Source organism: Lagopus leucura, unplaced genomic scaffold, assembly GCF_019238085.1.
Source record: "Lagopus leucura isolate 7727_CA_CO unplaced genomic scaffold, USGS_WTPT01 Super-Scaffold_100157, whole genome shotgun sequence".
Taxonomy (NCBI): domain Eukaryota; kingdom Metazoa; phylum Chordata; class Aves; order Galliformes; family Phasianidae; genus Lagopus; species Lagopus leucura.
In genome coordinates, this window is record NW_024962334.1 from 22,891,105 (window position 1) to 23,035,283 (window position 144,179).

Consider the following 144,179-nt stretch of genomic DNA (forward strand, 5'->3'; position numbering starts at 1 on the left):
ATTTGCTGTAGTCACTCTTTTGTATTCTGAAGCACGACCACAGAAAACTTCCCAAAAAGCTAATGAAAACAAACAGCCTAAGTCCACGTGAGCAACACTGACCTCCCCTGCCATGTGCTTGGGAGCTTCTGTACTGCTGCCTGATTCGCACATCAAGAATAGATGGCACAGCTCATAGTGCTGCCTTCACCATATCCTTGGAAAAGGCAGAGGCAGCTCCAAGGCGAGCTGCCCTGCAGCCGAGCATCCAGGGGGTAAAAGGAGCCAGCCCAACACGGGCTGGCAATGGGGCAAACTCTTGGCTCTGCACTCTGAAATGCAGACTGGAGATACCAGGCACAGCTGCCCAAATCTGGGATTTTTTCTCCTCATCTTTGCATATTTACATAATGCAAGGAAAGCAGTCTTGACAAAGGTGACAGATAGCAGGAACAGAGCAGTAACTCTGCACTGAGAGAACAGACAGCAATAGAAGGAGGGGGGGAGAGGGAAAGAAAAACCTTGAATTCAAATAGTTTGAAATGATGCAAAGAATAGTGCACTGAATAGGCAGGCTAGAAACTAGTTCAGAGAGCAAAGTACTCTAAAAAAAAATAAATGACTTTAACAAGGTTCTTTCTAATGTTATAAGGAAATACAAATGCTCTTACGGCATTAACCCTGTGGTATTAAAAATGGTTTACCATTAAAATTCTGTCTATATGTTCTACTTTAAATCAAATAGCCACTTCCAGGTTTAAGAAAAACTGGAAGCCTGCTCATCAAAACAAAGGAAAATGTGTGATGTTGGCTGCTGCAGGAAGAATTAAGTGGCTGCTCAGGTGATAAAAGCAGCACCTACCAACCAAAAGAACTGTCAGTATTTTTTTTAATCTTTAATTTGAATACATTTAATCTTGTTGTCCAGCTAAAGTTTCCATCTTTCATCACTTGCCAAGACATGGGAATTTCCCTTTCCTTTCTGAGAATCTGATTTGAAATAAGATATCAACTATTCACACTTGAACAGAATTATTCAAGTCTTCCTTGGGAGGAACACTGTCTGCTTAAGGAAATCCTTGTCTTAATAAAGCGAGCAATTACTGCTGAGGCCAGCAACCACCAGGGTTTTTATACCTGCAAGATAATCATAGAATGGCTTAGATTGGAGGAGACCTTAAAGACTATCTACTTCCAAACCCTCTGACATGGATAGGGCTACCATCCACCAGCTCAGGCTGCCCAGGATTCCATCCAACCTGGCCTTGAACTCCGCCAGGGATGGGGCATCCACAGCTTCTCCAGAGAGCCTGTGCCAGGGTCTCACCACTCTCTGAGGAAAGGATTTCTTCCTAACACCTAAGATAAAACCCATCTTTTAGATTATTCCCTTGTCCTATCATTATCAGGCCACGTAGCAAGTCAGTCCCCCTCCTGCTTATAAGTGCCTCTCAAGTACTGGAAGATTGCAATGTCGCCTCCTCAGAGCCTTCTCTTCCAAGCTTAACAAACCCAACTCTCTCAACCTTTCTTTACAGGAGAGGTGCTCCAGTCCTCTGATCATCTTCATAGCCTTCCTCTGGACCTGCTACAACAGTTCCACATCCTTCCTGTACTGAGGGCCCCAGGTTCAGTACTCTAGGTGAGGCCTGAGAAGGGCAGAGTAGAGAGGGATGCTCACCTCCCTCACCCTGCTGGTCGCTGCTCTTTTGATGCAGCCAAGGATACGTTTGGCCTTCCGGGCTGCAAGCACACACTGCTGGCTCAAGTCCAGCTTTTTGTCATCAGGACACTCAAGTCCTTCTCTGCAAGGCTGCTCTCAGCGAGTTCTCCCAGTCTGTTTTCCTATCTCAGATTGCTTCAACCCAAGTGTAACACCTTGCACATTGCCTTGGTTAAAACTCATTAGGTTCTTGCGTGCCCACTTTTTGATTATGTCCAGGTCCCTCTGGATGGCATCTGCCCCCTCTACTGCGTCAACAAATAGGAGAGAGATAAGAAGGCTTTAGTTATGTGTGCATCCTTGAAAGCTGCTGGACTCTGTGTGCAGATATTTTGAACAGTTTCCACCAGTCTGCTGCTCAAAGGGAAACAAGAATATGATCAACTACATAAACATAAAATTGGTCATATACCCAAAACTAGTACTTGTATGTAGACAAACAGCTCTTCCACTTCAAACCTAATTCCAGAAATAAATTTCACTTTATGCATACTAAGTCAAGAGCCTCAGTTATTTTTCTGTACTCTTCTTGTACACATGAGGAACCATATGAAGTCAGCAAGACTCAGCATAGATACCAGACGTGTTCATACAAGACAAATTTAAAAATGGAATCTGAGCCTAAGGATATTTAGACCAGAGAAGAACCAAAAGGCATCAGCCAGCAAATATCATCTGAAAGGAAAGGTAAGTGAGCAATTAGGTTACTTGGTTTATGGTTTCTTGCCTTAAACCAGTAACTGATTACTGCCAGAACATATATTTTCCTTGGTGCTCTATCATAAAAAGTAGATCAAGAGAGCATCAACAAGATCAGGTTCCTATATCCTAATTTGTTGTTTTAAAATCCAATGTACTTAAAAAAAAAAAAAAAAAAAAAAAGCAGAATATAAATTGCAATCCCTGACATTAGTTCTCAGGGATAATTTATTCCAAACATGTGACACAGACACAAATCAATGCCAGCAGAAAAACATTCAAGCGTTACCTAATTGAGCTTGTATTTCCCTCACTGGTACTCCCACCAACTATTGCTGTGAATTACTGTTGTTTAAAAAGATTAACTTCTTGTTCTGGTGGTCTTCCACATGTTTTGCCTGTTCGGAAAAACCCAATCATTGCATTGTCAGGGTTTTATTTAGCCCAGAAGCAGAGAGGTCCATGTGTTCTGCAAGAATTCCTCCAGGCTTACTAAACATTTCATGTTATTTCTGCAACTTAGAAATGAATAGTGCTCATCTTGAATTTGCCTATCCTTAATAGGTGACATAAGAAATAACAGGTGGATGTTCTAGTTACGCTGCTTCAAAGTCATTCCTTCCTCTTGGAAAAGCATATGTTATATGCATAGAAAAATATCAAGTGACACCCATAAAGTAAATTCTGCTCAGACATCAGGCAAGATTCAGGTCATAGGTGCACTGTGCAGGTACTACAAAGAGACGTATGGAGGTCTCAGGGATCAGATCACCCCTTTTTGAGGCTAAATATGCTCAGAAGACCTACCAAAAAAAAGGAAAAGAAAAGAAAAAAGAAGTCTTTTGCATTATCTCTGGTTTGTTTGAAAAATCAGGGTGGAGCAATCCTTCACCTTGAGGAGTCTACATAGCTACACTTACCTGCAACCACGGATGGCAAATGAGGCCATGCCTACCTGTCCCCTCTGCTTTGCTGGGGGCTGGCATGGGTAATGCACAGTGTCACAGACATCCTCAGTGACTTCCAGCATGTAAACCAGGCACACTGCATGCTCCAGAGATTTTTTTAGGGACATCCTCTGCTCTGCAAGCTCCTCTAAGTAACGCACGCGTCAGCAGACTCTCCAACGCTAAAGGGTTTTGTTCTGCTCTTTTCCAAAGCAATGTATTTAAAATACAAGGTGATGCTCATTAATAAGCAATTCTGCCTTCAACACAGGCGCTTCTACATCCACTCACACTCTGCCCTAGGGATTACCATCAGGTCCAGTAACTGCTGTCTATGAGAACTGTTTGTTCTGATGAGCAGTGATAAGACCTGCTCTCCTGCCTTACTTTCACGAAGGGATCAGGCTGTTATCAGGAAAGCACAGGCACGGCTTGCCAGCCCCGGCTCACCCAATTTCAGCACTGTGCATCACCTCCAAGCTTGGCTGTCCAACACCGGGCTGCCAACAGGAACCATCAGAGGACATATTACCTTTCCAGAAGTGCTGCAAGAGGAAGCCATTACACGTAGCCCTGTTTCTTTCTATTTCTGTGCCATTTGAAAATAGATAAGGAGAAAAAAAAAAATGCCCACGGTGCAATTGGAGATTGTACAGCTTTCTATTGAAAATACACCCCGAAACTCGCCCAGAAGAAAGCAGGCATCTGCCACCTTCGGGCAGGAGCTTCCCAGAAGATGCGTTCTGTCAGCTCGCGGCAGCAAGGCGGGCAGGCACGGCGCTCACCTCCCGCTGCAAGGCGCGCCCTGACCCCGCTCAGCCCCTTTGTGCGGCTCAGCGCGCCCACACGGGGCTCCCCGCAGAGAAGCACTTGTCTCAAACCCTCGCAACAACGGAGCCAATCCCGCTCACTCGCGCCGGGATTCCCCTCCGCAGAGCCAAACGGGGCCTGGCAGGCTGGAGGCCGCCCGGCCTGGGCTGAGCTCTGGATTTCGACCCCGGAGGGCCGCGTCCCCGCGGCGACAAACCCGAGGCGGCCGCCTCCCTTCCTACCCCGACCCACGCACCGTGTAGAGCAGGTTGAGGGCGCAGAGGCAGTTCTTGGAGCAGGCGAAGCCGCCGCACACCATCGTGCCACCGCCGGGAGCCTCGCCGCGGGAGCCCGCCGCCGCTCCGCCCCCGCCGCCGGCAGCAGGTGAGCGGGGCCCGGCGCCGCGCCCGCTGGTTGGCCGCTCCCGGGTAAAGGTAAAGAGATGGAAATGACGCGAGGAGCGGGCTGGGAGGCGGCTGCTCTCCTCCGGGGCTGGGCTCTGCCGCCCGCCCACCCACCTCCAGCCGGGCTGACGGGGCTCGCGGGACCGGGGAGGGGGTGGTGGGGAGACGTGCCCTCGCAGCGCCCTCAGAGGGGGCGAAGGGAGGATCTCAGGTACCTGAGGGCGATGGCGGGAGGTCTGGCATCTCCTCAGCCATTTTGTTGTTTGGGAAACTGTGGAGATTCCTCCCTTCCTTTTCCATGTCTACCTTTGGTGGCTTAATTCCTTGTGTAATCAAAAATAATTACTCGGGGATTTGTTTTTCCAGGGCGTTTCAGCATTACAAGCAGTTTGTCTGTATATTTCTTATTAAAATTATTATTGATTTTTTTTTTTATGTACTTTACTTTTTTTTTTTTTTTTTTTTTTTAAAGTTAACCTGTGTGTATTTCCTTCCCTTGACAATTAAATACTTTTTTATTGCAGGTAGTCAAACAGTGATCTGTTTCTATTGCACCCTAGCAGTTTTACCAATGTTCTAATGCTCTTTCCAATGGACTGGAGTGCTGCCACTGCTCACTGGCACTCTCTAAAAGCTTGTGCCTGCTGTAGAATCATAGAATCACTAGAGCTGGAAAAGATCTTCAAGGTCATCTAGTCCAAAAGTCAGCCTATCCTCACCATTCTCAGTGACCATGTCCCTCAGTGCCACATCTACATGGCTCTTGAACATCCCTAGGAAAAGAGACACCCCACCTCCATCAGGCAGCCTGTTCCAATGCATCGCTGCTCTTCCACATGATATTTTTTTTCCTAATATTCAGCCTTAACCTCTCCTGACACAACTAAAAGCCATTACCCCTCATTCTATTGCTGTTACCTGGGAGATGATACCAACCCTTACCTCGATCTCCTTTCAGCAATTATTACGAACTGCTTTGGTGTGTACACCACTGCAAGATTAGGGTCCAAGACATATTCTTATCTTTTTTGGGTTTCACAAGGAGCATAGGGTTCCTCCAGCCAGGATCGCCTTTGATGTTTGTGCTGGTACACAGCACCGCAGTCTCACTCCATCAGGGTTTGGTTCTAGAGAAGTTGCTGGTGGTGGTTGGTTCCTGGTCAGCAGTGGAAGCTGCATCTCCTTTCTGGTGAAGTCACAGCAATTCTTAATAGGAACTTGTCATCAGAACAATTTAAGAAGGAAATTCTAAAAACATTTTGTTCTTTGTAATTTGGCTGGCAGCCGTCTGCTAAGGAAAGCCACAGCAAGCTATCGGTCCCTGCCAGCAGTGAGACAGAGAGGCTGAACAGCAGCAGCCTTTGTCTTTCCTGGGCTGTCACTCAGATCTTTTTTGGAAACATCTTTTTTCCCATGCTCTTTGATATTTTGCCAGACTTCTGCAATTAAATAAAATACTTTTTTTTTTTTTTTTTTTTTTTTTTTTTTTTTTTTTTCTTTTTCCCCCCTCATGCATTGATGAAGACTGGTGGCTCTTTTGCTGATGTACATCTATCTCTCAGCTGCTAGCCAGGCAACAAATTAAAAATTCTCCGATGTTTGTGACCACAAATTAAATCTGAATGTGCAACAGCTGCTGAAGCTTTCTGTCTGTTTCTAAACTTGTCAGATACAGATACAGATACACAACAGCCCGTCTCTGCTGCTGGAGCTTTGCAAGGTGACGGGTTAAGTGAAAAATACTTTGTGTTTTCTTTTTCCCTTGCTAATTAAGCTGCTTTGATTTTGAAGGCAATTGGGCTTACTGAGGATACACATTTACTGACTTGAGTTACTGGCCTTATTGGGCTACCATTCTGTTCTTTTGGGCCCAAACTCGGCAGAAGGCAAAGGAGATAGAAAATCACTTTCTCAGATGCAGTTTCCTTTTAATTTTGTTGCAAAGACCAATTTCAGAAATGGTTTGTTGCCTTCTCAATAGGAAACAGTACCTCGAACGTATACCCTTTCCTAAACACAAGAAGTCATCAGCCTATCAAATGTTTTTGTTGGGTTTTGTTGCAAATACTCAGGTATAAAGTTACTGTACCATTGTTCCTTTTGTTATCGGGCTGAATTATTCAATACTATCAGCCACTGCCCTTCTTCTAAGAAGAACTCTTTCCCCATTAATTATTAAAAGATGCACCTCCATGTTGTTAATTAATGCCAGTATTTCTTACTAAGGGACACAGCTCTTACAGTACTGCCTAGTACAAGATTACTTCTTCAGATCCAAGTAGGCATCCAGCCATATCCTCTGCAGCTTGTTTTGTACCCACTTGGGGCAGTTATAAAATCTGCAGGGCATATCACATCTGGTACAGGTCATCACAGGCTTCAATTAAGTAAATAGAGCTGTGAAAATGAATGTAGCCCGGGCCTGGGTTTTTTCCTCCCTTCACCTCTCTGGTTCTGTTCACAAGTTATAGAACAAACTTGGAACAGCATGCTTAGATTTAGCATACAACTTGCTGTTCCATCACTGAGCGGTGCTAAGTGCTGTCACTTCTGGTGGTGGTCAGAAGTACATCAGTACTGCTGCTCCTATTAGGCTGAAACTTTGTTTGCATTCTGGCTCTGGCCAGAACTAGACTGTCTTAATTTTTTTTAAATGGATAATTTCACATTGTTAGTTTCAAAAGGGCTCTTCTGCAGCTGAGGAAGAATCTTTCCTTTGTAGAAAACTTCTACTTGATTTTTATCTTTTTAAAGCTTAGTATTTAAACAGCTGCTCCAAATGAGGACTCTGAGTATTTGTCTCTCCAGCCTTTTTCTCTATAGGGGACAAATATTGCACTCCAATGCTACAATAATCCAGAGCTGCCTGAAACAAGCAAGAGCAGAGTTCGTCCTTTCCTGCTCTTCCCCCACGTTTCTGATGCCTATTCTCCACTTCCTTGCACTCTCTTTGTTCTCCTGCCCTTCTTTGCTGCCTTTCAATGCCACTGGCAACAGGAGGAGCGACAAGCAGTGTGAATTGGCTGTTCTTTCATGGGAAACTGCAATAGGGGATTGTGCACCACACACTTGCGATGCTGCAATCCTCACAGATGGGACAAAAAGTAGTGCTCCCGGAGAGAGGGGGGAGGGATTCTGCAGTGCTACCAGGGCTCGATGCCAGCACACTTCTTGCAGTTCAGCAGAGCTTCAAACAGAGATGCTTTGGTAGTTCACTGTCTGTTTCTATTACAGACTGTGGTAATTCCAGGGAGGCTTTCTGCTTGGGGCCTTCTGCGGAAACTCAGTGAGAACTGAGCCCTTAGGGAAAAACCCTTTCTGTTTCTACTGCAATCCCATGTTCTTGTTACTGCTTTATTTTATTTACTATGTGCGTGAAATCTTAAGATCTGTGTCACTTCTGAGGTACACATATGAAATGCAGAGGCACAAGAGTGTCTTAAAGTACATACCATTGACTTAAAACACGGTGACCCTTTCTCTTGCTCCCTGCTATTACGGAGCACCTAAAACATTACAAGTGAAACATTGTTTGCAGAAATTGATTTTTATCGCTTTATTTTCCCCAGGTTTACAATGAGTACTTGACAGCACTCTGAGTGGTTCCTTTCTTTCTTTGTCTCGCAGTCATTTTTCTTCCCCTGTTGTTTGTATAAAGTCTCTCATGCACATCAAAACCAGGGAGGGGAAAAGCTGGGTAAAGTGAGCCAGGTGTTTGCTGGAGTAGGAATGTCACATGTGATATCTGTACCGTAATTAGTATCAGTTAGCATTCAGTTTGACTTTCTCTTCTAAAATGTGTAAACAAAGGGCCAGCGATAGTAGGAAAAAAGCACATAGAAAACACATAGTGAGTCTAAATGATATCAGTTGTGCTGCAAGACAATCAGGCTTGTTAAAAACCATTGCTAATTCCACTGGGATTTTTAAGGAACATGAAATGCCCCTTGAGCAATTTTTTTCTTTTTTTTTTCCACTGTGTTTGCCAAAGTATTTCTGTTTGCTTTGTTGTGTGGTTTCTTCTTGTTTTATTTTTATTTGTTCAGCCTAACATCAGTTTTGGGGTTCCTTTAAGGGACTACAGGATGACTGCAGCTGATAATGTTACAAACAGTAATGTCACATTTGTCAACATGATGATGCAGTATCTTGAAAATTTCCCATATTCCTTTCATACACACAAAGTGGTTCCATAGGATTGTTTTTAAGGCTTTCTGCATCAGCCCCAAGAGGAAGCCAAGCATCTGCAGTCTAAGTTGTATTCCTAATATTTACTGTATGCAGCTGGTATCTTGAATTGTTAGTTTTAAGGTGCACACACGATCAAGGGGATGAGCTTCCAGCTAGCTTATCATGGGATATGCAAAGGGCTTATCCTGCCTTGGCAGCTGGCCATGACAGCACGTCCCTATGCTTGGCACATAACTGTAGTTTGTGGGTAAGTGGCGCCTGTGCTATGGTCAACAAAAGCCTGCAAAGGAAAATGATGTGTATAATCTGTGTGAGTTCAATTGTGCCTCACCATGGAAAGCAGCAGGTCCCTGTGCCTGGCCATTTCTCATCACTGTTAAAGGATATTTGAGTCATCTTGGTCACCTGAACCACCTCAATTATTCAGTCACGTCAATTAGTCACCTAGGTTTCCAGTAAAGCAGCAGGAAGAGTATATGGAATCAATAAAGCATGCACTTAAAATGTTGTCTGCAGCAAAACAATTCTAAAGAGCTGAATCCAGTGCCAGTGTCCGGTGTCCACATCCTAGATATTTACTGTATTGTTTTGCAAGGAATTCACTGTACCACAATAGGCATTGGCATGCAGTCGTGGGTTTCTTCCTGGAATAAAACCAGTTTCCTGGCAGTACTACAGTACTTATGCCATTCCACCCCAACCTCAAGGCAGCCCTTTCTGGCACCAAGCAGGGAAGGACCACATAGGCAAGGCTTACATGTTGGAGGAACCTTTGCTGTACTGGGAATGCCAGGCACAGACACACAAGGTGTTGCAGAGGTGCTGGCAGTGATGGGCATTACAAGCCATAGGCAAGGGAAGCTCAAATCTAGCATATAAAATGAAATAGCTTTTTGGAATGGAAAATTCTTCTCTGAAGATAAAAAGCTCTTTGGGACCCTTATTTATTTATTTTTAGTGAAACACTGTAGATGGAGAAAGGGAAATTAGGACAGGAAAATATGCCACTGTAGTACGGTGGTTAGAGCAACCCACAACTAGGTCAGAAATCAGCTCCTCCTAAAGCACAGAGATGTAGCAGGTACTGGGTTTAGTAATTCTGGCAAGCGGTTACAAATGACAAACAATGAAATAACAGTTCAGTCTCCTTCGACTGACAGATGCTAGGTGTATTCTTCGAGAAACTTTCTGACCAAAATCACAATGGCACAAAGCTCTTGAGTTAAGCCTGGACAGTTAAATCACTGTTAGAAAGCTCCTTAGACTGGAATCTTTTTGCAAGAGAAACAGTGACAGGCAGGCATGAAGCCATTGTATGGGACTGAGCCGCTGGGTGTCCACTCGCTGTCTAAGCCTTTCTTTAAAATTCCCTGATCTGCCATGCAGTGGGTGAAAACAACATTTGAGTGTAACGATAGCACGTCTGCTTGTTAATTCAGCTGATACCCATTTCTTTTGAATTGTCCCATGAATGGAGCTTTCCAGACAAAAGATAGACTTGGTGAAGTTTGTCCCTGTTATGCTTCTAGACAGGTGAGATTTGAAGGAAAGGAAAAAAGAAAGAAAGGAATAACTCCAGGACTCTGATTTTAAAGGGAAAGTGTGTTTCAGAGGTCAGCCTTCTGAAAGTATTAAAAGAGGCAAATACTCATTTAATGGATTTATAAACAGTCCTTGGGATTTTCTGAAGCTCTTATCTTAATTGTAAGAATTGCCATTTTCTGCACATTTAAAATTCTTTCTGAATTAAGATGATAGAGGATTAGGATAAGGATAGTTTGTTACTGCTAATGTATTAAAGAAACAAGTAACCGGAGGCTGAAAATAGAGGTGTAACGGCATTAGGAATAGTAACACTTCAAAGGCATGAATAAGCTCATTCCTTCTGTCTGATGTCAGAATTCAGGGACATCCCAGAACAGGCTGATCTCACTTCAGTGGGGAAGGAAAAAAGGTAGAATTCTACACACAGGCAGCTGAATGCTCTAATGCCTCCTGCAGCCAAATCAGAAATTTCTTATGCCCTTAAGCATAAGGTATTTGTGCACCTCTCTGCAGGTGCAGGCTTGCTGCAGAGGCTCCCTCTTGGAGACAGTGCTCTTTGTGCTCAGCACCAGCAGGAGGTGGGGGGAATCATTGGGAACAGCGTGGTGTGCTGGCACCAGATCCCTGTGACATTTTGTTCTTCAGGTTGGAGATAAAACCAGCAAACTTCGTTGATAAACATAAGACAAGACCACCAAGGTTAATGAGACAAGTGATTGCCTAGGACTAACAGTAGGGTGGAAGCAGTGGGGAGTATAAGCAGTTTCAAATTAATTGCAGTTTTTATTGGTTTTATGTTGCGTCTGCTGCAGGTTCTCATAATCATCACATCCTAAAGATCTTCACTTTATCCGGTTCAGGTGGAAAACATGACCACTTGATTTGGTTTGAAGAGGAAAATGAGTACCATGCACTGTGTGCCTTCACAGGTGATTCCCTGGGAGCATTCCCAGAAAGCTTCAAGTAATCAAACATCATACGCTAAGGAGCAGAAATCTAAAATGTTTTTGGGGAAATGAAAAAGCAGGAAGGCCCGAGCAAAAGGTTTTGTGCTACATGAACAGATGGATGGGGAGAAAAGCTTTGCATCTCAAATGAAAATTCCAGCATATACACTTGATGTGAGCTGTGTAAGTGCTTGTCACTGGGTCTGCCTGTTGGCTGTGTCCCTGACCATGCTTGTTGCTGTGCCTGCCACAAAACCATGAGAAATAGCAGTTGGAAAGGACCCCATAGGTCGTCACATTCAAACTGCTGCTCAAAGTAGGGATAACTCTTAAGATGAAACACTGTGACAGGCCTTCTCTAGGCCAGGGTCACAACTTAAAGGTGTAGACAATAAAAAAAACCAAATTGAATGCTTAGTCTAAGAAATGTATGTATTTGGTTTTGGGAAAAAAAAGCAGCCATTGCACTTCAGCTTCACTTCATTCTTTCAGCTGCTCTGCGTCATGCTCCAGATAAGCAAGTTCATTCCAAAACACACCCAACTGATTTTTAATTTCTCAAGGGCACAAGCTGCCAATGAATGCTGCGTTTTTCCCGAGCACAAGGCCATTTGCTCAATAATATTCAGTGAATATATGTTTTGTTTTTCTTTATTCAGGGTCATAACAAGCTGAGAAATACTAGAAAGGGAGAAGGCAGGCAATGCACAGGAAGATGTGCAGCCCTATATACATCATGCATTCAGAAGGCAGAGCAGCCCTTTTTTTTTTTTTCCCTATGCCTTTATGTGCTGATATTTTCTTTGACTTTCTGCTCATCGCATGTGAGAGAATGGAGTTGCTTGGCCCAAACAGCAATCACCAGATGAAAGAAATTCACAGAGAGAGTAGAAAGACTGAATGAGAAATCATACTGTACCCGTGTTCTGTTTTCTTTGTGATTTCTGCAAGGCACAGTCAACATGCTCACCCGGCTCCATTACCTTGGTTTACTTACATTAAAGTTACTGCTCTCACACTGTGATGACGTGAGAATCTCTCAGAAACAGGAAAAAAACAGCATAGTTGTGAACAAAATCTTGAAAATATGAGCAGCAAATGGCTCAGAATTCAGAAGGTAAATTTAAAGAATTCAATTTCCTTCATAACATCAGTCTTAAGCTAGTAACATTACTCATTTAGACACTTGATGTACATTTTGAAGCAATTAGTACAGTAATAAATACTTGGTCTCTGCCCCTTGCAGTTCATCTTTCTTTAAAATACCTCCTTAATAGAGCCACTGAGCTTCTTTTCTTGCAAAGAGGAGCTGCTAATAAGCTGAACACAGTACTTTTAAGTATGCATAAGGAGCATATAGAAAAAAGCAACGGCTGTTTCCTCTTGTTAGCCAAACAATCTGCTGCTGCCAGCCAGTTCTGCTTAATATCCACCATCATCTGTGCGCAAGCTGGGAAGCGGTTCCATCATCTGGCCTTCTCTCATGAAAGTACTGAATGAGTATCTGGCTCTTATAGACACACGGTAACAAGAGTGCTCAGTATGGTCATCTGTTAGCACAGCTTTCAGTGGTCTTCTTGCAAGCAGATGAGGTTAATAGTGTGCTAAGTGCCTAGAAACTACCAAAGAGAAGAAAACACCTCTTACAATTTGCTACTTGGAGCATCCGCTGACACCCAGAGTTTGTGGATGAAACTGCAAGGTCTTGCACTTACTTCATACTCACTTCTTCACTGTTGAGATGCTTCTCAGTAGTGTACAATATGTACCTCTGCACATTACAGGCTAACATAGCAGGGAAAGACAGCTGCTGAGCAGTGAGTCAGCATAATTAGAGGTTCAGTAACTTCCCCCAAACTGGAAGGAGTTTCTGCATCCTGGAGGAATACATGGTTTCCCATCATTCCCATTTCATGGGGTAGAATAAGTATCCTTGAGAATTCCAGGATATCTCTATGTTTCTGATACTGTAAGTGATTTCTTGAGAGAGCAGCAAGCATGAATTTTATCATACAAACAAAATCACATTTAAATGTAACCTACAGCACAGTTCAGACCCTCCCGTTGTTGGAGACCTTCAACTGGAAGGCTGTTCCTCTGCTGTCACTCTGTTCTTCGTGTCTGTGGTGCTTCTGTGCTTTCCCTGAGTTTACTTTTAGAGAAACTGAATTTGTCCTTCACGATTCTTCCCTTGACACGGGACAAAGCTGTACTTTTTTTTCCCTCTGAGGATTAGTATTCCCAAGAAGGCCAGGCTTTTCCTCTGTGCCTTTTTCATGTTCAAAGTCAGTTGTTTTGCAGCATCAGCACCACCCTGTGTTCCTTTTCAGTCAGTAGCCTGAAAGCTGTCAGTGGATACAGATCTCTTCTGGGCTCTGTGGAAACCATCTGCATTCTGGGCTCACAGAAGCAGTTGCTGCAGCACTTCTTTATTAGAGAAATTCACACACCTTTGATTTATCCATGCTGATCTTTCTTGCTCATGTCTGATTCTTGCCTTTCCTCTGTTCTATTTAAATTTAGAAGTGTACAAAGCTGATTTTGAACCCAGGCAGAGAATAAACAAGTGCTGTTTGCTTTTCTAGGCTTTCAGGGGAGGACTGTGTTATTTAGGTTTAAATGAATCACTCAGGCTTGTGCCAGTAACATTTGATCTGTATTTTGCCCTTAGAACTCTTCAGCTAAAGGAGCACCATCAGCTGCTGTTTCAGGATGGATTCTCTAAAGAAAAAAGATTTCAGGTACAGTGACAGCCACCAAGTCATCACATAGATACAATGACACATGTTACATAAATCACTTACAAAAATAATAGAACTACCCACACAAACAAAGCTAAGGAAACATGTAAGGGAAACTGAATCTGAATATGGACAAAAGAAGTTGAAAGCTGAAACAAAAGGAAATAAACAGAGATAAAGTTACTGTAACAGGACTCTGTGGCGTGACTATAAAAGCAGCATGTGAGTGAACCTATGTGGTGAAGAAGGGACAGCCCATGACCTCGATTTACACAGCTATTTCAAATTATTTCTGTTCTTCTTTCTGTGTCCTATGCTGCTCTCAGGAGTAACGCTGGGTGCTCCTCTCTCTCACTTGGCAGTGCTTCCCGGAGTTGACTTTTCCCTTGAGAAGACACAGCCCCATTTGGGATCTCTAGAGGCTGCATCCATACAAATCTGATCACTGAGGGTATTTTTGTGTTTGACACAGATTTTCCAAGCAAGGGACAAAGTGTGCCAACAGATGTGGTCCATGTGCACAGCTTCCCCTGGGCCCTGCCAGGGGCTGTGTGCATGCTACAGGGACACCAAGGGGAGGCCAAGGCAGTGCTCCTGCCTCAGTCCTCCCAGCAGCTGGCAGAGCCAGAACCTGGGCTGAGGGACAACATGCTCCAAGTCTTTTTGGAAATGTGGGCCAACCTGTAAGGGTGAGTTACAAGAGTTACCATAGGTGAGAAGTGATCTGACTGGGGGCAAAGGATGGTTCATATTTGATTTGTTCTTCTATGGTTGATCTTATTTTATTTTGTTTGAAGGGACAGAGGCCGTATCCTTGGATACATCAACATTACTGCTTCATAATTCTTTCTGCTAAAATGTATGGTTGTCAGCATTATGCAAATATCTCAGCAATAATTAGTAATGATATGGAGAAAATTATGTTAGCCTGTCAGAAAGCTTCATTAGGGAAAAATAAATAGAAACATCTCAGGCAGCTGATATACTGAAGGAGTGCAACACAAATGTATATTATCACTACAAAGTAGGCATGGTGTTGTCATTTACTTGTTCTGGGTTGTTTTAATTTGATTTATTTTTGTATATGCTCAAAAATCAGAGAATGTCAGAGAAATAAACCAGGTTTATTTTTCCCGCAGCAGATCCTCTGTTTGCAGTTTCTTTGCAGCCCCATAGGCTGAATTGTTCCAGGTGGTATGAAAGCAATTTCTCAAGTCCTGTAATGCCACCAATTGAAGTGCAGGTGCAGAGTGCAGGATGCAGGGGCAGTTGTTAATGTTGAACTGTTAAATGAGATACTTAGGTGGAGGTGAATGAGCTTTTGGCACCCAGAAGCCATGCGAGTGACAGATTCAAATACCAAAATGCTGCTGTCAGCCTACGGTGTGTCAGATCAGTGGCTGCAATGCCAGCCTCTTTCTTCCTGCTGACTGGGAGATGGTGGAGGAATCTGGGGCAGACAGCAGGGCTTCTGCCTAGGTGCAGACACGTCCCATATACTGAATATGGAGTAAGCATTTTTAAGAATTATATATTTTATTTATCTTTCAAAGTAATGTTCAAAAATAGTTCCCCATTTTCAAGTATTTCGACCAGACGATTAATGGTCAGGGCATTAATCAGAAATAAGTTACAATTCAGAGTATCTATTGACTGAACACATGTGACCCTTCACAAATATCTCCTGGGTTCATAAACTGTTAAATATTAACAGTGTAGCAGGCCATTATTTCTATGTATAGCCAGTGGATTAACATGCATTACCTTAATTGCAAGCTCCGCTTTTTTTTTTTTTTAAACAGTACTACCAAGGTGGGGGAGGAGCCCACTCTGTGTAAGGCTGTGGTGCAGTTACACAGAAGCAGATATACTGTATCAATGACTCCCAGATCTCTAAGAAGGGCTTTAACTGAGAAGACCACAAAACTTGACTCATTGAGTGCAGGTAGAATACATTCCCTCTCCTGAAGAGCACTTGTATGCTGGAAGATTGTTTTAAAGCACTACCAATGGCTTTTTGCTTTTGTACCTCAGTATGGTCTCAGAAGAGAGGACCAGGAGAGGGGAATCACCTTCAAACTCAACAATCTCAATTTTAAAGTGCATTCTATTGCAATTTATTGCTGAGTAAAAGAGCTACTTACAATTCCGGTTCCACTGACATTTCAAAATTAAATGCTGTATGTTACGTGAAACACATTTTCTATAAAGTTATTTTCATATTAACTTCAAATTTGAATAATATATTTAATGAGGACTTCTCTAGAATTACTAGACAACTTCTCCCTAGCAGAGAAATACTACCTAAGGTTTGTGTTGAAGAACTGCTTAGCACTGGGATTTTTAAAATTGAGATTTGGACTCTGTGAAGGCTCTTATATAGGGATGCTTCACCTGAGAAGTTGCAGCACCACCTCTGCCCAGATCCTGTTTCAGGCTTTTTGCAAAGCCCAATCATCACACGTATTTGTACTGAAATTCAGCCCGATGGTAGTAGTTCTGTTTGTAGTTGCACTTTCCTAGCTGACATTCCAGCATATGTTCTAAATACAATTTGAAAATACGCAAGTCCACAGCTAAACTTATCTCAGACATTAAGTTGGGAAAACCGCTGAAAAATAGAAATACAGCCCAGAAAAATTACAGCCCAGAAACATATGCTTTGTTGGGGGTGGACAACTGAAAGGAGCTTCCAGTAGCTAAGCTTTAGACATAGACATGAACACTGGAGATAAGGGGTGCTGACACCCGTATGGCTGAGAACTTGACAACTCCATCTGACACAGGCCCTTTCTGACCCCAGTGAAGTCTATGCTGACTGCTAGTGTAGTGCTGCAGATGGCTCCTCCCTCAGCCTGAAACACAGGCCTCAAGATGACCAGTGGTGCCATCCTGGAAGTACCCATTTATCTCTGACCCAATCACAAAGAGATGGAGACAATCACATCCCACAGCTGTGATGGGTGCCTGGCTTCTAGGAACAAAGCTTCAGTGAAGCACACCCTGCTGAGTGCAGTGGAGAACTTTGTCTGTGTCTGCTGTACACTGGAGGCACAGATGCATTCGCAACTAGCCAAACTGCCAGAAAGCAACATTTGCTAGCAATGTTTTTCCTTTCCAGCAGATGGCTCAGGCAGCCTACAGCCAAGCACGTTGCAGCAGCCCATAGTGACCTCACCCACAGGTGTACGTTATTGTGTCCTTTGTGTATTAGTCTAGGTTGGCTCCTTTGAACTGAGCTTAAGTTTCAAATTACATGGAAATGTAATTTTACATACACCCAAGTGAATCTTCGTGCTACCTCTGAAAAGAACACTTCTGAAAGCAAAACATTCCCAGCAATAGCGGCTCTGTCATTAACAAATCAATGCTATCACATTGCAGATGCACTGAAGAGATCATCCCAGGGCAGCAGCGCCTGGCAGATTTATTTTCTGTAATAAAAAAAGACTGAACTGGAAAGCATCCAGTTAATTCATCAATTCTACTTTTAATACGACTGCCCTACTGTCTGCCCAGCACTGCTGCAAGTTACTGGAAAGATCCACATAATGTATTTCCTCTTTCCCAAGTCAATACCTGTACAAAAATATTGTTCTAGATGGAAAGCTGGCATTCAGCAGCACTTCATTTCTGCTTGATGTATGCTGCTTCCTGTAAAACCAGATGCTTATTTAAAGCCACTTGATCTGTGGCTTACTATGTGCTGACTTTTCCCATCAAAAAAAATCTACACTGTTGGATACCTTACTGGTTTCTAATTACAAGACACACCATTTCATTAATTAATTATGCTTTCATGCTCTCCCCCATAAGTACATAAGCCTCCTCTTTGTAGTCCTTACCAATCAATTGCTCATTTATCATAAAGGGAATGACACAGAGCATTTTAAATAACACGTTCCTCAAGAGAAGATGAAGTGGAATGCCGTGATGCAGGCAAAATTCACTGCCCCAGTCATTCTGGGCACAGCAGAGGGAGGAGCAAGGCAGAAGATGCAGAATAACTTGGCCTGTGAAAAGTGAAATGGCAGCATCTGCCATCTGGTGGACTGCTGTATGACAAAAAAAGTGCAAACCAGGAGACTGTGCTACATCACTGCTCAGCTCACATCTGTGAACTCCAGCAGCTCTGATGGAGCATCAGGTGAGCATTCCCTCAGTGTCAGATCTCAAATTCTGGGCTTGAGGCTTGCATATGTGTACAACACTGTGCACTGGCTTTGTGTAAACATCCTAGCCAGGTCCCAGGCACTGGAGTTGTAAATTACATCACATCAAGGCGTAAGGGAATATTAAAGAAAGCAGGATGGATCTCTTGAGAAGTCTATACATTCATTTGCATATTTCAGTCAAACGTCTCATAACCTGTAACATCACACAGGTATAAGTACATCTGATTTTACAGCGTCTTCTAGTCACACACATTTTCAAATTAATGCTTCTAAAATCAGGTGCTTTTTCTCACAAAACTTACCCATCATCAGTACCTGAGTGCAGTCTGTACTGAGAGCACCATAGTATTCTACTTATTTGCATAATTTGTTTTTACAAGCAAAATTAGGACTGCAGAGATTTGTTTCTTTGCACTGCTGCAATTAATTGCAATATCAGCAATTGCTATGGAATCTCACTCATCTGTCCATCGATGCCAATTAACTATTGATGTTGATTTTGTGAATAAGTATGAAAACCATTTCTTAACACTCTCGTAATTTTCACTTGAGGAATTGCAAGAGTTTGGTGAATTTGTAACACACACACCGACACCACAGAACTAAGATATAAAAGCCATTTATTCAAAAAAATGCGGTGGTGTCAAATCACATACACAAGCCAATATTGAGCTACAAACACAGACCAAACAGTTCTATAAACAGAAACTGGAGTGTTCATTACCATAGTACCTGAAAAAGACCGTTAATAAAAAGGAGTCCATAAGTATTTTGTTTCACTTTTCTTATATGGCTCCTTGATGAATGTCTTTGCCTAAGTTAGAGTACAATGAGCCAGAGGTAGAGTCCCAAGAAAAGCATCTAATGCCTCAGGGCTCCATTAAAAACCTTTATTCTTCTAAACAAAAGGAAAGCCTAGCCTAAAATTTTCTGTATGACACTGAAGTAAAGCCTCTTTGCTTGAACATTATGGCATTCCCAAGCGCATTTGGCATTAACCTAGATTGAGTCTGTGCTTGTTGAACCGTCTTAGTTCTCCTCCCCTTCAGATTCTGATTCTAGAAGAGAAGAAAGGTATTTCATGTGGGTTGCACAAGAATAGTGATGCAGTTCTATAAAAAAAAATAACCAAATATCCTTCCAAAATTCAAATGAAAGTTTTCATCACATCTAGTACCTCGTAGGGAAAGTTAACAGATCACAGGATAAGTCAAAGAAGAGTAAGATTCAGACAGTCAGGTTCTACACTGTTAGACTCTATAGGGTAGTTATTGATTGTTACAAGTTATCAGTTACTGTGAGTTTCACTGGTTAATGTTCATGCATTCTTTCCAATTTAGGATTCCTATTTCATGATTCTTCAATTCTAACTCATCTGAGACACAACCAATGACTATCTGAGCAGAATTTAATGAAGAATTAGCATCATTTTCTCACTCTTTTAATCTCTGCAAGTAAACTGTCTTTTAACTATTTGCTCTGCTAATATCAGTCATTATCATCACACAACGTATTAGTCTACAGCAGGAGATACAGATTTCCTGCTGTACAGATTCCTTATGTAATACAGCATTAAAAGCAACTTATAAGTATGAACACTGTTTTTGTCACCTAAAGCTACTTTGCATCATATTGTATTTCTGTGCATTCACCTGACAGGAAAGGGCCTGTAGACACAAACATAATATGTCAGATCAGATTTCTCAAAGCAAATATGATCTACATGTTTTAAGTACAACACTTTGTTTTTAGTAGTACTGGGCTTTGCAATTAAGTACATCTGTGAGATGAGCTAGGTAAAAAAGGGTAAAAATAAAGAGGAACAGAAAGACACACAAAAAGAAGGGGGAAAAATGCTTAATTTGACCAAGACTGGTAGTCCAAAGTATGAAAGGAGCTACTATTTTTGTATTTCTACACGTATATGTGAATTAGTCTTACCTGCCCCTTACAATTACTATGTATTCCCACTACGATTCTACTAGAATCTACATCAAATGGATGCAAATGAACACTAATAACTATATCCCCATCTACTACTCATGGATGGATTATTCCAACTGATGTAGATTTCCTTTTCAAGGCAAGATGATAGCCTATTTGTACAGTACAAAGAAAAACAGTTATGGACCAGAGAAAGCAGTTACTCTCCCCAATAACTGCTTTAAGGCAGTAAACACAGATCATATATCTTAGCCTGAGCTTTAAGATAGAAGCAATTTCAACTGCAGGGGCATGGGCAAACTTCTGTTCGTGCAGTCAGTGATAACAGCAAGACTGGTATCGATAGAGAAGAGTGCTAGCCGTAGTGACACACATCAGCACATTCCACATTTGCACGGTCATTTGGTTACGTAGATATGGCTAAATATTCTTTCCTTCCTGCAGAAGCTTTAAGAATATACCTACTGACAACCAGTGGTGATGATTTAAGGAGTTATAATAACAACTTGAATTAACAGGCAGCAAATGTTGTTAGGCTTCAGCATGACTGCAAACAACATGGAGGAGACATGTCTGCTGCTTTCCATTCCAAGTCTGCATACTTCATATCCTAACACAACTCAAATCTGGAAAAAAGCTCACATTTGATTTGCCAGGAGACTACCATATTTCTTTAGACATAGCCATACCTTCTTCAGCATTTTGCAGCCACTCAACAAACTTCTTCATCTGGTCAAGAAAGACGCTTTTGCCTTTAGCAACATGTGCTTCTTTATACCACTTGAGAATTGCTTCTTCACTCAGAACATCAGCTGAAATAGAGATAAGTGTTTGTACAGTCAGTGTCTATTTTGGAGGTTAGAAGACAGTGAAAGAACGATACTGACTGTTGGTTTGAGTTTTTTTTGTTGATTTTGTTTGGTTTTGTTTTCCAAAGGCAGCACAAAAATAAGTTGGTATGATCACAATGGAACAAGCTTTGCATTAACTACATTAGGTTTCAACTACAGAGTATTTGATGGACATTAGGGATTCCAAATGCAGCAAAATGTGTTAGACTTAAAATCAAGTATCAGATATTATGCTTCCGTAAAGGAAAATTCTGTGCTCATCTGCTTTAAGTGCACGACAGAAGACAGTTGATTAGAAATGCCAGAAATCAGCCTGCACATATTAGAAGTCACCACAAGAATACAATCTTTTTTCTTGCTGTTGGATCACAGAATTGTGCACAGTTTTACAAATCTGAAGTAATGGACACCACTTGGTTGCAAAATTTAGAGAACTAATAGGGATTTCTGACATCATTATCACCTAAAGCTTTATAAAACGCATTAATCAAAAAGAGTCAGACCACCATTCATTCAGACTGCCCATTTTAAGGAACTGCTCAGATGGACAGCACAGTTGACATTTTTGTCAAGTATCAACAACATAACTGTCAATGAGGGAACGTGAGACTGAATAAAATTCAAAACAAAGAAATCCTAACAAACAGCAAGGACACTTATTGTTTCCAACAGATGTAAATTTAGGTCTAGCAACAGACCTCTAGCCTCGAGAACAAAGCTTCTGTGATCCAGCCAAGCAGCCAAATATCTCAGTAATTTATGGCTGCGGAGACAAAATCTGGGATCCACAATGGCATTTTGGCAGTTACATAATGCAGGGGGGAAAGAACAAAAAAAAAAAAAAAAAATCAAACTGTATTTGTTCTATAAAAAGACTAAAGACAGCTTTCTGCATCTCATTAAAATTTCCATTCTTCTTGTCTTTGAAGAAAATTACCCTTCCTTGCTCTGCAAAATCAATACATTTATTTTGAATACTTTCCTGCTTCCTCAAACTCTTTGGTATCATCCCACCAATGTGGCATTCATTTGCTTAAATGCAGACCCTGACCACCAACTTTTTCTGTAACCTACAGGTTACAACAGATGTTGCAGCGAAGATAATGTGGGAAACTGAAATAAATGACACCAAAACTCCAAAGCATCTGACTGAATTGGACTGAGAGTAGTAGTATTCAATAGCACATATGCTGTTGAATAACAAACAGATGGAAGCAACCTGGGATACATTTGAATTTCATCAAAACTACCCTAAGACATCCCACAATAACTGAATACAAAACACCTCCCTGAAAATCTGGATTTCAGTCAGTGCATGGAACTCTAAGTTACCTCATCTCTCAGACACTTCTCCAAAATAAAATCTCTTCTGCAGTTTGCTGTAATTGACTATAAGCTGAAAATACAGGGAAAGCAAGACTGCACTAGCTGTGTGTTGTTTTTCACTACATCAACAGTGCACTTAGAGAACTCTACCAGTGACACAAAGCTGTATCTTTCTGAAATCCCGACATGCCACGATGAAGTTTTCCTCAACATTAAAAGAAACAGAGGAACTACGAAAGGTTTTTACTTTGCATCGAATACTTGCCAGCCATCTTTAACAGCATCTCAAAAGCATTATGGCATTTAAGAAAGCCAGATTTTCACTGAGCAAGCTTAGAATGCATTTCACAAGGACGCCTGTGAAGCTGGAACTTAATCCCTCTATGTAAATCCTTTTCTTGATTTACAGCCTATGAGCTTTAAGGGTATGTTGCCAAAGAGGAAGAGGAAAACTTACCTCTTCCCCCTGCTCAAACCCAATCTGATAATAGCAGCATACAACCTTCTAATGTGCCTTGAGGATTAAAACCATCTCAGTCATGTGGATGAAGAATTTGCCTGTATATTACAACTCCATAGCAATGAGCCTCCTACACTAACAGAGGAGAAAGCTTTCAATTACAAAAAGGGCAAATGCAATTCTCCTTTCGTTACTGAGCAGTATTACCTGAACTACATTCATGCCTCCAGTGCTCAAATAGATAGTGTTCTCCCGTCAGCACTAAGATGCTCAAGTAAACAATCAAGCAACAAGGTGAGTTAATCATACCTCTAGGTTGTTATGAAGCAATAGGAACACTGAGGGGGATGGAAGGTGGAAGGGACTGATTTTATATTTGTTATTTCTTACTAAACTTGAATATAAATAGATTTTTAACAGCTGAACTTGAACTCCTGTGGTTTGTGGGCATGTGCACATCAGTTTCACTGCAGTCCTAGGTGATATCAGCTCCAAAGAGCTTGTTCTCCTGCACATGCAGCCAAATGCCACATCCATTGCCAAAGCCTTCAGGCACAGCCATCTTGAAAGGCACAGTTGCAGAGCAGAGACTCAAGAGAGCCCAGAAGTAAAGTGGAACGTTACTTGAAGTTTAGGTCATGACTTTGGACTAAATCACCCAATGTGAATGCACTTCTGTTTTTAACTATATAGCTGCATGCTTTCAGCTGCCAATACAATTTCACAAATTTCAGCCCAACTCTACTGCAGATAACTCAGCTGGCAGGACAGTCTTAAAGCAAGAGCTCTTTCAGTACAAGAAATGTCACCCGCTGTACAGTTATGGTCTTTTTTTTTTCCCCCCAGGAAAATTTTGTACTTGGCATTAAAAAATGATATTTGAATAATGAAGATTAAAGATAATTTTATTCCAAAAAAAAAAAAAAAAAAAACCTACCAAAGCCTGCCTGTCAAGTGGAACTTGAATATTCAGTTCTTTTAAGTGCAAGATTCCTACTATTCAAGATGACAGTCTACGTATTTTATGATGGAAAATTGGAAGGTTTGAAATGGAAGATATTGAATGCACTCTTAAGAATAGTCACAGAACTAAGTTTGTCAAAGCATGGGTGGCATTTAGTGCCTAACATCACTGATGATCATCTTTATGCCCAGGAAACACTCACTCGTGATGAGAAATAGGCAATAAACTGTCTACATGCTTGCTGGTAAATAGCTGCACTTCTGCTATCTATCCACAGATTCTCCAGATGACTCCATTTGTCACTAGAAAAAAAGTCACAAGGTACTCTGAAACCTCTCCAGATCCTACACAAGTCACCGTTGAAGCAGAACAGGAAGGGCAACACAAGCATCTGCTGTTCCCTCACTGCCAACATAACTATTAATAGTCAAGGAAGCCCCTAAAAGCTAACATGAAACACAAGATATGCTATCATCAGCAAAGAATCTATGGTAAAGCATGTGTCTCTAAAGGATCTGGATGGCTTGTTTCTAGTCGGTAGGTTGGATCTGGAAGAAGGAAAGGGTGAGAATCACCAGCATCAGAATGAAGCAGAGGCAGGCTTCAGTCCCCATTTCTGACTGATATCTTCCTTACAGCTCTCAACAAACCAATCATGAGCAGCTAAAGCAAGATAAATGGGGAGAAATAAGAATGGGATGACTAGTGTTCCCAGAATCTTTCCTGGTTAATTCAGAAGTACGTCCTGACCTAAAGGACACAGCTTACTTGATTCTAAAGTTGCCCTAAAACAGATAGAGCTGATGACTTTCGTACTCTATCCAGGCTCAGAGAGATCCCACTGCTATTGGCTGTAACATCAAGCTTGCAATTGCTAGTAGGCAACAGTATATCTACCAATCAACAGATAAAACAGCCTTAAAAAACTTACAAGACAATTCTGAAAGGAGTGCTATACGAAATTATTTGTTTCAACCATCACTCACTGTTCAAATGCACAGCTGCTGCAGTGCTCATTTGCCAAACACAAAGTAAGTTCTCTTTTCCAAAGAGAGCTCAATATTAAGTACTTGCAGCAAGTTGTACTCGATCACTGAGGCCACAGGATATTGACGTAAGGATTGAAATAAACCTCTCCTTCACTTGCTACACCTTCTGAAGCCATCAAATTATTTTAACAGTCTGAACTTGTTTGCCTTGAATGTGTACTGGACACAACAGAGTGAACTAAGATCAATACTGGGCTGCTACTCCTGCTGATTTTTCTCCTTCAACTATTTATAGCAAGAATGTCAGAACAGACTGTTCAGCACTCACCCATTATACACAGTACAAGATCATTAGACTCTGACAACCTGATCTGAATAGACTTGCTAAGAAAGTCAATTTCACAATTAAAAGAAATAAATCCCTCGCTATGACGCCTGCAAGAAGAAAATGGAAAGAAGAAAAAGCATAAGGAAAGCTATATCCTGGCAGAGGGAATAAAAAAATCTGAAACATCTTCCTGCAAAGAGGATTTTACTCCTCCTAAATTTCTTAAAACCAAGCTTCAATATTTTTATGCCTTATTTTATTTTATTATTAGTTTTACAGCTGCCAGAAATTGAATTTTTTTTCATAGTCCTAGTTTTCTATTAGGACAAAAGCCCACTCAGACTGCAGACACCGCTGAGATCCTGCTCATGCTACTTGACTGCAAGAAAAATGCAACAGAGAAAGAAAGGCTTGATTTGACTTCTCCTGCTGCCACAGGCACCTTTGAACTAAGAAAGCCTACAGTATTTCAGAGTTCAACATAATCATTGAGCATGCAGTTACCTACAGAATACCATTTCCTTTTACATCACAGGTGAGCAGCATAAAGAGCAACCATGCCACTGGATAATAACTTATGAGTTAAAAATTAAGATCTATCTACAAAGGAGATACTCAAGGGATCTCTTTCTGACTAACTGCTTCTAACAGTTCAGTCCTGCCTGTAATGCATGTCCATAGTGTGCTTAATAACTTAGTTCAATGTGGTCAAGTCAGTGCCAGGTCCAATGTCCATGAAATGTACATAGCAGCAGATATATACTTTTACCTTTATAAAAGAGTACCACTATCTTCTGAAAGGCTTTCATGAAGTGGATGTTGTCATAACAGTACTCCTGCACTTTCTGGAGAAGGATTAACTCCGACTGGCCTTGAGTGCTGAAGACAGCAAGCAGGGGGGCATATTGCTGAAAAGAGGACAAGGTAAGACAAAATGCATGTTATGTTTAAGGCAACACGAAAATCATTTTTCAGATTTGAAGGGAAGATAGTGATCTTCAGATCCACCGACCAAATATATGTTAACAGTACTATGTAAAGTGTTCTTACACTGATCAGATTAGTCTTTCTTTGTTTTCAGCTGAGAAATGCCAAACTTTCCTTCTGGATTTGCAATAGCTTGATATAATGGGGCAGACCTGTGATACTAGGGCTCCCAACAGATGTGACTACAACATAGCTAACACAACAGATTGAGTTCTTCCATTTCAGGCAGGTATATGCACATTTTCAGAAACAATTTAATATTTTGGAAAAAACATGATGAAATTCATGGAGGCTTTAGGCAACACTCTTCCTTTTCCCCTTTTGGCTCTTTACTCATCCAGCTGTTAGTTGATCAACTTGTAGGGAGGCAGGGCAATACACACTGCAGTTTATGTCCATTTAATAGCAGCAGCAGAGCCCGATTCCATCCACAGATCTGTGATCTGCAACTGCCTGTAACTGTTAAGAAATGTATTTAAAAAAACTCCTAACTTTCCAGTTTAGAAAGAAGAATTCTTCATATTGCCACATTTGATTGACTTGCTTCACGTTCCTTTCTAACTCAATAACTGGTATAGACGTGCAATTGAAAGTCTCAGTAGTGCCCAAATAACTAAAGTAAAAATAAATAAAATTATATTCCTCTTATTATTGGAAGATAATGCAGCTTTCCTTGAGGCAAATGGCTAAGTTATGTTGCAATGGGTCAGCAGCTTCAGTGTCACAATGCTGAGACCACAATTGTGTCTGTAGTCTGAAACTGTCTAGAGAACTCTCCCATCCACGAGAACGTCTTTTCTCCAAATCAGAAGTGGCCTAGGGGTTAACAATATTTATACTAGGCCTGCAATGTTTCTCCTCCCAGTATTCAAATATTCCAATGACATTTGTAATTTGCCCTGCAGTACTAGACAGCAATCAATAGATACCTTCTTACAGCTCAAGATCCATCATTACATCAAAAGAACAAAAGAATATCTCCCTTCTGCAAACTCTTATTCTTTCTACTATTACTTGAGTCACTGTAGCTGGAAAAGACTACAAGGCATTCAATTTTACCATTAAAGACCTACACAAGATCTCAAGTGACTACATTTCTAGCATGACTGTTGCTCTTGAAAAACCAAATTCATATGAAAGGACATGAAACGCACGGGCCAAACCAACATGGGAACATGGTTCAGATGTAGAAATCCATCAGTACAAAGAGGAGGAATTCTGCCAAGCTTAAGATCCACGCTGCCATAAAAATAAAGGTACTGATTGCTCTGATTGTTTCTGTCTTTGGGTAAACATTTGCAGTTCTGGATATGAAGGAGCATTCTTTCGCTCATAGCTTAACAGCTTAAATGGACTAAATCTGCTGAATATCTTCTCTTCCCTTGTTCTGATTTCAAGTCTCTTGCACTGCACAATTCTTTCAGATTTGACTAAAGAACCATGAATACAGAGTAATCAGTCACTGCTGTAGTTCCACACCCACCTCCCTTGGGAATAAGAGCTTTTATATCAATAAATAACTGATATTGCAATCTGTTATCTGGCTTTCTGTGCATTCAGTTCTCCTATCCAGAGTGCCTCACTTAAAGAATAACCATGCTATACAGTGCAGAAACTCTCAAGTCAGTTCCTGTCTTATTAGTTTAGAAGTAGCTACCCAGCTCCCAGGATCAACACCAGCAAGACACATTTCATAGGTTCTGAACTCAGCAGCCCTGCATGGATCTAACCAGCTTTGTGCAAAGACAGGTGTCTCTTCACCATGCTCCCAAAATATCTTTCCTTCCGGCAAAGACATTGCAAAGATAATTCCAGTAGGCATACTAATCAGGTCAGTGCAGCTCAGAGTCTCAGCAACTGTTTAGAACCAAGCCCTAGGCAGAGCCTCAGCACACTGAGAACACAATGCAGAGGCACTCGAGTTACAACCACCTCAGTTTGCCCTGGTTCCCTACACCTAGGAGACAGAGTACAGCAACTCATAATTTGAACAACCTCATTTTTGCATTACTGCAACTGAAGAAGGGACATGACACTCCCTTGTGTGGTATCAGTTAGCCCTGAGGACCAAATTTCCTGGATTTAAACAGTTAAAACTTGGCAGCTATAGAATGTATTCTGTTATTTCTCAGCGAGCCTTTCCCCTCTTCATTCATGCACACACCTTTAGATGTTTGAGGGCTTGCTCTGCAACCAGCTCTTCTTTCTTGTTCCATTCCACAGCATTCATTACACAGGTCCACAGGAGACCAATCACTGCTGGCTCAGGCAGCTCATTTCTTTTCATTTCCTCTTTTACATAAAGCACCATCTGAAGCATAAAATACAGTTTAGCAACATTTCCAGTCAACCAGTAGAAACTCTGCCTTATTAAGTACTTGCAGCCATTTACAGGCAGCATATTGGTATAGAAATAACAAGAATCAAATTTAGAACAAGAATAAAAATGAAGCACTTAGAATGCCTATGTTTAGCAACATTCCTATGGAGTATAAGTTTCCTCCTTCCTGCCCAAGCTGACAGTTAAGAGTTACATGAACTACTTTCTCATCTAGCAGAACTAAACATAAAAACATAGCTAACTGCATTTGTAAACCCACAGGGTGTTTTCTTGCCATTGTCTGTTGAAACCACTGACTGAGTTTATCAATAAATTAAAATAATTTAAAGACAAATAGAAGTAGACTTTGAGGTATCCACGTCTGTTCCTCTCTACTTACTGTGTATTTTCATCTTGGACTATGTTTATATGAATAGAAGTTGTAAAACACTCTTTACCTCCTTAATTGGGCATTCCTGAGAGAGACGTTCTTGTAGCTCTTTTTGAAGTTCTTTACGAGTCCCCAGTGACTGCTGAACTCTAAGAAAATCTGAGAGCTCTTTTAGACCTGCTTCAGTGAAATACTTGGCAAAATGATCCACATTCTGCCGGTTGGCAGGAAATAGTTCCTAGAAGTACAGGAATACTCTGTGTTAAATAAACCACGAATGAGGGCTCTTGACAAAATGGAAGGAACGATTTCAAACAGTGAACACTGTATCACCAGTTACTGTTCTATTAGCAGTAGAAAAGTCAACACTCCATTCACATGATTGTATCGTTATAGCAGAGGAAAGAAATTATGGTCAGTTATGCAAAAAAAAAAAAAAAAAACAAAAAACCAACAGAACACAACAACCCAATACCTGTTCTACATTAAGGGCACCTACTTACAAAGAGCCATCAGCTTAAGATATTGAGCATTTTCCAAACTCTGTGAGTCTTGGGAAGCAAAAATGAATAATGAAAAAGCCATTATATGCTAAGCATGTTTACTGTGTCCTCCCAGGAATTACACACGTTCACTCTCAGAAATACTTAACTGGCCCAGGCACGCTAGCTTAAACATTGCTATTCTGCTGAGCAATGACTACCATTAATGCATCACTATCTCTGTTAGGTACACTGCTAACATTACCTCACCTACACATTTCTGGCTCAAAGAAACTGCGTATGTATGATTTGTTAAGTCCAGCTACTTTGAAAAATTAAAATGTTGCTTAAAAACTGCTAGAGCATGCCCCTATCTTGACAAGGATTCAAAGGTATTTGCTTACATTGTAACTCTTGTGGAATGAACAGTAGTCCGTTTTTCCTCCCCCTGCAGGGGACTAGAGACCCTGTATCTATTTGTTTACTGAAAAACAGATTAAGAGGAAACTTCCTCAAGGCATCTATGCTAGGCAACAGCAACTGACACTTGACAGTTCTTTAATACAGCAGTGTAATGAGAGCCAACAGCTGAATGCTTTACTCAGTAAATTTCAAAATAGAAATAAGACAATTGGCTTTTCTCCTTCCTCTCTAATAAATGGTGTAATTTAGCTCATTTTCCAGCTTCGCTGCAATTTATTTATCATTTAGACTGAAAATTAGATACAAACTGAAGAGAGGAAGGGGTGTGGGAGGCTGCTTTGCTTTTGAAAGATTCTTACTTAATCATACAGTACTGCCATAGAAGCAGGAAATAGTGCTGAAATTCTCTAGACAGTACTACACAGGATACAGCACGTCTGACTGGGTTATCACAGCAACCTTTTTGAAGATTAGAACTACTGATCTTCAGAAACACACTAGCAGGGAAAGGCACACGACATTGCTCCATATTACACTCTAAACACCACAGGCTGCTGCTACAAACCCAGAATGCAGGTTTTGAGACAGAAGGCTGGAAAGCTTTCCCTGTGCTGCTTCCACTAGTTCTGCTGTCAGCACTGCAGGACCATTTATGCTACCCAGAGGGCTGCTGCTGTGCAAGACTGGCTTACTCTGCTGCCTTTATACTATTCAAACACCGTCACCTGAGAAAGCTATATATGAATCATTTTTTGGTTAAACAAGCCTCTTACATATTGTTTCCTATTTACAATGGTGGAAAAAACATCACAAAAAGAAAAGAAAAAACCTTTATGCAGTTGCTGGCGATATTGTCAGCAGTGGTTAGAAAGAAACAACTCCCAAGCCCCCCCACAGTCAGCCTTTCAGAAGGCATTTAACTACAGGAAAAACAGACAAAAGGTGGATATGCAGTATTTAATGCACTGAAACACCTTCAGGAGCAACACAGCCATAACAACATTGCCGCGATTCAAAACACTTTGAAAATGCGAAGGTAGTCTAAGGGGAGTAAACATGCTTACTGCAAATTATCATCTGCATTTTATTTCCCTCCCTTCCTCAATAGGAGAAAAAGATGAATGAAAAGATATTATACTTACTAGCAATCTCTTATCAAGGTTGGCTTTTCTTAAAGCAGAGGTAACAGAATTGGCATCTTTCTCTGCCATCCACGCTTTAAAAAGTTTTACAGCAAAAGAAGCTGCAATCCCTGTTTGAGAAAGTACAAAACATATTTCAGCAACTTTCAACACAAATGAGAAATTGCTACAGCAATCCATTATGGGATGAAAATACACTTCTGACAACAGGACTAAACATGTGGAACTGAACTGAAGTGCACTTTTTCTTTAATGCAGTACTAATTTTCTGAGTATGTTGCACTGCCTTAAAAGCTTTTTTTTTTTTTTACCTATTCACATTTAACTGTGGAAAGACTTTGCCTGTAATTAATTTCTCTACCTCTGCATCTTACAAACGATGTCTAAAAAACCAGAAAATTTTCTGTATTAAATCAGCTAGGAAATGAAGGCATGTAATAATAAAGGACAGGCAGGAGTAAGAAACAACTTCACAACTTCAAGGCAGCTGATTGCACCTGTACATTTTCCCACACAGTATTTAATAGCTGGTAGGACCAGGTAACAAATACTATTTTACAGAAGAAAAATCCCTTCCTCAAGGCACAACTTAACATTTTCTGTAAAAAGTCAGAAGAAAACCCACCACCACATCTTCATTTCCACAACCTGTAGTTTTGCCAGAGGAACCTAAGCTAAGCACCAGCCCTACACCTCTTGCCTCTTTTCAACGTGCATTTCTCATGCACCTCCACAGCTCTGCTCCAGCTTCTCAGCCAGTTGAAAGGGAGCTGCAGTGCTGGGAGCTGGAGACACAGTTCTCTCTTAATGATGTAGTCTCCTGCAGGCCAGTTATGCTTCTCCATACTACATTCACATCAACACTTAGAGCACTACTGAGAGCAGCCCAGATCATTTTTTGTTTTGCCTCCAAAAAGTCCTGAAATTCTATGAGCTGCACAGCTCCTCCTGATACAAAGTAGCTTAGTCACTCTTACCCGCTTAACTGATAACCATTCTTTTTATTCTTAGGATACACTGACTAAATGAGTCACCAAACAAAAATGGAATTGATTAATCCCCAGGCAGCACTAACTTCGTTAACATTCATTACAGATCTTGACTGTTATGACAGTTTTGCCAACCTTATTTCAAGAGCTCAGTAGTGAGGCACGATCCTTGGAGAAGTACTAATGCAACTCTGACGTGCGATGACATTAAAGAACAGCTGAAAATGCCACTTTGGCTCATTCACATATTGTGCAGAAGGTTCTAAATGAAATGAGCATGACTGCAAAAGCTACGAGCAACTAGTAAAGATTGACAAAGCCTGTTTGACTACAAGGGAACCTAAGAATAACGTTCACCTGTAATTCTAACCTGCAAACACCATTCAGCCTATCTGAAATGAGCATCTGCATTCTACAGCTGTGGGCAAACTTGATGAAGACAAAGGCATTTGTAGCTAGAAATCATTATCCACAGCCTATATGTACTACACAGTACTTGTACAGCTGTGATTATATAACCTATTCGTATCAGAGGGCAGATAATGCAAACAAAATGCCCCCACAGCAGCACCTCTCAGCAAGTAGTGCCTGGTAGCACACATATTGAACTTCGGCTTGAAACACTTACTAGATGTCAGTAATATCCACACTACAGCTTTTTAGGTCACATGCTACTTTCTTATGAAAGGATGCACGGAACAGCAAAGGAGTCCAACCAGCTGCGGAAGAGCACGCCAGTAACAGAAAAGCACTCATTCTCAGACCACTGGGATGGCGACCAAACCAAATGGAGCTGTCTGCCACCAAATACCTGCGCCTTATGTCCTTTCCCAAGTCATTCTCTAACTATTCACATGTTGCCACTACCTTTTCCTTTAAAATGGCTGTACTGTTTTTCCAGGGCTTTTTTTTTTTTTTTTTAAATCCATCATCTATCCCCCGCTGATAGAAAGCGACTTTATCCACTCGTTTTATTGTTTATCCCCAGTGTGTTTTACTTTTGCATTAGTGAGAATGTACACTTAGATACACAGACAAAGACGACTAAATACTGACAAATGTTTAGAGCTCTCCCAAAATACCATTTCACAATATGAGTGCAGTTTTTCTAGCATTTTTGCATGAAATATTAGGTATAAAATACAACCAGTTACTTGAGCATTAAAAAATTTGAGATTCCAGATGCATTGTGTTGCCATATCTATAAACAGAATTTGATCTAAAAACATGGCACTCCCATAACACTAAGATGTGATTAGTACTTTTACTTGAATTTTTCTCCTACTTTAATTCTGCTCCCAAAAGCTGTGGGCGATGACAGAGCAAAACAGCAGCTGTGGCTTTTCTTTCTGTAGCATTTAGAAAACAAATGCATATTGCATGCAAGAATGGGAAGTTAGAATCTTTTTTAGATTAGATTTAACTAATAAGTAACTTTCAAAAAAGATTTCATGAAAATTGTGCAACGTTGACAGTGCATCTGCAATTATTCCAAGCAGTCAGGAATTGACTTATTATTTTTCAAGTTTTTTATTATTTTTCAAATGTTTGTCTGATAGAGACTCCAAAGTAGAAGAGTATAGATGAATAATAGAAACCTTCTGAAGCAAGGAAACACCATCCATCCCCTTATTCAAAAAAGCCTGCAATGAAACAACTCACCCAGTCCTTGCTCTCAACACCAAAAAAAAAAAGCTTGTTGCAAAAAGGCATTAGTATCCTAACATTGGAAGATTTGTTACTCATCACATAGTAAAGATGAGTCCATGGCAGAAGCTATCAAGAAACCATTACTTAGCATGACTGAGGGCTTGAACTCTTCCTTTCTGCAATGTCCATTTGGGCTTTATGTGCTCTCTGTTCCATTTCACACTCACAGAACATCAGCAGCATTTGTAAACAAAAAAAAAACCCCAACAAACCAGCAGTAGCCCATGTAAGGAACAGACGTTAACTTCATTCTTGTATTTGTGTTGGTTTTGCTTTTTGTTGTCATCCTACTTTTCACTGCCCTAGTTAGATCTCAAAAAGTACACTGGCCTTTGCTGTCCGTATGTGCTTCTGCTTTATTGACCAGCAGCAGGCTTCAAACATACAAAATATGGCACAACAGAATACATCTCCAATTAAAACTATTATGAGATAAAAGGTCATTTAGAAAATTACCTTCTTTGACTATGTTGTCAGTGAAGAGGCTTGTTAAAATGGTAGCAGGAAGAGTCCCATTGGCTAAAAGGATCCCAGAAAGCATCGCCAATTTCGTCTGTTCTGTTTCAGAGAAGGCTTTGAGGAACAGCAGGAGCTGTGGGTTAGGTAAGATTAAACAGACACACTTGAGCCACTGGCAACAGTAACAGGTAGAGATGAATATTCATGCACAGTTAATTTTTTTGTTTCTTAACAAGTCCCAGTGTAACTTCAAGTAATCATATCAACATCTGTTCTGAAGCATTACAGTGCCATTCCACTGACTAATTAGATTTTCCATAAGGATACAAGCATGTGGAATACTGCCTTACTCAATGACACAAGGTCTGTCTTCAGCAAGTAAGTGTTACATATGTGGTTAAATAAAAATGCTTGCTAAAGACTTAATGCTCACTGAAATTAAAAGGACCTATTCAGAAACACAGGCTTGCTGATTTCAACAGGCTGACAGGAGCCTGCCCATTCACATCATTAGATTTTGGAACAGAAGGAACTACATTATTGCTCATGCAAATAACACCACGAGAAAGTTCCACATTCTTCCTTCAGAGAAGAGAACACAGCACATTTCTGGACTTGAATATGAATTTACTCTGCTAATTCCATTTGTCACCACACCTTTTTTCCTTATCCAGAAGGCAAGATGCAATCAAAGCACAGGAGCTGATTTTGATGGGAAAATTGCACCCAATTCCCACGTTAATTGTACTTAATTAGTAATATCTATGGATACAAGAGACAGAATATCAGATATGTCCCTGTACTTGTATGTTACTACAGACAATGACAGCTCTTCTCCAAGATATCCAAAGAGTCCATCATTAACTGTAAAGATTTGAGTGCGATATTTTAAAAGATCCATGTAACTAATGAAGTGAGTTCTAAAAAGACACACGATGTTGTATGAACAACTCTGCTCTGCATCAGCAAACAAAACAGAAAAGCTCTTACTCATGTGGCAGTGCTTACATCAGTTTTAAATTATAGCTTACACGAGGCTGAATGATTCAGTCACAGACGTGTCAGTTGGCTTTTTAAGTGGGATGCAGCCAAATGATTACAATAGGGTTTCAGTCCAAAAGAAGAAATATAAAAAGATAAAATCTTAAAGTGCAATTTTATTTCAACAAACTGTAACTCAACCAAAAGAAGGGATGCAGACAAATGGAATTGTTATTTCTAAATACAAAGATGAGAAACAAGTGTTATGCTGTATTTTCAAATGTAGAAATCAACTCCCGTGTACAATAAGGGAGCTACTCTGAATGGGGAAAAAAAAAATAAATAAATAAAAAAATCAACATGATCTCCACTGAAATTCAAAGTAAACCTAACAAAAAAAAAAAAAAAAAAGATGACTGGAAGCTCAGGAACTCAAGTTTTCTTTACACAAGCTTTAATCAGCAGCACCGTACCAAAAAGATGACTTCATGAGAAAAAAACGTTTAATTAGACCTTCTGATCTTTACTGTAAGCACTGATAACAACACTGACTGAAGAGGGAACAACTTTGCTGTTTTGTATAGCCTGCTTAACTCTTACTCCTTCTGCTCCCATACAAGCAACAGATAAGGATTTGGATTAGTGGTCATACGAACTACTTTAATGCCACAAATCAGGTCCTGATTAATTCCTGCTGCATAACCTACATTGGGCAGTGTCAGTAACAAGCAGACCACGAATGGAGTTGTACCGATCTATGTCAGATTATGAAAGCAGTAGCACCAGTAAATCCAACTGCAAAGTGAGATACGCCACACAAGGTACAAGAATATCCCAACAGAAGAACAATTTATCCACTCCAGTTTTGAGAAATCTGTAACTGTTCAAATGATCTGGAAGATATGAAATCTTACATTTATTTACAATTTCACATTTATTTATTTACAAGTTATTCACATTTATTTATTTACAAATTCACAGCCTCCACTTCTCTTTTCACTGAATTGTGTTTCCAGCAAGTTTCTTAAAATGAATTTAAATTATGATGTTCTTTGAACTCTACCCAGTGGCAATATCTTCTGAGCAGGAACAAGGCCTTCCATAGGTTCCTCAAAGCTTTAAGTACTGTTGGTGCTAGCAACATAATTGGTTTTACTATTTTTTGAAAAGCAGCTCTACTAAACTAATACATGCCATTTTCTGCTGTTCAAGAATATTATTCCATACTCTCAAGTAATTCAGGAGAAAACCGAGTTATGAGACAAATCAAAGCCTTTAACTGACCCCCTCAGAAATCATCTCAAAAAAATGGAACACTTAACTCAATGCAGTTGTTACAGTTTTTCATTACTGATTAAGAGCTCTTCTTTTACCATCACTATTAAAACCCGCGCAGGAAAGTCACAGAGCATTCAAGTTACCTCAGAACAGTAGCAAGCCACCCACAAGATGTTCCAGGCTGATACTTCCCTGCTATTACACAAGTGCTGGTATTACTGCTTTTGTTACACTGATTCTAAGCATGAAATGCGCAATTCTGGCCCACAGTTCTATAATTTCTAGCACAGTTATAAGAACTCCTGCCTATTTTAGTGGGAGTTTAGAATACCTAACAAGCACAAGACTAGACCTAATATGCTGCTGTGTTTTTTTTTTTCTTTTACAGAGAAGTCTATTAGTCACAAATTCTAAGCATAAAAATTACACACAAGAAAAGGTACACATATAACAAAAAAATGGCATTCCTACTCTTCTCTTGCAATATTAAAATCTTAATAGTGAAAATTAAGGAATTCTAGACACAGCAAACAAGATAGCTTTCTATTATCATTATCTGAAGTGGTCTGTTGCTTTTGTGTTTGACAGTTTGTTGCAGCTGTAGACAGTCTTGACAGCAACTGTCAGCAATGGGAAGGCATCTAACATCATAGTACATACCTGATGATTGACTTTTTGCTGGCTAGAAGCCTCTATATTTACTCCACATTTGGTGTCAAAATGTTATCTTCCTTTTCCAAATCAATTCATGCTTATTTTCATTAGGAAAACAGGACCACAAAGAATGAAGCTCATCTCTCCCAGTTCTTTGGATATCCCAATGTGACTCAAATAGTACAAGGGCTGCTGCAAGAGTAATGCCTCCTATTTTATTATGTCGGCCTACAATATCAGAGGCTGATGTTGGTGGTATGGCAGTAGAGGTTCAGCCTTCCTGCCAATATCCCATTGCATTTTCTTGCTGTGTGACAGATGGCAGCAGAGGAACAGTCTGACAGAATGGCACCTGCCATGGAAGCGTGTATGAAGCAAAGGTGTGGAATTGAAATCCTCCATGTGAGCACAATTGCACCCACTGACATTCATTGATGCCTGCTGAACACTTTTTGGAGAGCAACCAGTGGAGGACAGAGTAGCAAGGCAGCGGGTGGTGAAGCACTAGAACAGGTCACCTTCACTAGTGCAGATTCATAGGAGCATGGCATTCAAGCTCTTGTTCATCACTATTGCCAATGGTGCTGCCTGTGTTGAAAAGAGCATTTTGTAACCAGGAATTTGTTCCATCAAGCAGTGTAACTGTGCTCTTTGGATCTGTTGTAGTTTTCATGGGAATAAACAGGAGGCGTTACTTTCAGAGCAGCCTACGTACTTACCAGTACCTAAGATCAAAAAATACTTACCTGTACCTTTACCACAATTTTCATAAAAGCAAGAACTACACTGAATTCTTCTTGAAAATGCCTAAATAGACAGCTAATAATACTGCAGACTTCATCTACTCATCTGAACAGAAATTTGGAACTGACAATTTTACTTAAGTTACAGTAAAACACTGTCAGAGGTCTAAGCAGGAACAGAGACTGGACAGAACTCATATGAACTCAAGATGGCTACATTAAAAAATAGCAGGTGAGCAACACTTAAACATCACCTCCTTCTGTTGAAATTGCTTAATTTCAATAATTAAGTAATTATGAAATAAACATTTGGATATACAGTTTGCTTATGTCATTAGAAGAAGGAACAATATACAGTTGTGAGGGAAGAGAATTCAGAAAAAAAAACCTGAAAGCTAGAAGCAGGCACAAAAGGTACTGGGAAATAATGCTGCCCTAAAGATAAAATTATGAACTAAAGGATATATAGTAAATACTGCCATCTAAGACAATCCCTCCTAAAAGAAGTCCCACTGATACCACCTGCTTCAGACTGAAACTGCTGGTATGGCCTTGTTTTGAGCACAACTTTTTCTGTGAAAAGAGCTCATTTCCCCCCAAATGCTCTACCTGCCTAATGAATCTGCCAGAAAAAACAAGTCATTGCTGGGACAGTGACCATGGGAACAACATCCAGTAGTCACTTTCGCTTTTCTAAGAGCTGTGAAGGTGCAGTAGCTTCTGAAGGTGTAGAAATCCCTTCCAGAAGTATTAATACATCTATGAACATATAACCCTCTTTATGGGCAGCTACTCATGCACATTAGTGCATATGTTGATTAAAGCACTAACCAGGTAAAAATCCAATACCATCATCAGGAGATGGACACTCTAAGTATGGGTTCACAAAAACAGAGGGAGGAAGAAGATGAGGCAGCTACAAATAACATCTATGAGTTTTAAGTCAGTGACAGTGAAGGGGTATTACACAAGCCCAGAACTACACTATAACCTTCCCAGTTTTTAATTCTGCAACATGGAGTATTAAGGGACACTTCCCCCCTCCATCCTCAGCAACGGCAGCTAAACAGCACCGTGTCCAAAGTCGAAGAGCGCAGAAGCCAAGCTGAGATTTGCACAAGAGCACAGAGCTAAGGATGGCAACTGAAGGACAGGCAGGAAAATTCAGCCCATTATAATAGGGCCACTGTGCAAACCCACTCATGTGGTCTACTGAACAAGATGTAATCTGATGCTCAAAATCATATACAAAGTGCGTATATAACACTGAAAGCTTGCAGCCTGTAAGCTGAACAAGCCCTCTCTGAGCCCCACACTGTCAGGGCCAGGATCCTTCCATCAGCTTTACATCAGATTTCAGGACTCCAGCCAAATTGTACCTCAAATTACTGCTTTGCCTTAAAACTAGCATACAGTTAATCTTTAGATTATTGACATTTATTCCTCAGTTGAAGAGTTGAATTATTATATATTGAGCGTGGTTTCCTCTTGTCAGTACCGTGCAAAGTGAATTCTCAGCAACTCAAAGGATTCAAAAATCTGGTTACAGGAGAGCGAGGAGGCGGCCTGAATTGACATGACATTTGTTTAATATGCAGAACACTCTGAAACTTGAATGCTGTGAGTCAGCGTTTCTCATGTCAATGATTATAGTAATTAAGAACAAGAACATCAGATTTGTGTGGGAATGGAGGTAAATTTAGGTCTTCAGAATGATGTATTGAGTAACCAGAATCAGTTAAAAGGCATGCTGGTCACAAGTGCAAAAATAATTTCCTGCATGAGCAAGAATGTATAAATAACAGCCAAATTCATTCAGCCACAGGAGGTGGTGGTGAGGCATCACACTCCACACTTATCCTCATTTGACCCCTGCAGCGATCCTACTGATGTTCAGATTGTAGAAAAATATACTTTTAACAAACAGGGCATTTCACTCACAAGACAGGTTCTGGCAATACCAGTGGGCTCGTTAACTTACAACACAGCACAGTTTATCATTTACTCAGGCCAAATTAAAAATAGAATAAAGAAAGAATTTACCTCTGTTACCAAGAAAAACACTCTAGATACATATTTCTTTTTTGAAATATTTGTACATATGTTTCTCCTGTTTCCTTACAATTCAAACCCACAACACAGAATCTACACCCACTACATCCACTCGACCATAACAGGCAAATCCCGAGAACTCTACCAGTGCAGTGATGACTTCTCTTGTGCATATCTGTAGCCTCAAATACTGAAACTAGTGGTTAGGACACATTCCGTAACATAGAAGCAATTCAATACTCATACATCAAGTGCCATTTTGCACAGCACATCTGCATTTATTCTATAGGGGGGAAAAAACAACCAATACAGACACATTATCTATTAGCAGGATAGTAATACTTTCTCTTATTAAGAACTAAACCCAAATCCTGCATAGAAAAGCCTAGAAAAAAGTAAATTTAGTCAAAGCAACCAAAGGAAGCATTCATTCAAAACTACCCTAGATCAAGCACCACCAGCAGCATTCCCACGAAGCTAAAGTTGCAGATTAAAGCTGCCACCCCTGCCAACTGTAGATTCCACACTCTTTTCCAGCAGAGCTAAATAAAATACACAACAGAGAAGAACTTGCATACACAATTATATTAGAGTAAAAAAACAAAACAACACAAACAGTAACTCAAAAAAAAAAAAAACCTGTCACCAACATTACCTTTTTGATTTCATCTTCAAATGCTTTCTCCAGATATTTGTATCTCCTGATAAGCTTGTTGAAGACCTAAAGGAAAAACATGAGATAATTAAAATGTAATTAAAAAAAAGAAACTTAGCCCAAAAAAGCAAAAAGATACAAGTCTACCACTGTTGAATCCAAGAAAAATGCATGGCCAAACCATGACAAGACTTATTCTCATTTTTATGTCTCCACAACAGGAGAGGAGAAAGTAACACAGGCGTTTTACATTATAATGTTCCTTTAGACATTAATAAAGACTTTGTTTCTAAGAAATAAGTAGCCAGCAGTGTATTTCTGCCATCATCTACCTCACTATATATCCCATGACTTACCACCAAACATTCTCAAGAGTGGAAAATACGAATTCTGCAACTCTGATATACAGAAAAATGCCTGAATCACAGAATTTACTACAGCTTGAAAAACTTTTCTTCTTCTTACTTCTCAAAATATTATTGCCGCTCTCCTTTATGCCCTTATCCATAGATCAGAAGCAGAAGAAAGCGGGAGGAGGAAGAGGTTAACACACAGAAAATTTGTACTTTGTCCCCTTCTTCTGATAATGCAGCTCTCTGAGGAAGCTGTCACACGTATATCGATGGAGTGAGGCGGTAATGCTGGTTATCTTCATTGCAGACAGGATCTCTATTAAATCCACTAACATGAAGACTTAGAATAAAACTCACTACTGACAGGAAAGAAGGAAGAAGCTTCCACAAAGCTTTTACAACTACTGTGTTCTTGGAAATACTTCTTCTCCAGTTTTCACCACTTGTTCCTCATCTTGTGACCACAGATTATGAAAGCAGAAGCAGCACAGGTGCAGGATGGAAGAAGTGAGAGATAAGAAACTAAATAAACAAGTAACTGCTCTCACTACTGTACAAAGGGCACAAAAATATGACTCACTGTCATATGTAAAAAGATTTGTATGAGGAAAAATATGACATATCAAACTGGATGGGGGAAGTAAAAGGGGAAATGAAGTTTTCAGTCATTTTTCAGAGAATGTAAAATACACTCAGACATTCTAACAGGTACTATTTTGGCTCTGAACAAGGAAAAGTGAAATATCAAGTTGCAACCATAGTAAGAGGTAAAGACAAACAGAAGTCTAATAAAATAAGATGGAAAAGACAAAAATGTAAGCCAGGATTTTGTTCATATTTTCCAATAACACATATTTTGGTAAGTCCTTCTAAAATGACATAAGTACATGTTATAAGCAAATAATCTGCTAATGCATCATCACTATCCCTTGCTTTTCTATCTGTGTTTCCACAGCTAGAAACACAAGAAGCAGCCACTCTACTAGCTCATAGAAAGACAGATTAAGAAAGTAAGAAGCTCTGAACAGCATTTTAGCCTAACTTCACTTTTTCATAACGCAATACAAGCTCTATTTCCAATACGCATGAAAACTGGCAAGGTATATAAAAAGAAACATCCTTTCAGGCATTAATTACAACATACTGACTTTTGGTTCAAAATACAGAAAACACATTCAAAATTCTAGTGCTTCAGATCCTGAAACTTCTGTTTGCCAACAGTCAATATTTTAATATTAAGTTTGTCCCTAGAGAACTTGTACTGCCAATTTTTATTATCAAGTAGTTCAAGCACTAGAACAGAATTAATGCTTTTATTAATAACAGACTTTCCTAGAGCAGAATACCCTATTTTTAAGAGATTATAAAGGTAATACAATGAACATAATGATTTTCTTCCCAGAAGTTTGCATAGTTCACTTCTCCAGACTATCAAGAATGTATTTTTAAAGGAACTTCGTTATTTAGCAAGTCTTTGTTGCTGATGGAGATTCTGATCCTAGCATCCTTTAGAACAACCATGCAGCCGTTCAGCCACTTGTCACTCTCAATACCTTTACAGGGATAGCAGCCTTTATGCTTTTGCTTACTATCTTCAACACCCCAATAGCAATTTAGTATTTAAAAAGAACATACTTCTGATATCAGATTTTCAATGGTAAAAAATCATCTTTTTTTTGCAATCCTACCTGTATTCAGAACAGCATATCGGCTTAAAACTTTCAATTCTTACTGTATTTTCTCATGTACATCTCCTAATGTAACACAAAATTAATTTCCCTTCAATAATGCTTTAGAATACATTATTTATGCTAATTTCATAAACACCAATTTGTGCAGGCCATGTTTTAATTTGAAAAAACTGTACAGCATGTATGTAGGAGAAATTAAAGTTCTCAGTCTTTTTTCAACATTTGCCCAACTCCTAACTAGCCATACAAGTATACGATGGAGGCTTCAGATGTGCATTTTTGTCATTCACACTTCATGTGTTTCTAAAAATATGTTTCTGCAAATCTTTAAGGCTGTATATAGAGAAGGCCAACAAAACTAGTAAGAATGATGTCTAAAATAATATGAACCCAAGCGTGAACTGAAAAAACGACTGTTTTATGCAGAAGAAAGAGCTCACAGGTATGATCAGAAAATCTCAGGCATCTTATTCTGTTACTAAATAGTTATGGTAGGGCAGACCACTGGTTAACTGAACGTGCAATTATCCTGAAACCAGCCAAGTGCAGCCTAGGCAGTCTGCAGATGTTCCACTATAATCTCTCTTGGTTCATAAACAGAAAACAGTAATCAACCAGCCCTTTCTTATCCTGACCTGAGCATAGTTTCGGATGGCATCGTGATCTTCTTCTGCAAAAAATACACAGTGACGGGTCATCTTGGTCTTGTCATTGTCATCTATGCGTGTGCCTCCAGGAGCTAAAAGAAAGCAAAGGCAAAAAACTATCAGTACAATTGAGTTAAAAGGAATGAGTGAGGGAGAAACCTATACAAGTGTTGTGGAGCTGTAACACCACCTGACAGAAAGGACAGCTGACTGACGCTGCAACTGAGATCACAGACCTTGAAGGACTGAGAAATTCAGGTCACACTAAAGAATCTCAGCTGCTTTTGAGAGCAGTGAGTAGGATCAAGAAAGTGTAGGTTGAAGCATAATTCTTGCATTTACTTTAAGTGCTACTTTAAACACCATAATAATGTAAATAACTTCCAAAGATAAAAGAATTAATTCTGTTACTAAGTTAAGAACTTAGAACATTTTCCTAACTCCATGAAAACATCCAAACAGTGCCACAAAAGCCTCCTCCTGGGTTATTTTGTTTGGAGCTTTTTTTTTTTTTTTAATAGAACTTCCATTGGCTTTTGTTTCCTGCGTTATCTTAAAACTTTCAAAAATATCTTTCCTTCTAACAAAACAAAGCGCAGGAAGCAGTAATCAAACCAGTGCAACCGGTAAAAAGAGCCAAGTTATCCAAATTCAGGGGAAGGCACAAGTTAGGGAATTTTCCCATGCTGCCACTGATGCCTGGGGAAAATTCCCTATAAACATCCACAAAGCACTACTCGTTATCCTTCAGTTCCTTTAGCAACCTTGCGTTCCTAGGTCCACAAAGCAAACTTCGCAGCAGCTGATCACCTAGAGTGCTGTACGACACCTCCTTAAGCTCATACATTCCTGTTTTCCATAGTCAACTGTTTTCCATAGTCAACGTCTCTCATTTTGTTTGCTGTTGCTTTTATGTGCTCTTCCAGCTCAGCCTGAAGGCTTCGCAAACCACTACACATTTTTTGTTATATAGGCAGGATGCCTCCTGACATTGTCAAGTCCCCAGGTATTTTGGTGACCAACAGTAGAACAGTCTGTGACATTATATTCAAAAAGTATTTAGACAAGTACCATTCTAATGCAGTTTATAATTTCCCCTTTCTAAAGGAAAAAAGCATCTTCAAAGAAACAGGGCTAATCCTCAAAATTCTGCATCAGGTACACTGCAACTTACCAAGCATGCTGCCAGCTACCAAAATATCAAAGAGAGTGTCAGCATAGCGGCGATAATCAAGCCGTGAGCCTGCTGAATCCAGGAACTTGGCTATGGCCTCCAGGTCACTCCCAGCTTCATTGAGACCTTGGACAATAGTATCCCTGAAGACTGTGGGTTCAAATTTCTCTTTTTCATCTGGAACAGGAAGGAGAATGAAAAGGAGAGATAGTTTTAAAATTCTTTATCAGCCAGTGACTCAAAATAACCACAGCACCTGAATGTGTTCTTCCTATTCTGGTCAGCGCAGTACACAAAGGAGTGTTCAGTTGGCTTCTACTGCCTTTGGAAGTCTTGCTGTGTTTACCTTCACTTTCCTCTCTCATTCATAGCCTCAAAATACCAAGACATATGTGGGGGACAAGGAAATACTGAAATTGCTTTCCAATTTTGTACTCTCACTGGAGATATTACTAAACGTGTGCCACTATATGTTGTTAAATCTGGTATCAGAATAAATTATATGTCAGTTTTGTGTAAGTAGCATAACCATTGCGATATTATTTAATTGCTCATGTTTTCCTTTAAATAATTACAGTTACATATTTCAAAGGGACAACCTTTGGGGAAAGACAACAAGCTATTCATGAAAACAGCTCTTCTGTAAATATTTAGTATTCTACCACATGGTTTAACCAAGAATTTATCTTTTATTCACCGACCTGAGCTCTAAGGAAACAAATGCAGTGCTAACACCACACTTTCTACAGTCACTCCTGGTTGAACTCAGTTAAGGAACATTCTGAAACTCCAGACAGCATTCCTAATGCCAAAGCCACTACTCCCAACAGATGCAACCACAACTTCCAAGTAAAGCTAGATGTTACAGATGTTACACATCTCCTGATACTATTCCTTGCAGACCAATAATAATTACAACATACACCCAAAGTTTCTGAGTAAAACAGGTCCTGACTTTACACAAGGGCACACACGAAACATTCATTACCATTAAAATAAATTTGAACTTCAAAAACACAACCAGGAATTCCTCCATAACACTCGAAAATACTATAAAGAACACACTCTGTTACCACTTGCTAATAAGCATGGATTAAAAACTTTAAAAACCTACACTTAATGTATCCTGAAACAAATACAAATATAGAGATTTTAGTTACTAAGACAACTAGGTAAAGTTTCTGCCCAAATATGTCCTAATGAAATCAGAAATAGCTGAGATTCTCTCAACTCCATGGATACTCAAACCTACGGTGGTTACCTGTTCCCAATCCCAGCTTGTCATGTAGCAATGAACACCATCACAGTACCATCCTAGCCTCTCTCCTACCATACTCTCATCATTACCACACTGTAAACCTCTCCACTGGACTGGAAGTGGCTTTTACTTCCCCCCAGACTTTAAGATCTTCAGAGTATTTTGTTGTGTTGCCTCATTTTCTAGCTGTGATGAAGACTTAGAGTCTGCCATAGTCACATAACTGTAGTGCTGGTTCTGCCCATTGCAGATAAACCACAGAGGAAGGGAAACTGAAGGACATGTCTTTGCTCTGGGAAACTGTCCATAGGTAAACACTCCCAGGAATCCAATTGGAGCTATCAGGACAGTTACCAAATACTTGCAGCTCTCTTCTAATGTGAAATACTAAAACAACTTACCAGCCACCCACAAACAAGCTTTTTATTTAAGTGTAAGTACTTCAGCATGTGTACCTCAGGCACTTTTATCAGCACACTAGAAACACAGCTCCACCTATAAATATGTATCTGAAAATAATTCTTCTACAGGCTACCACATATGCAGTATTTATATAGTTAAAAAGCTTGATGACTCTTAAGATAGATGACAATTTTGTCTTAAGAGTTAAGTTAAATAATTGCTATATTTTGTCAAAATATTTAAGATGCTTATGTTTAAACTGAAACGTTGTGTGTTTTGCACCATGGGTGCACAGTCCTCAGTAAGAACAAACATTCTGATTAATATTTCTTGCTACTTAAAAAGAACCCTCTACTGCCCCAGAAACGCTCCTCTCATTTGGTGCACCCTTCTATTTTCTTGTCTATGATAATCTAAAAATTTACACGGGAAGAGGAGGTGAATTCACTGCATGAAAAATAGTTTATAACTTTACTGAAGCATTTTTCTACCAAACTAATGCACTGAAGAATATGCTGACGTAGTACAACAGAATGAGTAAGAAGCCATCATCAAGAAGTGGTGACAGTATGCTGAGCTGTCAAGTACATAATCACTGAACAAGCACAGTTTCAATCAGGGCTAGCAAAGGCAGGTGTAGCTTGCAGATGCGCTGCATACAATATTCAAGGCAGCGGTGCTATACATAGCTTTTCATTTTCATCAGGTCCCAGATCCTTATTTCCTTGTAAGGAAATCACAAAGTGCATCTGTACCTCCCTCCTTAAGAATCTGTTCCAGCTCCTCAAGAGAAAGCCCACAGCCCTTTTTTCTAAGATAAATGAGCTGTCCTATTTAGTCTCTTTTCTGATTTCACCATAATACTGACTTTACTCAATAATTCTCCTTCACAAAAGAAACTAAAATGCATAGCTTAGCTCAGCTCCTTCTTATGCCACCATTTATGTTTTTGCACAGTTCTTCAGCTGTTAATAGCTCTGCGATATCTATACCATGGGGACAAACATGGCTGCCAGGTAACGTCTATCAGCTTACTACGAACAACACTCACTGGTTGTTCCATTAACATTTAATGACATTTTTTGTCCTTAGGTATTTGTCAACTGCCTGGATACGTACATTTTCCTCACTAACCACTGCCATTTTTGTTACTCCTATTTCCTCCTTTTCTACATCAGACTACACAAACAAGATGTAATGAATTTGCATGCATGCAAGTACAGTGTGGTCAATACATTTCCCATGTACCTGCACATCAAGCACAAACTGCGGCCAGACGACAACTACTGCTGACCCTCATCAAAAGTCTTGTAACTGACAGGTATACAGATTATTCCTGGAACTAAGCATACTACCGTCTTCATCCGAATTGACAGAAACCCGATAAGGATCTGCCTCACAGGTTTTTTCCTTTACAGCGTTAGTTTTCTTCTTTCACATCTTGGAAAGTGACTTCAATATTTGCCACTGTATACACTTCAGAAAAGCTTTATATTACATGTATTATATATATTTATAATATATTATATATATATATTCTATGATTCTGTAACTCATTAGTTCAACTGATAGAAATGGAAGGAGGGGGATTTAAAAGTTGCTATCTCAGGCTGCTCTCTTTTAAAAACATTTTAGTCTCTGAACACCTTTTCAAAATTTAAAGGAAAAAAACAAACAAACATTGTCGTCTTCCTTTATTGCCTTCTGAAAGCTCAGAAATCATTCACATCTGTAGACTAATTGCAGCTAGCTGAGCAGCAATGGACTTCATAGTGACAAGTATTTTTTATTAAATGTCTGACCACCATGTCACAGCTCACTTTCTACTCAGACAGCAGCATTCTTGGGAGCTGCAGAAGGAGAAAAGTGCATCCTCTGAAAATCAACTGGCAAGCAGCATTATCCATAATTCAACCAGTTTCCTTCAGCATTTGCATATTTCAGACCCTCTTAACGGTCTGCCTGTCGCATACACCAGAAAGTCTCCAATGACTGAAATGCCAGAGTCAAACCATACTGTATGCACTCAGTCACATCAGAGTAAAACTTAATGAGTCTCTAGTATATTGGAAGTCAGAACAGAAACAATTAGGATTTAGATTAGAAGATGCTCTAAGTGCCTGCATATTAAGAGTTCAATATTCCAAATTCCATATAAGTAATCTCCTAAAGCAAACACCTCCCTCAGTCTTCCAACCACTGCTCCAAGTCTTTTTCTTCCATACAGTTAAGAAAAAAATTACTTATAATTATTAGTGGTAGCATAAGAATCAGAGTACCAAATCAGTGTCAGGACCTCACTGTGCTACATACAATGCCAAACAAGGACTGAAAAGAATGTCCTATCAAAAAAGAGAATGTTCTGAAACAATTTTAGTAAGTAAAATAACTACCAGAACTGATTGAATTAGACTAAACAATATGTATAATCAATCCAACGGTACACATACCTGCTTGATTTGACAGCATTACTCTTTAGGAACTGTTAATTCCCTTGCTCTAATTACACCTCTGCTGTTGCTAGCTAATGCTGTTTTGGACCATACTGACAGAAAAGTTAATCTCACTAATTACTGGAGCCCTATGATGTTTATTTACAAACACCAAAGGTTTCTTTTTCAAATTAGTTATACCTGTAGACATTGTATGTCCATAAATAAAAAGGATATTTTTATCTGAAGAGGTTCCGCTTACTTGTATGAACTGTGCCAGGTAAGACAACAGAGGAAGCAATGTGTGCAAGGGAGGAAAGTTGAAAAACCTGGAACTGCTCTTTAACAGAATTGCAAAAAAACCTATTTCACAATTCTCACCCAAGCTTCATGACTTTCCTAGATTTTAATACATTCACTCAACTCCTCAGATTCATGGTAGAATTAGCAGCTTTCTGAGGAAGGATACAAACTCTTTTTGTTTCTTCCATCCACAGTGAGAAAATGCTCTTATTCACATTATCTGTCACAACAAACTCAGATCAGGTGACAGCTTTTAATGGGAAACAGGAAAGTCAAGATGGAAAAAGTCTGTTACATGACAGATAGGAACTCCATCTGTGCATACCAAAATAATCAGCTACTGCAACAGCAAAACACTGAAATCTTCATTTCACAAACCAGACATTATCTTCTGAAAAAGATTATTTTATTATCAATATTTTGAGTGTGTGTGTATATATATATATATATATATATATATTTTTTTTTTGCTCTCATCAAAGTGTCGGGCATTCATTTGTCTCAGGCACTCAACCACAGAAAATGAACTCCAAGATATGAAGAAGCATGTTAGAAGGACCTGAGCATCCTTCTGGACAAAAGATTAGCCAGGAGCCAGCAGTGTGCCCTTAAGCCCCTTAAGCCCCAGAAGGCCAATGGTTATCTTGGGGTGCATTAAAAAGATTGTAGCCAGCAGGCTAAGGGCGGTTACCCTCCCCCCCTACCCCCCACACACACTGTGCCCTGGTGAGACCACATCTGGAAAACTGCATGCAGTCCTGGACTCCCGAGATGAAGACAGACTTTTAGAGAGAGCCCAGTGGGGAGCCACAACGATGTTTAGGGGCTGAAGCATCTCCCTTTTGAGGAAAGGCTGAGAGACCTGGGACTGCTCAGCCCAGAGAAGAGAAAAATGAGAGGGCATCTTATCAACAGTAATAAATAAGAAAAGAGTGGAAGGTTAAGAGGATGGGGCCACTCTTTTCAACAGTGCCCAACAACAGGACAACAGCTGCAAACTGAAACACAGGAAATTCCATAGAAACATGAGAAAAACCTCCTTTAAGTGTGACAGAGCACTGGAACAAGTTGTCCAGAGAGATGGTGGAGTCATCCTCTCTGGAGATGTTCAAAACCCACCTGCACATTTTTCTGTGTAACCTACTCTAGGGACCTTGCTTTAGAGGAAGGAGTGTGGGGGTGGGAAAAGATATTCCATTTCCAGAAGTCCCTTCCAACCCTTACAATTCAGTGATTCTTGCTACATAGGATACTTGCATGATCAGTACAATCAGCACTATTTGTCTCCTTTAAAAATTGAATATATATAGATTGCTAGCCATTTTTGAAGAAAAATCAGTATTAATTACAAAAACGGGGTTCATGTCATGGCAATTAAGTGTTTTAACAATAAGAATCAAACTATACTAACAGAGTAGAAAAACATTTGGTTTTTTGTTTGCTTTTGTTCTCTGTTGTCTTTGAAAAGAGCTTTCTGTTAAAGCAAATGGGTCCAATGAGATTATTTGATGTTATAATGGAACAGAATTTCCTTTTCAGAAGTGAAGGATTCATTTACAGAGATGGCGTAAGTTTGAATCAAAGAAATATGCATAAAAACAAGAACAGGCAATTTATGTAATCTTCAAATAAAAGCTCACAGTTTGTTTTCTTAATCAAAAGGGACACGTTCAGAAACAGCTATGACAAACAGTAAGTTTTCTTCATAATACATAAGCCTATTGTAAACTCAAAACCTAATTCTTAAACAATCTCTGCAAGATTTAATAGCAAAGAAATCCAAACTTAAAAGCATCAAGTCCTGAAACATAAAATATCCAAAATCTTACAAATAAGTTACAAATAACATCTATATTCTTAACATAGCAAGGGGAAGAGGAGAAAAGTCTTAATCCTATTAAATATCAGACATTGTATCTATTGTTTTTATTCATTTCCACATGTAGGAAAGTAACAAAATGCAACATAACATACCCCTCTTCCTAGTTTTGAACCGCTGGCCTGTTAGCACCGGCTTCTGATTCTTATTCATAAAATTTCTGGAGAAAAAAAAAAATATATATATATATATATATTTTTACAATGATATTTACAGACAACAGTTTACCTAAAGGCAAAAAAAAAAAAACAAAAACCAACAACCCAACCAAACATTCAATGTTATAAAATCCTGGTATGTGAAAGAGAAAACAAGTTCTTAATATATAAAGAATAATTAGTATTATTCAAAAGATTATTAAAGATACTACTGCACCTGTTCCTCTACCTCCTGTCTTCCCCCCAAAAAAAAAAAAAAAAAAAAAAAGCAAGCCAAACAAGAAAACAAAAGAGATGGTCAGCAAATCCATCTCTTCCCACATGAGAAACGGTTCAAATCCAAGCAGGAACAGGAAGGAAGAAGCCTCTGCCTTTAGTGCAGGCACCTTGCCAGCCCAGAGCACCAGGACAGAGCTGGTCCCATCACTGCAGTCACAACTGGTGCAAGGAGCCACCAAACTGACAGCCAAACAGAAAGAAATATTGCAAAGCCCTACAGTGTGTCCCAATAGTCCTGGCCCTGTATCACTGCTAGGCTCTGCCAGTCACTGCTGCATACCCCGCAGGTCTTCAGGTCGCTGGCATGGACAGTTTGCTCATCCAGAGCTGAGCTTTACCATACAAGAAGCTTCATCCTTTGGATGTGTTCTCTTAAGAAATTTGGTTTTACATAAATCTGTATTTCTGTTTCTCCATCAAGGACTCTCTAACACAAATTTCAACATGGAATCTAGGTGAACTGGGCTGCAGGCCCATTCAAAAGTACGTCCCTTTGCAAGCACTTGCTACCACGTAAAAAGAGAAACTCGCTAGCTAGAAAGATGCCATCAACCACACATTATTACCTAAGCAATGGTCTCCCCCCCTCAAAAGCTTACACAGCAGTTAGCAGTGCTCTAAGAAACACTGTTCCCATTCACCATTCTCTCCTAGTTGCAGTGTCACCAACAAGCCACTTCAGTAGTGCTTTAGATGTGTAGCTTGGCAAACCACTGCTCTCTAGGGTAGCCCTGTGATTTATCAGCAGTCAGAAAACACCAGCATGCACTGGAATGTGCCAAGTCCACAGTCAAGACTGATTTTGCTTTCCTGCAAGTCATATGAAAAATAGCAACCAAGCCAGTTATACTGAGAGGCTGACATTCATAACCGTGATTCAAAGCTACTGTCTTAACAGAGAGTATTTCAGAACAACCAGCACACTACACTGCCTCCTGGAAAACACTCCCACACATCTGCAAGGAGAGAAAAAACATCATACTGCAATACCACAGGATCTTCTGAAGTGCTGTCAAATCCCAGTCCCTCTTCACAAGGGAGCTCAGACACCTCTTTCCCCCCACGCAGCTGTCTCAGAGGCTGAGAAGAAGTAGGAGGTGTGCTCAGGAAATACACCATAGCCCTGAGCAACAGGCCAGACTTCAGCCATGGACCAACCAGATGTGACACTTACCTGCTGTGACCACTATTCATAGAAGATGGGAGTACAAAATAAACCCAGTGAGAAACACCTGGGAGAGTGTTTTGTCCCCCAATGCCTCAGCCCTTGCCTGTGAGCTTTAGACAGTTTCGAGCAAGTTCTTGCAGCCACTGGACGGGTACCAGCACTGTCTACTTCCTCAGTGAAAAAAGTTGCAGCTTTGAGAGCAAAGAACAGAACAAAGGCATTTGACCTCAGCCTAGGAATACTTACTAGAAAAGACAGAAATGCATATGCTAAATTTCTAATGTTAGAGTTCCTCTATAACATTGCTAAGACTAGAAAGATCCATGAAGTCCAACCACTGACCCTTCATCACCACACAGCTAAGTCACACCCCCCAGTGCCACATCCACATTTCTTCAACACCTCCAGGGACAGCGACTCCACCACCCCTTTGGGCAGCCTGCTCCAATGCATTACCACACTTTCAAAGAAGAAATTTTTCCCTAATATCAAACCCAAATCTCCCCCTGTGCAACTAAAGGCCATTCCCTTTCATTCCATCATTACTTACACAGGAGAAGAGCCCAACCCCCACCTCACTACAGACTCCTTTCAGGTAGTTGTAGAGAGATGCAAGGTCTCCCTAAGCCTCCTCTTTTCCAGACTAAACAATCCTAGCACCCTCAGCACCTCCTCATAAGATCTGTGTTCCAGACCACTCACCAGCATCATTCACCTTCTCTGAACATGCTTCAGGATCTCAGTGTCTTACTTGTAGTGAGGGCCCAAACCTGAATGCAGTACTCAACGTGTAGCCTCACCAGGGCTGAGTACAGGGGGATGGATCACCTCCCTGCTCCCGCTGGCAACACTATTCCTGAGACAAGCCAGGACGCCACTGGCCTTCTCGACCACTTCTGATGTAGAGTATTTTTAAACTGCTTGAAGAGTAGTACACAGCTTAAGGTAGGCTATCAGATTTTAAAACTGTTCATAATTAATAAAAAATTACGACCTTTAGGACATCCGGGAACAAGAGAGAAAAAGGAAAAAGCAGTTAATGTAAGAGTTGCCACTTGGGGCAGACTAAATGACTAGAGGTCAGCGCAACAGAAGAGACTCTTGAACAGTTAATTACTAGGAATGAGAGCTCTGCCTTCTATATTTAGCTTTAAATACACTGTGCTTTAATCTGTTTGAGTGAGGGTCAGGCTTTATAAGGCACTCCCTAAGGCACTGGCCCAGCAAGAGCAAAGGCACAGTCACCAAGAGGCAGCAGGAACATGAGCCTGAGCAAAATGAACCCAGTGATCTCTACAAGCCCAGAACCAATCTCCAGTGCAAATGACACCAGGTACTGCGAGCAACTTCTGAAGAGCTGCTGCCTCCACAACAGGTGCCTGGAATGATCATTTAAAATTTGAAGTGAATGCAATGAAAAAAAAAAAAACAAAAAAAAAACCAACAAATAACCAGGGATACACTGATAACCAACTCTGAAGTGATGGCTGAAAGCTGTAAGTTCAGCATGGTAGCGTAAAATCTGCACAGAGCATTGCATTTGATAGTACCACATTAAGCATGTCTGATGTCATATAGTTCTCAAACCTTGCAATCAGAAACTTTGAAATTCTACATATGTTTTACTTTTTGAAAGATACAGGATAGCTCAAAGCAAAGGCAAGTTTTGAAATGCCAGCTAGGTAAGTCAGAATGGTTTCTGAGGCATAGATTCAATAAGGATGGATAAGGGTAGGATGGAAACACTGCCAAAAAAGAAAACCTCAAACACTCATCCTGCTGTCCTGAAGTCAAACATCCTCTATGATTTGTATCAGTTGTTAGCAGGAAATAGAGCAACAGATGTGGAAATGACAGCTCCTTACCCTACTTCTTACAGACTCCACTCTGCTACAGCAGATGGGAGAAGCTCTGCAGAAGCCATTTCACTGTTCATTCTCTTTTGCATCTAGAAAATCTCCAGCAGAAAATTCATGTTCAAACTGCACATCCAGCTTCCCAGTGTTTAAGAAGCAGGACACGGATAGCACTGCTATCAGACAGCCTGGTACCAGTCAGAACAGGTCTGAGACTTGCAGCTATGAAAGTCAATCAAAAATTAAAAATGATTTGACTTTAAACAGTTTCTCAAACTGCACTCCCACTTTCCTTGAGAGCCTCCTACAAAACAGATTCATACTTAAGAAACGCTCAAGTTGCAAGAGTTGGTGATACAGAAGTTTTAATAACTGAACAACCCTTGCAACAGAATTATGCATGCCACAGGGAAATTCTTACGATGATTGACTCCTCAATTATTTAAAGCCTCAATAGGGCTGATGTTTCTGCCAAGCTGTAATACTGAAAACATTTGGTCTTGGAAATACATACCTCAAACTGAACGTATAAATACTGTAAATTTTTATCCAACTAAATCTATTTTTCTAAGCACCATTTCACACCTGAACAAAAATTTCAGAATCACTTGAGATTCTTCAAATGTGAACACATTCATGATGAATTCAAAATCAGTTGCTTCATAGCAGTGAAACTTCCCCGACAGACATCATGCCACATATCAGCAAAAAAAAACACCACCACATAAAGGTAATATTTTTGTTTTTAAAAAAAAAATTAAGGTCAAGCCTTTCCATACGGGACATTAAGAGGTTTTACTGGGTCTTCTTCATCCAGGAAAGCAATTACGCATTTTCACCTTCTCATCATTAAGCCTCAGGCTTAGATTTTTTTTTTCTTTTTTCTTTCAGCAACAAGACTACAGATACATTAAAAGCCAATTAAATACCTCACTCCAGCAGCAGGGAAGAAGGGCTGACACTCGTGCCCAAACAAGCAGCTCCCTTCACTGCTGGGAAGGCAGCAGGGGTGAGCTGACAGAACCTGAAGGTAGAAAGCCCTTAAATCATCAGCAGTGCAGAGGAACAAAGCATGTAAGGGGACATTAGGACAGAAGGAAACAACGCAGCCTCAAGGTCTTGCCAAATCCTTGTCAGGCTTCCCACTTTCCACTGCGATGCTCAGCCCCTGATGAGATTTCTCTGTGAGTGTTTCACAGCAGTTGCAGGTGGCAGAGGAGGGTGGGAGCACATAACACCAACCCCACAACCCACGCGCTCACCTCGCGACCACAGCGCCTTCACTGCTCTAACATGGTTGTCACCCTTGTGAGAAATTCACCTTGGGAGCCCACGTATCCTGGACGTGGTCAGCACGAAGAAGCACTGAGCTTACACCTGAGCCCGGATGGCAGCTTGCCAGGAACACAGCAGCAGCAATACTCTTCTGAAATTCACACTGACACAGTAAGGAAACAAAAGGCTCTGCCTGCTGATTCCAAGGTCCCACGTGCAGAGGATGTGAAAGAAGATGGGCTACAGAAACATCTCCTCAGCCTCTTTTCCCTTGCTAATCACAACTGTGTCTCAGCCCTAAGGGAGAGGCACTTGCTGCCTTTCCACAAGTTCTCTTGATTTGGGCTGACTTGTACTGCTTCATCATCATTTTCCTACTCTTGCCTCCACTCCTACAACATAATTCTCTTTTTCAAAAGGACTACATACCTGAAGGGCTGTAACTTCAACCACGAGGTGAAAGAGCCATGCTGGGAGCTGCAGGCTTTATCTTGATACTTTGCCTGCAAAGACCACCACTAAAGTTACAGCATTGAGGAAGCCTTTATCCCAAGGACCTCACTCATTACAAAGAACCAGGAAAGCAGGAGCCAGGCCCCAGCCAGTTCAAAATTCCCCCACAGCTTTACTCCAAGTATGATCTTAATGGCTACAGGCTGGGATTAATAATTAACTTACAGTTGTGTGACTGCTTACCCACCTCCTGTTTCAGTATTTATTTGTAAAACAACACTGTTAATCCACATGTTTATTGCAGGAAAATACATCTTCTGCTACGGATTATTTTTGCTTACGATATTACAGTAGTTGAAGCAACCAGATTCTGACCTTTAATCTCATACTTGGAAGCATGCCATAGTTAACAGCAGATATCATGTTTGGCATTCTTAATATAGTGTTGTAGCAGGTATTCTACAAGAGCACTGAGTGCACTCTGCCTTTCCCAAAAGAGCCTTCCAGAAGCTCTGAAGACTTGCCTTGGTTTTTTCATTTTAAATCACAGGACAGAGTTTTTCCACACCAGAGTAAGCACCCGCTGCCATAAAAGCACTTGTTTCTTCTTTGTTTCCTCTCTTCCATTAGACTTAACAAAGAGCAACTGGAACTTGTTTTCTACTAGTTGAGTACTTGCTGCAGAATGAAACAAGTATCAGAACAGAATGAAATCACATTAAAAAGAAAAAAATAAAGAATTGCACTCATGCAAAAAATAGCCCAGTCAAGAATTCTGTGTGATCTGTGATTAGTTACCCAGCTGACAACTACAGAAATGCAGGCAAAAAAAATGAGAAGACAAAGCTCACTGGAATTTGCATAAATCAGATCACCTAACTGCTGAACTGGGATACACAGAGATATTCTCAGAGAAAAAACCCAAGGAGCCCCACAGCTGCTAATTAACTCACAATCACAGACTGAATTAAATACACAACACAGTGCATGTATCCAGTGCATGTATTGCAGGCTTTTATTTGGTCACTAACCAAGAATGTCTAAAGAAGCTGCTCAGTTGAATAAAGAGGGGAAAACAAAGTAGAAACCTCCCACAGTGAAGCACCCCCAAAGTACTCCACAAAGTCAGAGAATTGCAAATTGAACCACTAAGGAAATGGTTTGTGTCATCAGCAGCCACATGTAATATGCACAAGCCATGGCACAGTCAAAAAGAACAGAAAAAGATTCTTAATCACTGACAGGTAAAAATACAAGTCAAGCAAATGAAATCATATACTTGGGTTGACACACACAAAAAAAGTTATCTTTCAGTAACAAGGCTTCTTTCAGCAGCTAGGAGTCAAATACAGTTCTGAGTAAGGTATTATGGGAGCTTTTGAGTTGAGAGCTCCCCCCCACTGCTGTGCTTGTAACTCAAGTACTCCCAAGAAAACAGAGATGATGTATTGCTACAGATCACTTTGGATCTGAATATCAATTTTAAGGTGATGGTATTCATCCAACTCAAAGCTTGCCAGCAGAAAAATATAGGATAAAAAAGGATTGGCAGAGATTAGAATCAGGTTAACATAGAAAATGAGCAGAACGTAATACTTCTCCAAAGTTAACCAGTATTTTGTTTGTTTGCTTTAATGCAAGATTCCATTTTCAGTGGACTGAGTAGATGTTAAACCAGGACTGATCAATTCACAGAAGCACTGGCCGTGCTATTTGTCTTGGAGAAATAGAACCATCTCAATAGTCACTGTAATGACTTTGCTGAAGGAAAGATAGCCCAGTTGAAGTTCGGCAAAAACATAGCTACAAAGGCACTGCTGCCTCAAATTAGCTCAATTCTCCAAGCAATGTCTAGTAGAGAAAGCTGTACTGTTGTTCACATTACACTGAGAAACAACCATTCACTGGAGCCACACTATTTCATTCCTTTGCACCAACAGTCTAATTTGCAACAAACCAAAATCTACAAGTATACTGCAGAATCACATTGAAAAGTTATCAGAGAAGCTTCATTGCTAGCATGAGGCTCGTCAGACACAAGACAATGTAAGAACAGGTTGGTAATGAAGGCAAGTCCAAGAAGAGCAGATTTGTCACATGCAGAGCCAGTCCTCCACTCAAGTCCACCCTGTTTCTCTTTTTTAGTGCATGGTGGCAGCTGAATTTTCTATGTCAACCCTACTCATACAGCTCAACAATCACAACGGTCAAATCAGAGACGTGGTGGTTCTCTCTCTCTTGCTGTCTTACAGTTTTGAGCAGCAGTGAGAGCCCAGGAGCCCATCAGCACCTGCAACATACAGCATTGCAGGATTTGAAAACTCCAAAGCTGTTGTCAACACAATGAGGGCTGGAATTAAATACATAAATAAATGCCAAGTGTCAATTCTGCAGAAAGCCATGCCTCCCAGCTGCTAACAGTATAGTATTTCATGGACTAAATACAGTAATCGGAGGAAGGATGTATTAATAGTCGGCACCTCTTTCAGACTTGCAAGTGGTAAAGGCCTCAGCTTCAGCAACAACTGAAGTTTTAATATATAATTCCCTAATTATTTCTTCAAAGTTTTTAGAAGAAAAGTAGTTCACCAAGTTAACACAAGACTTTGGGTAGCGAATGAGCTTTCAGATACATGAATTCAGGCATTTCTTGCTAAAAAGAGGTGGCACCAAGAGCCAGCAGGAGAAACGCACAACGCTTTGCACCATGTCAGCTATTCCAAACACAGCAACTAATGCTGTTAACAGCATTCACTTGGACAGCAAATAAGCCTGTAACGGACTTGCATCACTGCATCCCCAAAACCTCCTGCTCCCTGGGGTACTTCCTCCTCCCAGCTGACTGACCCCACAGCACACAGTTATTGCAGGGATCACTGAACTCCTAAATGGGTGACACAAGCACTAAACATCCAGGCACCTTCCATATGAAAACAGATAACTGGCTTTCAGGCAGATTGATACAATCCTTGCAGTCTTAGCTAAGCTAATTCTATGGCAACATCACCCAGCAACAGTGAGATACAGAGCGCCTACATAACCCTGTTACCCTTGGCAGGTCAGAAAAATGACAGAAGAAACTAAAGTAGAGAGGGTCACAGCAGGTGCTATCCTACAAAAGTTGGCAGCCGAGAGCTCTCAATCTTACTTCAGAACATAATTTCTTCTGCTGTGTGCAGAAACTCTAAAGCTCTTAAGATGAATTCATGGAAGAGGCCATTCAAGAGATAGGCTATCAAGCACAAGGATGATACAACCTCCTACACTGAAAATTGCTGCAAGTGTGACAAATGTATTAACTGAAAACAAACAGCACTCCTATCCGTTTATTTCTATACACAATATATATTAAAAACAACAGAAAACAACAAAACAACTCACCCTATCCACCTACCACAGGCCACTTTCAGGGACCAGACTCTGGAACAAAGGCCAACTTGTCTCAGTTTGTAAATCAGGCATTGTCAGGAAAGTTACAGGGATAATCTGTCCCACATAGCTTCATAACATTACTCCAAGAAAGGCTGTCCCTTAAACCCATAAAAGCATAGGGCAAGAGTTAAACCACCACTGCAGAATAATCCGCTTGGGAATACTACACATCAGAAGCACAGTGAGCTAGGTGACAAACCAGTAAGGCCAGAGAGAGAGGAAAACAACAAAAATTACAAGCAAATCATAAAATCATTTGAGTTGGAAGGGTTCTTTAAAAGTGATCTAGTCCAACTCCCCTGCAAAGAACAGGAACGCCTACAACTAGATCAGGTTGCTCAGAGCTTGACTGTCTCCAGAGATGGGACATGTACCACCAAGCTGGACAACATGCTCCAGTGCTGAGAACTGACATGAGTTAGCATGTTGTATTACTAATTTTGTAAGAGGCTATAAACTTGTTTCTTTTAAGAAGGAACACATTTAAATTGATAGTTTTCATTATGAAAAGACCAGAAGCACACCAATGTTAAATACATACTTGCAGGCAGCTTTACTCTAGTTCCTCTTTCTCCTACCGTTCCATGTGATGTCAGTCTTAGCATTGTGACATCTCAATTTTCAGAATTGATGTCAGCGTCACAAGAATATATAAAGATTAAAGAGCAAAAACAAACTCACAAAATAAAAATATGCCAAACCAATCTAAAGGAAAACCAAATTCAAGCAACCTCTCAAGCTTTCAAAATAGAGAGAAAGGCAGAGTACACACAGAGATGGATAGGCTTCCTACTCATGCTTCAGAATTTTTTCTTCTCCCTCCAGAAGGCCTCTGGTATTGGGCATTCAAATGATGAAGATCTATGACAAGAGCCCTTTTTAAAGAAGAAAACAACATAATGAGAAGTCAGAGCAATTCAGTTATGTTTCTACCTTCATTAAAAACACAGATCTACACACCTACACCAACTGCTCACACATCAGAACAGATGGAGGTCTGTCTTGGCACCTCATCTTCTCTCATTTCAAGAGTTCAGATTCTCCTTTCAAATTTTTTCCCCACATTGTATCTGGACATAAATGTCACTATGCATTACAGTGACAACTATGAATGCTATGTGTATTGATAGTTTTGCTCCTCAAAAAGAATCGTTCAGGAGACATTCCGTAATTACAATCAGGTGATTCAAAGCTGCAGGCAGTGTCTTAAAGTTACTTCAGAGTAACTTTAGAATTAAGCACAGTCACAAAGCAGTGGCTTCTGTACATAGTATGAATTGAGAGCTGTGACTGTGGAACAGCTCCCCAAACTGCACCTGAAGTGTTGGGAAGAAATAATCAATTTTGCTCTATCAAATAGAACTCTACAATTCAATCCTACTCATCCTGGCTTCACACAAATACCACACTGAGCCAGCTAGGGATTTCCACCCATGAACCAGCATGCTGTCAGATATAAAACCCCATTCCACCATATAGACAGAAAATCCCAGCTGAGGACAGGAACAATGACACTGCAGCTGCTCCTGAAGCTGCTTTACGTCCACACACCACAGCTGCCAGCTCTGCTTGGAGCAAAACACAAGGAAATCAATGCCATTACGTGTGAGGACCAGCACCTACTTCACTGTTGATCACCTCACCAGGCAGTCACCAAACCCATACCCACTTTCCTGACTGAGCAGCCAACAGTAAGACCTCAAAAGTAAAAAAATAACCAAGAATGAACATCTAAGTGTGACCTTGCAACTCTTGGCTCTTTTCACTATCAGTAGAAAAAAGTAAACATTTCTAGAAAACAGTTTGTCTAAAATATTTTGCTTGTCAACCTTTGGGTAAGATCTAATGCAGTCCTCCATAAACAGGCTTCAGCTTTTTGAACTGGATCAAAGGGACTGGGGCATAAGTTTCCAGCTTCTTTCATCCGCCTCTACAGCTCTACAGGAGTTCACATCTGCCCATTTACAGTCCACAAGAAAATCCACAGCTCAGCAACAGGTAAAAGAATCTCAGACAGAGCTGGAGTTTCAGTATACAGTCAAGGTTAACAACAGTGCAGTTGCTAATAGCATACTGTCACTTCTATAGGTAAATCAGTAAACTTCATTGCTTGTATTTCTCAAGTGATTCACAGAATTTCCACTGTGTGCTAAGAAGTTTCACAACCACTTCACCACAAACATTCCCAGTGAATGGGCTCAGCGTGAGACCACAAGCACCCACCCACACCCAGCTCACTTTCCTGCCACCAACAGCTAGCACAAGAGTTACTCATTTCTAACCCCTGCATCACAATCACAGGAACAGGTTTAATAACTTTCTGAATGAGCAAAAACCACGCTAGCCAGCACTGCTTCCTCCAGCAGCAGCGTGCATCCGGTCTGCAGTTGTTTGACCTGTATCGGTGTCAGTTCGGCACAATGGTACTTGACACTATTAATAGGGAAATCTATTTTATTGTTTCGAGCATCACCCTTCATGCAGTAGAAAGACCAACATCGGCAACCTACTTCTGCAGGTGGCATAATGAATATTCCACTGGGTGTATATCTGTAGGCATATACATGAAAATGAATCATAGGATGGCCTGGGTCGAAAAGGACCACAATGACCATCTAGTTTCAATGCCCCACTATGTGCAGTGTCACCAACCACCAGACCAGGCTGCCCAGAGCCACATCCAGCCTTGAATGCCTCCAGGGATGGAGCATCCACAATCTCCTTGGGCAACCTGTTCCAGTGTATCACCATCCTCCATGTGAAAAAATTCCTCCTAATATGTAACCTAAACCTCCCCTGTCTCAATTAAAAACTATTCCCCCTTGTCCTATCAGTATCCACCCTCGTAAACAGCCATCCGCCCTCCTGTTTACCTGATCCCTTCAAGTATTGGAAGGCCACAATGAGGTCTCCCCAGAGCCTTCTCTTCTCCAAGCTAAACAATCCCAGTTCCCTCAACCTTTCTTCATAGTAGAGGTGCTCCAGCCCTCTGAAACGCATGTGGAAGTGAATGTGAATAAAAGTTACACTAGATTTGTACAGCTGATTTCCTACAGGAAAGCATGACGCTCAGAATTTAGAAGGCTTCTTAATGAGATAGCTAAAGGATTTCTTGCCTTGAATTGAAAAAAGATGATGAAAGGCTTGGCTTGTTTCTCTGAGGACTTCATAAAGACAGACCAATTAACCCAGGGCTCCTCAACATGGATTTCAGACATCTAGAAAAGTTTCTATGAATTACATTAACTTTCAATGAAAAACAAGCACACACCACATTTCAGTGCTACACCTCATGACCTAATGAAAGAAATAGAAGCTTCTCCAAAACAAACCAAACAGTTAAAAGCCACCGCATCAATTACACTACGAGGGAGAGGAAAAAAGACAAAGGAGAATTTTCTAATTTTAAAAAGTGATCTGCTGCTACAATCCCCAAAGTGTAGACCTGTTCAGTCATGGAGACAGTCTCCTCATGCCACAACACCACCTTTGTACCCCTGACAAATACCAGATCAGAATGCAAACCTACTTTGATCAAAGAACTTGTCAGCAGCTGTTTAACACAAAACAGGGAAATGGGGAAAGGAGCAGCACCCAGGAGGCAGAGGTAACCCATGGAAGGCATTAAACTCCCAAGCTGATCTTCTGACCAAACTAATTTTGTCTGTGTTGGCTAACACAGAAAAGGCTGCAGACCGAGCAGCATCTCGTAATTTCCACTTCTTTTCTAAAGGGCTCTTCTCAACCATTTAAAACAACAAATATATTTTGTTTATCTAACTTTAAAGGCAAACAAGTGAGTAGCCCTCTGCCTACCACTGCTCAATATCATGCTGCTAAGATTTCACATCCTATGCATTATCAGAAGAATAACTTCAGTGGACCATTTCTAGAGAAGCAGAGGACTTTATTCATAGAAAGAAAAGCTAAAAGGAAGGGACCATTTAAGCCTGCAAATTACGAACTGTTGAGGTGCTTAAACCTCTTTTTCTGCATGAAAACATACCTCAAAAAGAACAAAATCCACCAAAGCACATGAAACAGTGGTTATTACAAGGAACTGCAACCCCAAAGCTGTATTTAATTGTTTCATCTGGAGTAGCTGAAGGAGTTGCAGAAGGGTGTAGCTCACTGCGATTTGAGACATCAGAGGTTTCCTGCTTCTTCCCCCAACTGACCTTTCTGTTCCAGACTGTACTGAGCATTTTTCCTTGCACGTCCTGTCTGTCCTCAATTCTAATGCTCACCAGAGATAATCCATCCTTCTTACAGCTGGCTGAAAGCAATAATCTTGTCTGCTACTATGAGTCTGCAATAACTGCAAACAATTGCTGTACAAAATGTCTGCAACTGACATTAGGAGTAACTCAACACAGAGCAAATGCTTCTACAAGACTCCAAAACACGCCTACATATGAAATAATCAATTTAAAATACTGTGTAGAACAACCTCAATGCAAACACTGCTCCTAAACCACATTTCTAATTTAAAAGCTCTAAGAAGCATAGAAACAAACAGCTGTTACAGAGTCACTGTTATGGTAGGAATTACTACTAAGAAGTTTCTTGGAAATGTTTTCCTGCTTTCCAGGAATTTGAAAAACAAAACATTACTTTAAAAAAAAAATATGATATAATGTATTTTATACAGAGGAAGCTTTTTGGTTACGTTCAAACATTCTTGGTGATAAAGGCATTCCTAGAGACTGAGTGGGAGTAAGACAACAGGAACAAAGCTGCTACCTACCATATATACCAGCCCTTACCAACATTCCAGCTTCCATGCCTGCTCATGCCCCACTCACCTCCCAACTGCTTCCCTCAGCCTAGGAGGTGTACCAGGGATTCCCTGCCTTATCCACCCCATGGCAAAACTGTGACCAGACAGATTCTTCTGCTACCTACAAACAGGACTGCCCCATTTTTGCAGCATGCAGCCACACTTCACAGACCGTCAGAGCTGTTACACCAGTCAATGTTAATACTTCTTCCTCGAAATCTGAGTATTTCACTCTGCTCTCAGCTTTATGGCATACAGGAGACTCCACATACATTACGCTGCTTTAAGTACAAGCACCACATCACTGCACTTATTCTCTGGTCACTTGACTCTTGCTTTACTTTAGACTAGCTTTGACCTCTGCAGCCTTCTACAAGATCTATGCTTTGCTTTAAGCATGGCACAGTGAGGCCAAAAGGCTTTTCAGGCACCACGCTCCACACACTGCTTTCTATAGGGAAAAGCAATAGACTGTCCCATTCGTCAGTTTTCTTTTGACATACCACTGAGTGAACCTTGAGTATTTTAGTCACCCTTGAAGAGATAATTGCTATGTTAAACTAACAAGATCATACCGTAACAGCTGAGTGGAGAACTCCTATTTAATCACAACGGATCAAGTGGAAAAAGAAATGATATCAGTAATCAAATCCAATCTTTAATAGGTAACCAGGGCAGTTCACAGATGAAATTCACTATAGATGACATAATCAGAATGGAATTTTTTTTACCTCCAGGGTTAGGCAGTGAGACAAACATAACAGCAGCTTATTACCAGATGCACAACACAAACCTAAGAACTCTTAAATCTGAAAGGGAAGAATAAAGTAACACAGGCTGTAAGCGCAGCCACGACAGAGGAATAGCAAATCCTAGGCTGCAACAAGTGAGGTTATACTCAGTACAGCAGCCATAGACATAGAAACAAGGGAAAGAATCTGCTTACCCTTGGAAAGCCTCAGGTACACAAGAATCAACAGGGAGATACCCCTGCCTCCACTGCCAGCCCTTAAGTCAGGTTGGGGAAGGGGTGGATCCCGACTCCACCCCTGCTGGTTACTCAGAAGCAATATTGCATGCACCTGAGCTGCCCTGGGTTGGCCCCCCTTTCACATGAGGTGCTCAATCAGTGGTTCAAGCTGTGACTTAGCAATTCCACTACAAACGAGAACAGAAAAACTGAGAAATGAAAGTCTCTCTCAAAATAATCAGAACTTAATAGCACATGCCTATTCAATACATAATTTTGCTCATCTATCCTAAACAGTCACCTCAGGCCTGCAAGGTACAGCCCTCTAGAGATGACTAATATGTAAGCAGAGTTTAAATAATCTTCACCACTCTTCATCACATAAAAGGTGACTGAGAGAAAACAACTTGGAGTCTTTACCCTGCGTCTGGGTGCACACAGAGGTTCCAAGGACTTTGTTCTTCACTGTTCTTCTACACAGAAATGTATTTCAGTTTTACATAATCATACTTTAAATCTCTAGAATTCTGAATTTATTTTAGCAGCACCAATGTGAAAACGCATCACAGATCTATTCCTACAGAAGCTGTGGTATCCCATAACTGCTTCACAAGGCATCAGGTGTAGAGCTTAAGTGGGAAAGAACTTAGTTTTACAAAAGATGCTTTGCTGTCTGTCTGATATACATAACCCTCGTATGTAATTCAGAGCTTTTCAGCATATCGTTCGTTACATGTGGAATAAAATTAAAGACTCTACCCACCTGGGGAAAAAATATATATACATATATATGAAACAAATTACTTAAAGGCTGACTTTCTCTTAAAAAAAAAACAAAAAAACAAAAAAACCCCAAAAACCTACAAAAACCAACCTTGTAAGTTGGATAATAAAAATTAAAAAGTGATATACACAGTTTGCTCAGATGATATATCAGGTCCACCCAGAGGAAACAACTGAGTCAATCCAAAGTAGAGAAATTAGTTTGGTATAATGCCAAACAATTGTTGATTGTCAATTATATAATTGTAGATTATATAAATGCAATAGGAGGTACACATAACTGAAAGCATTTTGATTATTTTTTTATAAGAATCTTTTATCCAGGCAGTGTGTATTTATCCATGACACACACACTGCTCTTATCATCACCTCACTTGTGCATCTCAAAATCCTTTCTATGTACACTCCGTACCCAAGGGAAGACTACATGGGCTGACCTTGCACGATTTGCAATTACAGATACACCTAGAAATAAAAGCATATATTAAAAAAAAAAATGCATTTCATGGCCAACACAAGCAAACATATGAGAAGTTTTTCCAAAAGAAACCTCTACAAAGATGGTAGCTATGCTACCTGTATTATGGGAGCAAAAATACCAGGGCTGGCTCTGCTCGGCCATATCAGGTCTAAGGGCAAACCATCACCAGACTCTCCAAGTCACACTAATGTACCCTGTCAAAAGGGATTATACCAGCACATGAACCTTCAAGTCTCAACCTGATACTTTTGCATTGCTCTGTCCAGAGCTGGAAAATACATCCAATAGTTCAGATCAGAAAGTCTGTTAGCACATTTTGGTTTCATTCTGTCCCACATGCTTGAGAATACTTCCCAACAGTTGGTGTTCAAGACAGGATTAAGCAAGCGCCAGTCTCACCTTGCCATGTTTTGGATACAGCTAGATTTAAGTGCTGGGATTTGCTCCTGAGTTTCTAAGTGTACAGAAGGTCTAACTTTGTGCAAGGTGCCACAGGGAATTGGTAGCAGGCAGACATCTCTGTCCACATCTCGGGGTACACCCCAGCTATAGGAATGCACTGCCCTTCAAAGATCTAGCTATTCTGTTTGAGTATATATCATGCATTCCAGCCCATAGCAGCTTTCAGTCAAATATCTTTGAGGTATTTTCGTAATCTACCTTTGGTACAAAATAAGTCTTAGCAGCATTGACAGATCAAAGCAGATTCAGCAGTTGTCATGAGATACAAATACAAAATAAACCTAAATTAAAAGCATTTACAATCAAACAAAAATATTTAAGGATATTGAAGTTAAACAGTGCCAATCAAGTAGGAAAAAAAAAAAAAGTAACATATCCAAAGTTAGAGAGGAAAAAACAGAGGATATATCTAGCAAAAAAGAAAAACAACAAAACAAAACAAAGCCTTGAACCTGCATCAGCTTGAAACGATCTAAATGAATAATCCTGTTAGATACTGCTCTCTTTGGCAGGATATCATTATCAGGATTGGAGTCAGTAGGTCCAGAACTCAGCAGAGATTCATCTCACAGGATCAGCCCTACTTTAAGGAGATTCCCCACAGCACAGGCTGTGCAGAAAGAGGATCCATTTTATGAAAGCTGACATGAGAGCCACGTGAAACAGTTATTACAAAGGAATGACTACACAGACTTCATACTTCAGGTTGGGAAAAAAAAAAAGCCCACAATGGTGTGGGATGATACATGTCTTTCAAGCCATGACTGCCCATCAAGGGTGAACAGGGAATAATTTTTTCCATAAACTCTCAAAAGAGGAACTAGGATGCGGGAGAAAAAAAAAAAAATAATTGCAGCCATAAAGTGACAGGTTTAAAAACAAATAAAAGGGAATTTTTTGCCTTTTTTTTTTTTTTCTTCCATGCAACTATAAAAGGATGCTGCCGATGCAGTTTACATACATTCAAAAAAAAAAAACAAAAACCCAAAAACACAACAACCCACAACACCACTGCAGGCTATCAAGTACAAAGGCAAAAACAAAGATACCACCCTGTGTTTAGAAGGTCCTTAGCTACGACCCTGCAGGATGGAAGCTAGGAGAATAAGCTGTGGGAATACTTCTTTGACTCGTTCTTGTATTTTTCCCTAGATAAAATGCAGTGAGCCAGAGCAAGTTTCTGATCATCTGGCACAGAGAGAGGGTATATGATCTCTGAGCCAGCAGGAGAGCAAGAGAGGACAATCACCAGAATTCAAGCAAGCCAAGGCACAAGTGATAGTTACTGGACAGAATGGAAGAAAGCTTGAAACCAGTGAAACAAGTTCAGCATCTGCTTTTTCTCTTTCACACCCTACAGCCATTTCACAGCATACTCTCCAAAGAACAGAACAGCTTTTTCTGCCCTACCTTGATTCCCCCAAAATTCCTGTATATCAAAACGGAATGTTACTAATACTCAACCAAAGAAATCCTTGCTATTTTCTTGCACTAATCTCACTCCTCACAGTTGCAGAAAGCATCAGATGCTTAGGATCACCTATGCATTCATCACAATAACCATCACACACACCTCTCAAGAGCAGAAATGCACACATCAGAAGCAGCAAAGTGGAGGGGGAAAACGTCACCATTTGTGCCTGCTTCACAAACCAAAAGCATCAGACATATAAATAACCTGATGAGAGAATACAGAATTTCCTATATATGATACATGCTTGAAACCTAAACAACAGGGCATTGCACTGAGGATAACATTTGCTTCCCTCTCTGTAATTCTCAACATGAAATTATTATATTATTTACACAATACCTACAACTTCTATGTTATGTAAAAAACTGACAGAGTATCTAAAAACAAATACATTACACAGTAAAAAACAAGCGTTCAGAGCTTACAATTTCAGGTTCCAGTTCCCTGCCCTGACACAGACTTCCTGTACTGCTGTGGAACAGTCATTTGATGTCCACAGACTTCAAATAAAATGTGCATAAAATGGAGGCAGCAGTACTTCATTTCCTCAGCAGGATATTGCAAGAATAAACAGAAGATTGTGAAATATCTGCTTACCACTGGACTGGAAGTCACAGAGAAACCTTTAATAGGTAAGAGAAAGAAACATTCTAAGTTACTCAGGTTGCTCTGGAAATAACGCCTCCTATTTATTTCCATGGAAACTACAAAAGATACAAAGAGCAAAATAGGACTGATAGAGCAAATTCTCAGCTAAAAACACTCTTCTTCCACACAGCACCACCATTGGCTGTGCATTTTCAGATGTGATGAACAAATGCCTGAATGCCACATTCCTAGAAATTGGCATCCAGTGGAGGTGACCCACTGTTTCACGGTATTGCACCACCCACTGCCTCACTGTGCTCACATCCATTCTTTTGTCTCTATAAATGTTCAACAAGTGCCCACGAGTGTCAAAAGCTGCAACTGTTTTCACATGGAGGAATTCAATTCCACACCTTTGCTTCATACATGCTTCCACACCTGACGCCATTTTGTCAGACCGTCCCTCTGCTGCCATCTGTCACACAGCAATACAATGTGATGGAATACTGGCAGGAAGGTTCAATCTACTGCCACACTATCATACTATTTACCTCTGACCAACGTCTAGGCCAACACAGCAAAATAGGAGGCATTATTTTCAGAGCAGCCCTCATATTGTCTTTTCCTCTTACAGAAAGAGCACTTCCAGCCTCAGCCACCCAATTTTCTTCCAGGGAAGAAAAACTTTTGCCTGTTCACCCTGTGAACAAAGTTGCTACAACTGTAAGAACATTATAGCACCAGGAGAACATATTCCTATACGTCATTAATGGTATATGAAAGGAAGCCAGCACGCTCTTATTTTTATTAGTAGATTATCAGAGCACAACAATATCACAAGATTTGTTCACAGAAGGTTAAATCAACACCCTACAGTAAACCGACAAAAGACTACTTAAACCCCAAATTCAGCCCTCACGGTGAGCCGGTGACAGCCATCTGTCTACACAGCACAGGGAGATCTTTCTGGACCAGAGTATAAAAAGCACTTCTGCGCCAAGGGCATTTCCTTCGGGGTGTTTTTGGTCTCCCACAAAAAGCCAAAGGAACCTGTAAAACCCGGAGCACCGGTGTAAGCACGCAGCCCCCGCTCAGTGACACGTGTTGATTCAACGCCGCTCGCTGACAGCGCCGTCCCCGTCTTCCCTCGATTTTTAAAGCACGCGGAGCTCAGCCGCTTTGTTAAATCACACTGCGCGGAACAGCCGCGAAGATACGGCAGAGCAGAGAGCGTGCTCGGCTCCGGGTCAGGAACCGGTCAGCACCGCTTCTGACACGCACTGAGGCACACAGGCAAACGCAAAATACAGAACAAGAGCAGTATGTCAGAGATAGTCCACAAATAAACACGTAATAAGCGGCCGGGAGATAACCCGCAAGCGCCGGTCAGGTGGGTGACGAGGACGCACGCCTCCGAAAGCCACTGCCGGGAAGATGAGGTCCCTCAGAAGAGCAGGGCGAGGAGCGGGGCAGGGCCGCCCGCAGCCCCACGGGACGCCGCGCCCCGGCCGAGGAGCGGAAAGTCGCAGCCGAAACAAAGCGCGCCGCTGCTCGGGGCTGGGATTTCAGAAAGGCGCTAACAAAAGGCGCGGCGCGGAGCGCTCCCGACGCTCCATTTCCCTTCGAGATTCACGCGAGCCCGCGTCCTTTCCGCGCCCTCGCCGCTCCGGCAGCGGGGCGAGGGGCCGCTCCCGCGTGGGGCGTCCGCACGAGGCCGCGGGACGAGGCCACGAGGCCGCCCGGGCGCGCTTCCCCACACCTGCCACGGCGGCCGCGCCGTCCCCGCGCCTCCCCTCCGCCCCCCGCCCAGTACCGCGCCCGGCCGCGGGGCGAAGCGCTGCCCGCGGGCCCCCCGCACCTGTCGGGTGGGTGCGCGCTCCGGGAGGGCAGGCGCGGCGGCGGCACTGGCAGCGTCAGACAATGGAGGAGTGAAGGACGGACACATTGACACACGGCGCCGCTGCGGCCGCCCCCTCCGCCCGGCCGTGCCACTGCCGGCTGCTCGCGGGGGGACGGAGCAGAGGGAGCGGGGAGGAAACCCGAAGGAAAGGGCGAAATGCAGAGGAAAGCCGGCCGTTCGGCTTTTATAGCGGGAGCAGAGAGGGACGCTGTCTGTTCTCTCGGCCGCGCCGAGTCGGGACGCGGGCATAGCGGGAAAGCGGGAGCGGCTCCCCCCGCACGGCGGTACGCGTAGTGCGGCCCGGGGACGGAACCCGGCGGGCGGGCGGCGGCGGCCGGGCCGGGGTTTGAGGTGCGGCCGGGCCGTGCCGAGCTCGCCTGGCTGGGCGGCGCCGCCCCGAGCCTGCCCTAAGGGCTGGGGGACCGCCATGGCTCCCCCGCGGAAAGGCGAGTTGAGCCCGGAGGAGAAGGATTTGCTGGGAGTGATCGCTAAAGGTGAGCCCGGCCCGCGCGCCGCCCCGCGCTGCTGCGGGCCTCGGCGGCGCCGTGCGGCTGTTCCCCGCCGGCGGGCGAAGGGCGGGCCGCGTCTCCCTGTGCCCGCCTGCGCGGAGTGGGCTCGGGCCGGGCCCGGCTGTGTGGGGAACCTCGCGTGGTGTGTATGTTGGCGTGACTCGTGTGCATCGGCCTGGCTGATGCGTGCTGAGAAAGCGTCCTTTGAAGATCTGCTTGTCTCTAGCCTCTGGCCTGTCACGCTGGCATACGGGATGTCTCTACAGGCAGAGCCTACTAAGATTAACAGAACTTGCGCTTGGCCGGGGTGTCCTGCAGCTCTTATCACTGACGTAGTTTTATTTTGTGCTTCACACGTGAGTTGCTGTTTCCCCACATCACACTGCCCACATTCTTATTGCTGGGAGGGTTTTTCTCATGTTGGATTTCATGGGCCTGCACAGATAATTTACAGCCCTGTTTGAACATTTGTACTCAGAACGCTATTCTGGAAGTTGTGAGAGCTGTTAGCTGGAGGTAAACTGAAGACACCCGTGTTACATGCGCTTGTGTGTGTAGTTCTGAGCCAGTCTTGTTAACGTGTGCCCCTATGTCAGAGACAAACTGAAGTTCATCACTGACTGTCCTAATATGGTTCAGGATCAACTGATTGACTCACCAATCAATAACCAATTTGAAACCTTAAGTCTTGCAAACGTTCTATCTTACCACATGCTTATAATTAAGGTCATAGAGGAGTTCAGCTTGGAAAGGACATCAGGAGTCTCCTGTCCAATCTCCTGCTAAAAGCTGTCCAGCTGTGAGTCTGCCATAGGTTGCTCAGGGCTGTACGTGATCAGGCCTTGAAAACCTCAAAGGATGGAGACTGCACCATCTCTCTGGGCAACCTCTTCCTCCTGGGCTTATAGTTAAATGTTTTTCCTTGTAGAATCATACAGTTGTTTGAGTTAGATGGAACCCTTAAAGGTTGTCCAGTCCAACTTTCTTGCAATGAACAGAGACACCTACAGCTGTGTAAAATCATAGAATCCTTAGAGTTGAAAGGGACCCTTAAAGGTCTAGACCCTTATGTCTATAAGGAACCTCTCTTTCTTTCAAATTCTGCCTATTGTCTCTTGTCCTCCTATCACACAGCATTAGGAATGGCTCAACTCCAACTTCCAGAGCTAGCCAACCCTGGAACTCTGACATTTGCCAAAGTTGAGTGCCCTGTTTGGAAATCCTCAGGTGATTTTTCATACAGAGCTCTGAATTTGTAAATGCAATTTTGCTTTGTATTATCTGCCCAAAAGTATGCTTTGACAATCATTTCTTGAGGATTTGCTCTAACAAACACCTGTCCTGTTGCTGAAATATTCTTCTTAAAACCACGTCAGGCCCTAAGAAGCTTCTTGTACGTTAAGGAAAAAATTGTTTGAGGGAGCAGGCTAGTTGGCAGTGCCCTCACCTTCAGGCATTGTATTTTGCTGGATTGTCATCGAGGTGACCCAGATTACTGGCTCTTTTCCCTCAAATAATTAATTTTCAGCTAGGAGTAAAACTGAGATTGCAAAAACTCCTGAAAAGTTGCTGAATGATCACCTTCTTGTGATGTAGTGAAGTTAAACGTGAAGCCCTTCATTAAATGAGAGATATCGGGCTTATTTTTATTAAGCAGGCCACTGTTAAAGTAGTTCTACTTTGCTGATCAGAATTGTCTGTCAATTGGCAATAAATTAAATTTCCCAGTTTGAGACTCAGCGTTCCTTAATTTCTATTTGCTTGAATGGCTGATGCATATTGAAGAGACATTGCAGGACTCTTCAGCAATGTCAGCGGGCTTTGACTGAAGTTCTTACATCTTCAGTTGAAAAGGTTTTTGTAGTAGTTTGATTTGTAAAAATCAAACAAGGTACAGCCCATTCTTTTTCCTTGTACAGATTTTTCAGACTTCAATCTACACATGGATTTGTTTTTGTTTCCTGTTTTGAAATGTCAGTGATCAAGTTACATGGTCCTTGTACTCACTTCCTGCCTTTATTCTGTGTTACTGTAAGCAAATTTCATCTACATTAATGGACTTGTGAGGTGGGAAGTTGCAAACCCTGCATTTAAGCACTAAGGGAGATTGAACTTTAAAACATATTTCATTCAGACCAAAAAAGTGAAATGTGATAATTTCCTTCTTTTAGATGTAAGAGATGTAAGGCCTCCAGAAATACAGAATGTGTTAAAATACTCAGTATCATTTTATTCAGTTGTTCTGGTGCAGTTTATGAAGACATACGTCCTGTTCTTGTGTGTGTGTGTAGATCAGTTACTTCAGAAAAATGAATGCTTACTCATAGTGCACTCTTTCAGACTACTCTTTTAAATTGAGACCTTGGCCTTTAAACTTCTAGAACATAATACTGTTCTTTCCTATGCCTCTTCACCAGGTGTGATGAATTTATTGATGCTTAGTTACAAAGGTTTTTATTGTAATCCCAATTATTCCCTAACATTCCCAAATGGGACTGTTCTTTTTCCCCTAATTCTTGATTTCTTATTCTCATCCTCTTTTCTCTCTTCCTCTTTTTAATTAAAGGGAATGTTGAAGAGGCTGGAAGGCTGCTGGGCAGCAAGAATGTCCATGTCAATTGCTTGGATGAGGTATGACACAACTGTGCAAGCGTTGTACTGGCTTTAGCAATTGCAAGACTAGGTCCAAAGGCCTGTCTGGTGTTAAATAACTTTGCAATGCAGACTCTTGGAAGTTAAAATTCCTCTGAAGTTTCCAGCCTGCAGCTGAATAATGAACCTTTGAAGAGCTCTAAGCTTTTTCTAAAGGAAGTTTAATGTTACTTTGTGTAGTGCATGCTGTGTATTTTCTCTAAAGTTACTATGTGAGCTTTGGTGTCTATAAGGTAAGTTGAACAACACTGCAGCAAGATAAATGGAGGCATGCCTGGCTTCTTGTCACCCCCTGCCTAACTGTACAACCCATCTGTTTGTGCAACAGCAGGCAGTGTGAATAAAGAGTTGCTGTCCTTATTTTTTACCCATCTCTCGTTTGCACCTCATCTTTGCAGAACCATAAACAGAAAGAGCAAGCAGCTAGGTCAGAAGTGGAAAACGCTGTCTTTTGCAGAGACAGAGGTGATAGTTTGTATAAAAGACATAATTCTAAAGTGTGACACAAAGATGGGAGGAAATTCTTGAAGAAAAGTCTCTTGTGGCAGATTCATGTCTATTTCCTCTTTGTTCTTTTTACAGGGTTGTTCTAAAGCATACAACATGACTGATGTATAATCAAGATGTTATAATCACAATATAGTCAAGAGAATCAGGCAAAGTAAACAATGATCACAAAAGAGAATAAGTGGAAGAGCTTACCCCTCAGCTGAGCTCACCAGAAGACACCAAGAGAGGTGATCTCCAGAAGAGATCCTTCCCCTCTGGTAGCCAGCTCTTAAATAGGTCTAGGAGGGATGGAGCCTGGCTCCACCCCTTCCGGCAGCACAGGTGAATTGCCTTCAGCTGTGCTCCTCTGGCTGACTTATGAATCGCCTCAGGTGATCAATCAGAGGTTCAGGCCGTGACTCAGCAGTTCCCATACAACTGAAAAATGTAACATGAAAGCAGAAATGTAATTGTCCTGTATGCATGTTGGATCCCTGAATAGTTTATTAAATTTAAATGTCCAATGGCTTGTGTCTGTTCTTGATTAGGTACTTCGTATCATTTTGTGCTTTTCCTGACCTTACCACTTCATAAGATCACCAGTGAGTTTAGGCTAGAAAAGACCTCAGAGCTTAATCTCATTGTCTCTTGCCTTCCCACCACTGTAAGTGAACACTCAGGCTGCTTTTAGGTCCCCATAAAGCCATCTGCTCTCCAGCTGACCTAACCCAATTCTTTCAGCCTCTCTTCACAAATGCTCCAGCCCCCAACCTGGGAGCTCCTACCATGTCTAGGTGGTAACTCTGCTGCACTCGCTGCAGTTATCCCTGCCTTTGTTGTAGTGCAGGGCCAGAAACTACAAAAAATATTCAGGATGGAGCCTCATGAGTGCTGAGGGAAATGATCTCTTCATTACAATGATTACCAGTATCATATATTGGTTATGTTCCTGGGATGCTATTAGCATTTTCTGTACTAGTGACAGATCCATTTTCTGATTGTTTTTAAATACAGTTTACAAATAAAATTTTAAATGTTTATGAATTTCAAAAGCTTCTGACAAACTAATCATGCTCAGATTTACAGTAAATTTTAGGAATCCAAGATAAATATGTTTGTAAATGTGTTTTTAATTTATGAATTTACACAGCGTTTATTTTTGTGCAGTAGCTGAAGTAGTGCACCCATGATGCATTATTAGTGCAACATGTAGGATTACTGCTGAGAGGATATGGTTTATTAATAGGCACCACAGCTGAGTTATGCCTCAGGATATTGTTAAAGAAGAAACAGTATGTGCCTGGGGTATATTTAAACAGCTCAAGCCATGGACTTCCTTCAGTCTCCTTCCTCCCTGCCTCCCCAGCAGTGATAAATGTAATGATGCATGTTCAGATTTATTTAGGATTTTCAATCCAGCAGTTGTCTCATGTCAGCTTTAAATTTTTTTCTGTTACAAATTGTTTTGCCTGTAATGTGTTATTCTAGTAACTGTACATAAATAGTGTACGAAATACCAACTGAACATTAGCTTTGTTATCCAAGGTTGCCACAACTGGAGACTGCTCTGAATGCATCGGTCTTGTTTGCTTCCTCCACTGCCCTCACTGTTATCCTGAACTTCACATTATTACTGTATTACTGCTGTTATTTTTTATTCAATTTTATTAATTTAATAAGTGAGGAATTGGAGCCTTGACAATCAAATGCTTAGATACTGAAAGGAAAGCATAATTTAGTTGGGAGCTAGGAATTCATTTCCTTCCTCACAGTTCTTTTTTACATGAGATAGTCCACAGAATGAGCAATTTTGTTTGCATTTACAGCAAACATGCAAACACAATTTATTAATTTCATGCTCATAACTCACTCTTTGATTTAAAAAATATGTATTAATACATAAGACAGTGTCCTGTTAACTTCTGGTTTGAATGTTTCTAGCTTTGTATTCCAACTGCTTAGGTCTACTTTCTTTTAGATTAAAATTACTGGCAGTCACCAGTCTTTTCTCTATGCATCTTTAGACAAGGGCCAAATCAGATTTCAGTGCCTTTAGTCTGATTTCAGTACGTTTAGTACACTGACTTTCAAAGTGTCATACCTAAAGTTATGCATCCTCCAGTAATTGAGCTCTCCCTGTTTTCAGAGGGGTTTGACCTGAAAAGGCTTCACGCTTTTTCCTTGTTGAAATAATGTTAAGGTTGTTCAGAATCGTAATACAGAGTATGCCAGTGACGTTGGCAGCATTACTTTTTTTTTTCTAGTTTGATAATACTGCTGTTCTTCCTACAATGTAACACGTGTCTTTTACAAACACTCTGCATCTCTGTGCTAGCTACAGAACTGAATGATTTATTGGAATTGCAAAGGCAGCTTGCCTGCTAGTGTATTCTCTCCTATTAGTTATATTCAGTGCAGGGTTTTGCAGTCACTCTGTCTTGCTACTCCAGTGTGAATTTCCATATTAGCAGAAAAATTTTCAAATACATGGTCAGGAGAAAAAGTTGTGTCTTCTGATCTTTTTATGTAGTACTTCAAAATTCACAAACTGAACAAAATTCAATATGTATTAAGCATTCTGTGATTTTAATGTAGGACTTTGACTAGCATAGAATTTCTCATTACTACTGTTAAACAGTCAGAAATATAATGTGTTACACATGTGAAACCAACAACTCAGCAGGATGGCTAAGGAGGAGGAGGAAGAGTGTAACTATGAGAGGTATCTGCACTCAGTGAACAGTATTTCATGTTAGAATTAGTTTGTACTTAGCTGTAGATAGAATGATTCATTCATATATCTATTGACTGCTTTCCAGATCCAGCTTGTAGCATATTTAAGTGGATAAGGATGATCTTACTCAAAAGCTTTAAGGCTGGAAATTCTAAAGGCTTTCACTGAATGAAAGTTCCAGTCATATACTTGCCAAAACCAGGACACAGGACAAGCAGCTTTTCGTACTACTTCTGTTAAGTCAGAGGCATTTTTACAATTTAATTCAAGTATCTAGCTGAACTGGGTTGCGCCAAACTGGCCTCTACAAAGTTTCTGTTTGTAATGTATTATGCACAGTAAGATAGAATGCTTTTCTTTCTATTACAGGACCACAAATGAAACCTAACAAAACCAGTCACAGATTTGTTTCATGAATGCCTCTCGCTTCTCTAATAGCAGTTTGTATTGCAGCGTGTGAAAATATTTCAGATTACTAAAATAAAGTGCTGCAAGAATTGTTTTTAATGTTTTCATTTAGAGCAGGGAGTAATGAAATTATACTGAAAATTGTTGTCATAATTTTAACTTGCTTGATTTCTCTCACCTCTAGGATTTATTTTTTATTTTTTATTTTTTTGGAAATGCTAATTAAAAATCTAACTTTAGGTTTTGTTCTACAGAAATAAAAATACATTAAGGCTCAAACTGACTATTTCAGAACATCACATCACCCTGCATTTATGGAGCTGTGGTAATGGTGTATATGAGTGTAGCTGTGCACGTTACCCTGACCTGCAAGAACAGGGAAGAAAATGTCAGTTTGATTTCTTTATGGGACAGACCAAATCACACGTCTGTGTGTTCAGTGCTGGAGAATGTTTTTAGGCAGTTACTGTGTCTTGGCTGATAACTTACATCCTGACTTTGCATTAAGTGAAAATAAACTGCACATTGGAAAAAAAAGTTTATCAAAGTTGAAGAACGTGAATGTAATTCAGTTTTCTCAGAAAGAGCTCAAGAAGATGCTCCCTGCTCTTTGAGAGTAAGTCTGTATCAACCATTCTTCCCTGTCTGGAAAATTTCCCCTAGGACTTGCCTACCTTTGCATTGGTAATTACATGATAACTCATGGCCTTCCCTGCTCAACCTAATCATTTTTGCTCTGGTGTGGTTTATCAAAAGGCAAGAATTGAGGCTGTGTGGTTGTTAAGGTCTAGTTAGAGCTAGGCACAGCTTTATAAAAGGCATTTAGGGCTCTGGCTGATGTAGGACTGCAAACACGGTGCCACCAGAAAGATAAGTGGGAGTCAGGACAGTACAGTTACCAACAACATGACTAACCAAGGTGCGTTTTAGAAACCACAAATCTTTCTAATGGCAAAAACAATAAGACCCTATTCCTAATTTTACTTATCATTTAATGCAGGAGGAAAAGTAACAGCTTAGGGGCGTGACAGATTTTCTAAAACAGGCTTCTACTGCTATGACAAGCACTAGTTGTCTATGATGCTCATGTCTTACAAAGAAGACTAATGTTTAATTTGTGGGAAATGGTTTTCATTTTTTTAAGACTTGTCTGTTTTCACACATATAACAGTATCATCAGAAAACAGTGACACTATGGAAAGTGGAAATAATGCTGCATGTTAGTAACCCCATTTCTTCATCGACATTGTGTGACCTTTTTTGTTCTTACTCCCTAAAGGTACACGTGCTTTGGCAGGAACTTTCAGTATGTGTGAGCAAGTGAAAATTATCAATGGCATGAGAAACAAGAGATACAACTAATTCTTTTTGCATGCTTCTTCCTTCCTCTCTCTAGCATGGCATGACTCCTCTAATGCACGCGGCCTACAAAGGGAAAGTAGACATGTGCAGGTTGCTCTTGCGACATGGAGCTGATGTTAACTGCAATGAACACGAACATGGATACACTGCCTTGATGTTTGCTGGGCTTTCAGGTAACGTAGTACAGAATTTATCTCACTGAATTTTGAGACATTGGTGTATACAGTTTGACTTAATAAGTTGAAGGAATGCATTGGCACCTTGGTTTGATTAAGGCTTACGTGGCTCATGTTAGCGTGTTGAGAATCATCAGGACAGTGCAATAGAGGAGTTGCTGTTTTTTTCATACAAAATTTTTCTCTGTTCAGCTTTTTGAGGCCTATGGCATATCTGCACTTAGTTCTGTTCGGTCACATGTCTAAATTCACTCTGTAACCATTTTAGTGTACAGTAGGATACATTGTTTAATTATATTCTATTATACTGGAAAGGATACTGCACCATACTGCCTTCTTTAGGACTTTGTGTCAGTAGCTTTTAGTGATACATGAAGCTTATCCAATCAATCCAATATTTTTTCAAACGTTGTCTCTCTTCTACATTATTTTTGCAACTATGTTGTGAGATCATGCAAATTTATTTGTTTTAAAAATGTGTTTTTTTTACTTTTTTTTTTTTTTTCTATTTCTCATCCTTTTTTTTTTTCTTCTTTTTTATTTATTTTTTTCTTTTTTCTTTTTTCATGAGAGAGCTTATAGTAATATATATCTTCTCCCAGTTCAGGTGGAGCTTTGCAATATTCCTCTTGCCTTTCTCGTGTTCCTGATGCAAAGAGCAATAATTTTCTCAAGTGAGGAAAAGGCATTACGTAAAGACAATGTTTATTCCAGAATAAGAGTTAGAATTGGAAATGCTGTATTACTTTAAGTATCTTTTCTAATAGGCCACTTACTTCCGTAGAACCTCCTGTTTGGGAAGATGTAACATTTGTTATCAGGTAGAGTTTAAACTCTGCTTTCTTTCATTGTAAATTCAGAAGAAAAGAAAAAAAAGGCTTTGATGCCTTAAGTGGCTCACAAAGCTGCTCAAACTTTGGTAAAAAGATTTCAGCATTTTGTGGCATTGAGCAATATCCAAAGTGCAGCAAGTAAATAGGAACAAACTGTGAGAGGCTGTTAAATGCCTGCAGCTTTATTGAAATTGCAGGATTTTTACCATTTTCTCCCAGCTGTGATTTTAATCTGCCATCCTGGGTTTTAATGCTTCTTAATGTTGACTTTAAGATCTGTTACCTGTGAGTGCAAAAGGTACATGAGCACTATTGACACAAAGCCTTTCTTTTAAAACCAGAAATATTAATTTTTGTCTACCAGCCCCTTCTTTTTTTATATTCAAATTTTCTTTTCAGTTAGCATGTGCACAGCAACTGTTAAAGCAAAAATAACTTTGAAAAGAGAACCAGCACAAGTGGTGACAAGTGTCCTAAATAGCCTCTAAGGGCACCAATTATGTCATATAATCTTCCCATCAAATTTTAGCTTCATTTTATTTGGTATTTAGCCCAGTCTGAACACCCAGTTCCTGCTGAGGAGAAAGGAACAATCTGTTCCCTTCTCGAAGCTCCTGCTACATAACAGTACTGAGTTTTTTATTCTTAGAATAGCAAACGTTTAGCTGAACTGTCAAACGAGATTAGTAGAATTTGCTTCTGTACTGCCATCCAGGGGGACCAATTGTTAGTGGAATTGTATGTGTGTGACTCCCATAAGCTCTGCAGGGAGCTGAATGTGTATTACAGAGGGCAGAGTTTTACCCTGCGTGAATTTAGTTTCTACTTTGATGTAACCCTGTGGGACTGTAAAGAGGGCGGCAGCAATGTGCATTTCTCTTAGTTAATTCTTAATGTACTTAAAATTATTATTTTTCCTCACTGTTACACATATTAGGTCTTAGTAAAAGTTTGATTTTGCTCTGACATGAAGAAATACAAGTTCTGGTTTGTCTTGCCTAATTCTCCATATCCTCCCCCCCAAATACAGGAAACAAAGAAATCACCTGGATGATGTTAGAGGCTGGAGCTGAGACTGATGTTGTCAATTCTGTGGGAAGGACAGCAGCTCAGATGGCTGCTTTTGTGGGTAAGCTCAAAGTGTGGCATCATTTCCTAAATCCTTAAAGTAAAATGTCAGATTTTGGTGCTTTTTATTGGAGAAATATTGTTTAATGACCTGTTTTGAACTAACACCATTATTCATCATTTTCTTTTTCACATCTCATCCCCTTACCAGAGTCAGTTTGTGTTTTATAAATACCCAAGTGATGGTATCGATAAGAACAAATGCTGCTGTTCTCCAAGTGTGCAAATGTATGCAATGTCATCACTTTTCAAACAGAGGAAACTGGTCACATTTATGGTTAGTCACCTCCTGCTCTTTTCCCTCTGCATGTGTGAGGGAGAAATCTCAGGATCTGTTTGGCACTGATTGATCAAAACTTGGTTGCAATAAAGAAAGTGTTGTCACTGCAGCGTGCTAAGTGATCCGGGGCAAAACATGCAGCCAGGCTTCTTTCTGTTGTTGTGGCTCACTTTTCTTTTTTTCTAAACTCCTTTTTAGTTCTTTACCAACGTTGGCACAGTGCTGGAGATTCCTGGCTTAATATTCCCAAATATAACCCAAATGTAGTACTTCTTATTTATTTCCAGCAAAGTTGTGTGATAAAATATAACCTGAAAAAGCAGTGTCTTTTTCAAAAATCAACTATTGCTTTCCAGATGACCTCCCCAGCAACTAAAAATGAACATCTATTTTCATTTGAACCCAGCCTTCTCATGTTCTTTAAACATCTGAGAACTCTCTCAGAAGTCCGTTAGTTGTTCCAGAAGAAGCTTACCTTGACATTTCCGTTTACATCCTGTAACAGTGAGTTATTGGGGTTTAAATTTAGATCATATCTGCTTTTATTCCTTTTTGGAGAAAAAGATTGCCAGTACTCGCAGCAAATCCTTAGCTATGTACTTAATGTGCTGTAGAAGTCCACTTCTATGCTTGGAATTTGGAGAATGGATATTGTTTTTGAATGTGTTGTTGAACTGGTGAATGGGTAATGATGACTCCAACATAATTTTTGAGAATTCTTTAAAAACTCATTGATCACCTCTGTAAGTATTTCCACACATACTGAGGTAGGCTGAGCATTGGAGTCCATTCTCTTTTATTCTCCGTCCAGTCAACTTTAAGTCATCTGTCTTTGTGTGGGAAGTGAGGATGTTCCCCCATCATTTGTTTGACACTGTGCTCTGTTACCTTAGGACATCTCGTCTAAAACACTTAAGGATTTTAAATGCTGGAATTTGGTTGGTTGTCTTCTGCTGCTGATAAAGGGAGTTAGTGCCAAGATAAATCAGTCAGTTTAAAGAATGTGGCCCTGAAGTACAGAAACTAAATGCTATTTTCTTTCAGCCTAGTAATCCATCATTTTGTCAGATGCAGAAAACAAGAAGAGGATGTAACTTTTCTCATCCTATTTCATCACAGTCCTTTTTTTCTGTTTTTTTTTTTCTAGGACATTTTCCACATGTTCTGTTCTTCTGGTTAATACACTGCTCTCTGTCTGAAATGTATCAGAAGTCACAATACAATTTTTTCAGACTACAAAGTGGACAAAGCTCTTGAGAAATTTTAACACCTGTGAGATGCTATTAGGATAGTTGTACCTCAGAGTCAAAATACTGACTTCTCTTATGGCTTGATTCTGAATACAGTGAATGACTTTGATAAACACTTACTTTAATTCTGGCTTAACAGGGAGAAAAAGGGATGGAATTCTAAAATGAAATGTCATTAAATTGTTTCCTTCCAGAATCCAAAAAGTCACACACCTTACAGAAGAAAAACAAGAGTTGCTTCTTACCAGTGCAAATCATGTGATGCTTAGCTTCCTTGTGTGTAAAGCTCACCTGTGTTGCTTATATTAGCTTGTGTCTCAGATCTTGTTTTTCTCTCATTCATGTTATGGTTACATGATTATTTTTTTTCCTTATGTACTTTTAGGTCAGCATGACTGTGTGACCATCATCAACAACTTCTTTCCACGTGAAAGGCTGGACTACTATACTAAACCACAAGGCTTGGATAAAGAACCAAAACTGCCAGTAAAGTTAGCTGGGCCGCTCCATAAAATTATTACTACCACAAATATGCATCCTGTTAAGGTAGAGTGATATGTAAATTGAACGTGTTTGTTGGCATGGGAACTGGTTTCATTTTTATGCCAAAAGGCACTCAGTTCTCCAGTGAGTCCAGTTAAGATGAAAAGCATTATCCTGTAACTCAGATACTTCTGAGAATGACGTAGAATCAGGCCTAATGTCTAGACATGATTCAAAAGTGAAGCAATTTCAGTGTTCGTATAGGTCAGAATTCCAAAATAATGCAATTAATCAGAGAGATTATTTCTAACATAGAAAAGCATAAATTGTGTGCTTTTCTGGATTTATTTTTTCCTAGCCTTACTTGAAATGGAAACAAGACAATTCCCTACCTTGACAAGTTGTCAGTGTTCTCTCCATGCTTGTCCCAGCATGCATCTTTCTACCTTAATCACTGTTTCACCATAGTAACAGCTGTTGCTGTTTCTGGCAGTATGTGCAAGAAGTGTTTATTTTTATTTCCAAGTATATTTGCTGCTAAAATTTTTTTTTTTTTTTTTTTAGGATTTTTCCTCCTGTGTAGTTCAGAGAAATTAATACACCTAATTTCAAAGACAAGCTCCTTGGGCTTGCTGTCCAAAGTTGGGAATTTGTCAGTGGTTGCCAACCAAGTATCTGCAGCATGTACGAACTGGCAGCTAATTTAGTGGGTGTATGGGCTCTTTTGAAAATGGTTAGCTCAGTGTGTTATCAGTCTACCTAAAGCATTCCAAGTATATGTGAGGTTGGTGTGTTCTTTGAAGTCACTTAAATTATGCAGATCCAGTTTATTCAGGTTTTCAAAAAGGAAATAGATTTTAGGACAGTGTATTGTAGTTTCTCTAAATGTTTCTTCTAAAATGCTTTTAATTCTCCAGGTATCTCTATTTCTTAGATATATATTTTAATACCAGTCTTAATTTTGAGCGTTTCATGCATAGGAACTACAAATACTAAATAATGACACTCAAAAAAGAAGGGGAAGACAGCATAAGACTGCAGTACAGAAATAGTAAAAACTCCACTGAAATTTAGGTACAAAGATTTATCTAACAAGTTTAAAAATACTAGCTCTGAATTGGATTACATTTTTTCTCATAGATTGTGTTGCTGGTAAAAGAGAACCCTCTATTGGCCGAAGTAGAAGCACTGCAGAAATGTTACAGGGTTTTGGATCTAATTTGTGAGAAGTGCATGAAGCAGAAAGATATGAATGAAGTACTTGCTATGAAAATGCACTACATCAGTTGCATCTTCCAGAAATGCATCACGTTCTTAAAAGAGCGAGAGGATAAACTAGATGGATTTATCAAAAGGTATGTATTTCTGCAGAAAGGTCTATGTATGAACTAACTTTACAGATAGCAGAAAAAGGCCACTGGAATAATCGTAGTAGTTGGACTGTCTCTAGTAAAAGCTCTGCCAAGTAGATTTTGAAATAATCCCAATAGCAGTCACTTCAGGGTTGCACTGACTCTTTTTTTTCCAGTGGTATTGTCGTCTCCTGGGGTACGAAGGAAACAATCCTTGGGTTTCAGCTCTGTGCTAAAACTGGCTAGAACTTGGCAATCCCACATACACTGTGAGGTAACAGAGAATTCCATGGTGGAAAAAAAGAGGGAGTGATAGACTTGGAAAAAAGTATTTCTGAGTCCAGTATGGATCATCTGGGAACACTTCTTTTGCCGTCTTGCTCTCTAGCAGTGAGACAGTGAGATTTCTCTTCAAAACACTTAAGCAAGTGAGAACTGCAAAATCCCACTGGCTTTAGATGACACTTGGGTTCTTAAATCATGTAGGCTGAACAGAATGCAGTCAGAGTTACAAAACTAGCTGCCTGATCTTAAAGTAAGTGGCCTGACCTGTAGAGAGGTCATATCAGAGCCCAGTGGGTCTTTAGGTGATACTGAAAATAAATCATAAATCAGTTTTCATATACTGAAATCAAGTTGTTCATCACTGAACCGCAGGAGCCAACCAAATAAATATAGAAGCATCAGGACGATAGCTTGTTACTAAATGTAAATAAAGCAGAATTTTTATTTTAAAGTATTGCTGTCTATTCTTTACTGTTTACTTTCACAATGTGCATTTTTAAATACAGCAAAGAGCTTGGTTACTTGTCCACCTATAGCTGGTTCTCTTTCACTGGTAATGGGAATCTGTAAGCAGGCTTTTCAGAGCGTACTTTTAGCTAAATGTGGGATAGGACAGAGTGAGGAGGGCAGAGTACTGGATGCTGTGTGTTTGTCCTTGTCCCTGAGCAGTTACTGTGTGATTTCTTATTCTACTTTGAATTTTTTAAAAAATTTAGTCTCTTGAAAGGGAGAGATAAAGATGGTTTCCCTGTATATCAAGAGAAGCTAATTCGAGAAAGTATCCGAAAATTTCCTTACTGTGAAGCTACATTGCTCCAGCAGCTCGTGAGGAGTATTGCTCCTGTTGAACTGGTAAGTTTTTTCTATCAAGATAATATTTTCTAACAATTTGCATAGTAAATTCAGCTTAAAATAAGCTTTCTTACTTTCTCTCAGGTTCTTCAGTGTCTTATATTAAGCAAAGGCTTTGGATGTCCCCGAACTTTCTGATAAGCTGGAATTTTATTTTACGTGTTGCAGGAAAATTCTCTAATACCGAATGCTTAAATGCCTGAGCTGAGTCATTTCCTAATTTAATACATTGATTATTTATAGTGTATATGAAGAAAGTGGTAATACATGGTAGTAGAGGAACGTTCTGTGAAGCTCCCTTTATCAGAGGGAGAGACAAGAGAATGCCATCTTCTGTACAGTGTGTATCTGAATTAGGAGATCCTAATTACAAGTAAAATAGCTAACTTCAGCTTTTCATCTTTGCCAACTCACTCTTCAATAGCTTTCATTAGTTTATAATAAATCTTACGCAAGAAGTTTTGTTCCATTTTTTTTTTTAACATATGTTCTCTCTGGTCTCTGAGAGCAAGATATTGTATGTCCTAACACTTGGAAAAACGCAGAGTTTTGTCTCATACTTGGATTATGCTGAGTGAGTTAAAAATAGCCTCCATCTTAAGTGGCTCCAGTGAATGAAAATGTCCTGAGGCTTAATGCAATCCCTCCTGTTTGTCTAAGCCAGAAAAATAAACACAGTGTGAAAACAGACTTTCATGATGCATTAAGAGTTGCTTTAGAGTAAACGCTTTCCTTCCTGTTTCTTCTTAGAAGAGCTTGCAGTCTTTTCTGCTTTCTTCCTTTAGTTAAACTGTATTTCTGTCCATTATGCTAGAAAGGAGATGCAATAAAGATTGAATTTCCTGGAACCCTTGACCTTCAGCACATACAATTACTTGGATTCAGTCTGGGCATCTCAGAGTTGCTGCAGTCATTATAGCCCTGCATGTTTCTGCTGGTCTAACTGTTTAAGGATTTATTTAGAGACAAGGCAACCTGACATTTTCTTCCTTTGTTGTTTACATCAAAATAATCCGTAGTTTATGTTTACCAGTAAAATATAGTAAATCTTATTGCTCCTGTTGTATGGGAAGGATACTGTAAATAATATCTAAATAATAATAGGCAAATAATTGTCTTGAAAATTCCAAGTTCTGACCATTTGGTCTGTATTCTGAGTACTCTGAGTACAACAGTGTATCAGTGCTAAATAAAAAACCTTTTTTTTTTTTTAACTGTGTGCCAACACAGAGACTAATTTGCAAAAACCTGCTGCGTAGGATCTACAAGTTGGTGACTTTGAAAAGACCACTGAGTTCTTGAATGGGATTGAATATTCATTATAGCATTAATTATAGCATTAAGAACAGGTCGTTAATTCACTCAACAGACACATTACAGTGACATTCAAATACAACAACAAAAGGCTGTGGGATATTCCCATAGCAGAATGGCACAAAGAACAGAAGCACAACAGTGAGAGTTAAAAGTGAGAGGTGAAATAAATGTGCATGTTTCAGGTGTTATTTCAGATGAAAATGAGGGAAGTAAAGTTATCAGTAATGTTTGCTAACCTCAGAAGGTACAAAGCTTCTGAGCTTTATTTCCATGTTTTAATGTGACTAAATGCTTAATTTGGAGATCCAGGCTTATAACTTACGCAATTATCTTCAGGACTTGACAGAGCATTAAAAGTAGAGACTGTTCTCTTCACTGAATGGAAATCTACTGCCTAAATGCAGTGACATGAGTGGGGAATATTTACACTTTAAATTATCTAGTTTGTCTGTCCAGGAAAATAACAGGTTTTGGATATACAGACTTAGACAGGCACTTTGCATCGTATTATATTTGTTGCATTTAAATTTCTGTCTGTTGTACCTGAAAGCAGCAGTTAGTGTATCATTTAGCTGTTACTTGGGACTATCCATTAAATGAATCACCGCTTACATCTTAGGTAGTGCTGCTGTTAGTCCTGCAATAATGACACATTCTTCCAAAATCATTTTCTTAAATGTCAGTATTCGTTCAGTTAATGAAGGGGTAAATTCTTTATAAAGGACTTTGCAGCTAATCCCACAATATGCAGTTATTAAAAATCGCCAGTATCTTCGCCTTCACATTTTAGTTTCATTGCTCTGTGCTCATGGTTTTGATTCAGAACAAAGCTACAGACTGTGGAGACATTCTGTGCAGCCACTGATTCTTCAAAATGTAAGCACGTGTTCACAAGCTGAGTGCTAGTTACCTTCAAATAAGACTCATTTTATAAATAAAAAAAATGAAATTTTTTTCTTCCTTTCTACAGGAGCTAAGCTCTAAGTTCACTTTGTATACAAAATGTATATAAATGTGTACTTGCAAAGCTGTGCACGTTACTTGAAGTTGTATGTTGTAGTTTCATATTGTGCTCTACAGCACCTTGAGTGAGAGCACAGCTGGCTACATGGAAGCTTGAATTGCTTTTTGTTGTTTCTCTCTTGTTGTTCCTCTTTGCGATAGTGCTGCTTTTTTACCTGAAACATACTGTACAATTGTGGTATTTCCTGTGTTTTACAAAATTATTCTCTTTACCCCTTCTTGTCTTTCAGGGTTCTGACCCTACAGCTTTTTCTGTACTTACACAAGCTATCACTGGCCAAGTGGGTTTTGTGGATGCTGAATTCTGTACCACATGTGGGGAAAAGGGAGCAGACAAAAGATGTTCAGTGTGTAAGATGGTAAGGAGCCATAAATTGTTTAATGGATCACAAACATTATTGGCATTGAGATGATGAGGATTTTGAATGTTTGACTACTTACTGTGTAGATTTATGAGGAATTTCACACATGCCTACGCTGAAAATGTGCATGTCACCTACTTCTAGGAGAGATGGCTGCAGTTCACAAGTGGGAGTACTTGCATTTCCAAGTGTGTATGTTTAAGGATGAAGAAAGAATAAAATTTCTGTATGTTCAGAGTTAAGCAAAACAAACTGTTCTTCTATAGTTTTATATAGGTTGGAATCCCTGTATGACTTGACAAATGGCTTACAAATGTCATTAAGTAGTATACATAGAGATTTAACTTGCTGCACTAAAAATTTAGGAGTAGTGTACATTTTTCTAGTACATCATGACAAATTGATGGCTGTGGTAACTTTCAGGTGATGTACTGTGACCAGAACTGCCAGAAAATACACTGGTTTACCCACAAAAAAGTCTGCAAGACCTTGAAGGAAATTCATGAGAAACAAGAACTAGAAGCTGCCAAAGAGAAAAGGAAACAAGAAAAAAAGCAAAAGAAAGGTTAGAATTTTTAGTTTCCTTGCTGTCACTAACGTAGCACGAACTGTATCAAAAGGAACAACAGTAACAAGCCTTAAAATCTGTAACAGTTGAAATATTTTTGTTGCCACATAACAACATACTTGCATTCGCTGGAATTCTACTCTTTCATTTTGGAGGTGCTGAATTACACTGCACTGTTTCAAAATCCAAATTTTTAATCAAAGTAATGTGTAAGTTTCACGTTAATCAATTTTGTTGGAGATATTAGGACAAATTGGATAATGTGACAGCAGATTTTTCCTTCCAGCTGTGAAGGCTAATGGAAAGATTAATTCTCCCTTAATAGTTTCTTCTTCAGAATCACAGTATAAAGTTAACTGTGTTGTGTATTTTGAAGGATGGGTGTTAAGGAAGTCTGCGCTAAGGAGGTTGTTAGCTCCATAGCCAATTGGGACCATGGTAGGTTTTGGCAGGGCTGTGGCTGGTTATGATAGTGTTTACAGCTGGCTACCAGTCATAAGAGAAAATAAGAAACCAAAATTAATAATTTCTGAAGGTTTATTTGGCTTTTAACAAAGCCTCTTTCCTTCCAGAATTGCTACAACCCAACCCTACTTAGCAGAATCAGAGCAAAAAGTCATTTAACACTTTTTTTTTTTCTAAAAAAAGTTATTTGAGAAATGAAGTTGCAATTGCTGATTCTTTTCTGTATAGTCAGGTTAGAAAATGTGGGATGACTCATTTAAGCTAAAGTTCATTGTGGTCAACTGTTAATTAGCAAAGAATTTCTTCAGTATGTTATAAGTACTTCTTACGTAATCACATAAATAGCTTTTTTTTTTTTTCCTTACAGAACACCTGTATTCTACATTTAAGTAGCCTGCAGCCATTCTTTGAAAGGCTAACCATACTGTCAGTAAAGCATATTTGAATTGGAAGTTGAAATAGAGTCCTACTCTGCTCCTTTATGTATTAAAAGGAACTGTGGTGAAATTGTGGAGAAATTAATGAGAGCTTTGTGTAGGGTTAGTTTCAAAATAATCTTATGGAAGCTTAAGCAGAACTCTCACGTCTTCGGACTTTTTTGTTGAAGCTTGCTGAAGCCAATCACTTCTGTAACTGATGCAGTTTCTTAGCGTTTATTATTCTTCCAGAGGAAAAAATGGTTTACTTGCCAATGAGTTCCATGTTTACTGGTGATGAGTTTTCTCTTTTGTCTAGATGAAGCACAACCAGAAGAGGCTGGTTCTACAAGCGAAGAACAGTCAGCTCCCAGCCCAGATGCTACCAAAGAAGCAGATCCAAATCCATGGATCCAGACTGCCCAGACAGAAGAAACTGAACTTACCAAAGAGTCAGAAGCACAAGTCCCACGTCCTGACAGCCCGCTGCAAAGTGAGACTGGCTTAGCTGACATTGCTCTTCAAAAAATTCAGGATTCTGAGGAATAGGAAAGCTGGGAAGGGACTGAGTGTTCTGGTAAAATCCCTCTACCCCAGCAGTCATAAAGAAATTTTTATGCTGACCACCTATGAGTTCTTTACAGCATGGCTTTTGCAAGGCTTCCTGTAAATGACAGCATAGCTTCATTCATCTTGAGATGAAATACTGGCTAGTTTGTCTTCAGGTTCTGTTGTAGATTGTAAAAATAGATATTTATTATCTGATGAAAACTAGAGTGACATAGATCCAGCTATATGTATACCAGCTGTAAGCACAGTAAAATCTATGAGCATCTGATCAAACAGCCACTTAAGTTTGGGAGTATTCATGGTTTCAGAACCTGAAAATTATTTTAAATATAATTTTTAAGACTTTTTTTTTTTCCCAAGAGTACACAGAATTACAGCTAAAAGTATTGGGAAGCCAGAACCCCTTTATGAAGCTTTATTTAAAGGAATTCAGTAGCAGTTAAGCTTCTGAAGATACTCATCTGAATTCTCAAATTTTCATGAAATTACTGTAAATACTTTGACTATAAGTGCACAACAGTAGTGTGTGGTGGCAATTTTATTAAGTGATACAGCTGTTTTCTAAGTCTCAGACTGACTGTGAAATGTGTGTGTTTCAAGAGATTGATTTCATTATTTATTTGCTCAAATATATTCCGAGCTTATTAAAGTTTGATGAAGGGAACACCAGTAGGATTTTAACTATTGTGAATGTTACAAGTAATGGTTTCTAAATCTCTGCTTTCTGGTAAAGACGCCTTAGCGCACACTGGGATGTATATGAATGATTTCATAAACATATGAGATGTTTAATATTTTACATGCTGAACCTGATCACAATTAAATGGGACCATTTATAAACTACAATTGGTAAATTGTATCAATGCCATTTATGCTATTGATGTTTCACATTGGCTTTCGACTAAATACTATACTGTAAAAACCAGCATCCCTTAAATGTTATGTTTTCACTCAGTTTTACGTTTTCTCATGAAAGAAGGGAATGTCATGACCTGAAATCCTACTTGCTGCATAAAGATGGTAGAATTTTATATTCTCCAGTTGTTGGATGAACAATATGTTTGGAATACAGCAATATCCTTCAACATAGAGGAATAAATAAGCCACCTTCCACATAGAGGAAAAATGCTATTAATTTTTTACTATTTAATATATTGAACATTTTTGTTTATTATTCTTGAAATTTTAAGAGGATGTATAAATGCAGGGAATGTACCTTTGGTATGATCAAGAGTGTTTTCATTTCAAGGATTAGAAGAATAAAACGTGAATAATAAAGGGAAAGTTTTCAAAGACGAGAGCAGAGTGGCAATTCTGTTTACTGCATCTTTAATGCCTACCAGGACATATGGTGATGTTCCCACTTGAGATCTACGGGCTTCCTGTAGCTCAAGTGTTCAAGTAGAAGGCAGAAAGCAAGAGAGGTGTCTGGAACATAGATATGGAATCATGATACTTGGAGCTGGGAATCAGAAATGCTGCTGGTTCCTAATTCTCTGCATAGCAAGGTCTGACTGGGATATATTTCTCTTCAGTGCTTTTCTGATAGTGCCATTTTTGGGGGACAAACAATTCAGGTTCCCAGAAGTGTCATAAAATCCACCACACAAATTCTGATTTCATTCCACTAGCCAACACCTTTTCTTGGTGAGAAAAGCCTAAGCAACAAGGTAAAGTTTGAAAATTGGAAGTAGTTGTGAAGCACAGGCTACCACCCAGTGGAGACTGTGCTTACATTTGTCCTCATTCTATCTTCAAAAGGCTTCAGAACCATGAACACAGGATGCCATGCTTCTTTTTGCAGTGAATCTCAGAAGAGAGCAAGTGCAATCTAAATGAGGGTCTCAGTGCTTCGCTTCAGCTTTCCTCAGCTGAGATTGTTACATCGTAGACTACCTCTGCGAGAACAGTCAGCTGTAAAAGCACAAAAAAGTTAGGTAAACTAGGGATTGCATACACTTAGTGAATCCTAATGGGTCTTAATTTAGACAGGACTGCGTTAAGAAAAAATGTTAGCCAGAGTTTCGTTTAATCTGGCTTGTCTTGAAACCTACCAAGGTGTTGATCTCCCTCTTAAAACCATGCTGATGAGAATGACTTCAGGGGATTTACAAGATGCGTAAATATAAGCAAGAAAACTAGGAAAGCAGAAATAAAAAAAAAAAAAAGGGAGGAATCTAACTTTGAAAAGGTGAAAGGAATTACAAGGTTTAGCAGAGATGAAGTCACATATCTGGGATGGAACAATCTTAAGCAGCAGTACAGGCTGGGATCTGTCTGGGTCTGATGAAACAGACCCAGGAGTCTTGGTGGGCAGCAAGTTGACCCTGAGCCAGAGGAATGCCCTGGCAGCACTGATGGTAAAGACAGGAATATAATCAGCAGATCAAAGATGTAATTATCTCATTTGGCTTGGCACTTGTTCGGCCATGCCTGGAATACAGCATCCAGCTTTGGTCAACCTGACTCAAAAAAAAAAAAAAAAATCAAAAGAGGTTCCAGCTGAGGTGCCACCATGATGATCAGAGAGTTGGAGGAAGTGAGCTCATTAGCTCACAGAAAAGCTCAGATCTAATCACAAAACTTACAGTACCTAGAGGTTGCTATAGAGCAGATGAGCTATCTTCACAGAGATGCATAGTGACAGGACAAGAGCCAACAGGCCCCAGTTGTTGCAGGCAAAATTCCACCTGGATATAAGAAAATTGCTCTGGAGTGCAATTAAACAGTGAAGGAGGTTGCCAAGAAGTGGTGGTCTCTCCCTCACTGGAAATATTTGACTTGCCTTGACAGGGTGCTGGATAACCTTATCTTAGGCTTTCAACAGCAGTTGGGCTAGATAAACTCCAGGAATCCCTGCCAGCCTAGACCATTTCATGACTCAGTGCTAACAGGAGAAAAAAGAAAGAACTCAGAAGACAAGCCCCAGGCTGCTGAAGGACTTTGATATAACAAATAGCACTGACTGAAACTAAGCCTTTGGCAGAATAGAAAGTTGTGAAGAAATGTATTACTTTCCATTTACGTACAGATCTGCTACCTCCTTTAGCGGTAACTGGCTTTGGAAGCCAAAAGCGTCAGGTGCAGTGCCACAGTGCTGTCAGCAGTCCTGGCACAGTGCATTCTGTATGGCACATCTTGTCTCCCCATAAAGCACCAGTAAGCAGAGACACGTCATGGACAGTGTAGGCAGCCTCAGACAGGAACCACACTGCAGCACCCTTACTTGCCTGTGCTTCTGTGGGTAGTGAGACACAGTGCAGTAATGTCATAAAACTAAGAGATTCCAGCACATTACTGTAGCACACAAATTACCAAATTGGAACTGCTCTTAGAAATAAGAATGCTATTTATCTCATATCTTTATTTTGAAGGAGGAAGATATATTATTGGTAGTGAACATCATAAGTCTAATTATGCAGTAGAAACTATAAAGAATGAAATAATGTATCCTATAAGGTACTTGTTAAGAAATTAAGATTTGAGATTAAAAAAAAGTACGATAGAAATTGCATTTCAAACATTTTTTTGTTATAACATCACCACTGTTTAGCATTTGATTTCTTAATTTGTTGACCCTAGATATTATATATTTGATGATAAAAGGAATGTTACACTAATACCACTTTTTTTTTTTTTTTCCTGGAAGATCATTTAATTAGATGCATGTTTTAGTGTAGTTACATTATAGAGATGGTAACTTACGTAAGATGCTTCCATCTACTTTAGACAGGGGAGCAGTGTTTTTCTTAAAGAAGAAAGAAGTCATCTAAATTGGATTGTCAGCTTCTCAGGGGATTCCTCTGCTTTGTGTTTAAGCCCTCTGTCTCGACAGGTGGGTACTTTGTTCCAGTCAATAGAGGAAAATTCCATTATAGATCTTCTCATTGCCCGTAGTAAAACAGCATCTTCTGGGTTCTCAAATGGAACTCTGCAAAAAGAACAAAACAAATGAACATTATCAGAATGCTCTCAAACTACTTTGGAGTTATTTCACTAAGTGTGCTTTCTATAGTTAATGAAGTTAGAAGTCAGGAGTGAGGACTGTAAATTGTAAATTTTTAGAAGGCTTCCTTCTGTTACCAAATTTTAGAAAGCAAAACAAAACCTGAAAAGGTCAGCATTCCAAGATTCTAAGGAAAAAACATGCAGTAAATTATTTAAAATGTATTTAAAGCACTGTTGTCCACTTTAATGTTCTGATTCTTACAAGTATCCGGTGGAAATCATAAAACTGTGCACTGCATGATTTCATATTGATTTGATGCCCATTAACGCAAATGCAAAATTTATTTCAGTGCGAGTCTTTTAAATAGTGAGCATGCAAGAATCCAGGACACTGAATCCAGAAATCTCAGTTGATGTTGTTCATGTGTCCTGATACTTGTGAGAGAGAAGTGGCAGACTTGCAATATCAGTTCCAAATCAACAACCAAAACTTTAAGCTCAGATACAATATTAAAACCCTAATTTGTAAGAACTTATTCCATAGAGGTGTAGCTCTATGCGACACACGGTGCTCGGAAACTAACATAAACCACGTGGCTGTCTCCTTGCCTCCTCTGAGTATAACACAGACTGTCAAACACTTGGGTACCTCACCAACTCTAAGTACCTACACAATTCAGATGGAGTGGAAGCTGCACATCCATTGCATCAATGAATGAACTCCACTGAAAACAGGAAAATCGTTTATAAACACAAATAAAGCTGACTGTAAAGAGCTGTACTGAAAATGAATAACTATGTAAAAATCAAATTTTTAAGGGAAATCATCATATACAGGCTGTTATTATTTCCTTTAATAAATCTGGCAACTATTTTCATATGCGAAACTCAAAAGTCTGATATCTAAAGATTTTAAATATCTTATAAAGATAGCATCTAAAAGTGTCAACACTTTAAAATCCATTAAAAACCACCTCAATCCAGGCAGATGTCACAGAAATAAGCTTTTCCATTTATTTCTGATGTCGAAATTTTAACAGAATAAAGTTAACTACAGACTTAAAACATTTTGTTCTATAGCTCTGTAATGTTTTCCAGAGAGTATGTTCTTCTGAGCAACCAGAAAGCAGAATGCTGTCTGTGCCACAATACAGAACAGCTATTCTGATGCACTAATCTTCAAGCACACTTTTTCTAGTTATTGCTATTTGATCTTATAAAATAAACAGCACTTTTATAAAATAAATAGCATTTTTATACACCTGGAATACCTTTTCATATCAGAATTAATACAGCAGTGGCTTGGCTATCTTATCAGAATGATACAGCTTCAACTTTTTAACTGTGTGAAACACAGAACACCAGAAAATTTGTCAAGAAATTATTTTCACTGTTTTTTTTTTTTTTTCTGAAAAAAGCACACACACACACACACAAAACAAAACCACAACAAAACCAACAACAGAAAGCTCAGAGAAACACTTACTTATTTGTGTGATTTCCAAATTCCCGACCTGTAATAAAAAGTTCAAATTTAGACATCAATGCGCATGCAGCACTTTGATGAACTGAGGATTATCATCCTGAACACAAATTCCTTGTTCAAATGAGTCAAAAAATCAGCAGATTTGATACATGTAAAATCTTTTAAAATTCAGTTACTCATGTTTAATTTTCCCTAGACAAACTTTTCCATGCATTGGTTTGTAGGTTTTTCATAGAAGTACATCCAAAAAGCAGACAACATTGTGGTTTGCTCTGGACTGCCTCATGACAGAGCAGTCACAAGGTTATGGGTACTCACTGTGCTGTCTCACAGCAGTAAATGTTTTAAGGACTCTTTAGAAAATGACTTTATATGCTATTATCAGACATTATGAAAATATTCTCAGCTTGGAAAGCATAAAAAGGAATCTGCTTACAAAACTAGGCAAGATGTGCAAAATCTACAACAGTAGGAGAAAATATTTTCTTCAAGAGATCATTTTATAAAAGCACTAGAGGGCATCAAAACTCAAGGATGCTGATCACTAAAACAGCATTACAGTGTACTGAGATGCTCTTCAATAAAATTTAAAAAATAACAATATGATATATGTTGAAAAAATAAAATGCTGTTTGTTCAGCTGTTAAAATACTTGTTTAACTACAGGGTGTAGCAGGAACTACAGTTGGACTAGATGATTGTGGTGGTCTTTTCCAACCTTTACAATTTTGTGACTGTATGAACATATTTGTCATGATGCACACAGCTGAGGATTCATTCATCTGCTGTTCTGACCGCTGCTCCTGGCTCTGCGGAGCAGTTTGGTTGAGTTCCCAATGCATTGATATTTTACTAACTAGGACACCAAGTTTTTATTGGATGAATGAAAAGAACTTCAACTGAAAGCACCCCCAAATGGTTGCTTTTGCTCTTATGGTTATGGATACCTGGGGGCACCACCAGTCTCCTGGCTGGCCGAGGGCCCTTGCTGTGCCTGATGGCAGTGCCTGGCACTGAGTCCACTCTCTTCCCGAAAGCAATCGACTCCACAGCGCTGGACCTTTCACAGTTACAGACAGGAAATGCCAACTCCCTTTCTCTTCGTGTAACTGCTGTTAAAAGAGATATAAAAAAACTATTTCCTCTATCAACTAAAAAGGCTGGTACTAACTGCATGCAAACTTCATTTTGTGCAGGTTTATAACAACAGTGATGTAAATCTGCATAATTTCACAGAGATTCAGAAGAAGATCACGGAGTGATGCTTGCTACAGCTCTGGGGCACAGCCCCCTCTAACAAAATAAAAGTATTTATTTTGGATGCAGTAGGATCAGGAATTTTAAATGAAGAAACTACCAGACAAGGCTCTTCATTACTACAGATGACATCTACTGCAGAAGTCAGTGAAAACTTGGAACTTTCTTTACGAACAGTGCGAACAAATCCCACTTCAGGGTCAGTTTAATTCCCATTGCTCAATTATGGAGGAAACTGAAGGAGTGCAGTAAAAAGAAAAGCTTCACACTTTCTTGTTTTGTGCTTGATTTCAAAAATAACTTCACATTTTTAAGAAAGAGTTTGAGACTGTAAGTTAAATGAGGGATTTTAACTAATGATATGACCTGCATACTAATCTAAAACTTCAGATAGGAAAAAGGAAGAGAGCTGTAGGTTTAGAACCTAACTCTGGCAGGAACATTTCGAATTCGGGGAGTTTCTAAGTTGTGGTATCTGGGGGACTCATTAGAAAGGAGCTGCAGCATCCATGTCTGGAGGTAACAAAGTGTGAGCACGTGTCCTGCATAAAGACACCAGCCAGGCCGAAGCTGTCGGAATGTTCCACAGATGGAACGTTTTCCATTCAAGATTGAAAGAGGAAATATTTAATTTCACATTACAGTCTTTGTAACATTAAATAAACAGTTCACTAAATAGAACACCCAGGGTACAGCTTGATAGAAATTAATGCTGCAAGTCCTGCTCCAGAGCTGAATACAGTGTACCTGTACTGAAGACAGGAGTCCATGAAGTTTTGTGGAATTGTTTTTAGAACTGTAAAGGCAGCGTGTGTTTCCCAGTAGATTTAGCTTCAGACAGCCAAAAGTGACTGTTAATAAAACAGTCTGAAGAAAGTGCCCCAGACCAAGTACTGACGAGGCTGGAGGTACACAGGAAAGGTGTTTCACTTTCCAGTATAGGAAATGAACGTACAGCCATTGGCAGATGGCTACGTGGTCAATCCAGAAGCTCAATAACCCCTAACACAGACCATGCCCATCTGCCAGCTCTGCTTCATGGCAGGGCTGCGTAACCTGCAGCCAAACAGTCATCCTGAGGCTGCCTTCTCAATTCCTGCACTGTTTCTCCCACAGGCTCAGAGCAGGTTTCCAAGATGACAGTTTCTCCTCACTGTTTTCCCATGAGGAGAAAGTCAGGTACAAATCAGTACTTTTCTCAGCCCTTCACAGTAACGTTCAATCCTTTTGTGTATCACAGCTCACCAAACATCAAAGACACAACCACCAAAGCTGATTTTCTGGCTCCACTGTGGCTTGTTTATTAAATTGGTTTGTCTTCAATATATTTACTGATACATATCTATATATTTGTTCTCAATATAATTCTTTTCTTTTTAAAACAACAAGTGAAAGATCTGATGATTCATGAAGATTTCCATCTGACAACTTGGTCAGCATGGATGTGCATACATTCTAGAAACGCACAGAAACACACAGTTATCTGAGAACATCACACCAAATGGAGGCACGTGTTTCTAAATGCAGGCTTATATCTCTTACCCAACAATATATAGACCAACTACAAGATAACCATACACAATTTAAATAGAAAAAGATGGAAATTAACAGCGCTGGGTGAACCAAAGGGTTTTATGCCAAACAAAACTTTCAAAAATGGTTACAGCAAAAGATCTAACAAACTGATATTAACAAATGTACGTAAGAAACGGACAAGAATAATTCACACATATTTCCAAACTTATTAAAAATCAAAAGCAACAGTCAACGCTTTGTGAAGAGAGAAAAATCAATCCTTACGCTTCCTGTCCAGGAGCTGCACTGAAGGGAGGCTGTGTATCACATAGAGACGGTAGCCTGCATCATATGCCAGAGGGTTGTAAAACAGGTCTGCAAAATATATACAACACAATGCCATCGCCAAAACTACAAAGGAAAGTAACAAACTCAGCAAGACAGGAAAATTAAAGAGCACTAGTAGACAAAGATTTTGTAGAAAATATTTTTAACTTCAAATTATTTTTACAGCAGGTAAACAAAGCTTGGTTCCCTTATACTCACAAAATCACTCAATTGAAGACAGACTGCAAGGAACTGGCTTATTGCAGAGCGTGCAAAATACCACAGGCAAGATTTGAGGAAAGGCATCATTGTGCATTTGAAGCCTTTGAAGTTTTTTTGTATTTTTTAAGATATACAGACAAAACCGCTAAATACTCGCCTTTGATTGCCTTGAGTATTTTTGGTGATGCCTACTTTAAATTGTAGCAGGTTTTCTGTTTTTTGTCTGATGGTTTAATGATAAGACACAAAATTTGCAGCAGGAGAGAGTTAATTAAAAAAAGATGAGCTTTAGGACTCCTAAGGGTTTATCAGAGCCAATATAAAGGTTTTATCCCATAAATGCAATATAAAATAAAAATGCTGCATTTTCTGATTTCTCCATGGATTATGAGTTTGAAAAGTGAAAAACTTGAAGATTAAAATGTGTAAAAGGACCTATGCTTCTGGAAATGAAGTGCCACACACTTTTATTAAGTTATAAGACCCTAAGTTCTAAAAGCCCATTAGCAACTTGACTGAAATACTTATTATGCTCAGGTTCACATTCCCTGAATAACCAAACCTTTGCAACGCAGACAAGCATCAGTCCTCTGTTACTGCTTTGGCAAATGTGGAACATCCACCCAACTCACACTCCAGACTTGGTTTGGTTCATGCAAATGACATCTAAAGTTGATTAAAGTAGAAACTGGCTCAGATAAAAAAAAATAGAATAAAAAAAAGTTTGTTTTCTAAATTAAAAACAAAAAAAAGCTATTTTTCTCCTTAAAGAAATACTATTGTTCTTCTTCAACAGTATAGAAAAAAAAAAAAAAAAAAGATCAGGATACCTTAAGATCACAGCAGGCAAAAAAATAAAGTTAACAGTTTTGACAATTTCTACGAAGATCTACACTGATCTGTTTAGAAAGAGGCTGTGGCCAATATTCCCTGTAAGTCAAAAAATCCCTTGGTTTACCTAATCTTAACAGGTAAGGAGGGCAAGGTGAACGGCAAATGAGAGCTCTTGTATTTCAGAGATACTAAAAGACAAAAAAGATTGAGAAATATTCTACAGTGGCTTGTGAACCACAGGATTTCATATTTTGTTCACCAGGCTACATTTGAATTTCACAGAGTGCTCAGAGTTCAGTGCTACTACCTGACTGTTTGGAGGCTCAGTAAGGCTGGAGTGGGCAACTGGAACCTTGTATGTGGAAAATGCCTGCTCAGGTATTCAGAGAACAGAAAATGTTTTAACGTTGCAATGAATTTTCAACAAAACCACCATATTCAGGAGTAGTAAGCAGCCCACAAGGTGGCAGCAAACGAAAGTTCTGTGTTTTTACTGCACCCAAGACTATATAGCCATTTTTGCTAGGAAGCGTTAATCAGAAATAAGATGATGTGTTTGTCTGATGAGAATGTTTTCGAGTCAAGAAAAAAACACTGTAGCATTCCACAGAGAAAAACTTCTTAGAAACTTCTCTAAAAGCAGGTAGGTTTGTTGTTTGAGCAGTACTAGAATGATGACTCAAAGAGAGATTTTTCCAAGACAAAGGGAGGAGCTGATACTAAGTTCTTCTGAATCTAGATGCTGCTTGGAGCATGTTCCTCATTACCAGCACTGATTTTTAACAGTATACAAATTTTTCTGCTGCTTGATCTTAAAGTAAATCCAGCCACTATATAGATCAAGATGGTCTTATTTAACAAAACATCTGGAATCACTTTTTGGCTCTGCTTTCTAGTCAAGATAACATAATTTTCCTTCTACAAATTAGGGATAATGCTTTCTTCCTCCACAGGTTTGCTTCTTTTCCCAGTTCAGAATGTAGGAAAAGAGCGTGCCTACCCTACGTGAGGTAGAAAGGAACTATTGTGACAGAAGCATAGTGAAAGACAAAATAACTTTTTTGAGCAGGAAGATGTTATCAGATGTGGACAATAAATCAGTTGAGGTAATGTGCAGAGTACACAGAAATCTTAGATTCCAAGAGATGTAGAACAAGGTGAGTCTATAAAGAAACCCTATGTATCTCCCAAAAGTCTGCAGTTGTGAGCAACCCATCCAGTAAATCTTTAGAAACTGACTGTTTTCAGTAAATGCATGATGAAAAATGGCATTATGCTTCAAATCCTTAGCAGTGCAGTGGCCAAAAATCACAGGAGAGCTTTAAGAAAAAAGAAATGCAACATTCTGGTAGCTGAATATTGCTCCCAAAGTGAACGATAATAGTGTACCAGACTGCCTCATTGTAACAGCTCACAGGAGCTACACAATAATAAAACATTATTATATATATCTCCAGAAATTCTATTGATGCTTTGCAAGATATTTTGAAAATCAAATTTTCCAGTGATAAAACAAATAAATTAAAAAAAACAAAAACTGCCTCACAACAGTGAGAAGCTTCCCATTTCCAAAACACTTTTTATTTTATAAAGATGGATCACGGGCACAGGCCTTTTTGAAGTTACACAGCTGAAATGCTGCTCTCACTTCCCAGTCCTGAATACTGCAAGCAGATGCTATCGTAATACAATTTGATATAAATCACTTTTAAAACACATTTTGTTCATTTCTTGCTGACCTTTATTTCAAATATGATGAGGCATTTTATTAAACTAATAGACTCCTGGTAATTTGGGAACTCATTTCTACTAAATTTCTTTAAAATAAAGGCATTGAAGTTTGGGTTTTTTTTTTAATGATTGTAAAGGTTAGAAGGGAATGAATACCGTAGAGTAGAATATCACATTTCTTCTACCGATTTACTGTCATATCTTTGAACTGAAGAGCCTTTTTTAAAAAAGTTACTCTAAATAATTGCTTTTCTATAATGGTGGCCAGTCCAATATTCATTCAGTTTTCACAGAGTCTTTGTGAACGTCACTCATAATGACTCAGCAGCACTGTAACTATCTGCTATTCCTCTCTATTTCCCACAGTTAACTGCAATGAGCACAGATTCCCTGTGCTTTCTGAAGCTCCATATTAATTGGTAGAGCTATAACATTCAATTCAAGTGACAGCACCATTCATACATACAATGTCTGAATCTGTCCAGACTTTGCCTAATCACTTCAAACAACTGCATTCTTATGTGAGCTCTTTTTCATTCTTGCACATAATGAAAAAAGAAAAAGAATAATTTTGCCAGCACGTTGTCTTCCTAAAGACTTGGTTTGTTCGTGAATTTCAGACCAACATCAATTTCAATTAAAACTGTACTCTGCAAGCCATTTTTTCCTTTCCTGTGATCCAGGCAGTCAATTTTTGAATGTGTAAGGAGGTATGGTTTGATGATATTCACCTTCAGTGATTGCGACAGCAGGACAAGAAACTTGTTTCCTGTGTTCTCAAAGTACTGAGAGATTGGCATGATCTATGACAATATTCTGTCAGGAACCAATGCACAAAGACTGCCCATACTTTCAATAGCTTAATAGCATTGAACTCTACTTTCCTGTAGGCTGCTAGCTTAGTGGTGCCAGCACCATCTTGTATAATGTAATTTAAAACTTCATTTCCATCTAGTATATCAAAATCATGCCACTTAGATACTATTATATCAGAGTATGTTTATTCTCAGACTCTAAAAGCCTGTATTTTCTGCATCATTCCGAGCAGATTCTAAGTTCTACAAAGAATATGATTAACAAGACAGGAATTTCTGTTCCATAACCTATCACCTTCCTTGCACTCTCAAGAACAGTGACACCAGTTTCTCATCTCCCGTCACCTCTATGATAATATCTGCACTCTCCCATTTTCCCCATACAAACAGGGAGCAGCACACGGCTTTGACTGCCTCCAAGCTACTTAAGCCAAAGGCTGGTTAGCTAGCAGCCAAAAGCTTAGTAGCAGTAGTCTCTATGAAATTTTCGTGTGTTACAGGTCGCTTCTGTCAAATTTGGTTGAAATTGATAATTAGCTTCAGAAGCTATTGGCAAGTGATGCACAAGCAGACAAGAAATATATCCTGGTAAGATATTCTTAAAAGCTACTGCTCACTGTTCTGCAAAACAAAAATAAGGTATTACTTAGGGTCCGCAAGCTTATCATTCCTTTTAATTCCTTCACTGTTTCACCAAGTTGTTTTAACTGGTTGTTGTGAAGCAACAGAATCTGTAATGAATGCAAGTTTTTCAGAGCACCTGAAATGAAAAATAATTATTCTCATTATATGTCGTTACATTTATCTAGATAATTATTTTGTTACATTGCACGCTGAATTTTACATTCTTGTTATAGAGCCAGGTCTACATTTTTATAGGACCCTGCATGAGAACAGTAAAAAAATTCTATCAGAGATTTTAATATCTCTGTTGCATTCCTGGTCGTACTGCTTTCATTTTGCCCCTAGTTCTTTGCATTTCTCTTGATCATTCTTGTCCCAAAACATCTGTACCAGCTTCCTTCTTCATCCCTTCCTTCCTCATTGTACAATTAACAAAAGTACAGTTAGAAGAGTGGCATGGTTAGGAGGGTATTTCACAAGGTTTATAGTTAGAAAGATTATTGTGGTGGAAAAAAAAAAGTGATCAAAAATGAAATGTTCACCTGTGTCCTAGGCTCACAGTAGAAAACTCCAAAAGGAACAACCTCCAGAAAGAGAATCTTTTCCCAGTGGCAGTCAGCCCTTAAACGGGGCCCAGGAGAGGTACAGCCAGGCTCCACCCCTTCCGGTCACACAGCTGAATTGCCTTCACCTGTGGCTGGCTCCGTGCTCCCCTCAGGTGATCAATCAGTGGCTCAGACCACGACTCAACAGTTCCCATGGAATCCTATATCCCAGTAATCTTTAATTCCACTTCCTTTTATCCTGACCTAACATTGCCTTTGCCTCTCAAGCAATTCATAGATTATACCTATAGAAAGTAGTTCCATTTCAAGCTATTATTAATGTATGAAGAAGTTATTCCAAGCACAGCTGTGGCTGACCCAGACTACATGTTCACACTGTCATACCACAGTTGGTTTCAATAGCTTGTTTTCCAATTTCTACACAGGTTTTCTCATCCACATTTCTCTGCTAATGACCCCCACACTTTGTTAAATCCCTATGTTGGTATCTACTGTAATGTCTCTTCTGCCTAAATATTTTTCTTTCAAACATTCATTTTTCCACAAGATCTCACAGAAACTAATCAACACAATTTCTCATTTTAATATTTTATAGGAACTAATAAAAGTCAAATATTAATATTTCAAAAATCTAAAATCCACAAATGTGTTGATATGCTTTGGCCTCTTCATTCAGAAATTCAGTGGTGGTCTGGCACAGCTACTTAAATCTACAAGAACATGCGAAATATATACAGATTTATAAGTAACAAATGGAACTTTGCGATAAAAATGTTTTTCTGCAAAACACTTCTGATTATAAGTGTTATTACACAATGATGAAACTACAGGAAATGAGACAACTTATTAATTAATTCTCTTTCATTTTCATGCTAAGTCTATCAGCACTACAGTTTTTCATCATCTAAATACGAATGGCTCCCAGGAGATTCTTCTATCTGCTTCTTCAATGCCTGGTCAACAACAGAACTGCAAATCATCCAATAGAAAAACAACTTCAAATATTCATTTAGAATATAAGATATGGTCATGCTGGGTCCAAAATATTTTACAATTGCCTGATATTAAAGTGTATGATATTTCACTGCCCTCAAACCAGCACTTGATGTGAACTTGTAGTCTATTGCCACTCAAGTATACTGGAACAAATCAAATCCCTAAGAAAATAATTAACATTTATGCATATATGTGAGCTTTCAACCATTAACTTACTGGCTGTCATTCACTGTTATAAATTTGAATGCCAATACACAAAAAAGAAAGTACAGCTCAGCAATCTGAAAAGGGAAGATTGATACCTGATATATCTGTGAGTTCATTGTTGTTGAGGTAGAGCTCAGTCAAACAGTAGTTTTTTTTTAAGAAACTTAAATCTTGAATCTGAAATTAGAGTTAGAAAAACTATTATGTAACAGTCTAAATTTAACGTTAGAGAACATAGCCTTTTAAAAACCGTCTTACTATAGGAAGTCTTTAATCTTGCAGTCTTAATATGAATGCAAGGTTAATATCTGGAAGGGGGTGCCTATCTGGCCCTTGAAACAGCTGAGAGCATTAATGTTGCACAGCTGCTTATCCTTACAGTTTAAACACAAAGACAACAAATAGAATTTGATTCCCAACACTATTTTGATTTCTGTAATGTAATTTGCTGGTGCAGGAATGATTTTAGATCTTGAATTATACCACTGACTTTAAGACAAACGTGTTTTGCTCTATGTATCTTCTGTAAGTTGAAAGGAAGAGACAAAGTAAGTTTTCCTGTTGGAAATTAAAAGTTACTTTAAGGTTCAGAAAAACATGGTTGAGTGAAAATAGCAATCTGAAAACAGTCACATTCTTTGCAGCAGTTACTGTACTTTTTGTAGTGTGGGTACACACACACCTGTAATACAGCATGGCATTTCTCCATCTTTGTCATATTCACAGTCAACAGGCCATTTCTCCTTACTCTTTAGTGCCTTTTAGAAGTAAAATGGAAAGCTTATACTGTGATTTTAGTTCAACCTCTTTGCATATCCATGGTTTTGCTTTTCTTTGAGAACAGTTGGATAACCACAGGTCTTTCAACAAAGCTGACATAAGATGCTATATAATTGATGTTAGCCTGGGGCAGCAGATACGCATACACTCCTCAATTACATGGAATGTAAATTTATTTTTTTCTCTCCTCACAGAGCTACTTATTGACCTGAGCAAGCACTTCTGGTGTTTTAAGAATTCATGTCCTTTGTGAAAGTCATGTAAATTACTGTATAGTAAGGAATTTAAAAGCAGGTTAGAAAATAGTACCTTTTATAAATTTCCCCTTTTTAGTCAGGTTTGGATTCAGTCAGACACTTGGTAATTGTTGGCTAAATATCTGCAGATTTCTAAATCACACAATCCTCCCACTGCTAAGTAGCTGATTTTTTCTAAAATACAACATGCTGAGACTTGGTTGAAAACTGTAGTGTTCGGCTATTTTTACAGAGCATCATGTTAGAACTCATACAGGACATAGTAATTATGATCATCTAGACTTGCACAGGTGGAGCATGTGCAGCATACGGCTTGTGGAACTGTTTTAGGACCATACTGCAGAACTTAATGTGGACATTGCCATACTGAACACTCTCCTGGGAATGTCCCTTAATTCAAACATATGTAGGTGACACTACAGCTTTATTACATTACCTTATTGTTGTTAATCCACAAATACCTCAACCTATGAAACAGTGACAGACTTGGAATACTCCTTAGTCCTCTAGTGGAAAAAAACAAAGTGGTGCTTAATCACTTGGTAAGCAGTGTGATTTCTGGTAGCTAATATTATGTAAGCACTAAAAAGCAACAATTCTGTAGAAAACAAAAAAAGTACAAAAGGGAGAGATAACATATGCATGATAAAAGTGAAAGCATAACAAAGCAGCAAATGGTAAAGAAATGGGAACAAACAGTTATACATTAATTTCTTCTTCCATAAAAGCATATATTTTTTAGTGAATACAATATTTCATCTACTTTGCAGATGGTGGAAACTCTACTGAGAACACAGAAGGAGGATTTTTGCATTCTGGGGTACACAAACTTAAAGGAAAAATGTTGTGAAAGGACAATATGGATTCCTTGGCCATGGTGCTAAGAGAAGGTAGACAACAAGCACATTGCTGTCAATTCCTTATCTTTTTTATTAATGCATTTTGTGAAATCTTCTGCCCTTCTTCAACATTTTTCTCGTATAAACTTAGTATTCACATTCATTAGCAGTCTTGTTTTAAATGAATACCTTGACTGACGTTGGATCTCTCTCCCATGTGCTTGTAGGCATTTCAGTTTAATTGTGTACCTTGCACTTTGAAGCTGAGCTTGCTGGTGTGCTCTAAATAACAAATTACCTACTAACCAGAGAATATGGGTGAGCTGTTGAATAATTTTCACTAATTGTTGCTGTTTTTCACTGCTTTAAATAAATGTTCTTGATTTCCTCTCAAATAATTGTAGACGATCTTTACAATTTTAATTGATATAATAAAATTTTCATGTCAGTTTTGAACATTCTGCATGACCAGGGCCAGTGGTCCAGAAAGAATGAACCAGATTGGTAGGAATTAATCTCACACCATCAGCCTAATCCGCTCTGCTTGTGTTCCAGCTGTGAAGCCATGTCCCTCTTCCCAGGTGTTTTGTGTTTTTTCTCCAGGAACCCTTCCAGGAAGGAGTGGGCACCTTTTCTATCTTGCATTTGGAAAAAAAAAATTACCAGGAGCAAACACCAAAAAGTTGATGTGATGTATTTTAATTCATGCATTTTTCTGAGCACGAGCTTATCCCAAGCAGCTGCTCTGTATAACTGGCTATTTGGTCTCCTCAAATCACCTCTAAAAACTAAGTCTGCAAGAATATTTTGTATATATGTGTTTATTTTGTTGTCAGAAGCAAATACATTTCTGCAGGTAATAAAGATAAGTGCATGAGAGCTGACAGGAAATGCAGAGCTCTTCCAGAGTTATTTTTTCTTTTTTTTTTTTTTAGTAGACTTTTACCTGTATACTGCCAAATTATGTTTCACATAGCAAAGCCAAAATTTCCCAATATTTTGTCACTGCCATTCTACACAGGTTTACATTTTAATTGGCTTTACTCCATTGTAACAGCCAAGATGAGGCTGTCTATCTCCAAGTCCTAATCTGTTGTGTTTTTTTCTCTTTGCAGTATTAAGGCATTTAATTTGCCCCAGGTAGAGCTTAATTTCTCTAACATTTTAGAGGAGCGCGTCCCTTTCTGTATGCCTTCCAGCCTTTGCATGTCTCTTACAAACTGATACTTTCTGGCCTCCAGCCCTCTTATCCTACCTACTGCTAAGTTAATCAGTTTTCCTAGGATGACAGCTTTCAGTGACCAAATGTAAACTTTTTGACATGCCTTTAACAGTAGTGGTTTAAAAGTAAAATTTGATTCCTTCAAATTTGATTGACTTTAATTATTTTTTTTTTACTTTCTTCCTACTTTAGCCAGTAGAAAATTATGTCAAATTAACACTTGAGAAAGCATATTCTGATACTGAGATTGGCTGAGGTTCAAGGTAATTTGGGATAGAATAAAAGAAAATTCGTTCTCTTCAATCATCAAAGAAACAAGCTTGCATCATCTTTCTCAAAATGGTTTCATGGGAAGACAGATCACCTCTATATCTGTCTCCTGATTGTTTCTTTTTATTCTTTTATTCCTTCTTTATTCCATAGCAAGGAGTATTTCAAAGCCAGCGAGAATATACTTTTAAGTATTTAACATCAGAAAATACACTTATTAAGACTCTACACACCATCTCAGTATGTATATATCTTCCTTACTAAGATTTTCTATGCTTTCTTCTTTCTAAAATAAATGTTATAATAATTTAACAGTAACCAGATGTTTCATACTTTCTTTCCACTGTTGAGTTTTGAATTCCTTCCTGGTGTTAATCAGGAGATGTGCTAAGGGGATACACTGAGACTTTCAAGGCCACCTTCCACGAAAAGCAAACGAAATAATTCTCAAATTCCCTAACACCTGTTTTGTTGTTGTTGTTTGTTTGTTTTTTGCATTCATAGGATTTAGAGACCTTCAAGGCCTTATGGCTGAATTATTACACTATGTTAGCTCTTTACACGATATCAACAGCACGAACTAGACAGAGCTGTGAGGCTGCAGACAGGTATGCAACACTTGGAATTGTGCCCTGGCCAGAAATTCAAAGTATGCTTTTCAAAAACTTGGAAGTATGTCCTGTCATGAATCCATCTTTCTGGTAGCCTCTCAGCATGTTCATCCTACAGCTCTATCAACCCAGATCACCCACAGGTTCATGAAAACTTTGCCTTCCTTTCCTTCACATGGTTTCTTCTCATCTGCCCCATCTCTTCAGCTGCTTCACAAAGCTCCCAGAGATCAGTTCTCTGATCAGTGCTGCCTACCTCAAACAGCTCTTGTACTCACTTCATGTTGCCCTGCCCTCCCTTCAGTTCTTAACAGCCAAGATGCAAGTAATATCAAAGGTGCTACCATTTAGTTCTGCTATTGCAACAACAGATTTCTTCAGGGAGGTCAGAAAATTGGCAGTTCTCAGACTGGGCAGGTCCTGTGTTTCTTCATTTGCTGTTTTGATACTCTTTCCACCCAGACTTACAAGCCAGTTAGAACAGGTAGAGATCAGCCCATTAAGCTTCATGTCTCTGTTCCCTGTGGTAGAAGTTCATGCAAAACTCTGTGAACTTACAGACCCTCAAGCAATGCTGGGTTGCTAGAGAAGGACCGCGTGCCTAGGGCTGAGGCATTTAACTACTTCACAGCTCATGCAGCTCTGCTCCCTGTGTCCCTATGTTTATTTGCCATTTCTTTTTGCACAGCATGCACAGACTAGGTGTAAAGCTGGTATTTCACATATAAATGATGTTCAGGGACAGTTACAGAAAGCACTATGGTTACCATGTACTGTGTGTTCCACTTCTAGTAAAAGTCAGAGAAACATTCTACTTACTGTCCAGCCAGATACAACACCAAGACATCCACGTTCCTCTTAAAGCCACAGATCTTCAGCTGTTTCTCTACTGCCTGACAGTACACAGTACATTTTTAAGTACAAGATCCTGCATAAATCATTACATTGTCACACACACATATTCAGGCTCTAAATTAATACACATGCCAAAGTTAACCTATGAATCATGGCCCCTCACAAACTATAGCAAAATATAAAACAAAGAAATATTAAACTAATAGTTTCTACTTTAAATTGATAAAAAAAGACACCAACAATTATGTTACGCTCACTCTAGATTTTTTTTAGTTTTTTTTTTCCTGTTGAGAATCATAGTTCATAGATATGAGACTGCTGTTCAAAGAAGGGGCTCCTCAGCTTGTGTCAGGCAAACTGTACAGCTGACCACCAGGAGAACAGCTTAACTTGCAATACATTTGCAGATTTATTTTATGCATATCATTTTTTAAAAGTATGTATTCAGAAAACTGTATACTTAACTTTGAAAAACATAGAAGTAAATGAAATGTTCAGAGCACGTTAGTGATATGCCATAATTTGTAAAGGCAATTCTTTTAACATGAGTATTAAGATCTCAGTGACAGCAGTTAATAAATGTTGTCTCCACAGAACAACATGGGGTTAGTAAATGACGTACTACGCCCAGCATCAGTAAGATTTTTGCTTACAACACAAAATTGCAAATTGTTGAGCTTGTTTAGTTTGGATAAGAGAAGGTCCCTGGGAGATCTCCTTGCAGCCTTCCAGTACTTGAGGGGAACTTACAATCAGGAAGGGGAGTGGCTTTTTACATGGTCTAATAGTGATAGGACAAGGGGGAATGGCTTTAAAGTAAAAGAGGGGAGGTTTAGGTTAGAGGTAATTCTTTATTCAGAGAGTGAGAAGGCCTTGGCAGAGACTGCTCAGCGAGGTTGTGGATGCCCCATCCCTGGAGGAGTTCAAGGCCGGCTTGGATGGGGCCCTGGGAAGCGTATCTAGTAAGTGGCAACCCTGCCCATGGCAGAAGGTTGGAGCTTTGAGGTCCTTTCCAACACAAGCCACTCTGTGATTCTATGACTCTATAAAATATTTTTGCAAATACAAAGCAGCTTCCAAGTACTAATCATACCATACTGATGGTATGATTAGAGCAGCCTGTACTAGCTGCATGATGAGTCCGTGTAGCGTGTTCTGGAGCTTAAGATAGATTTGGGTGCAAACACAAGTGCATGAAACCTGCGGTACTTTCCCAGGGGATCCAGCGGGGCGTATGGTGTACACTGACTCAGAACAGCCGGTGGTCGGACATTTGTCCACAACTTGATATGGCTGCAGCCCGATTGCAGCCATCAGGCAGGGAAAGTCCTGGACAAACGGCCCACACAATCTGCCAATGGAAAAGGAAAACTGCCTGGAGGAAGGCAGCTGTACCCGGGGAGAGCAAAGGGGAGCAGCTGCCAGGCGCGCAGACGGGAGTAATCCTACCTCCAAAATGGAGCTCAACAGCCATGCTTAAGGGAAAGGGCAGTGCCCGAAGTGCCCGAGCACTAGCTGAGCTTTCCCCATCTCCTCCCCCCAGCCGAGCCCCGGCCCTCTGCCACGCCGTCCCAGCGGAGCCCCCAGCCCGACCGCGGCACGCCGCCCACCGGAGAGGCGAGGCGGGAGGGCTACGGCGGCGGGCGGCTCCGAGGGGCCGCGCCGGGGCGGCAGCGGCGATGCCGTCTGCTGCGGCTGCGGGCGCCGCTGGTCGGCGGGAGTGCCGCGGCTCCGCTCACCTGCCTGCCGGCCGCGTCGGCAGCCGCCGCCATTTTAGAGTCGCGTTCCTAGGCGACCGGAGCGAGGGAAGGGGCGCCCGGAGCGATGTTTATGACATCCACATGTGCAAGCAATTGTTGCCGTGTTGTTATTTTTAAAACTATTTTATGCACGGCACAAGCTGAAGAATAGAAAAAGCTTTTTCCAGGGTGCGTGTGTGTGCTGATGTGCGTGCAGGACAATGGAAAACGTTTGATTGAACTACAAAATAAAGTCTGAAAACTTGGAGCTTTATTTAGAACATAATTTACAGAGAACACTCGAATTAGCAGAAATAGCCATTGTAAATGACGTGCAACTGATTAGACAAAGAGCAAGAGCTGCAAGTATATGAATAAGCTGTCCCTCATGGAATTAATTATGTGCATGCCTTTGCTTGTTCAGACTGCTGAAATGACATCGATGGAGTGCGAATGATGGAGGAATGGAGCTGCAGTGCAAGTATTATATTGCAAATATCTCATTTTCATAGAAAAATGGTGTGGGTGGCTTCCATTTCAGCTAGTTAGATTTAAAAAGTAGAAACCTCAAATAAGAAAGGCTTGACATCTTAAAGGTAGAAAACTGGCAACAGAAATGTCTTTAATCACTTATTTTAACTCCTATAAATATCCCTAGGGTGTTAACAAAAAAAGAGGAGGAAATGTGCTGGAGATGTAGAAACTTGTACACAGATCTGTAGTTCTTATGTTGCACTGGAATCTTTGGATTTTGGAAGGTGAGGTGGTTATTAACGAAAAAGTCAACCTTAATATTAAAATTGTTTTATCAAGTAGCCAAATCTGAATTTGCTTGTCACACCATGTTTAAGTATGAAGAGCAAGGGAACCTCTAGAAGGTATTTGGTTGCATTCCAGTGTGACATCCATTGGTTGAGGTTTGTTTTCATTTGTTCTGTTGAGATGCTTTTCATTATTAATAACTGATTGATACTTAGTCTGGATACCTACACATATAAAGCTAAGTATGCCCAAATGTATGAAGTTTAAAGTTAACCTATCTTATTTTTCCTGTGCCTATTGGCACCTAAAATCTCCACTAAGTGTAAAGAAATTTGGGTGGAAAATTTTTGGATTCACACTGAGTTATCAGCATACTTTCTTCTATCACGTGTTGTCCTTTTCCAAAACATATGACCTATTTAATCTTACTCCTGGATGGCTGTGCATAAAATGAATAAATGATCACTTACTCTTCTGGATATTCACAGTAATGGCTAACTTACTATACATATCTTGCCAAAAAATCACTGTTATATTTCTATGCTAAAAATACTTTATTTGCTTATACACAGGTGTAGAGTCACAACAAGACACAATGTGATCTTACAGATATGATAACAGAACATGAAAAGAGGGGAAGCACACATCTTGTTTTCACCGGCAAAGGTGGTAGGCCAGCTCTGGAAATTGTTCATTTTATGAACCACCCAAACTGCAGGTACTGCATTTCATCTGACCCACAGAGTTACACTGTGTATTCCCTGAGGTATCTCAGAGGCATTATTGGGTACATAAATATGACTGTGATTCAATCCCACGCCATGGCTAAGGGGGATTGCCATTGCATTGCTGTAGAGACCACATTACAGAAACATGTTTGCTTTGGATAATGAAGTTCAGGTTAAACATGGTTTAGAACGAAACCCATTTCTATATATATTGCTGTACCCCTGCATATGGGCTTTCACGTCCCCTAATCCAGTTTCCCACATTCTCCATCTTGTCTGAGGAAGATGCAGTGGAGAGAGTATTAAATGATAAGGACGTTCATCCCAGGAGCTGGGAAGGGAAAAGACTTCTTCCCAGAGCCCAGACAGTTTCCAAGACTACTTCCTTCCTGCAAATGCAAACAATCACTGCTCTGCTTTCAAGCTCAGCAGTGGGGAGGGAACTCTGTACTCCACGTTCAGCCTTAGTGAGTCTGATTTCCAGTTGAGACCCTTGACTGACAGCATATGCACCAGTGTCAAGTAACCTCAGTGGTTTTGGAGATGGTGTAGGTTACAAAGCGTAGTAAGGCTTAGCCTAATTAGCCGCAAGAGATGGTCCCAAACTCTCACTTTAACAGTAACTATGGAAGTATTTTGATTTGCTTTCTCAGTTCATGGCATTTACTTAATTCTGCTTGCATCTATAGTTTGCCAGGTATTCTCCAAATAAATAAAAGACAACGTGCTTTCTGGAAGTGACCTTGGTAAGTTTCTTTAGGAATTCTATTTCAGCTACCAAATTCACCAGCCACCTTTTTTTCCTTCTCAGTACAGCAAGAAGAAAAAGCTACTGTTTTGTATGTGTATACAAATGTAGTGCTGTTGTCTAAATCTCAAGTTTTGGGTTTATCTGGGTTCTGACAAAACTAAGTACTTTATGATGAAAAACTGTTAAAACAAGAATTATGCATGATGTCTTCTTATGGAAATCCTACTATATGTGAGTTGAATATACTGAAAAAATGTGGGTTTTTTTTTGATCTTATGCTATGTCCCTGTAAAACTTCTAGTCCAGTAAGAATTGTTAATATGTACAGCAAACAAAGAATCTTATGCCAAACACTCGTCTTTTCTAGCAATAAAACAGCAGGCTCTCTGTAACATTTCTGTCTCCAAAACCCTAAACATTCTTCTTCATGGTGTGATTTGCATAGCCAAGATGTAAGTTTTGTGGAGCTGAAGTTAATCTAAATCAAGCTATTCTGCAATTACTGTTTGGTAGAGATAGATATTACATGAATTACAGAAAAGATTCTTATGTCTTTGGTTGAGCTTAATTATTCCATAAGAGAACAAGCTATGCTGCCATCCTATTTTTTTTTCCCTAAATCATTTGTTTTAATGGGCTGTAGTCACTAGAATGACCTCCTCATGTGTTTCAGCTTTAATTCTTCATGAGGTTCATCTAGCAGGTAACACTCAAACACTTAATAAATGATGGACTAAGCCATTCAGTTTTTTTAGTTCTGATTTTGATAGTGTATTGAAAAGCTGAGAGCAGAACGCAACTTTGTAATTTAACGTATTGTTCAGTAGGTATGAAAGATGCAAAATGCAAATAACAGTGTCTGGTAAATAACATTTTAAATTGCCGAAGTATAAAATATTCAAAATTCATTTTTTTATGCCTACTGTATTATCAGATGATGCTCTGTATTTTTCAGGGTTTATTTTCAATTTCTGTATAATTTCACAGAAATACAGTTGTGAAGGTCTACATTCCTATACTCATTATACTACCAAGATTTTTTTTTTTTTAAATAGAATTTCGTGCAATGTTTATAAGTAAAATTATTTATGTTTTCATTTAGGTAATTTAACATATTTGCATGTTAGTCTCATCTTTGTAGTCTTGTTGACCTCTGATTTAATTATGTTACATTACATCTTCCTGATGAAGCTGCCTTTTTACAATGTATTTTAGTGTAAAAATAAATACTGAAGAATAAAATAGTGAGATTGCACACACCACTTTTAAAAAGAAATCAGTGCAACATACATCATTATAGTAACAGTGCTTGCACGGTTCCTTCATTTATTATCGTCTACAATTAAATACTTATCATCAAAGGTACTATGGTGTATGGCTTTTTCACAAAATATATTTTTAAAAATTGCATCTGCATTTTATAGAATCAAGTAATTTTTGTTGGAAGGGATCTTGAGTTCATATAATCCAATGCCCCAGTCAAAGCAGATCCCACTATTTACTTTCACTTCCATGTTTGTACAGTTCTGCATGTTAACCAAACATCCATAAACAGTAAGAAAATTATCTGCAGTTTAGTAAGTGGGACTATTTTAAACTGTCCATGTTACAGCAATGCTATGCACAGACTGATACAATTAAATTGCTTTTGACATTGTACAAAAAATTCACTTGAAAAGGTGTGAAGTAAATTCAATATATTGTAGATTAGTGCATATTTCCTTTTTTTCTTCTTGTTACCGGAAATATTTTATCAGTGTTTATCAGGTGAAACCTGGAAGCCTGAGGAAAGATCAGTAGGATATCCCACCTGCATTCCAGCTATAGCTCCAGAAAAGCACAGGTCTCCCGCAAGCCCAGTAGCTGCAAGCCCTGTGCAGATGTTTCAGATACTCCACACTAAAGCATTTAGGCATTTGCATGATTTGAATCACACTATTAATCTTATTGATAGCACTGATGATATCTCAGTGACCTTAACAACTTCAGAAGCAGAACTGTGGGAGAACAATTATTTTTCAATAAATACTAAAAGCTTGATGCTATATTTAAAAAGTTAACAGAAACATGGTATTATCCCAGGTTGGAAGGGATCCACAAAGATCACTGAGTCCAACTCCATCCAAAAATCTGACCATATGTCTGAGAGCACTGTCCAGATGTTTCTTGAACTCTGGCAGTTTGGCACCATGACCACTGCCCTGGAAGCCTGTTCCAGTGCTTGACCACCCCCAGTGAAAAACCTTTTCCGATATCCAACATCACTCTCCCCATTGCAGCTCCATGCTGTTTCCTCAGGCCCTGTTGCTGTCACCAGAGAGCAGAGAGCACTGCCCCTCCACTCCCCTCTTAAGGAGCTGGAGATGCCATGAGGTCTCTTCTCAGCATCCTCTTCTCTGGGCTGAACAAACCAAAGGACCTCAGCTGCTCCTCTTATGTCTTCCCCTCTAGACCCTCTACCTTCTTTGTAGCCTTCCTTTGGACACTCTAATAATTTTATGTCCCTTTTGTACTGTGGTACCCAAAACTGCACACAGTATTCAAGGTAAGTACCAGTGCAGTGTAGGGTGGTACAATCCCTTCCCTCAGCCACCTATCCATGCTTTTCATGATGCACCACAGGATACAGTTGGCCTTCCTGGCTGCCTGGAAGCACTGTTGACAGATGCTCAATTTGCTGCCAATGTTGAACCCCACCACAAGACAGATCACATCTTAAGCGGGCTGAGAGGTGAACATCTACCTCTGTCAGCTTTTAAAAGACAATTAAAAACAAAGTCTCTGTGTTACTGACAAAGCAGTTGACAAAACAGCCCTTGCTGTTTCTTCTGATCCCAGAAGAGGCAATAGATTCGTAAGTTTTTTTCCACGATCAGAAACCAGCCACTCACGACAGTGCTAATAAAGCAAGCATGGGCCTCAATAAACAGAAGATGTAATTCGTGTTTTTCTAATAATAGTACAATCAGGTCTAGGCCAATTTTGTCACATACTGCCAAGCTCCAGCTACAAATCATTAATGTTAGTTTGATTTTAGGCAAGTGAGTTGTGTCTTCAGACTTCAGATTAGTTAGTCTGAAATAAAAACTATTTTGTCTTGACTACATTATATGGGACAACTCAGATCTGAGCTCCTAATTGAGTATTAGATTTTGAAATCCTACTCAAGGCAAATCTTAAATAAACTAATGCCAACTAACCTAATGCTTATCTTTCTGTAGTCAAACACACTGAAAGTCTCAGTTGCCATTTTTCTTTACAAAGGCTTTCACAGTCAGTTTTCACCAGCTGTTTTCTTGACACTTCTCCCTTTTGCCTTCACAGAGCCACAGAGCTCTGTGAATTCTATCCTTTTTTCAGAACTGAAAATTAACTGCTACTCATGGCCAACAAATAAAGCAAGGAGCACTTACTTTTTGAGCATCTCCTTAGAGATTTTTTCTTTTCCTGCATGCCATTATCATTAGATTGAAAGGAATAATTTGGAATAAAGAGTCAAAAAAAAAAAAAAAAAAAAAAAGCATGTTTTTAAGTCTGTGAAAAACATTACAGAGAAAGTTGATTGCAGGCTTGCAATCCACATGCAGAAGTTTGGCCATCCTGTTTGAATGCATTAAATGCTTCTGCTAGGTTTGTTACATCTCATTCCTTAAGAAAGTGAATAGGGCTTCATCACTCAGTGAGTGGAACAGGTTGGAACACGAGATTATTCCCAAACTGGATTATCAGTTATCTGCAGCAGACATGCCACGGTAAGTGAAATTAGCGCACTGTAAGAGATTACCCATGCCAGGAAACAAATGGAACTGGACATCATGGCTTCCTAGTTTTGTAGCTGTAAATGACTAGCTGGAAGATTAAGCAATAGAGTGCCAAAGGCCTTTAAAATTCTGAACAAGGGTACATGACAGTAAGCTCACAATTGCTATCCAGTCTGAATGTTAGCGGCCACTTCTCCCACATTAAGTCGAAGTGCAACTATCATTCAAATGCTGATAAATAGTCATAGACTTGGGAAAGTTCCATAAGGCAAAGTCAGCTAATAGTAACAAGGCACTGAAATAAAATACAGGGAATATTTGTGGCTGTCATGGGAATTAAAATGAATGTGAGTAAAGTGAAGGCTGTCCAGAGCTTATACTGAGTAGGTGACTTCTCTGTTAAGTTTCAAGACAAAGAGGATCTCATGTTCAAATGCTTTTTTTCCCCTTCTTTCTTTTCTTGACAGTTTGTGTCCTCAGGACTTGCTCCACTGCCCCCAGTGACAGCAATTATCTCCTACTTTTCCAAAGAGCAACTGGGATTTCTATGAAATTGCTCAACTCCGCTGCTATGGCTTTAAGAAAAACAACAACAACAACAAATCACACACATTTCTAACTAATGAGAAAAATGAACAAAGCTAGTGTTTTGTTAAAAACGTCTCTCATTTAGAACCAGATATTATCATAGTTCTTAACAAAAGTCTAGAAAGAAGGATGGATTGTTTTTTGTCAAAATTATAGAACTTGGACATAGTGCTTTGCAAATATGAACCAGTTAGAGGAGGCATGTCCAACCTGTGGCCCAACACAGCTTGTAATGCAGCCTGCCAAGGGTGCCAGGCACACAGCCATCACTCAGCAGCAGTCAAACCATCAGTGTGGTATTAATGTTGTCTGAGCTGAAACCAGGACAGAGGGAGGGCTCAATGCAGTGTTAACTCAGGCTATTTTCAGTTTGGAATTGGTGATTAATTTGAATGGATGGACTATTGCCTGGGAAACAAGAAATATGGTTTTTTTTTGTTTGTTTTTCTAGTTTTATGTGCAGTATAAATTGATACGCATTGCACAATATTAAGGGAATAAAGCAAAACAGTTCACACGCGGGCTTAGGCAGAATAGTTCCACGAGCCTGCATGATGTGCACGAACTAATACATTCAAAGCCAGCTTCAACCTGATGACATCTGAGTTCTTCTCTGGAGAAGAACACATGTTCTGAAAGGTTTGACAGGATTTCACACAATTGTGAAAGACCTTATGGAGAAGCATTCAGACAGATACACTGCCTCAGCATTACCTCTCAATCAGCAAAGTTGGGATGTATCACTCATTTCAACATACTAACTCATTACATCATCTTTTTCCTTGGGAAGCCTGATCTAGTAGGTGGCAACCGTGCTCATGGCAGTTGGGTTGGAACTTGATAATCTCCAAGGTTCTTTCCTACCCATTCTATGATTTTATGATTCTACTTTGTTTTGTGACCATTTCGTATGCTGGTGTGCAGTGCAGCCTCCGGTAAAGCATGGAGGAATGAAGATAGCACAATTTTTACTAAGAAGGAATCAAACTAGTGGGAGCCTGGGGAAATATAAATACAGTAAGTGAACTGCAAATACTTAAGCTAGCGCTCAGAAATTGTTCAGTCACAAAGTACTTCTTTTTGTCTAATATGAAAAGACGCAGCTGTGAGAAGTAAAGCTTACTGCAATTTTGGAACAATTACCAAATATATGTAGAAGAGGAGAAATCTGTATTATGCATTAAAACAGTGTTTGTACACCAAACTGTAAAAAGGCAGAAGAGCTCCCTGAGAAGACAAATTCCTTTCAAGGTCTGCAGGTACATTTTATGGAACGTATCTATTGCTTCTTTCTGCTCTGATCACCTTTGAAGACCTTGCAGTTGTTCTTAGTGATGCAGCTTCTCATTATGCTGTGGCTCAGCAGATGCATTTGTATCAGTGATCCTGTGTCACTTTTGCTGTACAGTCTATGTCATTTTGTGTCACAAGAATAGTGGAGAAATGGTAGACATGAAGTAATAAAAATTTTAGATGGGAACTCACAGAAACATTAGGCTTAGAAAAATAATTAGAAATAAGTGCTCCTTATCCCATCAATCCCATCAAACTGCAAAACTGTCAACAATCAAACTCTGTGAAAGCAAGAGGAAAGGAAGGCCTTGCTCCAGTGCCATTTTTCACCCAAGAAAGATTCTGTCCTTTTTATTTAACACTCACAAGCAGAAGATCTTAGGCTAGATTTAAAAGGGCAGTATGTGAGTAATGAAAATTTGTAATGCTGTGCCTGACTTCTGGAAACCACATTCTCTCAGAGGAGCTCAGAATTTCCAGTGAGTTTGTTATGCACAAAGCTTTGGAAATTCAGGGATGTGGGAGGGGATTAATTGAGATCAGTTTGCAGGGCAGAGTGTGAACTCAGCTAGGCAACAGAAAATGCAACAGTTTGTAGTTGTGACTTCTGTGGGAGTGAAATGCCCAAACCAGCCTGGTGCTCTTTGCCTGTGAGGAATGAAGAAGAGAACTTTCAGAGATAATTTCTGGCCAGGGACACTGTGCTCTCTTTCTGTCCCTGAGACCATTCAGCATCACCACAACATGCCAGTAGCATTGCTCTTTTTGTCTGCACTTTATCCTGAGAAGGTCTTCTTTCCATACTCTAACTCCATTGACTGCAGAAGGCTGGCAGTCACTCCACTGCCCAATTTGCTTCAGGAATTTCAATCAAAACCTTCAATGAGTGTAACGTAACTACCCACTGAAATGGTGAGGCTCTTCCACTTAAGTAAAAACTTGCCACACTGTTCCCTTCTCCCAACTGTTCTATGGTACTTAGATGTCTTAAAGATTCCTATAAGCCCAGCAACCAAATTAATCTCATACTTTGTTCAGAAAGATGCTTTAATCAATAAATCCTGAAGCTTTATACAAAGGAAGTTATTTTTATCCTTGCTTTACTCATTGAGAATTCAAAGCACAAAATTCTAAAAGCACAAAATGGCAGTGACAGAAATAAAATTAAAAACTGACTCTCAATTCTATGTTAAAATAATGGGGTTCCTTGCAATTAGAAAGAAAAAAAAAAACAAATAATTCAGAGAAATCTTAATAATGTTCTTTTACAAAGTTTTAAAATGCAACCAATGCAACTTGAGCAGAACTTTTTGAAGAAAAATATTCACAGTGTCTGAAAATTAGTCTACTAAAAGTTCTCCTACATTCCTGCTTGATAGAGACACTCAAATGTTGCATCAAAAAAATTTAAATACTTTTTTTATTCCAAATTTTGTCTCTCTGGTTTTCAGACAGAGAAGTAGTTCCATATTAACACAAGGAAAAACTTCTTTACTGTCACTGGAATGGACTGCCCAGGGAGGCTGTGCGGTCTCCTTCTCTGGAGATATTCAAGGCTCAACTGGGTGCCTATCTGTGCAAACTGCTGTAAGGAACCTGCTGTAGCAGGGGGTTGGACTTAATGATCTGTAGAGGTGCCTTCCAACCACTGCCATTCTAGGATTCTGAGATTCAGGCTGTTGTTGGTCAGAGTGAATCTGGTCATTCTTGATAGATGTCTGCATGTTTATTACTACCTTTCAGAACAATTTTTGAATGGGAACATTGCTGCATTTTCTCAGCCTCGTAAACTAAGAAGACAATTTCCTTTATACGCTTTGTATCTTATTTTGAGAGGATATATACAAAAAAGAAAGGGAGTTGAATTAAATCCAAGTCCATACTGTAAGAACACATTTTCATATCTATACGATAAGGACTTAGACAAATAAACGATTTTAATTGAAAAACGCCAACAAGATGCTATCTATTTGGGTTGTGCAATCTGTTTTTGATTTTGGACATAAAAGAATCTTAACTTTATAGAAAAGACATAATGGAATTGTGTATTATTCAAAGTTCTCTATTTTCAATATAAATATTATGATCTTACTCAACAGTGAAGGGATTGTATTCATTTTGGCAATACTCAAAATGCAGTCAACCATAGATTATGAGTGCCTTTAGACACCGTGCAATGATGCATAAAACCAATCAATTATCCTTTCTGGCTAGGTTAATCTGGAACTGAGACTATAAACCTGTTATATTGTGAATTGTATGCACCTCAAAATACATACAAACTATTTTCTTGTTTCTGTTTGCTTAATTAACATGGCATCCCTAGTCACACTGGGCATGGGAATCTTAACCACTCGATTTTCAAATGTCCTACTTCTATGAAATTTATCTAGGAATTCAATGTACCCAGTTTATTTATCACTCTTTAGAACCTTGTTGGATGTATCTCCTTCTGTCAGTCTCATGTGGTACATTACTGCCTTAGGTAACTAAGATGTTAATGAATGCATTTAGCACGGAATTCACAACTGCAAGGTTGTCACAGTTAAGCCTAGTTTGGCCTGGTTCCATGACATGGGAGAGAAGGGAGCCACAGATCCATGTCTCGGGAAGGCTGGGGAGCAGAGATGAAAAAAAGGTAGAGAGATGGGCCTAAACAAGGAAAACAGTGGCAATGAGCTAAGGGAAAAACTTAATTTACTAAATATATCAGTGTAATGTCAGATGATACAATATAATACAATATGACTGTAATTGAAGCTCATAAATCAAATAAAATGTGAAAGAAAGTTTCCAAAACTGAAGTCCTTACTCTAGTGCTGTAGCTGAAATGCAAAAGAGGAAAAACTCATGACTTCCAGTCACTTTTATCTTTTCCTCAAAATGGAAAACAGAAATGGAAAAATGAAGTCTGGGAGCTGTTGTTCATACTTCTCTTCTGAGACCAAGGGACCGGAAGTATCAACTGTCTATGGAACTGCAGCATTAACTTTTTAACTCCCAGTGCACTGAATGATGTTATGATGTGGAATATCGACGAAAACTGTACAACCATTCATAAAATTAAAACTGTAAAACCAGCATACAACAGGGTTTTTGCAGAGCTTTGAATTCCATATGAAGGTAAAGGACTAAGTGTGTTTGTGTTCAGATTCCCTGGAGAATTACTTGAATTATTTTGTCAGCATAGGTCAGTTTGGATCTTTGCCACCGCTGGTATTTGCAGTCCTGAACAGAAAGAAGACAACTGTGCCAAACTCTGCATCCTGTCAGTCTCCTCATATGGAACTCAGCAGGATGAAGGAAATTTCTTGAATGCTGTAAAACGGCCTTCCATAGAAGTCAGAGAAAGATACCATAAAATCACAGAATTACATTATTAAAGAATGGCTTGGGTTGGAGGAAACCTTTAAGACTCTTCCAACCCCTCTGCTGTGGGCAGTGTTGCCATTCATTACATCAGCCTGCCCAGGGTCCCATCCAATCTGGCCTTGAACACCTCCAGAGATGAAATATCTGCTTCTCTGTACACCCTGTTCATTGCCTCACCACCTTCTGAGTGAAAATTTTCCTTCTAACATCTAGTCTAAGTCTCTTTTACTTGAAAACCATTGTCCCTTGCCATATCATTATCAGACCATGTAAACATTCAGTAGAGGGGAACAATCACCACCCTCATCCTGCAGGCCGCCTTCCTTTTCATGCGGCCCAGGATACTGTTGGCTTTTCAGAGTTGCAAGCAAACACTGTTGGCTTATGTCAAGCTTTTCATCTACCCCGACCCCCAAGCCCTTCTCCACAGGGTTGCTCTCAGTGAGTTCTTCGCCCAGTCTGTACACATATCTGTGATTGCCTCAAACCAAGTGCAACACCTGGCACTTGGCCTTGTTGAACCTCATTACGTTTACATGGGCCCGCTTTTGAAGCCTGGCAAGATGGCATCCCTTCCTTCTATTATATCAACTCCACTATTCAGCCTGGTGTCATCTGCAAACTTGCTGAGCGTGCACTCAATCCCATTGTCAGTGTCATTGATAAAAATGCTGAAGAGCACTGGTTCCAAGACAGATCCCTGGGGGACACCACTCATCACCAGCCTCTGCCTGGACAAAGATACATTGACCACAACTCTCTGGCTGTGAATATCCAACCAATTTTTCATCCACTGAATAGTTCACCCTGCAAATCCTCATCTCTCCAGTTTAGAGATAAAGATGTGGTTGAGGACCATGTCAAAGCCCTTGTCATATTCTCTGAGCTTTTTATGCATCATTCTGCTTTATACAAAATTGTAAAAATCCCTCTCTTCTTGGCTAAATAGGCCAGTTCATTTATTTTTGATTGCAGTCAGTAATCCAGTTCACCATTACATTAAAAATGGCACAAGCCATTTTATCACAACAGTAAGGCTTAGAAGTTTTCTCCACATTCCTTACAACGTATTGCATTTAGAGGATGCTCCCTTCAATCATACTACTACTATCTTGACAGTTTAGTCATTGTTATTCATGAGGACTTCTTGATGCTTATCTGCAAGATGTTCAAACTTGTCAAGAAGATCACATAGTCATGACCTTGAAATCAGAATGAATGAGGTCTCTGTATTCTATAAATCAAAAACATTCAACACAATGCTTGTATTTTTCTCCTGGAAGAAAAGAATGTTGCTGTCTGTGGCCAGAAGCTTCTGCACTCTTAGATAATACGCAGAACTAACTCCTTACACTGAAGAAACACCACTGTAATGAAAGGGAAAATGAAACATTTCAAAACTAGCGTTCAGCATAATTTGTTAGAGCAGGAGAGATACTGAGTAGCAGAAAAGGCAGATTCACAGTCTTTGAGGAAAACTTTAAAGACATTCCAGAAAAGCCTAACATAATTGAAAGTGCTTTAGAAACATAAGTACTTTAAAGGAATAACCAAATAGCATGTAAGAGGGAAACATGTTACTGAATCACAGCAAAATATATTAGCTTGCTACAGCAACAATAAGGTACTCCTCAAAATTTTAAATTTGAAGTTAATAAATACCATTGAAAATAAAACAGTAGCTTGAAAATAATGAGAAAATCAAACTGTACTCCTCAGTAGAAACTCGAGTCAACCCTTATCGATAAGCAATAAAGAAAAGTAACTTCTCTTACTATAAAGCAAATATCACATTGATAATATAGAAACAGTCACTATTTTTTTTCAGCAATATAACAATTGGATCCCCAAATATTCTGAAAAGTTCTCAAAATTATTTAAAAAGTATTGGCATTCTGCATAACAATGTACAGCTCTAAGGGCAGTTGAAATGAATGCAGAATTGAGCTGCTATCTTCTGAGGAAGACTAAAAAATTTGGACTCAGCAGGGAAAGAAGAAGGGTGGGGAGAAAAGTTATGGAAATACAAGATAAGGTGAAAGCACTCCATCCAGTAATATGAAAATTTGATGATAATAGTAGAAGGGAGTTTAAAAGATAAAATAAAGCATTTCTTTAAACATTAGTTAGTGGCTTCTGGAACTTGCTATCACATGAGATTGAAGAGTCAAACTGTAACAGGAGGTTCAAAATACAAATAAATGGGCATTGCCGTAAGGTGGGGATGTACATCTTGTGACCCTAACATAATAATGGAAAGTGATGAGGAACAGACGACTGAAAACCATGGGGCCTGTTATTCCCTGTGAATAAAGGCTCCTATGTTTAGTACTGAAGACTGAAAACTGAGCTGGCTAGACCATTGGACCTCGAAGGCAAATGGCATCCTGGGCTTCATCAAAAGAGGGGTTGCCAGCAGGTACAGGGAGGTGATTGTCCCCCACTACTCTGCTCTTGTGAGGCCCATCTGGAGTACTGTGTCCAGGTCTGGAGCTCCTAGTACAAGAAAGACTGGGAGCTGTTGGAGAGAGTCCAGAGGAGAGCCACAAAGATGGTCTGGGGACTGGAGCACCTCCCCTATGAAGACAGGCTGAGGGAGCTGGGCTTGTTCAGCCTGTGGAGATTAAGGCTGCGGGGTGACCTCATTGCAGCCTTTCAGTACCTAAAGGGAGCCTACAAACAGGAGGGGAATCAACTCTTTGAAAGGGTTGATAACTGCAGGACAAGGGGAAATGGTTTTAAGTTGAGGGAGAGGAGATTTAGGTTGGATGTCAGGGGGAAGTTCTTTACAGAGAGAGTGGTGAGGTGCTGGAACAGGCTGCCCAGAGAGGTTGTGGATGCCCCGTCCCTGGAGGTGTTCAAGGCCAGGTTGGATGGGGCCCTGGGCAGCCTGGTCTAGCATTAAATGGGGAGGTTGGTGGCCCTGCATGCAGCAGGGGGGTTGGAGATTTGTGATCCTTGAGATCCCTTCCAACCCTGGCCATTCTGTGACTGACTCAGTTAGGTCATTCTTACATTCTTAATATAAAATTAAGAGCTAAATTGCAATGCATGCACCAATCTGATAGACATTACTAATCCTAAAAGTGAATGTAAAGCTTGCATATTTGAATTTGTTCTTAAAGTAACTTTCTTAATAATTCAATGTTACTTATCTTGGCCTCATAAATGTCACAGCTGGGTATGCCTAGTAAAACTATCCCAGTAAATGATTCCCCCATTTACAGGAATACTGCTGATTTCTTAATTTTAAGCATTTGTGCTTACTTCATTTTAAATATATGGCTTGTAGATTTTAAGGTTCAATATTATATCACACAAGGTGAAATACTACATGGTTACATGCACTTACAAATTTACAGCCAACTTTAACTTAGTAACCAGCATACATTTATTACAGCTCATCAGAAATACAGTTGGTGCAAATAATATTTACTATCAATAAGACATTATTTTATTTTTATATTTATGCTGTAGGAAAGTCCAGGCTATAAAATATCTGGATTTTTGGCATAAAAATGGGGTGATTGTGTGAAGTTTTGCTAAGATGAACTTAAAAAAGATCAGTACATTTTTAGCACATTAGCCATCATAATTCACAGACGTGATTATTTCTCTTTCTTCCTCTACCATTTTTACTCTTAGAAAAGACACCTTATCTTTTAATTTGGTTGCTTCATGAGGAATGTTAAAAATATATATAAAAATATAAAGGTATAAAAAGCATTTTTTTTCAAGTGAATATGTAGCATCTATCAGAATGTTGCCTTCCAAATGATAAGAAACTCAGTAAAATAACCCTGGATTCAAAGGAAATCTCTCAACAAATTCAACCTTTTGCATCACAAAAAAAAAAAAAATAAAATAAAAATAAAAAGAAAAAAAAGAAAAAAAAGAAAAAATAAGCATGTTCTAAAATGAATTCTTTGGACTCTTTTTGACTAAGGAGAAAAGGCTGATCTGGAACACTTTCTCAGCTACTAAATTACCTTAAAGCCATGTTATGAACCTTCAAGCATATAGAAGCTTGCCCCGTCTCCATTTTGAAGTTCATTTTGTGATGGACTGAAGTTTCTAGTTAGAGCCACAAAGCCTATCTATATAGGCTCTGTTCTGTAGGTAGGTCCCAGTGGGTCATGTGAACAACATCTACTTTAGCAAATAGTGTAGGCTAAGAAGGAAGGATCTGTGGCATGAAAGTTTGTGCTGGGAGCCCAACATCCACATCACAAAAAGGCCTGGTCCTGTGGCTGGAATGCATTAAGTGTACTTTTGGAGCATATCTTCTATTTTAATCTCATACTAAAGGAATCTAGTTTCTCTGCTTTGGGAATGCTCCTTGATGTGAATAAAAGCACAGTAAATAACTCTGGAAGTACATTCTACAATGCTGATGCCAAAATGGACCCATGGGTATCTCAGCATTCAAAATGTGTTGTAATTCAGTACTTAAAGCACAAAGCTCATTCATGGTTGCTTTTTGAAGATACCATGCTGGTGAAGGATTTGCATCTGAATAGTTCTCCAACTTCCCTTTATTATGAGATTGGATAAGGCTAAGGAAATTGCAGGGTATCTGAGAAAATACGAACCTTATAGAACAAAAATCAACTTATTTGCACCTATAAGTATTTGCTTTAGCTGCATTTATCCACCAGATGGTGTCCCACAACATAACGTTCAGGAGCTGCATGAAATAATGATGAATGGTTCTACAGTTACCACCAATAGATTTGTGGAACTCAGAAATATTTTTCAATACTTGAATGTTCAAGGGCAAATGTTATACTTTACCCAAATGCCATATCTGTAAAAAAATCACTCTTTAATCTTACAGTACATTTTGACCATTTTTATCTTTCAATGAGTCACAGAGGCAGAAAGCTGTTAGGAATCCATATTTTATTGAAAGTATAGGAAAACTACATGATTTAGAAAATACTGACACTAAACTAATCCATTTGGGCTGATTTGGGAAAAAGTCGGGCACACATAAGTAGAAAATATTCAACCGTCTACTAAGTATCAAAATTTTGTAAGATGGAGACTATTAGAAAGTAGAAAAAGTTGTTTTGATTAATGACTCTGTTGTTGAAAAAATTTGCCCATGCCCATCTGTGTCCCAGACAAACTGAAAGAGATGCTTTATATCCTGCCAGGACAAAAGTCAGCACAAAAGAAAGATCTTACAGTGAAGAATTTTGGTGAATTTTCACTTATGGTATCCCACGGAGTCTGTAGTAACAATAGGGAAAGGAAACGTGACAGACTACAAGAAATGGAAAGCCACAGAATTAGAAATATATGCACCCCTAGGTAGCCTAAAATGTCAACATCTTACTACTTTTATTCTGTAGTATGCACCTGGGCGTAGCACTCCACTGCAATGTGGAGTATCCACATAATTTTTAAGGCCTTCTTCAGATACAAAGGTTTGCACTGATGGAATACATAAGGAACATACCCCTAGGGAATGGAAATTTTGGTCTGTAATCCTGAACTCACCCAAACATTTAACCTCAGTTCATATTAAATGTCACTAGCCTTCAACCCATAAGTTCAAGGAACACATTAGTTACATGTCCATGAAAGAACCAGCCTCCTGATTTATGTATAGCTTTAGACTCATTTTTTTTTTTCAAGGTCTTCTAAGAATCAAAGACAACATCTGTATTATTTATTCATAAACCAGTACATTTCAACAAAAGCAATGTAAAGACTCCGGAATTTCTGCTGTAAGATGTTTCTAGAGAGAATGCATAATTGGATTGAGCAAACATAAACGGCCATTATCCAATGCAAAATCATCAACCAGCCTGAAAAGGGCACATTATTGTTATATAAACTTTATTATGGGTAACTTTCAAAACCAGGGGCAAGGGAGGTTGGGTTCCACCTTAATCAAGTAAATAATTTTCCATCAGAATCTATCTGCATGATCAAGCAATGCTTGTAAAAGCTGGGGGCACATATAATTGTTATTATTGAGCAATGATTCATTTTGATACTGCCGAGAAGTTGACAGCATTGTTCTTAAATTAGATTTTTGTCATGAATACCTTGATGTTTTTGCTCTGTATACAGTAGGCCTTCTACCATATTATTAGAGACAAAAATAATTTCTTTGCGTTCAGCTGAGTAGCTTGGGAAGGAACTTTTTGAGAGACTGAATGGTGATAAAGAAGAGAGAAGCAAAAGAAGAGTTAGACAATACTGAAATCTAGTACACCTGTACATTTACAAGGCAAAATATTGTATAGGCCAAAAGATGAAAGCTTAAACCTTCCAAATATAAGTGAGATATACATACTTAATGGCAGGAGTAAATGTCCAAATGAACAGAGGAGATGGATTTGCTGAAGTCTTTCTAATTTCAGTGCCACAATGAAACAAATGCTTCTCAATTATAGGTTTAGGAAGTTCCATAGAAAAGTACCTGGATGTGTTGCATATAATTGCCTTAACATATTGCACATAATGGTCTGACAATCACCTGTGGCCTTTCAGTATTTAAAAAATCCTTGGGAAATGCAATAAAATTGGATCTATGCTCTGGTAATTATTCCATTTTAAAAGAGTAACAAATAATGCTTTAAATACTTTTATCATGCACATAATTTTGCCTCATTTGGGCTTCCAGATGCATGCATGTTTTTGTGTGGCTTCCATAGCCTCAGATTATTGGGATCTAACTAAAAATAGTGTCTTGATTTAGAGGCTGTCATTTTATATAAGTGTAAGGCTGATAGAAACTAAACCATCTCGGTGAACCAGATGGAGAAGACAACTAATTTTGTCTCTTTTAAAAACTGTAGCAAAAATCAGTTTTTCTTTTCATTCATGCTTTTCCTCCAACACAGTTCGAGGAACAAGAAAAGTTTGCATTCGTTCCACAGAAAAAGAAACAGAGTGCTTTCCTTCTGTTTTTCTAAACAGATATCTTTGAAACAAAGAAATTCTATATAAAAGACTTTATAGCCTGTGGCAGAGAACACGCAGCTTGGCCAGTAGACTTTGTGTGGAAGAGAAACAAAAAAGATTTGCATGAACAACAGATCCCAGGAAGCAACATCAATTGTTATAATGACTTTTTAAAAATTAAAATAGTCCTATTTTAAGAGACTTCTTCTAAAATCTCATACACAAGAAATGGAAAGACTGTAGATTATAGTCAACTATTAGAAAGAAAAAAAGACAAACGTATATTTAAAGTATTTTATATTGTTTATATATATAACTTATCTGTACCATATGAGTTATACTTTGTATACAAATGTTCTATTGATAATTTAATTAAAATACTTGGACAAGGATTGACCATTTGGCAAGAATGAAGTAGCACGGATAACTTAAAACAAGAATCTGTCATCTATTTCTTCTGGTGAAACAAATTTTTATTTGTTGAGACTTCTTTCTCAGTGTAGTAAGTGCAGTTTCAATTTGATTTAATATTTTTAATGCTACATACTAAATCCATTCTTTTTCCAGTCTTTAATAACTGCATTTTAGTGAATGACGCAGCTACTTCAACAGCAGTATTCTTCAACAAGCTAGATCCTGCCTCACAAAGGCAAATTTCTCTTCAAATTTGAACTCCAGTTGAGCGCTTTCTTGTAAAAAAGTAAATATTTGAGTTCTAACTTGTATTGAGCATTTTTGGACCTTTCAATATGCAAGATGCCAAACCATAAGGCTATATGACAGTTTTGTAAGCTAACAAAATGAGCATTCACTATATCCTCCCTTTTCTTTCCACTGTAATGAAAAAGCCCACATTCTTAACGTAAACATTCACCTAACATATTACTTGCCTTAGTTGCTTGTATGCAGTTCTTTTCTTTCTAATATATATAGCGTTCTCTGATTTTAAAGAAGCCTGCCAGTCTGGGAAGTGTAACTTTCAGTCTGTCACCCTCTTGCAGGGAAATGTTTTTGTTTGTCTGCAGCCTCACTACAGTTTTGTACCTGAAAACTAACTCATCTGCATGCAGCACCGTAAAGAGCTGGAACAAACATCCAGAGATATCCAACAAGGAAAGCCAAATGCAGTATTTATAAGATACCCCAGCTATAATTATTCCAGTCCAACCAAATCACTTATATGCTTTTACCTTCCCAAGTACTTAGTGGACTGGTGAAGCTTACAGTCAGCTGAGTGATTTGAAAAATCCAGGGTCCTGCACATTTCATGCAGATAAAAATATATAGGCTTTTCAACAGTGATGAGATTTTAGTACAGTGTTTTCAGCCAAAACTTCCATAGCCCATTGTGTGCAATGTATGGCCATGTCTGGCTGTTGTTCCCCATGCAATTCAGTCACATTTAGGTGATGGTGAATGAATGCAGACTGCAAAGCCTGTTGGGATTTTTCAGGATGAAAAGCACTTTATAAATACAAAATATTCTATTATTACAGCTGCCTCCAAGAGAGAAGTTGTGTTAAGCAGAATATTCAGAAAGAACATTTACAGAAATTTATTGCAAGTTTAATTTTGTTTCCAAACCACAGTCACTAGAGATTCAAACTATTTATCTTGAATTATACCTGCCAAATTTTGATGAGATGAAACTCCCCCTTCCCCATTCAAAAAAGCAGGATTGACCACAGTCATACTTTAGACTTTAAAGTAAACTGCATTATTAGGCTTTCTCCACATTCCAGCTCATCTGCCTTAGGGTATCAAACCCTACTTTCATCTCTGTGAGGTTCAGTGTTTCCAAATCCAAGCCATAAGGCCATGTCTAGACTACAAACTGAGAAGTGGGTTTGACTGCAGACATGCGCACACTCAGCCACAGGTCCCACAAATTTTCCATCTGTACATTCGTATGTAGCCCACTCACAGCCTGGTTTTAAATAATCTACACTCTATACGGAAAAACAACCTCTCAATACTAACTGATGAACCATTACTATGATTGATTTTGCCTGGGTGAAGTCCAGGCAGCTTGCCTGAACAAAAGCCTGGCCCACACAAAACCACTGAGTGTAATCAGTTTCTGAGTATTGTAAGTGTTTTTCCACCTTCTGGCACTTATGCTAAAATAATTCCTTGCTATTAGTTTAAGGGTTTGTGGTGTGAATTATGGGAGAGTTAGGTCTTGAGAATATTCTGAGATCCACATATACTTGACAGTACAAATGCAAATCCTAGACATAAAAACCATCGTAATGGCCCCAAAGTCACAAGATTAGATTAATGAGATGTTTTCAAGCACACCACCAACATTTGATGCTGGGGCCCAAACCAATTAAGGTTTGGGATACGGCCTGAACTTTTACCATGAAAAGATTATGTGCACCACAAAGCTGAAAGCTGAATTTGAAGGACAAACTCAGTGCTCCTTCTTAGATGTTTTGCTGAAGGTAATAAAACAAACTATGAGTGACTTCAATCCTCTGCAAAATCCCTAGCCAAAAAAGACCTTAATAACCAAGAATAATCCTGAAGTATGATTACATTAAGCAGCCTCTGTATTTCTGGGACTATCTTCCTTCCTTTAATCTTTGTGTGTGGGATAATTAAGATATTTTGAAGTTCTTTCAGGTATGGTAGTTTCACAAAGTAGTGTTAAGTCTCATGTGGTGCTGTGGTATCAAGTCAGTGTCACATTACCTATTGTATCAAAATAAAGAATGGTTAGTGATACAAAAAGAAATCAAATGGGACTGGAAGATTCCCAAGTCTCCTTTTCAAGGAAGCCCTCAGATTTCTTACATTGGCCTGAGATTAAAATCAGAGTCTTGGTGCTGAATGTCCATAGGAAGCAGTGCATCTTGGAGAGGAAAGGTGCTTTTAAGAAAAAAGGGACTGTATTCACTAATGACATCTAAGCAGACTAACCTTTTTGTCAGGACGAATGAGAAAAAGTCAGGATAGGATGGGATAGGATGGGATGGGATGGGATAGGATAGGATAGGATAGGATAGGATAGCATAGCATAGCATAGCATAGCATAGCATAGCATAGCATAGGATATCTCGAGCTGGAAGGGACCCAGAAGAATCATGGAGTCCAACTCCTGGCTCTGCACAGGGCCACTCAAAATTCAACCCTTGTGTCTGAGAATATTGTCCAAACACTGCTTGAACTCTGGCAGGCTTGCAGCTATGACCACTGCTCTGGGGAGCCTGTTCCAGTCCTTCATTATACATTTGGAACAAAGATTTGGGAAGGACTGCCACCATATTATAAACATAAGCGTGCTGACATTAGTAATAAACATTAAGTAATGGAGAAACTGAAAAATGTGACCTATTTCTAACTAGATGGGTAAATCAAATATTTTATAACTGCTATTCATAAATGTGACAAGTTCTTTTTAACATGGAAATGTGAATCTAATAACGCAAATTAAATAAAAGCTAATAAAAAGACCACATTGGTTTCTGCATATAGACTCTTAAAGTTCATACTGGTCCTTTGGATGTAACTGATGAAATACCATTTTCCTGGGTTGGTGGTGACGTGCCATTGCTTTATTACGTTCCTGACTATGAGATCTCATATGCCACCTACTGGACAGATGTTTTAAGTTAATTTAATGTGCACACTGTGAACAGAGATTATAGGCACACTGCCAGCGTGTCTCTGTGATTGTTTTACTGCATGGAGACTCAAAATCCAATTCCCACTTAGAGAATTGAAAGATTTCCACTGACTTCAATGAGGTTTGAATTTGACCATAAGTCAGTGCTGTAGGAAAAGCACACGTTGTTCTTCCTCTTAATTATTTATTTATATAAAAGATCTATTTTAACAGCTTATTGTAAACACTTCTTGACAGCAAGTTAACTAGAACATACAATGAAAAGAAGTATTTCATGGCCATATGTATCGCTGCCTATCATATCCATCATATTCATTCATTTTGTCATATTTTTTGACTAAATGAATGGTAATAAAATAACCGCTTTCCTCACTTCACTTAAGAACAGAAAGTCTTATTAAATGATTTCCAGTAGTTCCATTTTTGTGCCTTTTAAACAGACTTCATAATAATGCTGACTACATAAAAAAGAATTAAAATAATATAAAAAAATAATGTCAGTAGAGATGCCCTCACAATACTGTTCATTGCTAAAGGTGCTTCCTGTGCAGAGTAGCCCAGCAGGCAGACACGGAAATACCCAGCAGTCATCACATCTCTTACATTCCAATAGCCTGCAATGGACAGAGGATGAAGTCAGTATGTGACATCCACAACATGTGGATGGAGGTGAGCATCTGTGATGCAAAATTCAGAAGGGAAACCTGGAAGGCAGAATTTTATGGTGTTGTCCACCCAGCCAGCTACAAGAGGTAGCAGGGCAAGAGAAAAACAAAAAATAGGTTGGAAGCAGATACCAAAACACCATCTAATACTGGATGTTTGATACAAAGCTGGATGTTACATTCAGCTTTAAGAAGGACAATGCATCCTCTGGACTTGCAGGAGGCAACTCTAGCACCCACCAGGGAAGAATCATGCCTAGGGATTTTTCACTTGCAGGATTTTCCATCTACAGCAAAAATTACTGTGTTGTTCTTATCAGGCAGGCACGAGTGTGTGAGACCAGAGCTATGTTTTTAATGAAAACTACCAGAAAGGACACTACTCTGTTTTTTTCTGAGTGTAAATTTACTGGAAGTACCCCTCCTGGAAAACAAATTCAGATGTTGACAGTTATGAAGGCTTTATTTGTACAGTGTTTCCATGAGAGGATCCATTTGAGAAAAGGAACCCTGCGAAAAGCTTTGAGGAATTGCAGAGAGGCCAAGTGAGCAAACAGAATGTTCTGAAATTTCCTTTTTTGAACAATGTTACTATATTATTTAAACCAGCTTGTAATTCCAAATGAAGACTGAAATCTCCAAACAAATCTGCCTCACGACAACCATGGCTTGCTTTGGAAAATTAATGTCTTAATTGCCTTAAGATTACAGGCATAAACAGTGGCAAAGCTTTAAATGGGGGTAACACATGTTATGGAGCCTATTTGCCTTCTTATTGTTGATGTCATGTGCAATAATAATGACAAGAACTGCTGTTATGGTCAGCATGGACAAAGCTTAATCTTTGGAGAAGCAGCCATTTTAAATTCATCACTGCTGATTATCTCTGCTGACAGGGACCTCATTGTTGTTTTGTAACTATATTGCTTTAACTATGCTTTAATTCTAAATGCTAATCTATTGTGATCATATAGATAACTAAGAAGAAGACCGAACAACCCACTGCACTTCAGGCTAGAGGATGGTTTTGCTTAAAACTCTGTGAATAGGCAAGTACAGCTAATATCTGTTTATTACCATAAAGATATACTGAGAGACTTCCAGGCTTAGATAAGATAAGATAAATAATCCTTTAAAACCTAATGTCATGCTTAAGGCAGGGATTATCTTGCTGCTGTTAAACTGCCATTGTATTAAATTCAAAAAGTCAAGATTAATCAAAGGAAAAAATCACCACTGAGCAGTAACATCTGGTAAGATTTTCTTTTTATCTTTGGAATTTCTTCTGTAAGGAGGCTGAGAAAAATATGGTGTTTTGGTTTTTTTCTGACTTGGATTGGAAAAAAAAAATTGAAATCTCATCACCTACTGCTGCAAAGAATTTCCATGTTTTGTCCTTCCCTGAAGAGTTTTGGTACTAGATTTTATGTGCAACGTAGAGGATAAGTAGACTGTACTGAATATTTATTCCCATCACTCAACTTCATGGCAATAGCATTTTCAACACTCCTAGCCAAACTGAGTGTGTGTTTCTGTACATTTTGATTGTGTATGTGAGTCAACAGCAACTGCAAAATGTTCTCACCATAAAAAAAGCTTAAAAAACTGTTAAATGTTAAGTTTTAGCTCAAGATTTTGCAGTCTTGACTCTCAGTATGGATTCTGCCACCTCATTAGCTAGGGCTGCGCTGCAGTCACACACCAGTAAAAATGCAATTTCATTTATTTAAGACAGATCCTAGAGCATTTCAGATAATAGATCTTCTACTGGCAGGGTTCTGTTAGCTTTTTTCCTGCTAGATTTTCTTTTATTTGTGAACTCAGGGCCCTTAAAATTGCTGCAAAGGAAATCTGTGTAGACAAGGGATCCTCAGTTCTGTGTCTTCATTTCAATCATCCTGACACACTCATTCATTGGATGGAACAGTTTGGGACTTAGTAGGTAACTGAAACCAAGTTCAGGAGGGATGGACATGTCAGTAAAAGAGAATAAAGAAACCAACTTGCTGAAATGACATTCTTATAGACATATATATTCTTACTCTTTGAGAGAGAGACAAAATGAAACCCTCAGTTTTCATTTTGCGTGGTAAACACAGTGTGTCTCAGGTTCCCAGTGTTTAAAAAGCATTTGGGGTGAAAATGGGGAAACATTCTCCAGATTATGGAAGTTCCTACAAGTGCAGCAAATAGAGATTTTCAGTACTGTACAAATGCACTGGCATAATGGATGGGCTCATTTTAATAAAATAAGCTGCATATACTCTGTGCAATTATTTTCTGGTTTGTGTGTTATGACCGAAACCCTGTTACCACATGCGTGGTAAGTCTGTGAATGCGTTGTGCAGGATGGGCCATTTCTGTCTCTTGGCAGGGAACAGATTACACAGTACTACAATTATTAAAATTCTAATTTGGGGCCAGGTTTTGCCCTCAGGTACTTCCTTAATTTCAGGAGGAGTCGTGCATATTTATCTGATTGAAGAATTTGGACATTAACATTCTTTTATTCTTTCACAAGAATATGCACTAGCCAAACCTAAAATCTGAATACAGCGGGGATAGGATTCCAACCAGGAGACAAATGTCAGTAACTGCTCTGTTTTGATAAGGTAAAGTGATTTCCTTGTAAGGGAGTGGGAGATGGAGCAGAAGGAAGGAAAGAGGGATCTTCTTCCAGATCCCTTGTAGGCTTGTTTTTAAATTACAGCTTCGGATCTAACAACAGGTTTGGCAAGTGTTTGCTTAGCAAATGCTGAAACTATGCCAGGTTTTCTTTGCTGGTTTGTTGTAGAGTGTGCATTTTTAAAATACGCTGTAATCATTTCAGACCACGTAATTAGAAACACAAAGCAGTTTACTGAAACATAGTGATATATTAAGAGTTCAGTTAATTACATGTAAAGAAACAGGATAAACTTCAAAACCTTTACGCAGTTGCTATTTTATTTGCAACTGGGGCATGTTGATGGGACTTTGCCTGCTTAACACTGAGTAGGAGTTTAGAATTTTAACCTGAGGGTAAAATTTTCAAAAGCATTTAAGTGACTGGCTCAGTGAAAATCTATAGGACTTTTACTCCTCAGGGCAACATTTTAGAAAGTATGTAGACACCAAAGTCCAGTTTACTTCAAGGTCTATGTATATAAAAAAATGCCGCCTTACTGCCTCAAATATCTTAAAAAAAACCCACATGACATTTCAATGCCATCTGAGTTACCCCAGTGTTACTCCAAATAAACAAGTTGTTGCTCTCATTGCTTTATAACTTGTAAAACCCTCTTTTGTTTTTATTTCCTCCTCAGTGTAGGCAGAAAATCACAAAACATGCTTTGGGGAACAGTAAGCCACACTGTCTTCAGTCTGGTATAAAAATCTACTTTACATTTTCTGATAATCTCCAAATAAACTCAAATATTTCCCTTTTCAGTCTATATTTAACATTGTTTTTTGATGGAAGTGATGAATTGCTTCCTTTGAAGCCAAAGCCTGACCTAAATTATTCTGTCTACATTACGTATAAGAGAAAGTGGAAATAAATAAAACTGAAATGCAAAATCTTAGGGAGCGGAAAAAGACATAAATCAGAACTAATTAACCACTCTCATTAATGAAAATATACGTTGTGCTTTCTGTTGAATCTCTCAAATGTAATTTACTGAGAAAATGAAAAAGAGACATTTAATTCTGAAAAAAAAGTCAGTATTCAAAAAATCTTTGGTTTGGGAATTTGCGGGGGTTCTCCTCCTCCTCTAACATGTTTTCTGCGTGAGCTTTAAAAGTATGCTAACTTGTTTCACAACAGCTTACAAGTTCTCAACAGTTACATTTATTACAATTTTACCTCACTTTCAGACAGACTCTCTTATCATGCTCCAAATCACATTTTACACTGCTTTGAAGTCTGTTACTAATATGCTTATTGCTTAACAGAAAATAGCCTGACAGTCATCTCTGTTTTAAGGTGCAAAATAATAAATGTCAGTCTGTTTTTTGAGCTTATATTTTGGAAACAAGTCAGAATTGCAATGCTCTAATTGTCTTCTCAGTGGGTTTAATGATAAAAATGCAAAAATGAATTTTATTCCTTTTTTCCCCTTGCAGCCTTCATTCTAATCCTTGCCACTCCATGCCATTGTTAGCATAAGGCAGGTCCAAATTACTGAAAAATGGTGAATTCCTTCTTCTTTTGTGCATGTTCATTGATTGCACGGGTTGCAGTGACAAGGCTATCTGGTAGTCGTTTGTCATGTCAGTGCATTCCCTGCTATTCCCTGTGGCTCTTCTACGCTGCCAGACAGGTGTGTGTGCTCTGCACAAAACTTTGCCCTTTGGACATTGTTACAGTGCCTAAGAGACGTGTAGGATAGCACCCTGTCAGCCTTACAAATGACCATGGAGTCATCTGTGCAGAAGGGAATTCTCTTTGGGTACCTTAGCAGAACACATGCATTGTGTGTCATGTATTCTACACAAGTAGAAAGAAGTATGTGTTTTTCCGTCACAGAAAATGACAAACACAAGATTGAAGGGTTGAATAACTCTGGATATCATTCTCTGTAAGAGTGACGAATTATTTTGCCGCTATATTCAGATCCATGAGAAGCAAGGCTGTTAAGATACAAGAAGCAGTTAAGTAGAAAAAAAAACCAAACCCACATAGTTAAGATGTACCTCTTTATCCCTGGTACATGTACAAACATTTACATTAATCCAGTTAGCAGGTGGGAAGCCTTCCCACAGCCACCTTTCCAGGATCTGAGTAAACACTGGGCTTTACGCCACGCCAAGCAGCAGAAGGGAGCTCTCATGGATCTTTAAGAGCTGTGAAATCCAGCCTTCTGTGCCCTTCACCCTGAGCATTCATCCCTCCCAATGCAGATACAGCCACTGTGCCCTGGCTGATCTTAAGTGTCATAATGACAGATAAAGAAGAGAGAATTTATTGCCTAGGACTCAAAGCATATAGGTTTTATAGATCAATAAGAACATCCTGAGTTATGCCCAGAGGCAAAAAGGAAGCCAGTACAGACTTCAAAGACCTTGTGTAATATATTCCTCATGGCCAATATTACAGATTAAGCACACAGCAATGTTCTACATGAATCTGACTGGAATAAGGACAGACTATGCATTGTATTAGTCCTTTTTTTTTTTTTTTTTTTTTTTTTGGAAGCTACAAACGCATAGGTAACTTAGAGCCTTCACCTTATCACAGTTATCTAAATAAAGAGAAAAAATTGCTGCAAGTCTAGGAAATGTTCGTCAGCTGAGCATTAAGAAATACCTTTTGATCATGGGTTTCGCTAATGAAGAGCATTACAATTTGACAGTCCAGCATTTCTTCCCCTCGTGCGACTTCTGATCTCTTTCAGGAAAGCAAACAAAATGAAGGACTTCAAACTCAAGGTTTGACAACGCAACATATAAAGTCAGTGAAATGACAAACTCCTCAGCAGCCTGCTCACGTCTCAAAGAGGCAGACTAACAGTACTGACGTGGGCAGTGAAATCATGAGATTTTGTACAGCATTTGTACTAAGTGGAAAATACAGAAGAAATTAAAATAATATCTGCAGCCAACTTGTGCACAGAAAAATGCTTTCTACAAAGGCTGTCTTGAGATCTTCCTTCTCTAAGTAATAAGAGCAAGAGAAGCATGTGACAAACTTTATGCTTGTATATAACCCAAATCTGAAAGGATGAATTTTAGCTTTCAGAGAAAGCTGAAAATGTTAAGCTGTAGCAAGATGCAGTCCTTGCAGACGCAGTCCTGCGAGCAATCCAAGTTCCCATACTTTTTTCCTGGAAGAAGATTATATGCCTTATTTCAAAGAACACAACTATCAAGGAAACTTCTGACTTTCCCAAGTCCTGTGTAACGTGGGAAAAGCTTTCTAACTAGGAAGAGGTTCCCTGGCTGGTATCCACAGGTACTGCAAAAACTGGAAAATGAGTTCCATGTTTTTAGTCATACTGTGTCAGTTCAGCACAGAGACTATCCTACAGAGCAGGTGAGATATGTGAAGCTCTGTGAACATGAGAAAAAATGAAGTAGAATGTGAACATACACACAGCAGATCTTTGGTTAGCTGCTGCTGAAGATAAATAAGATCAGATATTAATGTTCTGTATTGTAATTCTTTGACAATTTGTTTAAGGAATCTTTCATTTTCTACTTAGTTTAGAGGGAAGGTAACATTCATACCTTCACTTTGGTGGCTAAATAAGATGTTCCACAAGATCAGGGGGTTAGCATTGATCCCACTCCTCCACACACTGCCCTGCTGAAGGATGTCTGCCTTGCAACATTCTTGTTATTCCAGAACTGGGTTGGGCTAGTCATAATAGATGCAGGCAATCAACTCACTTCCCCACACACAGCTCCACCAGTCAAACTCACTTCACCGTGCAACACTCCTGTTTTTCTTGTGTCTTCTAAGCAAAAGCTATTAATTTGGTACTGACTAGATCTGTCCTTACTCCTGATGAAAGCCATGGTAACTTCTGTAGTGATGCAAGAGGAACGTGGTGCTGATGAATTGTGACTAGGGGGAAACAAACTTGTCTTTGAATTTCTAGGGTTTTGACCCTGTAGAGGTGACTGATCTGTGTTCCAGTTCTGCTTTCATTACAGCTAATAAAATACAGGATGACTCTGTAGATAGCAGTGAGATTAGATGCTAATCTTTACATGATGTTGACTCTTGAACAGTTGTGCTTTTTGCAGAGAAAAAAGTTTCCATTTATTTCCATTTAGAACACTACAGCTTTCAGTGTTGATCACAGTTGTTTTATTTATAATGAAAATCTATAGAGCATTCAACACTGATGCAAACAAGCAAACAAGCGCTGGCCTACTGACAGCATCTCAGCTTACACCAGTGTTTGGATTTGGGCCATGAATTTCATGGAAAATCAAATAAGTGTGTGACATAGTAAAATCATATGTCAAAATAGGGACTATTCTTTCCTCTTTGTTTTCCTTTTTACATGAAATAATAAATTTAAAACACAACAATGCTGTAGGCAATGTACAAAACGAAAAAAAGATGAGTTTGGTGAATGAGCATAGCGTGAGGCTATGAATATGGATATGTTTGCACGAGAGCCTAGAGGAGATGCTTTTTATGCGTGGTGATACAGAACTACATACTTGTAACTGTGCACACCAGGGAAAGAATATTCCCCTAAAACAAGGAGTTTCTCTAGCAGTGCTCCTTGTTGATCAAAGCTGCATAATTTAAAGCAGCTAGAGGCAACTTTAAATTATTCACAATACATTTTTGTGAGTGATCTTGGTATATAGCAGACAGCTTTTGGGTTACCAGCAGTTTCCTGTAACTTCTGTAAACTTTGGCATCCTTACAGAACCGCCGAGTTTTCTGAAAGGCACATTCGAAAAGAAGGGAAGTCACTTTGCACAACAGTAGCCGAAGGGACCCATTCTGCCACTTCGTGTTAGTCACATCGCACGGCGATGCTGCGCATGCAGGGCGACACGGGACGGCGGGGCAGAGCCTCTCGGTCCCAGACCCAACGTTGCCGTGCGGTTCGCGACAGCTTCTCGATACCCTCAAAAGCCCCAGGCAGGAATCCTGCAATTAGCGCATCTAACTCCTCCTTTACTGCAAGCTTCTCTCCCATTGGTAAAAGGTCTTCCAGGCTCATGTGGGGATCCCACCCCTTTTGTGGGTTTTCATTCTGAAGCTATCCACAACTTTACACCTGAATGAATGCCAAGCCTTTCTGAATATATAAAGGAAACCTTGAAGAGCAATTTCAGAGTTACTGAGAACAAGCAGAAGAAAAACATTTCATCTGGCTCCGTCAGACAGAGACTGAACCAACCATGCTTCTCCCCGCCATTCACTTCTACGGCTTACTCCTAGCTTGCACCTTCACTAGAAGCTACTCGGCTTTCAAGAACGATGCCACGGAGATACTTTATTCCCACGTCGTTAAACCTGCCCCCGCGAGCCCGAGCAGCAACAGCACGTTGAATCAAGCCAGAAACGGAGGAAGGCACTACGCCGGCACGGGCTCCGACCGTCACAGTGAGTATCCCACCGGCCGCCCCTCCACCGCGGCCTTTGGTCCCCGGCCCCGGAGCCCTCCGAGCGCAGCGCCCCGGGGAGCGGGCCGAGGGAAGATGCTGCTGCCGGTGGCTCTGCTCCGTCTCGCACCCGAGCAAGCCGGCCCCTGCAAGTCCTGCAGGACCGGCTCTCTCGGGCAGGTTGCTTCCTGAGGGAAGTTCAGCCAGATTTGGTGGGTTATCCGGCAGGGAAGAAAGATAAAGGGAAAGGAGCGGGAGGCACTTCCAAAGCACTCGCTTTCCTAACTCGCCTTCCCGCTGCGGGCAGGGGAGGTGTCTGGGCTACTTCTCAAATGCAATAAAAAACTCTAAATTTTGTTCCCGCCGTTTAGTTTTACTTCCTGCTGTAGCACTCGCTGCTTAACACCTCCAGCAAAAGTAAACAAATCAGCTCATCATTTACCTATGTGCTCTGCTTTAACTTGCCTTTTTGTTTCTGGTCCTTTCCCGTGAGTTTTAGGTCTGTATGTTAGGTACATGGGGATCTGAAAACATTCTGCTTTCTGTTCCCTTCTCTGCCCGCCTCCTTAAAATGAAAGAAATCCAAGCAGACACACCCACCCACCCACCCACCACGATTTGATTAAAAATAGCGTCATCCCTGGAAAGCGAAGGTAAAAAGTGACACGGATACCTTTCAGCTAAGCCAGGTCTGTCAGCTTCTATGAATGCTAAGGGTTTAAGTGCACAGGAAACATCTCATCATTACGAGATTACTGGTGCAGCCCACTAGGCATTCACTGTCAATGAGCTGTCACTAGAGAAAAGCTGAGCCAGCAAAGACATAAAAACAGGAGAGGCAAACTCAAATCTCTTACTGGCTGCTTCCAGGTACATTCCTGAGTGCAGCTGCAGGAAGGCAAGCGTGAATTTCTTCTGTCAGATAAGAGGCCACTGCTGCAAATGGCCCCTCAGCTCAGCCCGCAGTCTGCAGTCCCCACTGTCTGCCCATCCTGAGACACAGGCCAGGGTGAAGTAAACTCATAACCTCAGCTCTGTGCCCCAGTTCAGAACCTGCTTACAAAAATCCAAGTAGAAACAGAAGCAGCCTGTAGCAGTGATATGTAGATGTACCTTCAAAGCGTTTTATGATTCACTCTGAAATGTTTCTAGTAATTACTCCTATTTTAAAGGCGTTAGTTAATTGCATTGTGTGTAGAATCTGTGCCATAATTGTCCTTCAGAAAGAGGGAGAGCATAGCCAGTAAAAATTGCTTATTACAATTAAGTGCGCTGTGGGCGTTTATTTCAAAGTGTAATTACTGAAATAAACAGTTGTGTTTATTGCAGGGTGCAGAGCTGCACATACAGACAGGTACAAACTTGCCTGTATTAGAAGCTCTGTGTTTTGCTTCTCAGTCGATTGCCTGAGAGAATTTGCAGGATCCTCTATGTTACCTATAATAAAAAGACTACTACAAATAGAAAGATGGTGTTTCCCTGTGGGCAAGTTGGTCACACTGAAATCACTGCTGCTAACCATTCAAACTGTATGCAAAACACCATTCCCCGGGAACTTCAGCTGTTGTCACTTTTACAGTACCTGTGTTCAGAGCAGTAGAGCTCATGGGAGACTCAGTCTGCTGAAACTGTGGAATGAGAAGAAGCCCTATTTAAAATTAATTTAAAAGCATATAAACAGTTTCCAAAGCACCGTTTCCCACTTGCTAATGATACAACATTATTGTTGTAAACATCACAGAGCAAGTTCCCTAGACTGAGAACAAGGAGGAAACATTTCTTCCCTTGGGGCATTTTTTCTCTTCCAAAAGGTATGTCCCTGAGAAGAAGAACAGAGAATAAAATTGCCTCTTCTACCACAACTGCTGAAGTGCATATAATTACCATTTCTTTATACTGTGGTAATACCTAGAGATATCATCAGTGCTCAAGGCCCTTGTGTTGGGGGTCACAACACTAAAAAGATATCCTAGCTTACTTTAACTACTGCAAAACGTAGCTTGTTAGGGGGAAAATGACCGGTTAAGGAAATCTTTGTGTTCTGAATCTCATTATTTATTATTGTGTGCATTCTGCAGATCGCGTTCAAGTTGGCTGCCGGGAACTGCGATCCACCAAGTACATTTCAGACGGCCAGTGCACCAGCATCAACCCCCTGAAGGAGCTGGTGTGTGCTGGTGAATGTCTCCCTTTGCCACTTCTGCCCAACTGGATTGGAGGAGGTTATGGAACCAAGTACTGGAGCAGACGAAGCTCGCAAGAGTGGAGATGTGTCAATGACAAAACTCGCACCCAGAGGATCCAGCTGCAGTGCCAGGATGGAAGTATAAGAACCTACAAAATAACTGTGGTCACAGCCTGCAAGTGCAAGCGATACACCAGGCAGCACAATGAATCCAGCCACAACTTTGAGGGAACCTCTCAAGCAAAGTCTGTCCAGCACCACAAAGAGAGAAAAAGAGCCAGTAAATCCAGCAAACACAGTACAAGTTAGAAGTCAGAAGTCCTCTCCTCTCCTGCTCCTCCTGCCAAAACTGAACTCACCTGTAA

General features: G+C 39.6%; 5 protein-coding genes and 1 long non-coding RNA gene across 6 annotated transcripts in view; 3 read left to right on the forward strand and 3 right to left on the reverse strand.

Annotated features, from left to right (window-relative positions):
• TSPAN13 (tetraspanin 13) overlaps window positions 1–4,520 on the reverse strand; it is a 15,735-nt gene extending 11,215 nt beyond the window's left edge. Inside the window, exon 1 of the mRNA XM_042889163.1 lies at window positions 4,415–4,520. Coding sequence (XP_042745097.1) covers window positions 4,415–4,477 — 63 coding nt within the window. The 5' untranslated portion in view covers window positions 4,478–4,520. The remainder of the gene's footprint in view (window positions 1–4,414) is intronic.
• Window positions 4,521–13,784: 9,264 nt separating this feature from the next.
• LOC122189280 lies at window positions 13,785–27,525 on the forward strand. Its single transcript, XR_006181777.1, has 3 exons — window positions 13,785–13,986; window positions 22,033–23,036; window positions 23,984–27,525. It is a non-coding gene; the product is annotated as an uncharacterized LOC122189280 (long non-coding RNA).
• Window positions 18,765–70,550, reverse strand: BZW2 (basic leucine zipper and W2 domains 2). Its single transcript, XM_042888266.1, has 12 exons — window positions 70,446–70,550; window positions 50,524–50,588; window positions 44,155–44,331; window positions 42,969–43,072; window positions 40,290–40,355; window positions 33,924–34,059; window positions 30,769–30,878; window positions 28,789–28,959; window positions 28,175–28,321; window positions 25,793–25,931; window positions 20,795–20,917; window positions 18,765–19,219 (listed from the first exon to the last, which is right to left on the reverse strand). Exons 2-12 carry the CDS (start codon window positions 50,579–50,581, stop codon window positions 19,191–19,193), a joined length of 1,260 nt encoding a protein of 419 aa, XP_042744200.1. The 5' UTR covers window positions 50,582–50,588; window positions 70,446–70,550; the 3' UTR covers window positions 18,765–19,190.
• A 299-nt stretch (window positions 70,551–70,849) lies between these two features.
• ANKMY2 (ankyrin repeat and MYND domain containing 2) lies at window positions 70,850–91,299 on the forward strand. The gene is made up of 10 exons (XM_042888738.1): window positions 70,850–70,981; window positions 73,563–73,627; window positions 78,676–78,814; window positions 80,681–80,779; window positions 82,694–82,854; window positions 83,932–84,146; window positions 85,145–85,280; window positions 87,851–87,979; window positions 88,406–88,547; window positions 89,751–91,299. The coding sequence occupies exons 1-10, from the start codon at window positions 70,915–70,917 to the stop codon at window positions 89,978–89,980; spliced, it is 1,383 nt and encodes a 460-aa protein (XP_042744672.1). The 5' UTR covers window positions 70,850–70,914; the 3' UTR covers window positions 89,981–91,299.
• A 2,372-nt stretch (window positions 91,300–93,671) lies between these two features.
• On the reverse strand, window positions 93,672–111,135 carry LRRC72 (leucine rich repeat containing 72). Its single transcript, XM_042888546.1, has 10 exons — window positions 111,103–111,135; window positions 109,328–109,401; window positions 106,003–106,072; window positions 105,186–105,287; window positions 104,625–104,706; window positions 102,783–102,896; window positions 98,493–98,582; window positions 96,383–96,547; window positions 95,436–95,463; window positions 93,672–93,932 (listed from the first exon to the last, which is right to left on the reverse strand). The coding sequence occupies exons 1-10, from the start codon at window positions 111,133–111,135 to the stop codon at window positions 93,767–93,769; spliced, it is 924 nt and encodes a 307-aa protein (XP_042744480.1). The 3' UTR covers window positions 93,672–93,766.
• A 29,974-nt stretch (window positions 111,136–141,109) lies between these two features.
• Window positions 141,110–144,179, forward strand: part of SOSTDC1 (sclerostin domain containing 1) — a 3,668-nt gene continuing 598 nt past the window's right edge. Inside the window, exons 1-2 of the mRNA XM_042888739.1 lie at window positions 141,110–141,630; window positions 143,708–144,179. The exon at window positions 143,708–144,179 is cut by the window's right edge and continues 598 nt beyond it. Coding sequence (XP_042744673.1) covers window positions 141,426–141,630; window positions 143,708–144,123 — 621 coding nt within the window. The 5' untranslated portion in view covers window positions 141,110–141,425 and the 3' untranslated portion in view covers window positions 144,124–144,179. The remainder of the gene's footprint in view (window positions 141,631–143,707) is intronic.

What these genes read in the sequence shown, in the direction of transcription:
- LRRC72 (XM_042888546.1), bottom strand. Translation starts at nt 111,135, where the DNA reads ATGGCGGCGGCTGCCGACGCGGCCGGCAGGCAG. An exon ending in TGAACTCACAGATATATCAG is followed by an intron (nt 102,897 to 104,624) that starts GTATCAATCTTC and finishes TTTTCATTTCAG; the next exon opens with GTGCTCTGAAAAACTTGCAT. An exon ending in TTTGGAAATCACACAAATAA is followed by an intron (nt 93,933 to 95,435) that starts GTAAGTGTTTCT and finishes TTCTTTTTGCAG; the next exon opens with AGTTCCATTTGAGAACCCAG.
- ANKMY2 (XM_042888738.1), top strand. Translation starts at nt 70,915, where the DNA reads ATGGCTCCCCCGCGGAAAGGCGAGTTGAGCCCGGAGGAGAAGGATTTG. An exon ending in CTAGATGGATTTATCAAAAG is followed by an intron (nt 84,147 to 85,144) that starts GTATGTATTTCT and finishes TAAAAAATTTAG; the next exon opens with TCTCTTGAAAGGGAGAGATA. An exon ending in AGAAAAAAAGCAAAAGAAAG is followed by an intron (nt 88,548 to 89,750) that starts GTTAGAATTTTT and finishes TCTTTTGTCTAG; the next exon opens with ATGAAGCACAACCAGAAGAG.
- BZW2 (XM_042888266.1), bottom strand. Translation starts at nt 50,581, where the DNA reads ATGAATAAGAATCAGAAGCCGGTGCTAACAGGCCAGCGGTTCAAAACT. An exon ending in TGACAACATAGTCAAAGAAG is followed by an intron (nt 30,879 to 33,923) that starts GTAATTTTCTAA and finishes TTTCTCAAACAG; the next exon opens with GGATTGCAGCTTCTTTTGCT. An exon ending in AGTGGTACTCTTTTATAAAG is followed by an intron (nt 20,918 to 25,792) that starts GTAAAAGTATAT and finishes TCTCTATTTCAG; the next exon opens with CTGATGTTCTGAGTGAAGAA.